This window comes from Micropterus salmoides, unplaced genomic scaffold, assembly GCF_014851395.1.
Source record: "Micropterus salmoides isolate LMB-PRFRI ecotype aquatic unplaced genomic scaffold, ASM1485139v1 Ms_hic_scaffold_19, whole genome shotgun sequence".
Lineage (NCBI taxonomy): Eukaryota > Metazoa > Chordata > Actinopteri > Centrarchiformes > Centrarchidae > Micropterus > Micropterus salmoides.
In genome coordinates, this window is record NW_024041039.1 from 21,116,785 (window position 1) to 21,238,680 (window position 121,896).

At 41.0% G+C, this 121,896-nt stretch overlaps 9 protein-coding genes across 15 annotated transcripts; 3 read left to right on the top strand and 6 right to left on the bottom strand.

Annotated features, from left to right (window-relative positions):
- Window positions 1-4,669: 4,669 nt before the first annotated feature.
- LOC119909793 (cytosolic 5'-nucleotidase 1A-like) lies at window positions 4,670-11,186 on the top strand. Its single transcript, XM_038728019.1, has 6 exons — window positions 4,670-5,237; window positions 6,309-6,476; window positions 6,707-6,836; window positions 8,139-8,261; window positions 8,398-8,582; window positions 9,349-11,186. The coding sequence occupies exons 1-6, from the start codon at window positions 5,103-5,105 to the stop codon at window positions 9,718-9,720; spliced, it is 1,113 nt and encodes a 370-aa protein (XP_038583947.1). The 5' UTR covers window positions 4,670-5,102; the 3' UTR covers window positions 9,721-11,186.
- A 181-nt stretch (window positions 11,187-11,367) lies between these two features.
- Window positions 11,368-12,972, top strand: LOC119910835 (interferon alpha-inducible protein 27-like protein 2A). The gene is made up of 6 exons (XM_038729629.1): window positions 11,368-11,452; window positions 11,592-11,627; window positions 11,752-11,787; window positions 11,918-11,941; window positions 12,039-12,206; window positions 12,471-12,972. Exons 1-6 carry the CDS (start codon window positions 11,368-11,370, stop codon window positions 12,572-12,574), a joined length of 453 nt encoding a protein of 150 aa, XP_038585557.1. The 3' UTR covers window positions 12,575-12,972.
- Window positions 12,973-17,370: 4,398 nt separating this feature from the next.
- On the bottom strand, window positions 17,371-18,840 carry LOC119910754 (interferon alpha-inducible protein 27-like protein 2A). The gene is made up of 4 exons (XM_038729554.1): window positions 18,816-18,840; window positions 18,601-18,618; window positions 18,299-18,460; window positions 17,371-17,858 (listed from the first exon to the last, which is right to left on the bottom strand). The coding sequence occupies exons 1-4, from the start codon at window positions 18,823-18,825 to the stop codon at window positions 17,770-17,772; spliced, it is 279 nt and encodes a 92-aa protein (XP_038585482.1). The 5' UTR covers window positions 18,826-18,840; the 3' UTR covers window positions 17,371-17,769.
- Window positions 18,841-29,266: 10,426 nt separating this feature from the next.
- LOC119910753 (interferon alpha-inducible protein 27-like protein 2A) lies at window positions 29,267-30,336 on the bottom strand. Its single transcript, XM_038729553.1, has 4 exons — window positions 30,222-30,336; window positions 29,995-30,027; window positions 29,635-29,796; window positions 29,267-29,501 (listed from the first exon to the last, which is right to left on the bottom strand). Exons 1-4 carry the CDS (start codon window positions 30,229-30,231, stop codon window positions 29,416-29,418), a joined length of 291 nt encoding a protein of 96 aa, XP_038585481.1. The 5' UTR covers window positions 30,232-30,336; the 3' UTR covers window positions 29,267-29,415.
- A 2,234-nt stretch (window positions 30,337-32,570) lies between these two features.
- Window positions 32,571-34,814, bottom strand: LOC119910752 (interferon alpha-inducible protein 27-like protein 2A). The gene is made up of 5 exons (XM_038729552.1): window positions 34,729-34,814; window positions 34,517-34,558; window positions 34,163-34,324; window positions 33,489-33,624; window positions 32,571-33,305 (listed from the first exon to the last, which is right to left on the bottom strand). The coding sequence occupies exons 1-5, from the start codon at window positions 34,736-34,738 to the stop codon at window positions 33,221-33,223; spliced, it is 435 nt and encodes a 144-aa protein (XP_038585480.1). The 5' UTR covers window positions 34,739-34,814; the 3' UTR covers window positions 32,571-33,220.
- A 19,016-nt stretch (window positions 34,815-53,830) lies between these two features.
- Window positions 53,831-62,657, bottom strand: LOC119910755 (interferon alpha-inducible protein 27-like protein 2B). Of its 4 annotated transcripts, XM_038729555.1 has the most exons (9): window positions 62,539-62,657; window positions 62,393-62,422; window positions 62,033-62,194; window positions 58,195-58,440; window positions 55,878-55,979; window positions 55,683-55,712; window positions 55,359-55,520; window positions 54,568-54,702; window positions 53,831-54,403 (listed from the first exon to the last, which is right to left on the bottom strand). In XM_038729555.1, exons 1-9 carry the CDS (start codon window positions 62,546-62,548, stop codon window positions 54,093-54,095), a joined length of 1,188 nt encoding a protein of 395 aa, XP_038585483.1. In that variant the 5' UTR covers window positions 62,549-62,657; the 3' UTR covers window positions 53,831-54,092. The 4 variants fall into 4 exon arrangements, with proteins under 4 accessions (XP_038585483.1, XP_038585485.1, XP_038585484.1 ...); XM_038729557.1 differs by lacking the exon at window positions 58,195-58,440; XM_038729556.1 differs by lacking the exon at window positions 55,878-55,979.
- Window positions 62,658-64,417: 1,760 nt separating this feature from the next.
- On the bottom strand, window positions 64,418-66,008 carry LOC119910758 (interferon alpha-inducible protein 27-like protein 2A). Its single transcript, XM_038729565.1, has 5 exons — window positions 65,959-66,008; window positions 65,741-65,812; window positions 65,557-65,586; window positions 65,321-65,488; window positions 64,418-64,686 (listed from the first exon to the last, which is right to left on the bottom strand). Exons 2-5 carry the CDS (start codon window positions 65,748-65,750, stop codon window positions 64,559-64,561), a joined length of 336 nt encoding a protein of 111 aa, XP_038585493.1. The 5' UTR covers window positions 65,751-65,812; window positions 65,959-66,008; the 3' UTR covers window positions 64,418-64,558.
- On the top strand, window positions 66,009-70,912 carry LOC119910757 (galectin-8-like). Of its 2 annotated transcripts, none has more exons than XM_038729563.1 (8): window positions 66,009-66,209; window positions 66,441-66,529; window positions 67,695-67,905; window positions 68,029-68,148; window positions 68,269-68,295; window positions 69,427-69,515; window positions 69,674-69,839; window positions 69,960-70,912. In XM_038729563.1, exons 1-8 carry the CDS (start codon window positions 66,033-66,035, stop codon window positions 70,128-70,130), a joined length of 1,050 nt encoding a protein of 349 aa, XP_038585491.1. In that variant the 5' UTR covers window positions 66,009-66,032; the 3' UTR covers window positions 70,131-70,912. The 2 variants fall into 2 exon arrangements, with proteins under 2 accessions (XP_038585491.1, XP_038585492.1); XM_038729564.1 differs by having other exon boundaries at window positions 69,981-70,912.
- A 1,909-nt stretch (window positions 70,913-72,821) lies between these two features.
- LOC119910756 (palmitoyltransferase ZDHHC14-like) lies at window positions 72,822-120,741 on the bottom strand. Of its 3 annotated transcripts, XM_038729562.1 has the most exons (11): window positions 120,108-120,741; window positions 119,193-119,487; window positions 102,259-102,419; window positions 87,400-87,552; window positions 83,867-84,004; window positions 82,781-82,829; window positions 80,934-81,036; window positions 80,101-80,210; window positions 78,060-78,165; window positions 74,007-74,029; window positions 73,105-73,305 (listed from the first exon to the last, which is right to left on the bottom strand). In XM_038729562.1, the coding sequence occupies exons 2-11, from the start codon at window positions 119,432-119,434 to the stop codon at window positions 73,254-73,256; spliced, it is 1,137 nt and encodes a 378-aa protein (XP_038585490.1). In that variant the 5' UTR covers window positions 119,435-119,487; window positions 120,108-120,741; the 3' UTR covers window positions 73,105-73,253. The 3 variants fall into 3 exon arrangements, with proteins under 3 accessions (XP_038585489.1, XP_038585488.1, XP_038585490.1); XM_038729561.1 differs by lacking the exon at window positions 74,007-74,029 and having other exon boundaries at window positions 72,822-73,305; window positions 120,108-120,740; XM_038729560.1 differs by lacking the exon at window positions 74,007-74,029 and having other exon boundaries at window positions 72,822-73,350; window positions 120,108-120,739.
- Window positions 120,742-121,896: the final 1,155 nt, after the last annotated feature.

The following is a 121,896-nucleotide window of genomic DNA, read 5'->3' on the forward strand; positions in this document are numbered from 1 at the left end:
CCCTCGGTCAGGCCATCAGTAACCCCCTTACACCTCCCCCACACACACTCGCACATCAAAAGCCAATTTATTGACCAATTACTGCAGTGTGAGAGAGTACATGGAGAATGTATTTGCATCAATATACATTTAAATGCTAAAACGCAGATCCATACACATACATGCCCCCCCCCCCATGCACTGAGTCTTATCAGATGGTGAATGTATAGTCTATAGATGCCTCTGTTCGTCCTGCATGGTTACAATTCCTTCTTTTCAGCCCGCGTCTGAATGTGACTGCTGTTGTCGTCAGGGCCTGACTGACCACCACTGTGGAGCTTATGCAATAATCAGTGCCCTGCTTTCCTCTTCCCCACTATAGGCCTGTGTGTGTGAAGCATTGAGAGGGAGAGAGAGAGAGAGAGAGAGATGCTCTGTTATAAGGCCTAGGAAACACACAGGCAGCTCAGACTTCCTGTTTTTGTGTTGAACCCATTGGAGGCAGGAAGTGAGAGGAACTGCTGCTTTGCTCTTTTTTGCTCTCTGATGGGTGAATTTTGCAAATAGATACTAGTGCTTAGTCAGCTGCCACCCACTTAATGACACTAGATTGAAGAAGGTGGGTGATTCTAGACTGAAATCCAATCCAAATCCAATAGGCTGATAAGAGGTAGGGGGGTAGTCCAGGCTGTTACCCTCTTTGTTCTGGCCTACTCCACTCATGCCTGCTTTTGTCTCCACCCACAGTCTACCACTGAGAAAGCATTATCTCTCTATCTATCTTGCGCCAAAACCGAGAGGGGGGTGTAGGCCTACTGCTTTTTATTCCTCTCTCTCCTTTTTCCGAGGTACATTTTTTGCATCCACAGCAACCCAGTGGCTGCAAGTACAGTGTGCTGACCAGCCAGTGCAGTCCCCATCTCTCTATCTCTGTGCCTTTTTCTCTTTAGCATTTCCCGCCACTCCAGGGTGCACGGGGCGGGAGAGTAGGGGAGTGGTGTCACAGCCGGTATGAAGAAAGGCTGGCTCCTCTGAGCCTCGCGCCAAATGCCGGCGTTATTCAAATCAGCTCAGTGGGTGCGGCCCAACTGTCTCCATGTCCTGTTAACCCCCTCAGAGCTTGAGACTAGCAAGCAGAGACAAAAAGGCAGACGCAACTGTGGGATAAGGGCTTTGCCACATAAAGGGTAAATGCATCATTGATGTTCCAGAAATTAAGCAGAATGTAAAGTCTTTATTTCCCCCACGAAACAGATAACGTTATTGATGTGATTACTTTGCTTTTTTTAGACATGAAATGTAGAATGTCCACATTATGTGAAGCAGCCTTTTACCAGCCTTTCTTTAATCAAACTGAATGTTAGTCATTCTATTCTTAACCTGGAAAGTTGCGTGTTTATTCTAATAAAACCACAGGTTTTAGGTGACACTAATACAATTAATTACACTAGACACTAAAACTCTCTAGAGTATTGCCATTATGCCAAAGTTAAAGTCTTTCAAGATAAATCGTTAAATAGTAAAGTCCATTTTTCAGATCAACTTCCTCTCTCACACTCACAGAGTTTCTCTTTCATGTCCTCTTTGTCTACAATGCCCCAAGGAATGAATGGAGTTGTGAAGTATTCAGGACCACACCAGAAGGCTGAGAGGCTGACCTATCCTCTACTACGCTCTAGTGGCTGTGAGCATGAAATGCAAGAAATGACGGATTTACTTTTCAATTTCAATTCAATTCAATCTAGCTTTATTGGCATGAATGTAAAACCACAATATTGCCAAAGCTCCAAATAAATTACAAGACACAACAATGTCTTTACTTACAACAATTCATTTTATACAGTTCATTAATAACTATAAAAAAAATATAACAGACAATGAAAATAATAATAATTTGAAAACTTCTCAGTGTTTTTCTCTAAACGTTTTATATTACGGCATGAGGTTAGAAAGTGCAGCTCTGTCTCTACCTGTCCTGTGTCACACTGGGAGCAGAGTCTCTCCTCTTGTGGTAGCCAGCTCTGTCTGTGGCAACCTTTTCTATGGCCAGGCTGTGTTCATTCAGTCTGTATGTTGTCAACATTTTTCTTAGTTTACGACATTTTGTTGTGCTCAGGTAATTTGCCAGTGTGAATTCTCTTTTTAGGGTCAGAAAACATTGTAATTTACTTTGTGTTTTGGTCATTTCTTTCCAGTATTCAATATATTTTTCTTTTTGCTTGGTAATAATATGGTTTGGTCTGCTTGAGTTGGTGTTGTCAACTGCCTTTCAATGTCGCCACACTAGTGAGAGACTCTAAATATAATATTAAACTAAATATCTTGAAAGTCCGATTTGATCTGTGCTCATATATAGGCCTGCATGTTTTATACACGTTGGGGCATGTTGTTGGGACACATTCCTGAGTGTCCTCAGGTTTCAGACAATAAAAGACACACAATCCTTCAGTAGCACTCAGTCAGTCAATAAAAGCTCTTTGCGTCTGGTCTCTGGAGAGCCTGGGAGAGAGTGTGTGGTCACCCCAGACACATGATCCTGCCGGTAACATGGCCATAATTGCAAATAGCACAACTGTAAGTGTTTGCCATTTTTGTAAGGCTGACATGTAGCCTATGTAAAGATAAGGGGCCGTAATGGATTATATCCACCATTTAGGCTGTGTCTCTTTTGTTAATCGAGTCCTTGGATGGATGTCTGCTCAGTATCTTCTTCCCAGAAAATATCTGTAGCTGGAAAATGTTTGTTGTGATTAAATCATAGCTAATATTATTTATGATGCATTAATGCTTTTCAAAGCGAAACCTAGACCTTCATCTTTGTTCCCTGCATCCCGGTCTGTTTCTGATTGATGCCACATTTGGAAGGCTGTGCAGTCTGGTGTCGCCACAGCCAATCAGATTTTGGAGTATGACTGCCTGGCTGTTGCCTGGCAACTGGGGCTGCTGCGCCGTAATTGAATCCATGGAAAGATCCTGCTTTAGGCTACATGGGAAGAGGCAAGATGAAGTAATCATTAGATGCACAGGGGGAAGCAAATAGGGCTGCCAAAATACGGAATACGGAATCGTCCCGTATTGATTCAAAACGGAACGCGGTTTGTCCCGTATTTCCGAGTTGTCTTTAATGCAGCATCCCATGCATATCATCCCACCCGCATTCTGTAAAGATTTGTGCTATTCTGCCCCTGATTAGGTAGGCTAATACTCGCTGCCATTGTTGGCTGAAACGAAAGCGGAGGCAAAAAGTAGTCCACCGACAACGACGAAAGTGGGAGAAATCAAATAACCTAAAGTATCAAGCCAATCTGCACAACTTGTCGGCCAGTGTTCTGTGTGGTGCACGGTGGCCTGTCAGACGTGTGACTGCATTACGAAGCAGTGTAATAACTTAATAAAACGTACTCATTTTCTGATTGATTACTCTGGATTTCATATGCTGCCTATTTGTTAAGAAATATTGTTACAATGTAAATTAATCACATGCCTACATTATGGTATGATTTGTTTTTTTAAGGTTGAGGTATACAGTCAGACACATAAGCATTTAACAATAGATAAGAGAGATATATAGGCTATTTAATACATATTTAATTATCAAAATATAGTGGCTATGTGAAGAATATAAACGTATGTATGTATGTATAAATATGTATGCTTAACCAATCTATTGCATCCCTCAATACTATAGAATCACAATAGGCTAAATAAAAACAAAAATAATAAATACATAAATATAATTAACTGACCAATCATAAAAATGGTGATAAATTCAATTTAGAAATGTTTGTAGATGGATTATTTATGTGTGGCTTCATTGTTTGGATGGTATTACTGCAAACAATGACAAATATTTTAGCCAAAATCTGCGTCCACAACAGTTCATTAGCAATTTTTCAAACTGTCCATCAACAGAAACATCATCCACTGGTTATGTGGAAAGGATATTTTTCAGAATGACCAACAAAGTGACAGCTTTGAAAAATTCATTCCAATTAAATTGTATCAAAGCATTTGTTTAAACCTTTAGTTAATAAGTTATGGACATGTTGATTTAATAAGTTAATGAAATACAGTTCACATTCTATTTTTTTGTGGTCTCACTTTCACACATTGTTGGCCAATGTTTATTATGACACTAGTCTCTTGAGTAGTGATAGAGAGAGACTGAGTGCATCTGTTCACACTGATTTCAATAGCAGATAGCTTATTATGATGTCCATTGGTGTCAAACTTAATACTTACATTACCACCACTGGCACACCATCGAGCCTGTGGTTGCTTGGCCCCAGATGGGTGTGACCCCTGCTGCGGCAGGTGTCTCTTATTTTTCTTTATTGAAGGTGACAACCCTAGAAGCAAATGACTCAGGATGGACTCCCACACTGCTGAGCAAGAATATGAAATGATTGGGAGTTTTGAGCAAATGGGATACAGTGGCCTTAAACTGCGTTTGCAGTTATAACATTTCAAACAAAAATAATGATAATAACCCTCTTCACAGAAAATAAAATTGCTTCCGTGTTCAAAGATATTAAAGTCCCCCTTTCTATTAGGAGAAATGAAGCATGACTGCATTACAAGCATCATAACACAGCTATGTTTTGACACACTGGTCTGTTTTGTCCAATAGGGTGCATCTACCAGTCACGTACAGTAAATCTCGCTCTGCTGCTGCTCCTGGGGAATTAGACACCGAAAGGGTTAAAAAGGGGAGGAAGCAAAATGGCTGGGAGTCAATAGTGTGCGTGTGATAGAGGAACACACAGAAAAAGACACAGAACAGAAGAGCTGAAGAGGAATATAATCTGCATGATGCTAGAGAAAAGAGGAAATATTAACAGCTTGAATTCTGTTTTTTTCTGAATCTCTCTCCATGTCTCTTTTATTCTGCAACATCTCACTCCTCTGCCCTTTTAAGAGCATTTAGCTAAGTGCCTCTGCAGCTGCGGTCAGATTGATCTCATCTCCTGAGTGCACCGGGACGGAATTCAAATAGTGAATGTGCAAGAGTGACTAAGGACTATATTTTGCGAACTCCTGCCAAAGAGACAGAGAGAGGTAAGGAGAGCTGTCAGGACACACACATTGGGACTCAGTGTGGACCTGAGAGAGCTAGAGGTAAGATGAGTCTAAACAATGGTCAAACTCTGACCGCCAGTAAACAGGACTTGACCAAGAATGACAGCAGCAACCGAGCCCCCTGGGAAGATGCTAAGATGGTTTTAAAGCCCTCCACCTCCACCAGGAAACCTAAACCAGTGAGTATCCCTATAAGCGTCCTTATGCAGCATCCATTTACAGCTACAGTTCCTACGAGTTTTCATGCCTTCGGAAAAGTGTCAGAGTTGTTGACAGCAAAGTGGACGCTCATTGCACACATTACAAGTGAATAATGAAGTCAAATTTAATCTTGTTGTCATCACTTAAGAGATGATTTTTGTTGCCTTTACAGCCTGCTAAGACACACATGTGTTCACTACTCGAGGCTGCTTATTTCACAGAGTGATGTCATAAGATGGATGACAGATGAGAGAAGACAGACACTCTGACCTCTCACCTTTATCCAAGTATAGCCCTGGTGAAAACAGCAGGAGAGTTAATACCAGGTTTTCTAGCAAGCGCTGCATTCGAAGCCGGAAAGACAGTTTTGTGGAGATGTAGCTGGGTGAAACAGGATACAGAAGCTCAGTGAGGCTTCATTGTGTCAGCTGGAAACTGAAGCAAAGCATAGACGGCTCCTGTTTCAGATCAGGTGCACGGTTCTCAGTAAAGGCTATCTGCACTTGTAGGATGCAGGGAGTTGTCTTGGTTGTAACCTACAGTATTTTGGGGAAAATATGACATGAACTCTTTATTAAACTTTATTAAACTCTCTTTTAAGCAGAGGAGCTCATTTTTCATCCTGTAAAGGCAAAATGTGATTAAAAAGTTTAAGAACATGTATATACACACTGTGTTGTATTTTGTGTTGCTTTCCCTGCCTTCAAAGAGTTATCAGGTGCCAGCCAGTATGGTATGTGCCTGCACTATCACAGTCTTGCAGGGGAAAGTACTTCATATCACACTGTCACTTCTATTCTGTCACATCTGCTCACTTGTCCTTACTTACCCACTGTTATATGTCAGTGAAGCCTTTATTAAATTGTTCCTATCTACAGCTGTCAGAGTCAGCAACCATACTGTTCAGGATATGACTAATGTACAGAAAAGGTACTGCTCCAGTTGAAAAAAAACATCAGTTCCTCGCATTCCAACGAGGAAACTGTGCTTGTAAAGAAAAAGCCCATGCTGAATGCAAACGAAACGTTTTTTAAACTCTTATCCTCCAGCCCAAGCCGGAGAATGCCATCACCATCGCTGTGTCATCACGAGTCCTCTTCAACATGGAGAAGGAGCAGCAGATCTACGAGCAGCAAGGCATGGAGGAGTACATCAAGTATCAGGTGGAGCATGAAACGCAGCCTTTCAGCCCCGGACCTGCCTTCTCCTTTGTCAAGGTCAGAGAGGATGAAGAGAGAGATGTGGAGAAGCAAACACATACACACTAGAGAAACCCTGCTGCACAGTTATTCCTTGATATCAGTGTTATGTGTCAGGTCGTGTCTCTGGAGGCGTGAATGAGTAATAAGCATAAAACATAAACCTACTCAAACACTCACACATGCTTCCATCTCTGCTGCAGTGAAATATTATATTGTCTCAAATCTGTGTTTGGTCGTGTTGCCAGGCTCTGGAGGCTGTGAACACTCAACTGAGGGAGCTTTATCCTGAGAGCGAGGAGCTATTTGATGTTGTGCTCATGACCAACAACCACGCACACGTTGGCCTACGACTTATCAATACCATCAATCATCACCGTGAGTAACTAAGACACATGAATGATGAAATCTTGCAAGGCATAATTATGTTGCTATGGGTATCTTGTCAGCTATTGGCTGCACTGCTGTCCTGCAAGCCAATTACCCTTACCACAACCACCACCAAGTGTGTGCCTAAACCTAAGTTATTGATTATATGCATGTCAACCGGTTAATCCTACAGCTGCGCACATTGGCCAGAGGGCCAACAGGGTTAACCTCCTTCGTGTTGCTGTGTATTACCACCATCACTCCACTAGATGGCACTGTCGCAAAAGAACTAGGGTCCTAGAACTGCGGTCCCAGGGTTGCAGGGGTCCTGAAATTGCAGCCTCTGGTCCTGCAGCTTCATACTGCTGGTGAGGACAGGCTGCAAATGGTCCAGTGTTGCTTTTCTCCCACTTTTTGCTTTACTAACTATAACTAGTTGAATATTTTAGCTAGAGTGCTCAAACTTTTATACAAAGTACCCACATTTGTTTATTACAAATGGCACCAATTCAGTCCCCTACAAGAATATCACAGACCTCGTGAGTTGTCACATACCTGTTGTTTCTTTGTTACAACCTTCCCCATTTCCAGGGTACGTCGTAACACATGCTGGGGTAAGTTGTAATAATTCCGGTTCCCCCAGTCTGCATGTCAAAAGTATTATTAGGCGGTGTATGAATGTGTAGTTCTATTTCTGATGGCAGAGGCACCTTAGCCTGTCTCCAGCAGTGTATGAATGCATGTGAGAGATGTGAGTGTGTTGTAGTGTAAAACACTTTGAGTAGTTGTAAAAAGTAGAAAGGTAACAAGTAGCCCGCACACCGACTATCATTTAAATGGACTGATGTAGCGAAAGAACCCTTCCTCAGTGACTTAATAACATATATATTTATTAATTATGTCTCTTTTTTCAATATGGCATGCTATCTGCAGTTTATTAAATGTTAGTGAGAAAGAATAAAGAGTAAGGGGTTTCTCACTTCACTATTATCTGTCATGTCTGGTGCATGTGTAGGTCCAAGTACTGAAACTCAGACACACACTGACACAAGATCTCAGGCTTTTCCTTACATGTCACTCTGGGTTTCTCTTCTTTTTCCATGCTCTGCCTCTAAATCATTATTTGATGTTACAGTGCCATGAATGTAATAATTGTAAATGAAACCATAAGTGACTTATAAAAACATCTTCCCCAAAATATCAATCCTTATGATTAACTTTTTGTGAGATTCATTCGCAACATTGACTCTTGCACATCTTCAGTTTTATGCACATCAGCTGTTCACTGTACTTTTGATTTCTCCTCTGCAGAGTTGTTCATCGAGCGCTTCTGTATGACAGGAGGAAATAGTCCCATAGGCTACTTGAAGGCCTACCACACTAACCTTTACCTGTCTGCTGATCCAGTCAAGGTTCGAGAAGCTCTGGAGGAAGGTCAGTACAAAAGGAGAGAAGCAACATATTACTGAGAAGCTGTAACACTAGACTAAGGAGGAAAACATTAGTGTTTCTGCCACATGTTACGTGAGATGTATTGATTCATACCTGATTTTCAACAATGGTATTTCAGGTATAGCAGCAGCCACTATGTTCACCCAGGAGAAGATCATGGAGGTGTCGCAGACTCAGCTGCGTGTTGCCTTTGATGGTGACGCGGTCCTTTTCTCAGATGAGTCTGAGCGCATTTACAAGGCACATGGACTGGACAAGTTCTTTGAGCACGAGAAGGCACACGAGAACAAGCCTCTGGACCATGTACAGTATACACATAGTGATAACTATCAGCATCACACTGATATTGGAAATGTAGAGCATTTGGTACATTCAGTGAACGGAGAGTTCTGGTTTACGACAACTTGGGTCTTATGTTTGTACTTTTGACCATCATTCCAATCACTTAAATAACATTGTATTGACTAAAGTAATTTGTGAGATTAGGAAACATGGTGACATCTCTACAAAAAAAATGTTACAGAGAAAGAAAGAAGCAGCCAAAAGACCAGACTGACTGGTAACATGTCAGATTATCAAAAGAACTTCAGTTGGAGGTAAAACTGAAAGCGAACACACCTTAAATGTCGGCAGCAATCCCTAACTGAGCAGGAAAACAGAGTGCATGTGTGTAGCTACATTAAATTAATTATAGGAGGTCAAAGATGAACAAGGGATTTGGTCTGTAAACGTGATTCATAATTACCATTTACCCTTTCTCTTCCAAATAAATTAGTTTTGAACCAGATATAAATCCAGATTTTAGGAACTATCTTGGTAATTAAAATGGTAATGTACCAATAAAAATATATTTAACAATAGGAATGATGGACAATACTATGAATGTAAGACCATAGTTATAATAAAGAAGTTGGTAAACTCCGCATATAGAGCTCAGTTTGTTATGAACCTTGGCCTTTGGCCCAGATTCCAACAATTATATTTGAATTTTAATGTGTAATGAGCCACATGTAAATGTAGAAAATACCATATGGAGACTGTGGGCTTACTCTGTGAAATCTTTCTGCAGGGACCACTGAAAGGTTTCCTGGAGGCTTTAGGAAAGCTGCAGAAGAAGTTTTATGGCAAAGGCCAGCGCATGGACTGCCCCATCCGGACTTACTTGGTGACAGCTCGCAGCGCAGCCAGTTCTGGTACCAGAGCCCTAAAAACTCTGCGCTCATGGGGTCTGGAGATCGATGAGGCTCTCTTTCTTGCAGGGGCACCCAAAGGTCCCATGCTGGAGAAGATCAGGCCGCACATTTTCTTTGACGACCAGATGTTTCATGTGGAGGGGGCAGCGGAGATGGGGACAGTGGCGTGCCACGTGCCCTATGGGATAGCTCAGAGAGTTATTAAGAGAGAAATTAAGGACAAAGAGATTTCTTCAGCACCCAAGTAGCCTGGACATCAATGTTCAAAGGCACAAGCGATTAAAGGGACATTTCATTTTGGATTTCAGCACCTGGAGACGTTATAATTGTATTTAAAGCTTTGAAAACATTTCTTGAAAATGTAACAAACCCTATTTGATGCAATATGACTAATATTGTAATATACAGCAATGTGATGTCACACTAACATTATCAAATAATTGTTTTAATTAACATTCAGTGACATTTCAAGTCAGAGGCTTATTTTATCCAGTGGTTGTTATATTATCAGTTCACAAAGGTTCAGCTTTCTAATATGGAACCCCTTATAAACAGCTAATACGTTGTAACTAATGGCTTTACTAACCGTTAATAATAATCATGTACTAAAGCTTTATAGATTAGTTATAAGCCATTCATAAGAACAATGTTTGTGTTGCTAGATGTGAAAAACATTTTTCACTGATGGACCACATGGCTATCTTGTGTAAAGGAGCTACAGAAGATATAGAACAAAATCCACTTATTAGGCACTTATTAACCAACTAATGTTTACCAACTGCAGTCAGATAGTCAAAGGGATTTTTCACAACATGGTAACCCTAAATTTGTTATTCTTAAAAATTATTTAACCATTATTAAAGCCATTAGTTACAACTTATAAACCCTTTATAAAGATTGCCTTATTATTACTATTATCATTATTATTTTCAGTTGGAATAAAGAGTTACTCTCCTGTATTATTTTTGGTATTTACATTTTTTACCCACAACATTGTATAACACTTTAGAAAGACAAAAAGCCATTCAAAATGATGTCTATTTAAATATCTGAAACAGAACCAAATATTAGATTTATAAAAATCTTTATTTAGACGGCAGGTTACTGAGGAAACATGAAGTGACTTAAGGCTGTTTTTGATAAAGAGGGATTCTGAGTGCAGCCTGGGTGTGCTAACTTGCTGCTACACAGCTGAACTGAAGACATGCCATCAGTCTGCAGAATCTCCATTTTGATTTATACAATTTAATCACTTCACTGCTTGTCTGTGTGTTTTTAAAGCGGTGCCTTTTTCTCACTATTAATCATGCATGTTGTTGGTATATGTATGATGTACGTGTGGTTGTTTGATCAATGTACATGAATGTATTTTAAAATTTCAATGAAGTATAAGTAAAATGGAAACAATTAATTTGTTGATTTAATGTTTCTTCTTTTTCAAGATGAGATTTAACATGTTTAGCATTTATTGGCATCCATTTACTGTTCTGTGAGTGTGAAGTTGGTATTGAATAACAAGCATGCTCAGATGTGGATGTAAATGTAAATCTGGGCCAAATGAGCACTGTGAACTGTGATGCAATCAAATGTTTCTGTTTCAAGGTTGAAGTAAAGATGAGTGTATTAACAAAAACACTTAAAAAATTCAGTATTCCTCACATTCCTTACAGTCCTTACTTCATACTTTCATCACTCCTTACACACGTGTTCTCTTTTCTGTCCCTATTTCCTTCAACAGTTATCCAAAAGTTAAATAATGATAAATCATGTTGACTTGAAGGAATGCTTTTAATATTGCTGCTGCTGTTTACATTAATGCTGTTCATAAGTTTCAGTTTCTCAGGAATGATTTTGTAAGGATGTAGAGGAGCCTTGCCCATGAAGGCAAACAGGACATGCAAACACTTTCCTTTGAGTTCAGTCAAGTCCCATCTCAGACACAGAAGGCTGACATTCCTAAAGCTGACGTGGAAATGTTTTGTGAGTATACATTTTTGTTTGTAATACTGTTCCTTCATATTAATCAACAAATATATTAATTATCAAACATATCTGCTCAGGACAGGACAACTCAGCGTAAACAACAAGTTTTTGTTTTCTTTTTGTATTTCATTTACAGTTCCGGGATTACTTCCAGATTTAAGTGAAATAATTTGTAAGTGTAAATTTTTTCTAAATTTTTCCTTTGTATTAATTTAACACATGTATTATTTATCAAATATATCTGGACATCGCTGCGTAAATAACATGTTTTTGTTTTCTTTTTGTATTTTAAACAGTTAAGGCCTACTTTGGAGACTTATTTGAAATACTTTGTGAGGGGACAATTTTCACTGACAATAATGTTCCTTCATGTTAATCATCAAATATATCAATTATCTAATATATCTGCTCAAGGAAGCTCAGCATGAAAAATAAGTTGTTTTTCGTGTCTTTCATTAACAGGTAAGGCTGTCGTTGTAGGCTCAGGTAAATAGTATGTTTTAAACATGTAGTTTTAAATATCAAAATCTCTAAGCTGTATTCTCATCAGAGACAAAGCTTCTTCTGCTATGTTCTTGCCTAGGAGGTGTTGTGACTGTGGCCTTGACTCCTGCTCTTCTAGCCTCCATAGGTTTCACCTCAGGTGGAATACTAGCAGGCTCCATTGCTGCCAAAATTATGTCATTTCTTGCAATTGCTAATGGAGGAGGAATTGCAGCAGGAAGTCTGTTTGCATTCTTGCAGTCATTTGGTAAAATGGATATTTTATTTATTTGCATCCAGTTTGTCATGGTTTGGGGGTTTTTCATGTTTGGATTTCCTTTTGATATTTTGGGCAACCCCTTCTTCTTGTGTCTTGGTGTATTTCACTTCCTGTCTCTGTGTTGTGTGTTGCTTGTGTTATTTATCCATCCATTAGGTTTGTTTTTTGTCTAAATGGGAGAGTGTTAATACTTTAATTGGACATACGTGTTTTAAATGTAATGTAATCAAATGTAATATAATCTCACTGCAGCTGCAGCTGGTATGTCTGCGGGGGTCACTGGAGCTGTGGTCACTGTTGGAGGAACAATGGGATGGCTGCTGTCATCCATTTGTGACCAAAATGAAACCCACTAAAGATTTACAGAACTGTAACTACAGATATGATAAGATTTACTTTATCACTGCACTGTGATAAATCTGATAACCTTAATAAAATTTTGTTTTCATGTGTATGCCACATCCTCAATTTAAACCATCAGTCAAGAAGCGAGAATAATATTGTTATAAGGACATGAATAGTTTACTAATGGTTTACACAGGACCCGTTTCAATCTTGTCATTAAGTATTTCAATAAGCCAAGAGGTTGTTTTATAAATGTGGAAGATTGAGGCTGGGTTGTTTTCAGGATGTTCCTTAGCTCTGATGACCATTTAAATGAATCTAAAAACTATGAAGATGATGCTTCTGTGCTCTTGAAATACTTTTATGTTATTATACTGTCCAGTTGTAAACCAAAATAAAATGCATGCAAATAATTATTCTGTTGTTGTTACTGTAGCAATTTCAAACATCTGCTGTACTTTACTTAGAAACATTGGAGCTGTGAGCTAATGAAATTTCTATTATTTCTATCTATTAGCACTAAAGACAAAGTATAGCCTGTGGCTGGTGGGAATAGCATTTATTTGCTAGAAACTAAGCTAAAGGATCACCAAGTTACACTTCATCCTGTGGAAACGTCTTCTCATAACTGCTCTGTTGTGGAATCATTCGGTCCATCTCACAGCAAGTATGACACGAATTAGATCATATTAAACTGTATATAAGAGAAATACTGAAATTACAAATTAAATCAGTGCACTGATTACTAAAATATGCCAGTCTGCCTCACATCTTTCAGCTATTTATTACTTATATTAGTCTTTATTAAACAAGGACCATGCACAAAAACACAAAAATGAGGAGACGATTTTCTGCCAGACTTAGCTAGTTAATTTCCAGCTGCAGTCCTGCAGATTCACACAGAACAATCACCAGACACTAAAAACATTAATTTAAAGGCAACACCATTACATAGGCTCGATAACAGCAATAATTATACATACAAATCTACCAGCTCACATCAACATATAAAGAACAGCACATTCATCCAGTGCAACCATGAAATTACAAAGTCAAAATGACTGGTTGCTCAATATCCATTTCTTTGCACCATGGGAAGAAGAATGAAGATTTTCATTCTTTTACCCATGCAAGTTTTCAGCTCAGCTGGAAGAATGTTCCAGTGTTTGATGGCCTTAAATGAAAAAGCCAATTGTGCAAAGGCCAACAGCAGTCTGCCACAGTGGGATGTTTATTTGTTTGAGTTTAGTGTAGATGGAGAGGTTCTGAAAAAAGCTCTTCAATGGTAAGTGCCTTATCTTAAATGCCAAATGAACCTCTGAATATAGAATGACATTTTCAAAACTTCAGAGGTTCAAAACGTAGAAATCAAAACACCTTTACCAACAGTTACACACAATTATTTTAAATTATTCACTTAAGGGGAGTCAATAGCTAACCTATAGGCCTACATGAGCACAAACCCATTTGTAAGGTGGTAAGTCATGAACTGGAGCATCAGCTGAAAATCAGAAAAACTAAAGACTTGCTGAAACAGTTAGTTCATGCTTCATCACACCTGCATTCAGACAAACCTTCATCTTTAACTCACTGAAGAAAATACTGTTTTGGCCCTGTAGGTTGTGGTGGCTCTTATCGAGATCAACCTGCTACAATAGCCTTATATAAAAACGAAGGGCACTTCATTACTAGTGACTGACGGCTCTGGCCGTGTACAGATTGTTCAACTGGGTTATATTAATTTCACTTCTACAAAGTATGCACATTAATAATGGTATCTGCTGAGATCGATATTCTGCACTTAATTAGCTGGATTTGCAGTGCTCATAAATATAGGTGTTATTTACACTGGTGACGCTGGGGACATGTCACCACCACTTTTTGAAATGACTGATTTTGTCCCATTCATTTTTAAAATAATCGACTCTCCAAGAAAGAGAGCAGAGCTGGATTAGGCCCCGGCAATACTAGGCGTAACTGTGCCTGAGCGCAGATGGCCTGACTGTAGTGTTTGACTGACTTGGAGGAATTGATATTTTATTCCGATTTGATTTATACCAACTGCCTGTGAAACTATCAGACTTCCACCAGCAAGTTCTCCTCTACTAGAATTTACAAGCATCACTTCACATCACGTAACACACCCCTGTGCTGGAACAACAGTATGTTTGGATCTGGATCTTTATCTTCCAGGAGATTCAGCTTCTCTGAGTTAGTGTTCTCTTTCCTTTCTCCTCCCTGTGTAAATGGTGTTGTTGAGCTTTGCTCTTGTGAGTTGTGCAGTCTGTTGTCTTTCTTTCACACAACATGCATTGCATGTCTGTCCATAATGGGAGAGCATTCCTCCTCTGTTGAGGGATTAGGAACTGGAGGGTGGCCAGTGCGATTACAGCACAGACCAGTCTGACTGGTAGCTGGAGAGGTGCCAATTCATCTCCGTGGCAGCACATTCGCTTTGACATCTCTCCATAAATTAATGCACGTGTATAGGTTTTCAATTTCTTTTTGAGGTGTTAAAGATGTAAGATTTGTATTACATTTGTATGGCGCCACTCATATTAAACAAAAATGCTACGGAAACAGAAATGGTAAATGAATGCTATTCCAAAGTGTGTGCGCGGGCCCAACCCAGTCAAAAGTCTGGACAAACCACATATTTAAAGTTATTTCTACGTAACTGAAATGTGCAATCAGAGAAGGGCTGAAAATGATTGTTGATTCTTTCACCACAGTGCGATTTTGTCTGAAATGATTTGTATAACAAGAAAGAATTCTCCATTTCCACTTTCTTCTCTCCATGCAGAGCAAGGGCCAGAGCAAGTAGGCCTACCCTACTTTTTGTGACATTTTTACATTCAGTAGAATTAGGTAGCCTACTTGCAGCACATCAGCTCCACGGATATTACACTACCGTTCAAAAGTTTGGGGTCACTTAGAAATGTCCTTTTTGAAAGAAAAGCACCGTTTTCTTCAATTTAGATAACATTGAATTAATCAGAAATACAGTCTAGACATTGTTAATGTGGTAAATGACTATTCTAGCTGGAAACGGCTGATTTTTAATGGAATATTTACATAGGTGTACAGAGGCCCATTTCCAGCAACCATCACTCCTATGTTCTAATGGTACATTGTGTTAGCTAATCGTGTTAAAAGGCTAATTGATGATTACAAAACCCTTGTGCTTATGTTAGCACAGCTGAAAACTGTTCTGCTGATTAGAGAAGCTATAAAACTGTCCATCCTCTGAGCTAGTTGAGTATCCGGAGTATCAGCATTTGTGGGTTTGATTATACTCTCAAAATGGCCAGAAAAAGAGAACTTTCTTCTGAAACTCGACAGTCTATTCTTGTTCTGTGAAATTAAGGCTATTCCATGTGAGAAATTGCCAAGACACTGAAGATTTCCTACAACGGTGTGTACTACTCCCATCAGAGAACAGCACAAACAGGCTCTAACCAGAATAGAAAGAGAAGTGGGAGGCCCGAGTGCAAAACTAAGCAAGAGAACAAGTACATTAGAGTCACTAGTTTGAGAAATAGACGCCTCACAGGTCCTCAACTGGCAGCTTCATTAAATGGTACCCGCAAAACGCCCGTCTCAACGACCATAGTGAAGAGGCGACTCCGAGATGCTGGAAAAGAAAAAGCCATTTCACAGATATTAGACAGAGGAAGATTGGAAAAAAGCGTTATGGACAGACAAATCTAAGTTTGAGGTGTTTGGATCACACAGAAGAACATTTATCAGACACGGAACAAGTGAACAGATGCTGGAGGAGTGCCTGACGCCATCTGTCAAGCATGGTGGAGGTAATGTGATGGTCTGGGGCTGCTTTGGTGCTGGTAAAGAGGGATATTTGTTCATGGTAAAAGGGATTTTGAATAAGGAAGGCTATCACTCCATATTCCAACGCCATGCCATACCCTGTGGACAGCGCTTGATTGGAGCCAATTTCCTTCTACAACAGGACAATGACCCAAAGCACACCTCCAAACTATGCAAGAACTATTTAGGGAAGAAGCAGTCAGCTGGTATTCCGTCTGTAATGGAGTGGCCAGCACAGTCACCAGATCTCGTACCCTATTGAGCTGTTGTGGGAGCAGCTTGACCGTATGGTATGTAAGAAGTGCCCATCAAGTCAATCCAACTTGCGGGAGGTGCTTCAGGAAGCGTGGGGTGAAATTTCTTCAGATTACCTCAACAAATTGACAGCTAGAATGCCAAAGGTCTGCAAGGCTGTAATTGCTGTAAATGGAGGATTCTTTGACGAAAGCAAAGTTTGAAGGACAAAATTATTATTTCAAATAAAAATGAGTATTTCTAACCTCGTCAATGTCTTGACTATATTTTCAATTCATTTTGCAATTCATTTGATGAATAAAAGTGTTAGTTTTCGTGGAAAACAAGAAATTGTCTGGGTGACCCCAAACTTTTGAACGGTAATGTATGTATCATAGCAACCAAAGCGCCTCAGCCGAAAAAAACGCAGCGCCTCCAAAGCGCACCCTAGCGCTCCAAGCTAGGTGTTTTCAGAAGAGCAGCTGGCGTTTTCAGCTGGTAAAAAACGCTTTGGTGGACACAAGCCCTTAACTATTCATCCCTCACCCCTCAATCCTCCCTCTTTGCAGGTGTGGTCTTTGTTAGTGAATCAATATTATAATTATCTCTAATAATCTCAGTGTTTTTGTGACAACTTTACTGTGGTCAGAAATAATGAACACTTTCATTCATTTAGGCTACTCTCTGTCCTTTCAGGTGGACATTATGAGGAATGGAAATATTTACAGACGACACACTGACCCAGTATCTTTCACAGGTTTTAGATTTATTGCAAAATGAATAATCAAAGCTTACTTGCCAACCCTCCAGATTTTCACATAAGACTCCTGTTTTTCATTGACCTCTCCCGGTTTCCTCCCGGGGTCACAGCCAGGTCTCTTGATCTATGACAAATGTTCACAACTTCGTGCCCTTTTCATTGCCTACATTACTGTTTTTGGCAATGTACAGCACCTACAGAATACAGAGTGCTCACAACCCACCCCTCCCACAGCCACTGCCTATTTTGGAGGTCTCAAGGTTGGGAATTATGAACAAATATGCTGTTTAGTAAGTCAATTAATATATTTTGCAATTGCCTCCTTCATTCAGCAAAAGTGAAAATATTTTTATTCATCTTGTTAATGATTTTCATCAGAAGAAGTTAGCCAGCCATCCATTCCACTGCTGCTCCAACTGCTGCTCCAGCACCGGCCACAGCTGCAGTGGCAGCTCCCGACAGACCAGCTGCACCTACGGCAAGATTACACAGGTTTTTAATCAAGGTATCTGCAACATGATTTTACTCTTGTGAGGGGAAGGTCTGCTGTGACCATCTTGCACCGAGGCTGTAATGCATGAAACTGTAATGTTCGTAATGAAAGTAGATATGAGCAGTGGAGAACAGAAATGTTAACTGAATGCTATTTTGACGTGTGTGTGTGCGTGCTCACGCGAATGTAGGCTACTTCATGCCACCCCTGAACAAGTCAGTGCCCCACCTGTGCCACCCTAGTTAAAATTGTCTGGAAACGCCACTGCACAGCAGAAAGAGGTGCAAAAAGGAGGATCGGTTGCTCAACAATGTAAAGCTTCCATTAAGTTTCCCCTTGACTGGCGAATTGGAAAATTCAATGTCACAATACTACAACTTAAAAATAAACTTTTAAAATAAGTAAGGGTGTTTAGGCTACCTGCTGCCTGTAAAGCAGCCACGGTACTTCCTGCAGCCACTCCTCCTCCGTTAACGACTGCAGCAGCAGACATCATGCTGGCAGCGTAGGAGCCTGCTGCTATTCCAGCCGAGGTGAAACCTACACCGGTCAGAACAACAGGAGCTGCGACCACCGCAACTACTGCACAGGGACAAGTGTTAATTTGTTAGGCCACTGAATCGCTAATGACAGCCTAACATTCGGTTTAGTTTTACATTTGACTTTTGTTCATTTAAGTGTATTAAAAGTAAACACAGGTGATCCATAAACGTTTTCCTCACCTGCTCCTGCTCCCATGGCTGAAAAAAGATACAAACGCATAACAGAAATCTACATTTATAGCTAATCTGACGTAAACATGGACATTTGCTATGGTTAATATCATTATTAGCCTACGATTTTATAAAGATATAAAACATAGGCTACAAGGAAAAAGTAGAAGTAGTCTACTTTTAAGGACCTGTATGTGAATCGTCCAAAAAAAAAAAAAACTCACCAAGATCCATTGCTGTTCTTCTCCGTTATGATGACGACTGAACTCTGCTGGTTTATATAGCTGTTAGGTTTCGTTTCTTCATAAATTCATCGGCCTGTCTGAACAAAAGAGGGCGTCACAGAGCCCTTGTCCCCATGTAACCCATAACATTTCTGAGGTGGTAGGCTAAGCCATGAGTATAACTGGAACATCAGAAGAAAAACAGAAAAACTCAACTGTTGTTGAAACAGTTTAGTTATGACTGCTGCTTCAAACCTGCATTCAGGACAAACTGAAGTTCGGACCCTGTAGGTTGTGGTGGCTCTTATCAAGATCAACCTTATTACTATATTTAAGTATTTGCACTTAAGTGATCATCATAGTGTTATATTATAGTGTAGGTCTGTATGCAGGATATAATTAATTGCAGTAAAAGGTAGAAACTGAATAAAATCTGCAAATTTGACTCAAGATTGGATTCAAGGCTGTCTGGTGGCCATACATCATCCTCTCATTTAAATTAGATATTATTTTTATTTTGTAGATTGCCCTCTTCAATTTATTGAAATTTGCAGAATATATAGTATTCTGTTTCTAAACATTGGCAGAGTCATAGGTGGTGACATGTCCCCACCACTTTTTGAAATGGCTGATTTTGTCCCCGTCACTTTTTAAAGCACTTGCTAAAAGTTTTCTGAAAATTAGCTTGCAACAAGAAATGTTAATTAACAAATAAAAATTATATGAGAAAGGTTTACTTGCACAATAGGAAAACATGAAATGTAATGTAAATATAGAAGAAACAGATCTGCCTTGTCCAAAAAAAGTAACTTATGCTAAAAAAAAAACAAGCTACTGATTACTGCATTATATTTGATATTTTTTATTCTGAATCCACCTGAATTTTGTTTTACTTCATATAAGTAAAGACATTTCCACCATAAATTGGTGCAGCCATGTCTCCAGAATGCAGTAAATGAAGGGGTTAATGCTCAAAATCTTCTGGGGGAGGATTGCCATGAATGAATATTTTTGCCTTGTTCTCATAACTCTAATGTATTACTGCGTCTCGTGGACTAAGTGTTTTGTCACACCCCTGATCTGAGCCCTAAAATGTCCCCACCACTTTTCAACACAAAGTGACACCCTTCGGCCATATGAAAAGTATCAGTGGCAGCAAAACCTCCTCAGTTGAAAGTCCCTTCATGCTCTGTCTGGGTGATAATAAAAGCTCATATTCTGTTTACAGAAAGTTGCAGACAACATCTTTGCTGTTCAAGTTGTCAGGTTAATATATCCAATGATGAATGATGATGTGGAAGAACTTAAATCTCAGTTTCGTGATCTCCTGACTTTTCCTCTAGCACCACCATGAGAATGACAATTCATCTCACTTTAAAGAGGTGGTATTATGCTCATTTTCAGGTTCAAAATCTTATTTAGGGGTTGTACCAGTACTGGTTTACATGGTTTAATTTTCAAAAAACACCATATTTTTCTCATACACAGTCATGCACATTGCTGCAGCTCCTCTTTTGTGTTGTAAGCTCCGCTCTTGAGCTGCAGAGTGACGCATCTTACTTGTACAAAATCTTTGTTGGGAGTTGCACATGCACAGTTCCCAGGTAAGGACTACTAGCCAATCAGAAACAGAGAAGGGCGGGTCGTAAGAAACAAGGTAGTGTGATCCAATGAAGGTTAAAGTCAAGGGCAACTGGACTTGGTTGAAGATACCAGAAAACGTTTAGTCCCTCATCCACGGGACTTCTTCAGTTCTGACAGACTGGTAAGGAAACTCAGCTATTTAACCTCAGTGGAGTCGTTTGCCAGGATTCTCAATACTGCTGGTTGGTTAGTGATAACTATGACCTGGATGACTGAGAATCTTCACAGACAAGGTAGTGTGATCCAAATGAAAGCCGCTTCAGACAGCGACTGTATGTAGCAGATGGTATAAGTTACTCACAAGTCCACAACCAGACAACATCATTGTTCCACATCTTACCATCAGGACATAATGTTCAATTCGACACACATACCAGCGATCCACACAGCTTTCTCTTTTATAAGTTAAAATGTTTCAACATTACTCAGAATGTAAAGACAGATAAGCGGTATGAAAACCTACAGTTGTGTTTTCCTCTGCCGTTGTTGCTGCAGCGGTCAGTGTGACGGCGGGAACAGAGGGCTCTGTGAGCGGGCGGCTGGCCGGCCTCACACACTCCTCCCGCGGGTTGGCACAGGCTTCCCCCGCAGCCCCCGAAAATATTCAAGCACATTTTTGTTCCGCCGTCACTTCTCGTAAAACTGTCAATGTTCGAAATCTACACAGCTGATTTCTCACCTCAAAACTTCTCAGAAGTGGATTTAGTGATAAAATTACATACGAAAACTGTAAAATATAAAACTTTCTGTTGCTGGCCTCTGTCTGGTGCACGCAATGATGATGCAGTGAATAGTGACGATGCTCTCTGACCAATCAGCAGTCTGTCGTGTTTTCACGTTACATTTTAGTATCCCAGAGCCCGCTTGGAACCTCGACAGAGGTGAGGTGATACGAAAAAAAGTACTTGGAAGCAGCTACAGGTACAACATTTCTACAATGGAAAACCAAACAAAGGTGAGTCGAGCCAAAGGGCCTCCGCTCAGACTAGCTTGGTTTGAGGGCGTGCCTGACCCCCGCTAGCCACTTGGCAAGCTTTATGAGCGTTTTCATTGTGACATCACAAGTAAAGGAAGTGAAGGGCTGGACTACAAATGAGTTGTTTTCAAGCGGTTCAGAGCAGAGCTTTCTGTGGGAGATGGGAACTCCCTTTGGGCTGGACTTTGGGCTTTTTCACTTTGAAAACCTGTTACATGCACACAAAAGATATATAACTCAATAAACGAGAGGGGAAAAGCCAAAAAGCATAATACCACCTCTTTAATTTAAAAGCCACCTGAAGTCTTGACCTGACCAGAGTCTGTGGAAAGGAAAAGAATTCTCAAGCTTGACAGCGTCAGCAGCACAACATATGGGAAGAGGTAACATAGGCTATTTGGCTACACAATAAATAATAATCACAATATTCCTAGATAATGAAGATCAGAATGTATCACAATGCCACCTGCAAGAATTGGAAATTAAGAGGCAAAATTTAGGAGCTTGTTTTGGTGGACAAGAAAATGGAGCGCCTCCAAGAGGACAGAGACTGAAACAGACAGAGAGTAGGGTGAGATGGGTTACTTACCAGTCAACCAGTGAACACTTCTATTAATTTACTCACTCAGTCTTTTCAGGTGGATATTATGAGGAATAGAGATATTTACAGACGACACAGTATGTTTCACTTGTTTTAAAGATTTAATGCATGCATACTGGGGTGGCAGTGGCACAATGGACTATGCCTTTGGTGTGAGAGACCCGTGTTCAATCCCCCACTGTGACCCATCCACCGTTGTTAACCCCTAGTTGCTCCAGAGGTGTGCGACCTCTGACATGTATAACAATTGTAAGTCGCTTTGGATAAAAGCGTCAGCTAAATGAAATAAATATATTTCATATAATCATTTATTCTTTGATATTTTGGTGAAGAAGCTAGCCACCCATCCCGCTGCTGCTCCAACTGCTGCTTCAGCACTGGCCACAGCTGCAGTGGCAATTCCTGACAGACCAGCAGCACCTACAGCAACATTACACAGGTTTTTAATCAAGGTATCAAGTCACAGAGACGCTGAGAAAGCTTTGTTCTCAAGCCAACAAGCTAATTCAGTAGTACTTTTGTCATCACCAGGGCTGGATTGGTAATCTGGTTTACCGGGCAAATGCCTGGTGGGCCGACACACCTTTAGAGTTGTAACTAAATTATTTATTTATATAACTGTTAACTTTATATATAACTAAAAACGGGCCAACAACCGGCTCATAAAGCATGGACAGCGGCCCATTGGGTGATTTTCTATACTGGCTGTAGAAGGTTTGATACTCTGAATAAAAGAGGCTGGAGGCCCCATCACATCTCTTACTAGCCCCCACCCCTCTGCTCTGTGTTCCTTGCATTATGCCCCCCCCAAAAGAAATTCTTCAGACTGAGGCCGCAAATGTGTGAAAACAACCATGTGTTAGCTACCGGGGCTGCAGTAGCTTCAACATCAGCTGTAGTACCCTGAATAGAGCAAGCACAGACACTTGAAGGAGTAAAGGAGAGCTGTGGCCGCTGACAGGCAGAGGAGGAGGCTGTGTTAGTGAGTGACAGGGCTGAGTGAGAGAGAGAGCAGGAGGAGAGCGGAGGTGAAGCGGTAAGCATGAGTAGCTCAACCTGTAGGGATGGAGGCTCATTTACACTGGGGATGGGGAAATGTAGGCTAGGGTACATGTCACCATGTGTCATGGGGCATTAGCCCCGAATGTTTTGACAGTAGCCCTGAATGTAACTCAACAACAACATAAAAATAACGGGAACCCCCACCGTTACTGCCTGCCTGAGAGAGAGAGAGAGCCTCAGGACCAGCTGGTCTCTGTAAAAGTCCTGAATGGAGCGCAGGTTGGCACCGATGATGGACATGCAGAGGACAGACTGGATGATGGCTGTGTAGAAGTGGATCAGCAGCTCCTTAGGCAGATTGAGCTGCCTGAGCTGGCACAGGAAGTACATCCTCTGCTGGACCTTCTTGATGATGGTGTCTGAGTTGGGCTCCCACTTTAGGTCCTGGGAAATAGTGGATCCCAGAAACCTGAAGGATTCCACAGCAGACACAGGGCTGTTGAGTATGGTGATGGGGGCCAGAGTGGGGGGCCTCCTCCTGAAATCCACAGTCATCTCCACAGTTTTGAGTGAGTTAAGCATTGGGGCCAGGAGCCCTCCTGATCTTCTGTCTCTGGAAGAGGTGGCTCACATCGTCTACACAGATCATGAGTGCAGGTGAGGGGTCAGAGAGGGGGGGTGACAGCGTGGCAGTGGGGGAAGGTGACTGTGGGCTTCTCAAACCTACAGTAAAATCCATTCATGCTGAAAAGTGGTGCAGTGATACACTTGATACACACGCTTGTTATTGTGCAAATAAACCTTTTCTCAAAGCACTCTCACATAACATTTCTTGTTGTAAGCTATTTATCAGAACCATTTTAACAAACATTTTTAAAGTGGTGGGGACATGTCACCTATGAAAAAGACTTAGACTTAGACCTTAGTCTGTCATCTTGTATTTACCAGCACAGCTAATGTTAACTTGGCAATTACCCAAATGTTAAAAATGATCTAAATAGAAAGCTGACTGTCTGCAGCCTTAAAATTTGGCACATTGCTAGCTGAGACAAATCAGCTGCTCCTCCTACCAGGTAACATTACTTACATGATAAGACGTGAATAACAGCAGAGGGGAGGAGGAATGATACAGACTGAGTTTTTATTCTTTCTAAACGTCACTCAGTATTATGATGTAAACATTAATGTTGCTGCTCTAGAAACAGCATTTAGCTGGATTTAAAATATAAAATTCTAATCCTATCAATAATTTTAAAACCAGGCAGTTAATATGCACACTTCAATATGTCTATTTATTGCAAGTCATGTCATCTCAATATATGTTATCGCACATTAAATATTTTCTGGTCTTACCAAATATCCATCACTAAATAATGTATCGATAGTGGGATCGTTAAGCAGTCTCAAAATCGAAGCCATGAAGACGTGTCAGCAGCGCCACGTCTGGCTGTTCTGCTACCTCACCCCCTCCATCTACACTGACACACACAGATCCTAATCTGAATGTTTCTATCTCGGTTCAGTTCCTAGATGAGACGCTGCGGAGCGTTTAGCTGCTCGACATGATTGTAGCTTTCATCGCTCCACACAGAGCGATCAGGACTCCCCTCTGCAGAACCTTCAGTCTGGTTCTGATCCAGGTTGTGTTCAGTAAGCAGGTCTCTCTGTGTTGGAGCTGCAGGAGCTGATGTGTCACATGGTGATGGGGAGCCTGGTGATGTTCAGGAAGGACTCTGTGCTCAACATCCTCAGTGAGACACTCTCAGAGGACACCTGTCCTCACGTCTTCCACTTGTCCTCACATCGTCTTCTTCTTCCTGTGTCCACCTCTCCTTGCATCTTCTTTGTGTGTCCACAGTTTAGTCTCTAGACTGGGAGAACTCCCCCTGGAGACCATCATCCCCATCCTGCAGCATCTTAAATATAAAGGTGAGTAGAGGACAGTCTGATTAGTCCTCTGACTCCTTTGTCTTACTGCAAGAATATTTTTCTCCTCTCAGATTCCGAGTCACTTTCTGTCACTCGGACAATCAAACACTCTGAGACCTCCAGATTAAAGGAGCTGCTCTGATAACAGCACCTGTCAGGTAGACGTCCTGCAGTGTTTCTAAAATTTCAAAATCAAAATTTAAGGCCTTTAAAAGTCTTAAATTCGCTGAAGTTTGTTTTCTAGGTCTTAAATCATTTTAACCGGTTTTTAGTTTCCAACATCCATGTAACTCTGCCTCTAATGCTCATTGAAATGCCCTCGCAGCGCTCAATGTTTTTTTCCTGGTGGAGTGGTGTAGTTCTTTCTGTTGCTAGTCTAAATATAATTTGCTGGATTACGACTACAAAGACCAACAAGGAGCTTTCGTGTTATTGCCGCAAGTCTTTTGGATTGTACCAGAGATATAAAACGGATTTATTCTTCCGCAATGGGGAAGTGCAACCGTAGCAACTTTTGGATGGGAAAATAGATCTTAGGGCTTAAAACCAGTCTCTAGCAACATATTTGAAACCTACTGTTGCTGCTTAATGAATGAGCGCTGTTAAAATTTCACAGGATTGTTAATGATTTTCAGTAAACTACAGTAACACTCAACGCATGGCTGTCTCCCTCTCCTCCTTCTTCAAAGGATGAAGGAATGTGAGGGAGAGAGCGGCAGAAAGTGATGGTGAAAGTTAGCAGAGCATAAGATCAGCATTAAGTTGTCAGGCTACAGCTCTGTCCTCTACCGGACATCTTGATAGTTAAATTAAAAAGAAAGGATGGTGTTGACCATGGAATAAAATTATGCATAGTCGCTTTTTCCACAAAACACAGTAAAGTAGTAAAAAGAAATTTTATTTAGTTCAAGATTCAAGTTATCACTTAACACAAAAAAATCTCATTAAGAATCTGGAAATAGAGAATGTTCAACATTATTGCAAAAATGAATGAAAACAAATGATTATCAAAATTGTTGCTGGTTATTTATCTGATCAAGCAGTCAGTTACTTAGTCTATTCAGCTTTATGCAGTATGTGTCATTTCTACATTTAAGGTTTTGATACTAATAAAGACAACTTGAATTGTAATAATGGAGTTGTATTTGTATTTTTAACAAGATAACTACCTCAGATTCCCCCTCTGTTGTTGTTGGGGTCAGATTTATCACCACTCTTATGGATGGGAGATATAAGAGTTTGAGTCCAAGTGCCAGCATTAAAACTGTGTTAAATAATTTGAGCACTGCCATGATTTGACTTGATTGGACAGTAACATGACAACAAATAAATGCATAAATAGATGCCAACACAATGACAATATACATTTATCAGAGCTGTCGAGGATAAAACCAAGACACTTACGAGAAACTTATTTCCATTGTGGTCCTCGTCTGTAGCTCTAGAGTGTTGTTTTTATCATTTCATTTGTAATGCTGTCAGTACCACATGCTTTTTTGCTTTTAGAGATTTCATCCCTTGTTCACTTCATTTAGCACTACGGGAGAAGATATAATGCAGGAAGGTGTGTGCTTGTTTCCTTTCTGTGGTTTATGCTCTTAACAGTTTCTGTTACATGTGTTGAAGCATTGGAGGAAAAAGTGTGACCTAAGGATACCTGATCAACAAGAACAAAAAACGAATGAGTCTGAACTCCAGCCCATTATCCAGAGAAAACCTAGGATGGAAATTGATGGAGGCCAAAATGATTCTTCATCTTCACAGCAGGGGGAGACAGAGACCAACCAGATCAGTGGGACTTAACTTAGTTTTACAAAGATCTGATGTAGTATTGCCTAATAATGATGAATTTCATTTAGATAATAGTATGCTGATTTGAAGGAGCGTTCTAGTTAAATGTAATGTCACTGTTTCTATTTACATCAGTGTTTTTCATAGCTTTCAGTTTTTCAGAATTGATTCTTGTTGTCACGTGATGTAATGTAAACAACATAATGTCCTGTAGCCTTGTCCATACATGCAAACAGGTTATACTTCACATGCAAACACTTTCAGTCTGAAGGCTCCCAAAGCAGACATGAAAGACATTTGTAAGAGTACCTTTTCTTTGACAATATTGGTCCTTCATATATCTACTCAGGAAAGCTCAGCGTGAATAGCCTAGCATGTAGTGTGTAAAACACGTTTAAAACATAAATCCCCACTCTCATCAGAGACAAAGCCTCATGTTCTGGTCCAGCAGAAGTTGTGACTGTGGCCCTGACTCCTGCTCTTCTAGCCGCCATAGGTTGAAATGATGGCGCATCTTGTGATTGCTCATGGAGGAGTGTCAGCAGGAAATCTGTTTGCATTCATGCAGTCAGTTGGTACAATAGATATTTCATTTACATTCTTTTTATCTTAATGACCTTCTGTCTGTAGCCAGTCAATACAAATATATGGGAAAATATGTGTTAAACAAATGAGCATGTTTTTATAGTAGAGAGGAGCAGCCTGAGCAATGACGTAGAAGGTAAAACTGAGGCTCAATATCATGATTCACCATTAGGTTTTTGTCTAAATGGCAAAGAGAGTGAATGCTCTCGGAAATGAAATCTGCTGCTCATAATAGAGGTGGAGGAACCATTAGGAGTGTCTTTAAATTTCAGTTGATGAGGAGGGTTTGCTCTAAAATAGAGAAAAGGTCATTTTAGACTGAATAAAATCTTCACTTATGGACAGGCAAATGTAACATACAGCTGTTGGTCTGTTGGGAATCCTCAAATGTGATCTCACTGCAGGTGCAACTGGTCTGTCATGGACCTCCACTGGAGCTGTGCAGGAGGAACACTAGGATGGCTGCTATCAACCGTTTGTAACCAAACTAAAAGCCACTAAAGATTTACAGCATTGATATGCAACAGATTCACTTTTTAATAAAGACAACTACAAGTTATGACTATCTGTACTGTGATAAACCTGATATGAGTGCCACACATTCAATTTAAACCATCCGTGAAGAAGCAAGAATATTGTTATAAGGACTTAAGGATCCTTATCAATCTTTTTTTTTTATTATTGCACTGTCCAATTCTAAACCAAAAATAAATCCATGCAAATTAATTTTATTTCCATAAAAACTTATTCTGTTTTTGTTACCGTACTAATTTCAAACATTTGCATGGAGTTAATTTAACAAGACAAGGAGTCTATCTCTGTGTGACTGTATTTAGACCCATTGGTGCTCTGAGCTAAAGACACCATGTTAACATGCTCACAATGACATTGTTAACATGCTGGTGTTTAGCAGGTTTAATATTCACTATCTAGCATGCTAATTCTTTCTAATTAGCACTAAAGACAAAGTATAGCTAAGGCTGGGAATAACATTAATTTTGCTAGAAACAAATCTAAAAGATAATCAAAAGTACACTTCATCCTGTGGAAACATCTTCTCATAACTGTTCTGATGTGGAGTCACAGCAAGTATGACAAGAAGTAGATCATATTACATTAAACTGTAAATAAGATATATTGAAATTACAAATGATATTGCAGTAATTACTAATGTGTGTCAGTCACATATTCAGCTATTTTAGTCTATTTAGTCTATAATTACTAATGAATTTCCAGCTGCAGTCCAGCTCCTGCAGATTCACACAGAACAATCACTAGACACTAAAAACATTAATTTACATGCAACACCATTACATAGGCTCGATCACACTAATAATTTATACATACAAATCTACCAGCTCTTATCAACATATAAAGAACAGCACATTCATCCAGTACAATGAAATTACATATGACTGGTTGCAAAATATCCCTTTCGAATAAAGATTTTCATTCTTTTTCCCATGGTGCAAAGAAAAGAATGAAGATTTTCATTATTTTACCCATGCAAGTTTTCAGCTCAGCTGGAAGCATGTTTCAGTGTTTGACTGCCTTAAATAAAAAAGCAGATTGTGCCAAGGCCAACAGCAGTCTGCCACAGTGGGATGTTTATGTCTGAGTTTAGTGTATGGAAAGGTTGTGAAAAAAGCTATTCAATGGTGGACATTTTCAAAATTTTTGAGGTTCAAATTGTACGAATTGTAACACCTTAACTAACAGTTCTTACGCATTATTTTTAAATTATTAATTTTATGGCAGTCAACAGTCTATATGAGCACAAAAGGCACAGTAGGGTTTACCACCAAATATGTATTAGTTCAAAGAGAAAATAAAAAATAAATAAAGCCTTTCATTCTTTTACTCACTTGGTCCTTCACGTGGACATTAACATGAATATAAATATTTACATAACACACACTGCAGTATCTGTCAATGTTTTGAAGATTTATTGCACAAAACATTTCAGCTGTCTGATATGTCAAAAGTGCTGTTTAGTAAGTGCATATAATAATTTGTAATTGCCTCTTGCAATGGTGAAAATATTGTAAACGCATCTTGTTCCTTCATGATTTTCAGACGATGAGTGCAATCAGCCCCCCGATTGTTCCTCCAGCGCCGGCTACAGCTGCAGTGGCAGCTCCTGACAGACCAGCTGCTCCTACAGCAAGATCACACAGGTTTTAAATGAATGCATCGAGCCACAGAGTAGCTGAGAAAGCCTTGTTCTCCAGCCAGAATGTTAAATTGAAAGTTAAAACTACACGTTTAAAACAAATTAGAAAAATAAGTACCTGCTGCCTGCAGAACAGCCACGGTGCTTCCCGCCGCCACCGCTCCTCCGTTTGCGACTGCAGCAGCAGACATCATGCCGGCAGCGTAGGAGCCTGCTGCTATTCCAGCCGAGGTGAAACCTACACCGGCCAGAACAAGAGGAGCTGCGACCACCGCACCTGCTGCACAGGGACAAGAACACAGATGGTGCTAATATTATATACATTACAATGCCAGAGTGCTAATTTGTCAGGACACAGGATCGCTAATGCTTTGTTTAGTTTGACATTGAAATTACTTTTGTAGCCTACATTAAAGTGCGTTAGAATCAGTTGAAAAATTAAACACAGGTGATCAGTAAAGGTTTCCCAAAGACTTACTTGCTCCTGCTGCTCCAATGGCAATTGCTGTTACTGAAACAGATGAAAACAAAAACCAACATTTACAGCTATTTGATATATCTTTGTTTAATCAAAGACAATTATTTTTAGGCTACTATCGTCACACTATCATATAGAATTGATATGTAGGTCTACTGTAAAAGTATCAGTAGCCTACTTTCAAAGAAAATTAGTCCATCAGTATAGTCAAAGGAACCAATACTCACAAATACCCATGTTTTTCTCTTCTGATGAGCACCGAACTGGGCTGAGTTTTATAGGCTACTGAAGTGCAGTCTTTTGTAAGGTATCATTTCCTGAGAAATGAAACTATAATCATGTCTGAACAAAAGAGGGCGCCATAGAGTCCCCCATTTAACCAAATAAACTTTTTGTTATAATACACTCAAGTAATTAACATTTCTGAGGTGGTTAATCACGACTAGGCTATAACTTACATCCGATGAAAATAAGAAAACCAAAGATTTGTTTGGACAGTTTGGTTCTGACTCGATTTCTGAAATGAAAACCAGGGACAGTTTTGGTTTAGTGGTCAGTATGTCATTAAGTTGTTGTCATTGTTGAATGTCATTATGTTATGTAATAAAAAGGGGGGCAATTTCTATTCTATCTTCTATCTTTTTTTATAATCTGTCAAATATAACTCTGAATGAAATCAAGTCATTTTGAGTCAGAAACTACCTTTCAGTCAATAGTTTGAAACTGCATTCACTTTTTGGCAACTGGAAAACTGCAGTACATGGGCTGTAGGCCTATTGACTATTCAAGGTACAACAGGTTCAACAGGTAAAAAGGGCTGGACTGGTTGGTACACAGCAAGTTAAATTATGTATTATTAGTAGGCCTAGACGTCTTTATTTTATAACTCAGCAGTAAGTCACGTTAATTATAGGCTAGGCTACATTGCATTTTACAAATATAAACATGGATTATTAGACATATGCTTACCAAACATATCCGCAACAACAGGCTTCTATTATTGTCTATAATCACGTAAATGTAAGGCCTGGTTACATTTACATTTACAAAGGAGACAGCATCAAACTCTGGCAGATTGTCTTGATTTATAAGGTCTTCCACATCAAATAACACAGGTCAGTCATTTCAGTTAAGTCAATTTATTTATATTTTTTTATTATTTCATAGCAGGCCCATCAGCCGCCGCCTCTACCTCCATTATTGGTTTCATCCAAGAAGCTGACAGTGCTGGTAAATTTAGGCCTACATCAACAATAACTAAACAATTATTCACCTCTAGGAACACCCAGTGAATGAACATGTCAACTTACTAAAATTACTTATTTTCCGTGTTAATCTCCCTCATAGGTCTACCTGTGCCTACTGAAGTGGAGAGCAGTACCATCATGCTTACTACCACATGGCTCTCCAGTTTCTACTCCTCCAGTGGATCCAGCTGACTGGCCATCAGCCCTTAATGACCAGTTACACGTTGATGTGGTGAGCATTAAAACCAGCACAGGTTGACAGAAACATTTTGACTTTTCCAAAAAGACACTCAGACATTAAAAGTATTTTCTATCATTACATGTTTAGATCACTCATAAAGAAGCCGGTTGAGAAAAGTTATGCTATCAACTGTTTTGTAGTCTTTGTCTCTTAATCTCTTGTATGGCTGTTAATAAAGATTTAAGCTTTGGTTCATAATCACTTTATCAGTCTTGAACTAAGTTCATCAGTGTCTACTGGGTCTTGTACTGCCATTAGCTCAGTAGCACTGGTGATATCATATTTTTCCTGTTTGACATCAAACAAAGTAGATATACTAATATAGAGTATAGTGTAGTTATTGTTTTTCATCCGAAAGCTTTATTGTCAAACTGTGTCATATATGGTGACAACGCCCGACAGTCAGAGGGGCCTTCAACAAAATTTTGATTAGGGCCCCCGAAGGTCTAGGGCCGGCTCTGGGCAGATCTATCATCTCTAAACTTAAAATAAGCCTCATGAAGCTACACCCATCGATAGATAGATGAGTGATTAAATTAGATAAATACAAAAGTCTGGACAAACCAAATATTTAAAGTTATTATGTCATAATTGAAATGCTTTACTGACACTAAGTGACAGGTCCATGTGATGATTCACATTCCAGTGAGGAGTCAAAACAAGTGTTGAATGAAATGTGCAGTCAGAGAAGGACTGAAAATGATTGTTGATTCACTCGTCACAGTGTGGTTTTCTCTGTGATGATTTTTATAAAATGAGAAAATTCTCCCTTGCCACTTGACCATTCATCCCTTTCCCCCATCCCTGCATCTTCTAATCCATCCCTCTCGCAGCATCTCAGCTCACCTGCATAACATGCTATAAACTATTCCAAGTATACATCTTTGCAGGCGTGGTCTGTGTTAGTGAATCAATATTATTATTAGTTTATGTCATTATACATCTCAGTGTTTTTGTTTTACAGCCAACAACTTTACTGTGGCCAGAAAAAAAAGTTAATGAACCAGTGAACACATTCATTCATTTACTTAGTCCTTTCAGGTGGACATTGGAATGGAAATATTTACAGACGACACACTGACACAGTATCTTTTACAGGTTTTAGATTTATTGCACTGCATATTTCGGAGATTAAACAAAAAAGCATACTTGCCAAACCTCCTGATTTTCATGGGAGGCTCCTGTTTTTCATTGCCCTCTCCCGGTTTCCTCCCTGGGTCACAATTCTCCCGATTTCTCGATTTTCTCCTGATTTATGACAAATGTTCTCAACTTTGTGTCTTTTTCATTGCCTTCATTAGTCTTTCTGGCACTGTACAGCGCCAATAAGCGCTACGACTCTCTCTCTCTCTCTCTCTAACTCTCTCTGTTGTTTCCACCTGGAGCAGCGGACCTTGGTCAGGAAGTATGAATTATGCTGTATACTAAGTAAATTCATATATTTTGCGATTGCCTCCTTCATTTAGCAAAAGTAAAAAATATTGTTATTCATCTTTTCCCTTCATGATTTTCATCTGATGAAGTTTGCAAGCCATCCTACTGCTCCTTTCACTGCTGCTTCAGCTTCTGCTCCAGCTTCTGCTCCAGCTTCTGCTCCAGCTGCTCCTCCCACTGCTGCTCCCACTGCTGCTCCAGTTGCTGCTCTAGCTGATGCTGTGACTGCTGCTCTTGCTGATACTCTAGCTGCTGCTGCTCCTGTGCTAGTTCCTGACTGACATTCTGTGATTTTCTGATGAAGCTAGCCATCCATCCCACTGCTGCTCCAACTGTTACTCCAGTGCCGGCCACAGCTGCAGTGGCAGCTCCTGACAGACCAGCTGCACCTACAGCAAGATTACACAGGTATTTTTTAAAATCAATTCTAGGTTTGCAAGACACTTGTGCACTTTAGAAAGACATGTTAGGGCACATATGTGATTATCATTCAAGCAATGATAATCTCACCATTAAGATATTTTTTTTAACCACAAGGTTAAAATTTTATTTTTAAGAAGAAGCCACCGTACCTCCTGCAGCCGCCGCTCCTGCATTTGCAAACTGCAGCAGCAGACATCATGCTGGCAGCGTAGGAGCCTGCTGCTCCAACTGCTGCTCCAACGCCGGCCACAGCTGCAGTGGCAGTTCCTGACAGACCAGCAGCACCTAAGTACAGCAAGATTACACAGATTTTCCATCTAGGGTATTGAGCTACAGAGAAGCTGAGAAATGTTAAATGAAACAGTAGCACTATTATACACAGTAGTGACATTATATTCTACCTAAACACTGTAATGTAAACCCAAAGCTATAAATCCTTGTTATTATCGTTTCTTTAAATTCCAGGTTTGTGAAACACCTGTGTAGGTTTTTGCATTGTTTTAGAATACAGATTTCACAAATCGCTAAAAAGTGTTTTACTGAATCTTTAGCCTCTCTGTGACCACTTCAGATTTAGTTATATACATTTTAAAGTGGATTTCAGGCAGCGTTATGGCTTGGCCAAAAATGTGTAACAGGCTTTCACAAGAGGTGCAAAAACAACAAAAAAAACCCAGCAAATCGGCCGCTCAATGATGACAGTTACTAACTTTCCCCTTAACTGGCGAATCAGAAGCTAACTTCGGTGTCATAATATTAAGAAACAGTTTACCACATGATTAAAATGTATTTTAAAATTATGTTTTAAAGTTGTGGTATTTACCTAATGCCTGCAAAGTAGCCACTAAACTGCCTGCAGCCACTCCTCCTCCGTTAGCAACTGCAGCAACCGACATCATTTTAGCAGCTATGGAACCTGCTGCTATTCCGGCTGAGGTGAAACCTGCAACCCCAAGAGCAACAGGAGCTGCGACCACAGCACCTACTGCACAGGGACAAGAACACAACAGAAGAAACGCTGTTAGTAGTGACAGTGTGTTAATTTGTTAGGCCACTGGATCGCACATTACAAAATAATATTAAGTTTAGTTTAACATACATGACTACATGACTTTTGTTCAAGTGTGTTAAAATCAGTCAGAAAAGTAAACAGGTGATCCATAAAAGTTTTCCTCACCTGCTCCTGCTCCCATGGCGATTGCAGTGACTGAAACACTGACTGAAATGAGATGAAAATAATGATCGACATTTACAGCTAATCTGAGTTCATCAAAGAAGTTTGCTATAGTTACTATCATTAGTACGTTTTTATAAAGAAAATATACAAGAACAAGTATGAGGGCTTTTTAAGGAACTGTATCTGGATCATCACAAAAAGTGAAAACTCACCAGGATCCATTGTTGTCCTTCGTGTTATGATGAACACTGAACTGTGCTGGTTTATATAGCTGTGTTAGGTTTCGTTTCTTCAGAAATTCATTGGCCTGTCTTAGCCAAAGAGGGCGTCACAGAGCCCTTGTCCCCATATAACCCATAACATTTCTGAGGTGGTAGGCTAAGCCATGAGTATAACTGAACATCAGAAGAAAAGTAAAAGACAGAAGAAATTAAACAGTTAATGTTGAAACAGTTTTCTGACTGCACCTTCAAACCTGCATTCTGGACAAACTTTCATCTTTTAGTCACTGACGAAAATGTTGTTTTGACGCTGTAGGTTGTGATGTCTCTTTTATTACTAAAGCACAATATTAAAGCACAATATTATAATTATATAAGTATTTACAGTTAAGAGATTATAGTGTAGTTGATTACAGTAAAAGCTGTAAACTGAATAAAATCTGCAAATTTGACTCATGATTTGGTTCAAGGCTGGTGGCCAAATCATTCTTCAAGTCATCCTCATTTAAATTATTGTAAGATGAGATTTATTTTTGTGAAAATGTATTTTGTAGATTACCCTCTCTGATTTATTGGAATTTTCAGAAAGTTACAGATGGTCAACATCTGAATCCTTTGCTTTATTCACAAAAAATCACAGTATTGAAATGGTGAAACCAACTGAGTTTGGTGATCTCCTGACCTTTCCTCTAGCGCCGCTATGAGGATGACATTTCACTGATCAGAGTCTGTGGAATGGAAAAAGAAAACTCAGTACAGTGTCAGCAGCACAACACATAGGAAGACGTAACATTTTACACAATAATAATCACAATATTCCTAGATAATGACGAGCAGAAGGTATTACAATGCCACATGCAAGGACTGGAAATTAAGAGGAAAAATTTAGTCCTTTGGTGCAGAAAAAAAATGTTGTTTTGGTGGAAAAGGACCTGTAGTGCCTCCCAGAGGGCTCTTATGAACCCACAGCTGACAATCTCCGAACTATGCAGTTCCCTCAGCTGTATGAGATGCATTGTATTTATCACATCAATGTTTTGGTTTTACAGCCCACAACTTTGCTGAGGTCACAAAAAAAGGTAGTGAACCAGTGAACACTTTTATTAATTTATGACGTTATGAGGAATGGAGGAATTTACAGACGACATGGTATACTTCACAGGTTTTAGAGATTTAATGCATCAAAACATTTCATAAATTGTTTATTTATTTATTCTTTGATTTTTTGTTGAAGAAGCTAGCTGACAACATTTGTGAGCTCATCCAGGTCCCTAGATGATGTAATGAACTCCTCCCACACCATACAGTCCAGGCAGCCTTGCACTTCTTGTACAGCATCCTCAGACCAGAGCTTCACCCTTTTGGTGAGAACTTGGTCTGCTGTACCTAGTGGACGGAGATTAAAATCTCCCAGGATTACACTGGGGGCGTCAGAAGACAGTGACTGTAACTTCTGCACAGTCTACAGGATCAGTTCTGAGGCGGAGCTCTCATCAGCCTTTGGATGAATATACATCACAATTACAAATATTTGTAGGAATTCCCGTGGTAAATACAGAGAGCAGTTCAATGTCTTTGGTACTGACGCTCTCACTATAAAATCTTTTGCACCAGCGTTCATTGACCAAGCGGGAAGCTTCCACTCAGTGATCTGATGCGAACTTGGAAGTCCCTGAAACCTGCATTCTATTGAACGGCCAGCAGGGTTGGTTGGTTTGCTGGTTGCAAAAAGAAGTCCGGCTCTATTAGAAATAATGATAAAATGAGGCTTCTCAGCTGAATAAGTACCTCAGTAAACACTTTCCTGATGAGTTTATGGTCTCAGTTTCATGTCTTCTTCTATACAAAATGATGTTCATTTAGTAAATTATGGTCCCATTTATTTTAAAATAGACCATAAACCAGAGTATGTTTCATGGCGGGATTATCTATGATTAGTGCTGCGTTCCATTTACCTCGGAAGTCAGAGGTTGGAGCTGGGAATGACATCACACGAGAGTTGAGGGCGTTCCAGTTAACGAGTCGGAAAACTTTGCTCGGCCAGTCATTGTTTACAACTAGCCAGATTAGCTGTGATTCGCCAGTTGATAAGAATGCATTGTGCGGTATTAACTCATACTCAACACTGTAGCAACACGTCCACAGACAGCAGCTGGACAGCACTCTGTTTACAGGTCACAAGTACACAGACATGCTAATAAATAGTATAAACTGCAGCTTTCACTAACTGTTGATATCCCGACAGCCATCTTTGATCGCAAAGTCGGGGCAGTGCGGTTCTCCCAACTTTGAACTTGGAAATTCCGACTTCCCGTGTCAAATGGAACGCACAAATCATTACCATAGCGACCTGTCAATCAGGCTAGAGTGACTTGTACCCATGGCACTGTGTAAATTTAACCAGCGCCGTTGAAAAATCTTATTAGCAGTTGGCTGTTCACTTTCTGTGGTGTATACATTTAGTTTTAAGACTGTTGTTCGCTAGACAAAATTGTCAGCCCTGTTAAAATGACAGTTAACGTGAATTACAGATGCACCTAGCTAAGCAAGCTAGCTAGCTCCGCACACAGCCCTTAGCTCAACCGTCTTGTCCAAATATGGTCACGTCCAGTGCAGCTGGTTGCAAAAACTCAACATGGCCAAAGTCAAGGCTTCAAAATGACAGTCCATAAACCAACAGGTGATATCACCATGACTACGTCTATACAGTCTATGGTACAACACACACACCCCCACACCCACCACGACTTGCCAGTGATTGCAGCCTCTCGGTCCCTACGCGGCGCACCAAACCCGTCTATTGCCGTCTCGCTGTCCAGGTCCTTCTCCCCAAGCCATTTTTCCGTCAGCGCCAGGAGGCAAGCTTCCTTAAATTTGTGCTGATAACGGACATGGGCCTGGAAATCGTCAATCTTGTTGCGGAGGGACCAGGCATTGGCCAAGTTGATGGAAGGCCGGTGCGATGCCAGACAGGGGTTGCTGTCTCGCTCAATCGGATTCCTCTTTTCCGGCGCGTGCCGCTACACCTGACCACAAGTGTTTCTTTTGTCCCGCTGCTAATGTGGTGACTTTTCTGTGTTGCAGCATTTATTAAAACATGTTTATGTTATGCCAGCGCAGCCTCTCTTCCCCGAACCTTGATCAAGCTCCTCCAGGTTAGGGAAGACCAAGTCAGAAGGTGGCCTGGTGTTCGTAGAGTTGTTGAATCCAAGCAGAAAGTCTCTGGTGTACTGGATCTTACTTGTTGGTGGGTCGCTGTCCTGGCCTTGGACCAAGTAGGAGGCCGACAGCAACAACAAGAGTGCCGGTGGGGCTTGCCTTGCAGTGAATTTCTGAATGGGCGAGTAGGCTACTGGCTTTAAATTAAGCATGTAGGGTGTTTTTCTACAACTGCTCCTCTCTTTTCCACCGTTGTTTACAAACCAATGAATCACAATCAACAGTCAGATAGCCAGACAAATCTCCGATGTCCACCTGAGATCGTATGTAGGTATTGCTCGGAAACAGCAGCCAGCATGCAGCAGTGTTTACTGTGAACAGCTGATGGAGGTACGCTAAATACTGGGTCCAGAGTTGTTTTGTTTTCATCAGTCAGGAGGTTTCTACACGGAGCCGAAATTGGTCTCCTCTTCTCCAAGCGGAACAGCTGATTACAGCAGGTAATAAAGCTCATTAAAAGTCACGTTCCTCCAACGCTCAGGCAACACAGACATGAGTCCTGCAGCTGATCTGCAGCCCTTGTCGGCTGGAAATGTTTTAGTAACTGTCTTGCTTGCTTTCTCTGTTTTGGAGTTATTTTAAGAACTTGATGGCTTTATCCAGTTTGTTATTAAATATGTAACAATCTTTATTTATCTGTTTGTAGTGGTCAAGCATAGCCTATAGATTTTCATTACATTCCAATCAAATCTGGTGTTCATTTATAAATTTTGCTCATGGATTGTGGTTACTAAATAATGATGCCTGTGCATCGCTTTGTATGGCGTATAGGCCTACGTCAGCTGGTTAATTTGCCTAATCTTCGCAGGTCTTTAGACCACAGTGGGACAACAATGGGCTGAAGGAAACTTTTAGTTCCTTGAAAGGAGATACTTAAAAGTCCCGGGTCGAAACGCGGCTTAAAGATAAGGCAAGGCAAGGCAAGTATATTTGTATAGCACATTTTAACAACAAGGTAATTCAAAGTGCTTTACATAAAACATAAAAGCAACAGGGAAATATAAAAAAGTTTAGAAGCAACATAAAATATAATAAAGGTTACAGTGTTACAATCAGGGTTAAAAGAGTTAAATGGATAAAAGCAATGATAAAAAGCTAAAAACAAAGAAAAAGAAAACAGGACAGTAAAAGTTACAGTGCAGTGTAAGTTATCAATAAAAAGAAAAATCTTAAATATTTAATTAAAAGCAATGGTAAAAAGAAAAGTCTTCAGTCTTAATTTAAAAGAACTGACTGTTTCAGCAGACTTGCAGTTATCTGGGAGTTTGTTCCAAATATACAGAATATAATAACTGAATGCTGCTTCTCCTTGTTTAGTTTTGACTCTGGGGACAGAAAGCAGACCTGCCCCGGACGACCTGAGAGGTCTGGATGGTTCGTAACGAAGCAGAAGATTGGAAATGTATTTTGGCCCTAAACCATTTAGTGCTTAATAAACTAACAGCAGGATTTTGAAATCAATTCTTTGACATACAGGAAGCCAATGTAAAGACCTCAGAAGTGGAATGATGTGATCCACCTTTTTGGTCTTAGTGAGGACTAGAGCAGCAGCGTTCTGAATCAGCTGCAGCTGTCTGATGGATTTCTTAGGGAGCCCTGTAAGGACACTGTTACAGTAGTCAAGTCAACTGAAGATAAATGCATGGATAAGCTTTTCCAGGTCCTGCTGAGACATAAGTCCTTTAATCCTTGATATATTCTTCAGGTGATAGTAGGCTGACTTTGTAATTGTCTTAATATGGCTCCTCAAATTCAGGTCTGAGTCCATGACCACACCAAGATTTCTGGCTTGATTTGTGGTTCTTAACATTACAGATTGAAGTCGAGCACTGACTTTCAATCATTCCTCCCTGGCTCCAAAAACAATACTTCAGTTTTATCTTTGTTTAATTGAAGAAAATTCTGGCACATCCAATTGTTGACCTGCTCAATACAGTTACTCAGCGCCTGTATGGGATCATAGTCCCCTGGTGAAATGGGTATGTAAATCTGTGTGTCATCTGCATAATTATGGTAACATATTTTATTGTTTTTCATAATCTGAGCCAGTGGAAGCATGTAAATGTTAAACAAATGAGGTCCCAGAATGGAGCCTTGGGGAACTCCACATGTCATTTGTGTCAGCTCAGATGTGTAATTACCTATAGACACAAAGTAGTCCCTGTCCTTTAAGTAGGATTCAAACCAGTTTAGTACTGTGCCAGAAAGTCCAACCCAGTGTTCAAGTCTGTCTAGTAATATGTTGTGGTCGACCGTGTCGAATGCAGCACTGAGATCCAATAATACTAAGACAGAAATTCTGCCACTGTCAGTGTTTAAATGGATGTCATTGAAGACCTTAACAAGAGCCGTCTCAGTGCTGTGGTGTGGTCGAAAACCTGACTGGAAGACATCAAAACAGTTATTTAGTGCCAAGAAAGCACTAAGCTGATGAAAAACAGCTTTTTCAATGATTTTATTTAAAAATGGGAGATTTGTTATGGGCCTATAATTGCTCATTAGTGAACTGTCTGGATTGCTATTTTTTAAGAGTAGCTTATTTACTTCAGTTTTCAGGGCCTGTTGGAAAAAACCTGAGAGAATAGACATGTTGACAATTTGTAGTAAATCTGAGGCCATGCATTTAGAAACATTTCTGAAAAAACCTGTTGGCAGAATGTCAAGGCAGCGTGAGGAGGATTTCAGGTGTTGTATTATGTCCTCCAGGTTTTTATGGTTAATAGAATCAAATTGTCTCATGCTATATAAATTGTTTTTAAGTGGACACAGGGACAAGACATATCCTGTTACTGGCATGGAGGCACTGATTGCTTGTCTAATTGTTTGAATTTTGTCTGTGAAGAAGGAAGCAAATTCATTGCAGGCCCTGGTGGATAGAAGTTCAGAGGCTACAGACACAGGAGGGTTGGTTAGCCTGTCGACAGTAGCAAACAGGGCATGTGCATTATTAGTGTTTTTGGTGATGATGTCAGAGAGGAAGGACTGCCTTGCATTTCTCAGCTCTAAATTATAAATGCGAAGTCTCTCTTTATAGATGTAATAATGAACCTGGAGATTTGTTTTCCACCACTGGCGTTCAGTTTTTCTACACTCTCTTTTTTGAGTTCTAACCAGCGTGGCATTTCTCCATGGAGATCTTCTCTTTCCAGAGACCACCTTCACCTTGGCTGGTGCAATGGCATCAATAACATTTGTAATTTTAGAACTGAAATTATCTACAAGCTCATAGACTGAGACCCGTGAGAGGGCGGGTGTTGCGAGAAAGCCTCAATAAATTTTTCACTAGTGTTTTCAGTGATATGCCGTTTTGTGATCACCTCTGTTTTAACATTTGTGTGCACGTAGATAGCACTCTCAAAGAAAACACAGGAATGATCAGAGAGAGCAACATCAGTCACCACAACCTTGGAAATGTCCAGACCCTTGGAGATGACCAAGTCCAAAGTGTGCCCCTTATTGTGCGTGGGCCTTGTCACATGTTGAGTCAGTCCATAATTATCAAGAACACAAAACAGTTCTTAAGTCCCTCTGTCCTGGGGGTTGTCAACATGGATGTTAAAAACACCAACAATAACCACACAGTCAAAGTCAATACAGATTATAGACAGCAGTTCACCAAAGTCATCAAAAAAGTTTGCACAGTATTTAGGGGGCCTGTAGATATTTAGAAAAACAGCTCGAGAAGAGGAATTCAGCTGAAGAGCCACATATTCAAAAGAAGCAACATTCCCATAAGACTTCTTTTTGCATTGGAGGGAGTCATTAAACAAAATGGCAACTCCACCTCCTCTCCTATGCACTCTAGCTTCACTCAACGTTTAACAAAGCTAATTTTAGTGTGTTAAAAACATTATCTGGCCCACTTTTTTCGACAGGCTGCGGCTGACGAGGAATTAATACTAAATTTGCAGGATATGTTGAGTGCTTCCTGTTTCTTAATACATTCACCATGCTTTTTCTGTTACCTATCAAGACAGGGATGGAGAAGACTACCAGCACATTGGGGCCCGGCTTGTCCTGGGAAGAGTCGTGAGTGCTATTGTCCTTGTTACCTGGACCCAGCACATATCAGATAGAGCTGACCGGGCTTTTTTGCCATTGTGGATTGGGAGGACGGGTTGGGCGCTGTACTTTTGACAGATGTGTCAAACCTGGAGGACTTAGAACCAGTGGTGGAGGTGGACAGTAAGGGGGGTTTATGGTAGAGAAAATGGGAGTGGAGCGAGGGAAGGTGTAGGGAGTAAATTTTGTCCCAGCTCTAACCAGGTCTTCCATGTGATCAGTGAAGTCCAACAGGGGGGGATAGGGGAGAAAGCTGAACGTCTGCTTAAAATCACAACTAGAAGCTGTAGAATATAAAGGCTACCGAACCAAAACAGAAAAAACAAACAAACAAACAAATGCCACACTACTGCTACTGCTGCCGGGTGGCTGTCCAAGTCTGTGTTGCCCTCTAAACCAGGAGCCTTTTTAAAGTCAACAAATCAGGCAGACATTTAAAAATTTTTGTACATGTACAGGTTTTTCAATTGGGGTGTGCATGGTAAAATGTGTTTGGTAGTGCGATGCTTTGGAAGGAAGCCGATTTGATTTTACTGTGAGATACTGTGTTCATTTAGGAAGTTTAATATTCTGTTGTTTAAAATGCTACAAAATAACTACCCCAGATTCCCCCTCTGTAGTTGTTGAGGTCAGATTTATCACCGCTCTTACTTGACTCCAAGTGCCTGGAAAACAGCCAGTTATTAAAACAGTGGAATAATTTGAGCACTGCCATCTGCAGTTCTGTTTTTAAATCACTTGTAATGCTGTTAGTACCACATTTTTTGATTTTATTTAACTAAAGATTTAATTTTCAAGATTAATCTTAACTTGAGATTGACAAATCAGGTGGGTTTTGGCTGACCTTAATAGTAGTTCAAAATCTTACCAAGTGAATTAATAAAGGATGTTTGACTGGCCTTGAGTTTCCCTCTGCAGGCTTGGCCTGACCAAAAGAGCGAGGCTCCTGGGCAGAGGAGACCAGCAGAGATGCACAAATCCCTTGTTTTAGCTTGTGTTGCAGTCAAGACCGCCCAAACCGAGACCAAGTTAAGACCAAGACCAGAGTTTATCGAGACCGAGACAAGACTTTTAGGGGATGAGACCAAGTCGAGACCAAGGGAGGGCGAGACCAAGTCAAGACCAAGACCAGTTTCCCACATTACATGACACACAATAAAATGTGGAACGAGATCATAGGTACTTCTCAAATTGATCTGAAAGATCCACATTCCCATTAAAACACCCACATACAAACACTGAAGAGCTGAAATCAACGTAAGCATCGCCATTGCAGGGAGGGGTGACAGTCGTTAACAGGAATTTTTAGTTAGGGTTATTGGTTTCATTTGAAACAGTGCGTTTTACATCCAATCAAAGTTAGGATGTTAAAAAATAAATCAGACAATGCAAAAGCAATTTATTGATATTCCCAAAGTTATGGTCTTGACTGGTCTTGAAATAAAATCCTGAGTACTCAATGTCCAAGACCGAGACAAGACCGAGCACAAATGCGTTCGAGTTCAAGACAAGACCAAGACCATCAAAAAGTGGTCTTAAGACCAGTCTTGAGATAAAGACCAGTCTTGAATACTACAACACTAGTTTTAGCCTTGTCATTTTTTTTTTGTGGCTGCATTACTTTATCAGATATGGACTTAAGTTTTACACTTGTGTCTTGATCTTTTGTGGTTTTATTTGTATTTGTTTCAGAAGACACAGTTTTTAATATTTGTTTTCTTAATTGTAAGAATAAACTTTGTAATTCTGTTTTACAGTTAATGGTTAAATCTTTAAAAAATAGGCGGCGTTGTCGGCCTGTTTAAATAACAGAGCTTTAACCAGGATTAAACATACTCTGCATATAGTGTTGACTACACCTCTGGTTTTCACAATATGTCAGAACCAAACCTGGGTCCTTTTCTGATGGTTTTACCCTCAAATTCACATTTTCTTTCTGTTTCCTGGGTTTTCTGTTATGATTATTTCCATGTTAGTGATTGCTGACAATTTGAATTGAATTTAATTGATTGCATAGTCCACTAATACACTACACCCAAGAGCAGAAAAATATGTGAATCCCCTCTGATCCTACAGTTAAGAAAGTACAGACTTGAGGCTCGACAGAGGTGTAGTAGCTCCCCACCACTTCTGTTTGTCACAATATCAAGGGTGTTTCTGTGAGTGATGATTGGTGAATTCTGTCGAACATTCTATATACAGTGATGAACCGGAAAATGAGCATAATATGACCACTTTAATGTAAGCCAGCTAAAGCATAAAATCACAATATATTTCACATGCTCACTCATGGGGGCGGAAGATGAAAAATCAGGGGCTCACAATCAACATGATCTCAACACTGACAGCACTCTGGTGTAAGTCTACATGGCTACTGTAAATGAGAAAATAATGTGAGATCATAGTGCATCCTCAATCACAACAGTTTAGGGTTTGCCATCTTTGCCAGACAGACATCTTCTGATATTTAAATATTATTACTCGTCAAGCATATTGTTTTTCATTTTCCATCCATCCATCGTCAACCGCTTATCCTGCGTACAGGGTCACGGGGGGCAGAAGCCAATCCCAGTTGACATTGGGCGAAAGGCGGGGGTACACCATGGACAGGTCGCCAGTCCATCGCAGGTGTTTTTCATTTTATTCCCATCAAATCTTATGGGTAGTGTTGAAGTACGCCAACTTCTCCGGGTCCGTTGATGAGAAGAGATCAGATGAGACAGTGCCTTAAGTTACGAAACCTTTATTACCAAACCAAAATCAATTGCAGATATACACTCACCTAAAGGATTATTAGGAACACCTGTTAATGCAATTATCTAATCAACCAATCACATGGCAGTTGCTTCAATGCATTTAGGGGTGTGGTCCTGGTCAAGACAATCTCCTGAACTCCAAACTGAATGTGAGAATGGGAAAGAAAGGTGATTTAAGCAATTTTGAGCGTGGCATGGTTGTTGGTGCCAAACAGGCCGGTCTGAGTATTTCACAATCTGCTCAGTTACTGGGATTTTCACGCACAACCATTTCTAGGGTTTACAAAGAATGGTGTGAAAAGGGAAAAACATCCAATATGCGGCAGTCCTGTGGGCGAAAATGCCTTGTTGATGCTAGAGGTCAGAGGAGAATGGGCCGACTGATTCAAGCTGATAGAAGAGCAACTTTGACTGAAATAACCACTCGTTACAACCGAGGTATGCAGCAAAGCATTTGTGAAGCCACAACACGCACAACCTTGCGGCGGATGGGCTACAACAGCAGAAGACCCCACCGGGTACCACTCATCTCCACTACAAATAGGAAAAAGAGGCTACAATTTGCAAGAGCTCACCAAAATTGGACAGTTGAAGACTGGAAAAATGTTGCCTGGTCTGATGAGTCTCGATTTCTGTTTAGACATTCAGATGGTAGAGTCAGAATTTGGCGTAAACAGAATGAGAACATGGATCCATCATGCCTTGTTACCACTGTGCAGGCTGGTGGTGGTGGTGTAATGGTGTGGGGAATGTTTTCTTGGCACACTTTAGGCCCCTTAGTGCCAATTGGGCATCGTTTAAATGCCACGGCCTACCTGAGCATTGTTTCTGATCATGTCCATCCCTTTATGGCCACCATGTACCCATCCTCTGATGGCTACTTCCAGCAGGATAATGCACCATGTCACAAAGCTCGAAACATTTCAAATTGGTTTCTTGAACATGACAATGAGTTCACTGTACTAAAATGGCCCCCACAGCCACCAGATCTCAACCCAATAGAGCATCTTTGGGATGTGGTGGAACGGGAGCTTCGTGCCCTGGATGTGCATCCCACAAATCTCAATCAACTGCAAGATGCTATCCATCAATATGGGCCAACATTTCTAAAGAATGCTTTCAGCACCTTGTTGAATCAATGCCACATAGAATTAAGGCAGTTCTGAAGGCGAAAGAGGGTCAAACACAGTATTAGTATGGTGTTCCTAATAGTCCTTTAGGTGAGTGTATATCTGGAGACTCCTCACACCAACACAGAGTCTACTCTGAAGCAGTAAGCAGAGGAGTCTGTCTCTTCCTTTGCAGCCTGACAATTTATAGAGGTAACTGTACCCAGAGTGGTGTGTCTGTGTGTCCGTGTGATTAGTGATATGGATGTGTGTGCTTGTGATTGGGTGTGGATGATTGAATCACAATGTATGGTATGTGTTTGTATCAACACAACTTCCTCTTATCTAAGCCTCACAAACTAAGTATTGCAACACAAGTTACATAAGATATACAGAGAGCATCATGTACCCTTCTCACAGTGGTGACGCTGCTGTCTTGTGCCAATTCTGCATTTAAGGACAAAGATGAGGGACGGTGTTTAAAAGACTCTAAAGCCGATTCATTTTATAGAGTTTATTGAGCAACTAGTGAAACTTAAAGTTGAGCAGTGTTACTTGACATTTTAATTGTAAATGAAGTTTTGTCTTTGTCACTTACTGAAACTTGTAGTAGGTTTAAAGTCACATTTTAGTCTTTTTGTTTTGCTTTGTTTTAGTTAAGATTTTGTCAGTGGACCTCTGTTTTAATTGTAGTCTAATTTTAGACGAACCATATTTGGAAGTTCAACTTCCTTCAACTCCGGCTACGTCTGCGGGCTGCAGCTAGATATACTGTACTTGGTTTGGTTAGGTATCATCAGAGGTGCCGCCAGAAGTTTTGGGCCCCATGACAAAAAAATCTAATTGGGCCCCATACTGCCTTTGCGCAGCTGTTGTTATCCAGCCTATTCTCATGCCAGGCATTATATATAAACGCTTGTCAAGCGTATTTATTTCACGCTAAATGTCAATTTTGTGTGTATAGGAGACGCATCCAGGCGCGTCTGTATATGACGCCCCTGGGGGTTGCTAGCTAGAGATGTTTGTGTTTGAGGCGTTCTCAGGCAACTTACCCTAACCTTAACCGTCACAGAAGTTAGAGCCTAAACCTAAGTCAGTATATATGTTGTTTTTTAGCCTCCTTTGTGTTGCACCGCTATAGCAAACTGCAGTGTATCATACACACGCAAAATCGATGTTTTGTGTACAATAGCCACAGTTTTTCCAAAGCGTGTATGTATGATGCCTGAGATGAGAACAGGTTGTGTCACCACATGTCTATGACCTAACTGTCCCATCAAAAACTTAACATAACTCTAATTAAAGGCTTGCAACTGTCTTGCTTCTTGTAGTTCAGTACTAGTACTAGCCCAGTATTTGCTGCTGGTGATTTATACATGCAGGTCTGCATACAGCATACAGTTCACTATTTGATGCAAGATTAAAAGCCACCATAAAAAATGTCCTTAAGGCAATCTTTTACAGTCTCAATGTATTTTTATTGTAAAATTAAGAGATAAAATTGTCTTAACATTAATGAAAGATTTAAAAAAAAGCTTAAATATTTACCAATAAATGACACTAACACTACAGAACATTGACCCAAATTAACTACAGTTCTGTATCACCACCACACTGTTGCTCACCTTCTTCACTGGAACAGGGAGGCTACAGTTACAGGGAGACTGGGCTGCTGCTGACTCATCTGTTGTTAGTCTGCTAAAAGGGGCAGGGACAATGATTCAATATGAATATCTTGCTAACCGTTTCCCTGTACTAATTAAATGTTGATGAAATGTAGGCTAAAACTAGTCTGTAGCTAGATAGGTTATTTCACTATGGACATTAAGCCTACAGGTTAATGCCACTCACAGACTAAAGGCTACCCAACTTTCTTGGTGAAAAACTGGGTTACAGATTGACATCTTTTCCTTTGTCTTTCCTCTCTCTCTTTTCATTCTTTCCTTTTTTGAAAACCAGAGTTTGGTTTACTAGGCAACATTCACAGCGAAACTCAGGCAGCTTCGTCAGACCAAGGAGGAGGCCTTCAGAAGTGGGGACAGAGTCTTGTACAACCAGGCCAGGAACACAATGACTAAAGAGGTCAAAGCTGCAAAGAGGTGCTATGCTGAAAAGCTAAATAACAGCTTTGCAGCCAACGACCCTGCCTCAATGTGGAGAAGCCTACAGACACTCACAAACTACAAGAGACCATCCCCCAACACTGCTGGTACTCAACGACTGGCAGACGAGCTGAATGGTTTCTACTGTAGGTTTGAAAAGCCCAGAGTCACACCTCTGAGCCACCTCTTCCAAAGGCAGAAGATCAGGAAGGCTCCTGGACCTGACGGTGTCTCACCATCTTCACTCAGATTTTCAACAAATCACTGGAGCTGTGTGAAGTTCCCTCCTGCTTCAAACGCTCCACAGTCATCCCGGTCCCAAAAAAACCCTCCATCTCTGAACTAAATGACTACAGGCCCGTCGCCCTGACATCTGTGGTCATGAAGTCCTTTGAAAGACTGGTGTTGGCCCACCTAAAGGACATTACAGGCCCCCTGCTGGACCCCCTGCAGTTTGCCTACAGGGCTAACAGGTCAGTGGATGATGCTGTCAACTTGAGTCTGCATTACATCCTGCAACACCTCGACTCTCCAGGGACATATGCTGGGATCCTATTTGTGGACTTCAGCTCGGTGTTCAACACCATCATCCCGGACATCCTCAGCACCAAAGTCACCCAGCTCACTGTGCCAGCCTCCACCTGTCAGTGGATCACAGACTTCCTGACTGACAGGAGTCAGCAGGTGAGGCTGGGGAACATCACATCCAGCACCCGGACTATCAGCACTGGTGCCCCCCAGGGGTGTGTGCTCTCCCCACTGCTCTTCTCCCTCTACACCAACGACTGCACCTCAAGGGACCCACCTGTCAAACTCCTGAAGTTCACTGACGACACAACGGTCATCGGCCTCATCTGGGACAGTGACGAGTCGGCCTACAGACGGGAGGTTGATCAGCTGGCTCTCTGGTGCGGTCAGAACAACCTGAAGCTTAACACGCTCAAAACTGTGGAGATGACCGTGGACTTCAGGAGGAGCCCCCCCAAACTCTGCCCCCCATCACCATACTCAACAGCCCTGTGTCTGCTGTGGAATCCTTCCGGTTTCTGGGTTCCACTATATCCCAGGACCTAAAGTGGGAGCCCAACACTGACACCATTATCAAGAAGGCCCAGCAAAGGACGTACTTCCTGCGTCAGCTCAGGAAGCTCAACCTGCCTAAGGAGCTGCTGATCCAGTTCTACACAGCTATCATCCAGTTTGTCCTCTGCACCTCCATCACTGTCTGGTTTGGATCTGCCACCAAAAAGGACAGGGACAGACTACAACGTACAGTCAGGACTGCAGAAAAAATAATCGGTGCCAACCTGCGCTCCATTCAGGACTTATACATTTCCAGAGTTTCCAGAGGGAAACATCACTGCAGATCCATCTCACCCCGGACACAACACGCATCTACTGACTGCAACTAAACACGTCACTGATCAGTGCGCTGAGGCAGGACAAAACCATTTCATGCAGATACAGTGGGGTGGTCAGTAGTTTACTTTTTGGTCAACGGGGATATTTAACTTTTACTGCCAAAAACAAGTAAAAACAAAGAGATCATTTCTTTTATTATTATATTTGAAATATATATATATATACACTCAATGATGATGGTTTATATAACGTAGCCTATAATAGTATTGTATATTAGTTGTACTTATTTTTTGGGGCCCCTGTCAGTCAAGGGCCCTTGGAATTGCCCTAAATTTTCCCCCCTATACCCCCTGGGTATCATTTTTCTGAGAAAGGAAACATCAAGTACGTCCGAGATGACTGACTTTCACCAACTTGATAGTCAAACATGAACTGCAGGCGACGGGGTACAAAAACAGCGCCATCAAGTCGAACACATTCCACCTGCGTGAGCTTACAACAATGACTGATCTTGCGGCATTTGCAAAGAAACATGCTGCGAGATCAGTCAAAAGAAAGAAAAGCAACTGTTGAGTCCAGCATGCACACGTTAATTCAGCGCTGCGCAGCGCCTCATGAAGTCAAGTAGTAATGATCATAGCCTATTTGAACAAAAGAGGGCGCCACAGAGTCCTTGTCCCCAGTAAATAACGTTTGTGAGGTGGTAAGACATGACAATAACCGGAACATCAGTTGAAAATCAGAAATAGGCCTACTAAAGATTTGTTGAAACAGTTTAGTTCTGACTGCTCATTCAAACCTGCATTCAGGACAAACTTTCATCTTTAGGTTACTGAAGAAAATACTTTTTGGGCCCTGTAGGTTTTGGTGGCTCTTATCAAGATCAACCTACTAAAATATAAAGGACACTTTATTACTAGTGACTGACAGATTTGTCCATGTACAGATTTTTCAGCTGGGTTTGGTAATTCCACTTATAAAAACGTAACTATGCACATTAATAATGGCACCTGCAGGGATTAATATTCTGCACTTAATTAGCTGGATTTGCACAGAACATTTTGTATCAGTCTTCCCGGGGGGCTGTGGGCGAGAGCGCCGTCTTGCGTCCCAGGTTGGTTGAGGGAAATCCCATGAAGCGACGCTCTGCTTCTGGCTGTGGCGGTAGGTGCTGGACGTAGGCTGCGTCCGCTTTTCCTGAGCTGTCGCGGTCCTGGAGTCGGCGGGGTAGATATCGCTCAAACGCCTCTCCCTGAGTTTTGGCGTGCTGGAACCTGTTGACGACAGCATCCACTGCTTCGCCAAACAGGCCAGAAGGCGAGAGGGGCGCATCCAGGAGAAAAGTCCTCTCCTTCCCCTGGATGCCCAATAGGCTGAGCCACAGATGGCGCTCCGTAGCCACCAAAGCCGCCTTGGATCGGCCGATGGAACGGGCCGTTTCCTTGGTCACACGGAGAGCCAAGTCCGTCGCTCTACGGAGCTCCGTCAGGTCCTCCTCAGAGGGACCTCTCCCCCTACGTCACCAGTCCGGAAGGAGATCGGCCTGGTATGCCTGCAAGACAGCCATCGTGTGCAGGCTGGCACCAGCTCGACCCACTGCCATGTAGGCCTTGCCCACCAAATCAGACATCATCCGACACGGCTTGGTGGGGAGCGCCGGCGTCCGGAGGGATGAGGCGAGGTTGGGTGAGAGGTAGCTAGCCAATGCCTCCTCCACTCGCGGCATCGCTCCGTAGCCGTGCTATCTGATCTCCGTGACGTTACCTTAGTCCAGCCGGGGGGACGCAGACAGCCGTGCAGAGAAGGGTTTGTTCCGGGAAAAAATGGTAGGGGCTGACGCGGGGGTGGCACTCGGTGTTGCAGAAACCGCTCGTCTAGTTTGCTGCCCACCGATGGCTGCTGCACTGCCTGTGGCCAATCAATGTGCAGCTTGGCCACAGCCCGCGTCACCACTTTTAACAGATCCTCATATCCTGGCGAGGGCTGATGACGTTCTGTTTCCCCGAAGTCATTCTCCATGCTAAGCACATCTAGCTCCTCAGAGCCAGATCGTGTCAGCCTCTCCGGACTCACCCCTCGAGTGGGAGAAACCGAGAAACGGGCTCCCGATCGGGGGCGAGGGGAGGAGGATTCCTCGGACGAGGACCGGAAAAAGGCCTCAGCCGTTCCAGCACCCACGGCGATCTCGCGTTGCGATCCCCAGGATCGGAGCCGCCGCGACGCCTCAGCGACCGCGGGGCCTGTGCCACGGGGTGAGCGCATCCGACCATCCTCTGGAAAAAGAGCCGCTTGAGACCTCAGCACCCTCAGGGGCAGGGCCTCGCAATGGTCGCAGGCAGCCCCCTCGAGAGCTGCCTGAGCATGCGACATCCCCAGGCATGAGACGCACATCCACTGTCGGAATCGCTTCGACATGATCTGCTGCTTTGTCTCGACTTCAGGTAGGATGATGGAGCTTCCAAACATAGCCAGAGTGCCTGCTGAATAGAAAGAAGCTAATGTGTCCTATGTGCCGGCGTGCTTATATACCCTCTCCGGTTACGCCGTCACACACTACCGTTCTAGTAACACCAATAGGATTGGAGTAGTTTCATTCATAGTTCAGCCCTGCCACGCCCAGAGGCGTTCCCATAGTGTCGTCACCGACGCAGTTCGAGTTCCCTCGAAGGGGAACAAATGTGAATTGTCCAAAATAAAAGTAACTTAAGCTAAAAAACATATGGTGTATAACATATGTGCATTTGATGCATAACAGTTTAACTGAGCACTGTAGCAGCTGGATAGAGGATTAGTGACCTTTTAAGGGGAGAGCAGAGGTCAGTGGTTAGGTGGAGACTCAGACCCTTATATGGTGTCTAACAGATGCCTAAACATGTCCTATATAAGCTGTGTTTGATGTACAGAGAGACAGAGTGGTCATCGGGCTGGGTCACTCTCCAAGCTGCTGCAGAGCTTGTAATTGATGCTGAACTCCTTGATGATCAAGAACAGTGTCAAGCGGATTTCTTCTCAACACATCATCGCAGCATTATTGTTTGGACACCACACAAGCTACTGATTACTGCATTATATTCCATTATATTTTTATATTGTGAATTGTCACATGCGTCATAAATTGAATGTTAGTGATTAAATTAGATTCCAAAGTGTGTGCATGGGCCCAACCCAGTCTAAAGTATGGGCAAGCCACATATTTAAAGTTATTATGTCATAATTGAAATGCTTTACTAACACTAAGTGACAGGCCCATGTGATGATTCACATTCCAGTGAGGAGTCAAAACAAGTGTTGAATGAAATATGCAATCAGATAAGGGAAAATGATGCATCTTCTAATTCATCCCTCTCACAGCATCTCAGCTCGCCTCTATAACATGCAATAAACTATTCCAAGTTTACATCTTTGCAGGTGTGGTCTGTGTTTACATTAAGATAACAGTTACATTATAATTATCAGTGTATATCGTTACAGAATCCAAACCAGCGTTTGATGAGACGGTGTGTGTTCTTACAGCCTTTCCATCTTGATGTTCGGCACATTAAAGGTTCTGAAAATGTTATGGCTGATGCATTGTCTAGAGCATAAATTTAAAATGGTTACAGTTCCTGTTCTCATCTGTTTCCAGTGTTTCTTTCTCCTATCTCTTAAATTGCTTCTAAGGTACCGAGTTGCTGAGTGGGAGTTGGTAAACAGGACTTATGCGGAAAAGGTAATTGTAACATCCAGAGAAACCATTGTTCATGTGATCAATCCTGTACTTAAGGAAAATTTGATATTCTAACTTTAAGATTTGAATGTAATTACCACTCCACTTGGTGTTTGTGAGTTCCAGGCTGTCTATGGGCAGAGCCAAGGCCAGGGTCGTCAGGAGATGTGGCTCACCTGTTCAGCCTGGCTGAGATGTATTTAAGATGGCTGCCAACTCGCGCTCTTTTGATTCCCACCGCACCATGCACCACCCCTGGGACACGCCAGCTCTTCAGTTTTGACTTATTATGTAGCTTTTCTTTTTGCACTCACTACATCTTACACTATGACACTCCTGATAATACTGATTTTCATGTTTGCCTTGAAGTTTGTTTATGTTTAGTTGGTACAATAAAACCATTAAGCTTATGTTTGCGTGAGCTTCCTCTCTTTGTTACAAGCAGGAGCCAACTTTTAACACAGTAAACATCTCAGTGTTTTTGTTTTACAGTCCACAACTTTACTGTGGCCAGATATAACAAACACTTTCATTCATTTACTCTCTCAGTCCTTTGAGGTGAACATTATGAGGAATGGAAATAATTACAGACGACACACTGACCCAGCATCTTTCACAGGTTTTAGATTTATTGACATTTCATTAAAAAGCATACTTGCCAACCTTCCTGATTTTCATGGGAGACTCCTGTTTTTCATTGCCCTCTCCCGGGGTCACAATTCTCTTGATTTATGACAAATGTTCACAACTTTGTGTCTTTCATTGCCTTCATTACTGTTTTTTTGCACTGACCAACTCCTATAAGCACTACAGCTCTCTCTCTCTACTGTGTCCAATTTGAAAACTAGCATTCACGTGACGCAGAAGAGTGCACCCCCACCCCCCACTGCCGATTTTGGAGGTCTCAAGGTTGTGAAGTATGAATTATGCTTTTTAGTAAGTCAATTAATATATTTTGTAATTTAAAAAAAATTGTAATTAATCTTTTTCCTTCATGATTTTCATCTGATAAAGTTTGCCAGCGACCCCACTGCTCCTTTCACTGCTGCTCCAGCTTCTGCTCCAGCTTCTGCTCCAGCTTCTGCTCTAGCTTCTGCTCCAGCTGCTCCTCCCACTGCTCCTCCCACTGCTGCTCCCACTGCTGCTCCCACTGCTGCTCCAGTTGCTGCTCTAGCTGATGCTGTGACTGCTGCTCTTGCTGATACTCTAGCTGCTGCTGCTCCTGTGCTAGTTCCTGACTGACATTCTGTGATTTTCTGATGAAGCTAGCCATCCATCCCACTGCTGCTCCAACTGTTACTCCAGCGCCGGCCACAGCTGCAGTGGCAGCTCCTGACAGACCAGCTGCACCTACAGCAAGATTACACATGTATTTTTTAAAATCAATTCTAGGTTTGCAAGACACTTGTGCACTTTAGAAAGACATGTTAGGGCACATATGTGATTATCATTCAAGCAATGATAATCTTTTTAACCACAAGGTTAAAATTATTTTTAAGAAGCAGCCACCGTACCTCCTGCAGCCGCCGCTCCTGCATTTGCACCTGCAGCAGCAGACATCATGCTGGCAGCGTAGGAGCCTGCTGCTCCAACTGCTGCTCCAACGCCGGCCACAGCTGCAGTGGCAGTTCCTGACAGACCAGCAGCACCTAAGTACAGCAAGATTACACAGATTTTCCATCTAGGGTATTGAGCTACAGAGAAGCTGAGAAATGTTAAATGAAACTAGCACTATTATACACAGTAGTGACATTATATTATACCTAAACAATGTAATGTAAACCCAAAGCTATTATTCCTTGATATTATTGTTTCTTTCAATTCCAGGTTTGTGAGACACCTGTGTAGGTTGCATTGTTTTAGAATACAGATTTCACAATTCGCAAAAAAATTGTTTAGCCTCTTTAGCCTCTCTGGGACCACTTATGACTTGATTTGACAGGTCTACAGTGTTTTTGGATCTTCACCTTGTGAAAAATCTCCTTTTTTTGCAATTTCACAAATACAATAAAGGTTTTACAAATCTGAAAGTGGGTTTCAGACTGCTTTATGGCTTGGCCTATGTCTAACAGGCTTTCACAAACATAAAGAGGTGCAAAACGGAGGATCGAAGGATTCCCATTGACTGGCGAATTGGAAGCTAACTTCAATGTTGCAATAGTAAGACACACAAATCACAAGAGTAAAATTCATCTGGAAAAATCAAGTAGGCCTAATGGTGTTCTCAAAGCAGAACGTTAAATTGAAAATGAATACTACAAGTTTAAAATAAACTTGAAAAATAAGTAATGGTGTTTAGGTCTACCTGCTGCCTGCAAAGTAGCCACTAAACCGCCTGCAGCCACCGCTCCTCCGTTAGCAGCTGCAGCAGCAGACATCATGCCGGCAGCGTAGGAGCCTGCTGCTATTCCAGCCGAGGTGAAACCTACACCGGCCAGAACAAGAGGAGCTGCGACCACCGCACCTGCTGCACAGGGACAAGAACACAGCAGAGGAAACGCTGTTGGTAAGTGTGTTCATTTGTTAGGCCACTGGATCGCACATGACAGCCTAACATTATGTTTAGTTTAACATTTGTGTGTGTGTTAATCATTCGTAAACACAGGTGATCCATTAAACTTTTCCTCACCTGCTCCTGCTCCAACGAGGAGTGCCGTAACTGAAACAAGATGAAAACAGAAAACAATATTTATAGCTATACATTACATTTGCTATGGTTACTATCATTTTTACATTTTTATAAAGAAAACATACAAGGAAAAGGTACAAGTAGGCCTAGTCTAATTTAAACAAACTATATCTGAAAGGAAAAGTGAAAACTCACTAGGGTCCATGCTATCCTTCTCCGTACTGAACTGCGCTGGTTTATACAGCCTAAGTTTGGTTTCTTCAGAAATTATAGGGCGTCTCAGAGCCCTCCTCCTCACTGAAACCAAATGAACTCAAGTAAACATTTCTGAGGTGGTAAGTCAGGACTATAACTGGAACATCAGATGATCAATCTGACTATGTCTTATTTTACAGGTATATTTTGTGAAATCGGGGGTTACTAATAGGGATTACTATAAGGCAAGGCAAGTTTATTTGTATAGCACATTTCAACAACAAGGTAATTCAAAGTGCTTTACATAAAACATAAAAGCAACAGGGAAATATAAAAAAGTTTTAAAAAGTAAAAAAAAAAAAAGTTAAATAGAAAATAAAAACAGGCAGGTCTCTCATCTTTGCTTATTTTACTCCTTTGATTCCCCATCCCCCACTCTATCGCCCCCTTTTTTTTACACTTAGGGACTCAAACCCTAAGGGAACTCTAACCCTTATTCCTTAGATACAGTCATCACTGTAAATCCAGATTGTCCACGCTACAAACTCTGGTAAAAGCGGTTGACAGCGGGACCCTGCTCAGCAAGTTACTTAGGGACTCTAAGGGGAGTCTAAGGGGACTCTAACCCTTTAACACTTAGGGGCTCTAACCCTAAGGGGACTCTAACCCTTTAACACTTTGGGATACACAGGGACACTTAGATACAGTCATTACTGTAAATCCAGATCATCCATGCTACAAACTCTGGTAAAAGCGGCTGACAGCGGGCCCTGTCAAAACAGGGACTCTAATCCTTGTAATTCTACTTGGCCCTATTAACTGAGGATCAGACGTGTGAGATGGTAGAATCAAAAGAGCACTCTAAGCTTTTTAAATAGTGTTGATGGAAAATCTTAAAACAAGGAAAAAGAAAACAGGACAGTAAATGTTACAGTGCAGTGTAAGTTATCAATCTACTAGTTAAAGGCAGTGGTAAAAAGAAAAGTCTTCAGTCTTGATTTAAAAGAACTGAGAGTTTCAGCAGACCTGCAGTTTTCTGTGAGTTTGTTCCAGATACATGGAGCATAAAAACTAAACGCTGCTTCTCCTCGTTTAGTTTTGACTCTGGGGACAGAAAGCAGACCTGTCCCAGATGACCTAAGAGGTCTGGATGGTTCATAACGAAGCAGAAGGTCAGAAATGTATTTTGGCCCTAAACCATTCAGTGCTTTATAAACTAACAGCAGGATTTTAAAATTGATTCTCTAAAAGACAGGAAGCCAGTGTAAAGACCTCAGAACTGGAGTGAGGTGATCCACTTTTTTGGTCTTAGTGAGGATGTTCTGAATCAGCTGCAGCTGTCGGATGGATTTTTTAGGGAGCCCTGTAAAGATACCGTTACAGTAGTTGAGACGACTGAAGATAAATGCATGGATAAGCTTTTCCAGGTCCTGCTGAAACATAAGGCCTTTAATTCTTGAAATATTCTTCAGGTGATAGTAGGCTGACTTTGTAATTGTCTTAATGTGGCTGCTTAAATTCAGGTCTGAGTCCATGACCACACCAAGATTTCTGGCTTGGTTTGTGGTTTACCGATTGAAGCTCAGCACTGACTTTTAATCGTTCATCCTTGGCTCCAAAAACAATAACTTCAGTTTTATCTTTGTTTAATTGAAGAAAATTCTGGCACATCCAATTGTTAATTTGTTCAATACATATCATACAATCTCCTGGTGATATGGTTACGTAAATCTAAGACTGAAATTCTGCCACTGTCAGTGTTCAAATGGATGTCATTGAAGACCTTAACAAGAGCTGTCTCAGTGCTGTGGTGTGGTCAAAATCCTGTAAAAACACAAAGCTAGAGAGTGTGTGTGTGTGCATGGGCCCAACCCATTCAAAAGTCTGGACAAACCACAATTTTAAAGTTATTGTTTCATAGTAGAAATGCTGCCAGAAATGCCAGTGTTACTGTGTTATTACTGTGGTCAGATTAAAAGTTAATGAATATTTTCATTAATTTACTCTCTCAGTCCTTTCAGGTGGACATTATGAGGAATAGAAATATTTACAGATGACACACTGACCCAGTATCTTTGACAGGTTTTAAATTTATTGCACAAAGCATACTTGCCAGCCCTCCTGTTTTTCATTGCCTTCTCGGGGTCATAATTCTCTCAATTTCTCCCGATTTATGACAACTTAATTTTTTTCATTGCCTTCATCACTGTTTTTGGCACTGTACAGCACCTATAAGCCCTACAACTATCTCTCTCTGCTTTTTCCACCGAGATAAATAGCAGGTACATGATATAAAAGAGTGCTCACAACCCCGTACGTGTTCTTTCCTGATTTTCATCTGATGAAGCTAGCCAGCAATCCCAGTGCTTCTGCCACTGCAGCTCCAGCTGCAGCTCTAGCTGATGCTGCAGCTCTTGCTCTAGCTGATGCTCCAGCTGATACTCCAGTGGCAGTTTCTCACAGACATTCTTTGATTTCCTGGGGATGAAGCTGGCCATCCATCCCACTGTTGCTCCAGCGCCGGCCACAGCTGCAGTGGCAGTTCCTGACAGACCAGCTGCACCTACAGCAAGATTATACTGTTTTTAAAATAATCAAGTCCAGATTTATGAGATATTTGTGTAGGTTCTTATGTTGTTGTTGCACTTTTAGCACACGCAGGTAGCAGGGATTGTCTGAGCTACAGAGAGAGCTGGAAGGGAGTAAGAAGTGTTTTGCAGTGAAAAAGTAGCTGCCTGCTCTGCCAGCTCTCACGGCTGGATGTGGATGTCGAGTCAGCTGACTCCTCCAGATATTTGGCATGAGAGATATCTTGCAATCGTCAGTGATGTGTCAGAAATGTGTCGGGGAGCCGTTTTGGTGCATTGTTGAGTAGCCTAGTCTGGCGGCTGCAGATTTACTCCCGATCACAGCCTGATGGTCGCTGAATTCTCCGAGCAGCAAATCGGGCTAAAAATGCGCTTTTCGCATTTGTGGCACACCCTAGTGGCAGAAGATCCCAGGACTGCTCAGCGAAGCTCGGACTGAGCATCCAAACAAGTGCTCCTCATCCAATTTTGATTTGCGAGAATTTATGTAAAATTGTATGTTAAGAAACAAAAGTAATGATTATTTGTAAAAGTAAACTGATTGACATATCAATATTCTTTTGATAACTTTAGATCAGTCCGTAGGTAATCCTTGCAAAGTTTCTGAACGACTGGCTAAACGGTGTTTGTCAAGTTTGCAAAAATAGGTTTTGGAGAAAAGTTAGAAAAAGAAGTACAATTTGTCATTTTAGTGCAGAAGAATTCAGAGATTAAAATGATGTCGTGGAAATTATATTCCTGGTGAGGGATTAAGCAAATAATTGTGTGCCAAAGTGGGTTTGCGCACCACTTGTCCCATACAGGTTATTATCTATAGTACACCTTCTAGTTTATACAAGTGTTTTTTTTTTGTAATTTACCATAGCTTGTTTAAAGTGCACCACTTACTATCCCGGGTTGTTTGTGTTTGCATTATGTTACAGTCTACAGCAAAGCATATGATAAGTTAAAGTAAACACACAGTCATAAGTTAGTTTCAGCTCCATTTTATTAGGTTGCAAGTTTAAACCTGGTTTCATTTTTTTCCTGTGTTAATACTTACAATTGTTTGTTCCTTTGTTCAGTTCGACCATGCAGGACAGTTGTTTGGGGAGGGGCCGGCCTAAGCATTTCCTGTTTTATAGGAATAGGGTGGTCATGGATGACATCACCGGGCCAAACCAAGTAGAGGGTTTCTTCCTTTAAAGGAATGTTTTTTTTGGTTGTTTTTGGTTATTATAAATAAATGTGTAAATATCCCTGACCTGTTTTCTAGTCAGTTGGAGCGGAGTGAACTAGTAACTGAATTCCAAATGTTAAGAGAGTTCTAGGTAGTAATGTTATGGAGTAGATCAACCTGCATCAGAAAGGGATGGGCTGAAGCAGTTTGGGTGTGAATTGAACAGCCTATATAAATGGAGGGATTTGTGCTCCCAAGGGGGGAAAGAGGTGAGGCTGTGTGGTTGTTAACATGTGCCTTTTGTTAGTGGTGCTATAAGTTTAATGAGTTATTTTCTTAAGTCTGTTTGTTTGTTGTGTACTGCAGACCACTGTAAATAAAACAATCACATCTGGGAACATACGATGTTTGAGTCAGGCTACACCACAAATTGAGTTACAACCAACCGTTGTCTTTGAAGACTTCATTAACAAAAGAGAATAAACAGAGAAGTACTAAAACACATATACAGCTGGTCCAGAGACCTGCTGTCTAGGGCAGCTTCAGGCGTCGGATCTGGCCCTGAGCAAAGGGCTGCATCATCATTTACACAGTCTAGGTTTCTATGTTTTGGGGAACAGAGATCCTCTCTCGGGCTCGAATGAACATTCTAGGAGAGGAGAGAAACAACGAGAGGAAAACACCAACAATCTCACAGCTCTGACCTAAACCCTAGTAAATGTGGACAGACTAACATAAGGAGTATAGGAGAGGAAAGGTTAAGGATAAAACACAATACGTATCTATAAACCATAACAAAATTAGTTATAACAATAGTAATAATAAAAATGGTAAAAGAACATACATAAAAGATTAAATGTAAGAGGACACAATTTTCTGCCTTAACAGATGAAAGAAGCTGTTTCGAGACAATTGCAAAAACATAAAGTTGATTGTTACAGCGCCACCATGAGGTCAATGAGTGAATTTCTATGCGCCTGAGTAGTGGGTGGAATTTACAACCCAACTGCCACTTTTGGTGAGTTTTGGTCTGGCAGTTTTTGCTGCAGGAACTTAACTAACTTAAGAGAAAAACAAGAAAGAAAGAAAGAAGAAAAATAGATTTTCACAAATCTGAAACAGTGTTTTACAAAATCTTGACAAACTGTGGCAGTTTAGTTCAGATTTGACAGTTCTAGGTATAGGGATAGACAGTATTTACGATACATGTATTTAAAATACGTGTTTCAAATACAAATAGGATTTTATAATTTGTATTTGAGGGTTGATATGAAATAGCTTTATATTTTGTATCAAATTACTTTAGTGTTTGTACTTTGTAGTTTAAAAATATTGTAAAATACTTAAATCATAAAAATGCTGCTTCTAATTGGTTCAGCGATTTACCCAGACTTGTTGAGATCAGAACAGAAAATTGATCCAGAGCTGAAGAAGAAGGTCAAGGTGAGAAACGGGTTGCCAGCTTTCCATCGATTTTTAGCATAAAATAATTCTTAACAGTTCATGTTAACTTTTGGTGTTTGTTTTAGTACCCTAGGCTAAAATATTTACCGATTTACATAATGTTCTAGCTCAGGGGTTTTCAAAGTGTGAGGTGGGGGGCTCCAAACTGCTTCAGGGGAGGCTCAGTGAATGGAAGTGAAACAATATTACATTACTTATTGCATTAGTTATCAAAAGGAGATCACATAGCCTACATGGGTGAGTCTTCAGAGATACAGTAGTTTTTTGGAAACTGTTTTTCCCCCATCAGAGTCAGAAACTAATAAATGCCTTAGGACCTCCCTCACGGTCATTGTAAATGTTTCCTGATACTTTCAGCACTTCTTAAGTTTCTGTCGGTTGTGCACGAAAAAAAATTATAATAAAGCATTTTCATAGTTGTTACAACATTAGGCTACTTTTACAATGCCATGTGATGGTGTAACTTGTTCAATGCACACATATGTGCCTTACTGTCATTAACAACTTTGTGCTACAACGCAGTTAAACAGCAGGTTGTCAACCCATCCCCCACTGGATTGTTGTAGATCAGATGACGCAAAGAAGGCCCTACATTACCAAACAATTATGACTCATTAGAGAACTGTTAGTTAAACATTAAACTGTTGGCAACTTTAAAGCTAACCTTCATCTGGGTGTTCACATGTTAATATTTGCTCTGTTAATATATGTCAGATTTATCAGAGAAACGCTGTAGTTTTCAAACATTGTCCACCTAATCAGCTGAGTCAGTGTTCTGGTGAAGGGATAAATCCAATAGACCGACAGAGGGTTTGCCAAGTGATTTCATGGTACCTTGGAAAAGCATTACAAGTATTTTGATACACTTAAATTAAGATTTTTTTGGTAAGAAAAGTTAAAACTACTAGATTAACATTCATAAAAAAAAAGGTTATGGTGTTTACCTGCTGCCTGCAAAGTAGCCACTAAACTGCCTGCAGCCACTCCTCCTCCGTTAGCAACTGCGGCAGCTGACATCATTTTAGCAGCTATGGAACCTGCTGCTATTCCAGCCGAGGTGAAACCTGCAACCCCAAGAGCAACAGGAGCTGCGACCACAGCTCCTACTGCACAGGGACAAGAAGACAACAGAAAAAACGTTGTTGCTAATGACAGTGTGTTAATTTGTTTGGCCACTGGATTGCACACGATAGCCTAAAATCGGGTTTAGTCTAACATCTACATGACTTTTGTAGATTAGTGTGTATTAAAATAAGTTGGAAAAGTAAACACAAGTGATCCATAAAGGTTTTTCAAAGACTTACCTGCTCCTGCTCCAACAGCGATTGCAGTGACTGAAACCAAATCAAAGTCATTTTCTATGGTCACTTAAAATCATTATTACATTTTTATAAAGACACATACATTTGGAAAATGTATCAGTATCATCAAAGGAAAAATTTCAACTCACCACGGTCCATGGTGGTCTTTCTCTGTGATGACCATTGAAGTGGACAGTTTTATATACTGAGTGTTAGGTTTCGTTTCTTGACAAATTAAACTATGTTCATATCTGAACACGCGCTCTGTGAGGGCGTCACCGAGTCCCTGCGTCAATTTAACCCAAATGAACTCAAGTAAACATTTCTAAGGTGGTAAGTCATGACTGTAACTGGAGCATCAGATGACAAACAGAAACAACTAAAGAGTTGTTGAAATAGTTTAGTTCTGACTGCTCCTTCAAACCTGCCTTCAGGACAGACTTTCATCTTTAAGTCACTGAAAAAAACTTTTGACCCTGTAGGTTTTGGTGGCTCCGATCAAGATCAACGTAATTACTAAAGTACAAAATTAAGTTTGTATATTTAAGAGATCATACAAGTGTTGTTCTAGCATGCAGGACCTGCAGCAACTTTGAGGATATAATGTCTTCACCATTTATGTTCATGTACACTGACAGTTGATTGCAGTAAAAGGTGAAAACTCAATTAAATCTTGATGCAATACTAGACTCTTATCAGTGAAGTCCCTCCTCAGTTGAAAGTCCCTTCATGATTAGACTGGGTGAAATTAAAAACTCATTTTCTTTCAGACGGGCAACATCTGAATCCTTTGCTGTTCAAGTTTTCAGAAACAGGTGAATATATCCAATGATGAGTGTCATAATAGACACAGATGCAGTGGATTATTGTCAATAACTGCATTTATATTAAGCCTGTATTCACAAAAACAGAAACAGACCATACTGACATGATGAAACCTACTCACTCTGGTTGACCTCCTGGCTTTTCCTCTGACGCAACCATGAGGATGACATTTCACCTCACTTTACATTAATAGCCACCTGGAATTTGTTTTCAGTACAACATGGGGAAAAAAACTCAGTACGCAGCGTCAGCAGCACAACACAAAGGAAGATGTAACTAAATACACAATAAATAATAATCACAATATTCCTAGATAATGAAGAGCAGAATGTATCACAATGCCACAGACAAAATTTAGTCCTTTGGTGCAGAAAAAAAATTGTTTTGGTGGAAAAGGACCTGTAGTGCCTCCCAGAGGGCAGAGGCTGAAACAGGCAGAGAGCAGGATGAGATGGGTTACATATTGTACTTGCCCATTTGATTCTGAATTTGTTGTACAGTGATTCAACTGATGGGAGCGGAGAGCCTGTGGTTTTGGAGCATCTGTTGACAATGGGAGTGTGAGCGTCTATGCTGCTGTACCAAACTGTTGTAGATGTACTGAGGACACTTTCAATGATGGCTGTATAACACTGCAGGAGGATTCAGTGGTTTTGAGGAAGAACCGCCTCTGCTGGGCTGTTTTTGTTTATGCAGTCTGAGAAATATTCAATTGTATGACAAGAACTGTAAATGAGTCTGTGATGAACATAACAGAACTCCTTGTTTTGGGGTATGAGGCCTATTGTGCTTGTAACATCAGCATACTGCAGGATGGTTACTGAACTATGCTGGGCTATGAAACTGTTGGTGTATAAGGAAAAGAGCCAGTGGGATATGACACAGCCCTGATAGGCACCAGTGCTGAGGGCCAAGGGCCTTAACCCACTGTCTCCTTCACCACAGGAAACAACAGATCCAGTGGTATGGGCTGATAGCAAGTATGGTGTTAGAGGCACTAATCCATATTCCAACAAATCGATCAAATGAATGTAAAGTAAAAGGTGCTGCTCTTATGAATCCACAGCTGAAAATTTCCTAACTATGCAGTTCCCCTCTGCTGTATGAGATTCATTGGATTATTCATCAGTGTTTTGGTTTTACAGCCCACAACTTTACTGTGGTCACAAAAAGAACAAAACCAAAAAAAAAAAAACAACTTAGTGAACCAGTGAACACTTTCATTTATTTTCTCACTCAGTGCTTTCAGGTAGAAGTTATGAGGAATGGAGATAATTACAGATGACACGGTATGTTTTTAGAGATTTAATGCATGAATACATTCAATAAATATATATTTCAAAATCATTTATTGTTTGATTTTTTGGTGAAGAAGCTGGCCACCCATCCCGCTGCTGCTCCAGCTGCTGCGCCAGCTGCTGCGCCAACACTGGCCACAGCTGCAGTGGCAGCTCCTGACAGACCAGCTGCACCTACAGCAAGATTACACAGGTTTTTATTCAAGGTATCCAGTCACAGAGAAGCTGAGAAAGCCTTGCTCTCAAACCAACAGGCCAACACAGTAGTACTATTGTCATCACAGTATATAGTATTATTAAATTGTACTGTGCTGTGTTTTGTTGAATACTGCACTATTTATCCACATAAACAAATAAGTTACACTGTGATATTTAGTAAAGTGAGAACATTTTTTCACATGGGACAGAGAGCTCATAGCCCAGAGCGTCTGACCCAAAGAAACAGAGAAAATCCTTGGGCCACAGTGGAAGCTCCTTTTTCCTAAGAAAAGGAGTAGACCTATACATTACACAAAACAATCTAACAGATGTTCATTCTGGCCCAAATACTAGCACACATGTAGGCCTACAAAAAAATAATGATACAGGAGGATTATTTAAGTGCATCTATGTAGGCCCTACTTTAATAACCCCCGATAGAGATCAGGAAGTGTTGGAACAGAAAATTACCTTGTCTCTATTGTGACATTATTGTTGTTTCAGTTCCTGGTTTGTCCATGATACCCCTTTGATTACAGTTCCGGTATTGATCATCTCACTATTAAAAACAATCACCATAAAAAAAATCAAGTAGGTTAATGCTGTTTACCTGCTGCCTGCAGAACAGCCACGGTGCTTCCCGCCGCCACCGCTCCTCCGTTTGCGACTGCAGCAGCAGACATCATGCCGGCAGCGTAGGAGCCTGCTGCTATTCCAGCCGAGGTGAAACCTACACCGGCCAAGGCAACAGGAGCCGCCGCCACCGCAACTACGCCGACTGCACAGAGACAAGAGCGTTAAAGTCAGTCTAACAAATCAACACAGGTGATCCATGAAGACTCTTACCTACTCCTGCTCCAATGGCGGCAGCTTTTCCTGAGAAAAAGGATAGAAAACAGAGGTTAACGTTTCATCTGGTTTCATCAAAGACAGTAGCTATGGTATCTTGGCATTGTTAAAATTATATAAGGAAAGCACAGGCTATACGTTATGAGAAAAGAAAATAATCACTAGCGTCTGCGATACCGACCAGGACCCATTTCTTCTAGTCTGACCAGCTTTGGTTTCTTGGGAAATGACACTCCAGGAGGCTTTATTCCTGCTGAACAGAAGAGGGCGACGGGGATCAAGAACAGGAAGTTGAAACTCAACTAACTAGCTATGGATTTTTTTTAAACAGCTTTTCTCTTAACTGTAGCTTATGACATTAAAAAAAAGCTTAACAGTATAAAATAAGTGACATTGCACCTCTGTTGTTGTTCAGCGTCCAGCTGACCCGATCACGTGGTAGCCTTTGCGCAGCCGCGTGGTGTTAAGGGCTGATGGAGAGAAGATGCCAACTGCCATCATCTCTGTGTAGTGCAGGAGAGCTGCAAAACCGGTCATATTTACCGCAGACACCACAGACTCCGTTGTCTTTCAGCACAGCTGCATGTTGCATGTCTGACACGAGAAGCCTGATGTCTGTGGCAAATGCGAAACACACTGTCCTGAATCCGGTAAGAGGCTTATTATCATTATCCACATCCCTCTGATGCCATCATGCGATGATCAATAGACCCTCATGTAGCTTATTAATACAGCTTGTTACTGTGTGCAAGTCGCTGTGTTGTGTTTGTTCCTGCTAATATATGACACACAGAGGCGTTTCATGTTAGCTCCCTCATTTCATGTCTTCAGCTGCAGTCAGTGCAGGTTTCCGGTGCTTTAACGTCAGCTCTCCACCTCAGGTGATCCCATACACAGGGCCCATACCTGGAGGTCTGCACCCTGGGGAGATCATCATCGTCCAGGGCACCGTGCCCCCAGATGCTGACAGGTAAGATGTAATTAAATTAGAGAGGTATACTGAGGAGGTGCCACCCTTAAGGATATGTGTAAGATTTGATTAGTAAACCCCAGAGCCTGTGATACTTTTATCTGCAAAACTTCAAACCCTGTGTGTAGTTCAGTAAGGGCAGCTGTGGCTCAGGGGGTAGAGTGGCCATCCACTTATTGGAAGGTCGGTGGTTCGATCCCTGCATGTTGAAGTGTCCTTGGGCAAGACACTGAACCCCAATGTATGAAATGTAATGTATGAACGAGTTTCTGTTTCAGGTGAGCAGTTGGTACCATAGCCTCTGCTCATCAGTGTGTGAATGTGATGTGGTGTGAAAGTGCTTTGAGAGGTCGGAAAGACGTAAAAGGCGCAATACAAATACAGACCGTTTACCGTTCACTGTGGGTCCCAAAAATGTTTCAAACTATAGCACTCACCCACCTATACAACACACAGACACTGGCAGCCTTCTCAGCTAAAATGACCACATGGATTTCTGTTCATCTCCCAAAATTCAAATCCAAATAAAATGGATGTAACTTTATCATTAACTAAAATGTATAAGCTTATTCTTAATCACCCTGAAAAAACCCTTTTGCTGACTTAATTGAACTAGATTTTGTTTGTGTAATTTTGCACATAAGTAAAATATGCTGTTGGTTATATTGGGTAATGTATATTTTTTGTATTTCATGTAAAGGTTGGCTTTTTTTAAGGTGTTGATGGACAATGAAACATTGTAATGGACAAATCCGTTTGGGAACAACTAGTCTAGTTCTGTGGGCACAGTGGAGTAAAATCTGTTTTGTCCAGCATATTTCCCCTCACAGCTTTTAGATCCATTTATAATGACATCACCTACAAGATCAGCTTGGATTTGTTTTAGCTCAGCTATGACTTGAGTTGTGCCTCCTCCGCCTGGAGGTCAGAGGTCAGATTTGGCCACAGCGCAGTGTGTTGCTCAAAGAAACTTAAGCGTTATAAATACTTGTTGTCCTCTGGCTGACCATCCAGTGGCACCGCACCACACTTTTGACTCCTCAGCTACTAATCTCTGTGGTTTGTCACACCCTGTTATGTCAGTTGTGGTTGATTAAACACAACCTTATTTGAAATTATGCGCCATGTGAACATAAAGTAAAATAATCATAAACCCTCTCTGCAGGTTTCAGATGGACCTGTCGAGCGGCTGCAGCACCAAGCCACGCTCTGACGTCGCCCTCCACTTCAGCCCTCGCTTCGAAGGGTCGCCCTGTGTGGTATGTAACTCCCTGCTGCAGGAGAGCTGGGGCAAAGAGGAAACGCTCCATCAGCTGCCCTACAAACGCGGAGCCCCCTTCGAGACCATCATCCTGGTGCACGAAGACGTCTTCAAGGTCAGTGAACCCCTGCTGTTGAGAATGAAGGATAAGCCTGTGTAGTACTTAAAAACAACAAATGCGCACAGCAATGTAAGTAATAGAAAAATAGGATACTGAAAGACTTGTCTTCACCCATAGGTGGCAGTAAATGGTGCTCACCTGCTGGAATACAAGCACAAAATCCCACTAAACAGGGTTGACACATTTTCTATATCTGGCAAAGTCAAGGTGCACGCTATTGGCTACATCCCAAACTCAGTAAGTAGATTTCCCATCCCTTGTTTGCTTTATTTTGTCCTCACAAGCTGATCACATGTGTGTTTGTTTTATAGACATATCTGATTAATAATCTCTAAATTTTGCCTTTTCTCTCTCTAGGCAATATATTCAGAATCAGGTGACTTGGTGAGTTTGTTCTTTTTGCGTCATCTACACAAAACCTCTGTGCCTATATGTGCCCAGCATCTTGTGACGCCACTAAAACTGGAGCACATGTCCTCAATGATTCCTCTGTTTGTGCACTGCAGACTGTTTAATTTAGCATGTGCCCCTCAGACTTTTAAAGGACAAATCTGGTTTATTACAACTTGAGCCTTCAGGCAACCAGACAGATGTAAACAAGCCAACAGCTTAGATGATCTAAACCACTTTATTTGGTACTTGATTGTGACTTCTAATCTAATCTAAACAATTAATTTGGTAACTGTAATGTTATTATTACAGATAGATGACCAGAACTATGAAAATAACGCCAAAGTTGTAATAAATTGGATTTTCAGAGCGACCCAATAATCCACAGCAGTCTCCTCTATTCCAGAACAAACACATCTGCAGATTAAAAACCAGTATAAACACTGAATGTTAAAAATCAGCTGTTCGGCGGACAACAGGATGCTGAGAGCTGAGCTACTGCTAACGTTCACTCAGCTTATATCTCAAATAACTTAAGATCCAGACATCCGACGAGTAAAATCCTTCATCTGGTTAAAATATACAGTAGTAACAACTAAGATCTACAAAGTGTATTATTATAAAAAATTGGCTTAAAACTGACTGATTCTGGCAGAACACCACAACAGTAATGCATGCGCAAAGGCAATATGGCGCCATTGGTTGGTGACCAAAGGAAACGCACCATTACCTTGACTGAAATTAGGGATTACTATAGTTTTGAAAATTGTTGAAAACATTTGGTATTATGTAAGTACACACCTCAACAAAATACATAACATAGGTCTAGTTGTTTTCAGAAATTTTAATACGGAAAATTTATAGATTTTAACTTTAATTGATTAGTTGATCGGAAAAAAAATTTAAGCAAAAATGCCAAACATTTGCCTCAGTTTCTCAAATGTGAGTTACTGCTTTTCTTTGTGATGTAGGCCTGTGACAGTAATCGGAATAATGTATTTGAAGACGTAACCTTGGATTGTGGGAAATTATATTGGGGATTTTTCATAGTTTTTCTAGACTAAATGATTTCCTGAGAAAATAATCAGCAGATTAATCTATAATTATAATATATTCTTATTCCAGAGCCTCCCTTACAAAGGCAGTATACTCAAAGGACTGATGCCTGGACAGCACATTACAATCAAAGGACAGGTCAGCATGTATCCTCACAGGTAAAGTACCAGAAGAAATTCACCTCAATATAACAAATAAGAGCAATCTGCATGTCTCGCTGATTTGAACTACTAATGTCAATTAACATTTCCCTCTGGGCATTTCTTAATAAAAAAAATTAAAAAAAGATTTACCTTCTAGTCCACGTGTCTTCCAGTTTTACAGTGAACCTCCGCAACAGCAGGACAGAGAACATCGCTCTTCATCTGAACCCTCGCATGAAGTCGGGGATGTTCACCAGGAACTCGTACCTGAGCGAGTCCTGGGGTCAGGAGGAGCGGGAGCTGCCCTTCTTTCCCTTCTCGTCAGGGGAGTACTTTGAGGTAGGAACCACCTACAAATTCACTGCTGTATCTGTGTAGGGTGTTTACCACTTTAGATTTGTAATATCTAACTATATGTCTCTATGTCTATGTGCTTAGAAATAATTGACCTATCCTCAGTGGGGTTTTTTTTGTTGTCAGATTCTCATCCTCTGTCAGCCCCACCAGTTCAAGCTGGCAGTGAATGGCTCACACCTGTTTGAGTTCAGACATCGGGTGCAGGACCTGAGCAGCATTGACCAGTTGGAGATCATGGGGGACCTGGAGCTCACTGATGTGAAACTGTGGTGACTCGGGACTCTAGACTTAACATAGAAGCCAGCGTTAAAGACACTGTTGTGTTCTGGTTTTTGATGCTAAACTAGCTTAGCCACAAAGACCCAGACAATGGATGCTGGAAATGGCAAAACCTGTGCTGATTTCAGGTTAGGTTAGTCTTGCAGCAACCAGAAGTCTGATTTTAAGCTAGTATAGCATTTTTGATGACCAAGTAGCATGGGCTGGTCCTGCCATGGAGCATTAATGGTCCATGTTTCCAGCCCCGGCTAGACGACTGATGCATGAGTTAGCTGTGCTGGAGCATCAGGCTGTGAGCCACCATGACTGTTTACAGCTACAAGTTAGGTTTGCCTTGGTTCATTTCTTGTACTTTCTCTAGTGCATCTCTGCTGTGATATGCCATTAGTGCACTGTATAATTAAAACAGGAAATATGTGTAAATGTTATTAAGCACTCAAGTACTTACTGGCTTTGTTTAAAAGCCAAGACAGTCAGCAAATGCAAACAATGAATGAAACTAAAGGATGCCATTCTTTTGGAGCAAGGCCCAATAAAGACTAATTTATTGTACAGCTAATATAAAATGATTGGAAACATTTGTCATCATTACTAAATAATTAGTAGTGGTTACTTTTTCTTTTTGAACATTTTTGATGTATGGTCAAAATCATTTTCATCTACAGTTTATTTTTACATAAAATGTTAATTAAATAGGACGTGCCAACTTACGGTATACCCACATTTAAGTTTAGTCTGCTATTAAAGGTCGTAATCCTCAGGATTCTTTAACACATGATAGCGTCCCATGCTCTTTTGACATTTAAGTCAATTTAACATGTAATGGTGCAGCAGAACTCAAGCACAGTGCAGTACAGGGTCCTTTTAAACTATTTCAATACCCTAACAAATGACATTTTGCAATATTTATGCAAGCTATAGAATATAGTAGTCCTGCATCTGTGACCATGTCTTGCCTCATCGCTCTCCCACTCTGTGCTGCAGTTATCAATCCTGCTCCAAAATGAAAAGTAAAAAAACATCTGGGACATTTATTTTCCAATGTCATGTGCCCCCCCCGCCCCGTCTGTTGTAACTGTTGTAAAATATGTACGAAAACTCTTCCCTATGTATCAAATGATTTAATAATAAATAAATGTGTTATTATCATTTGTATCCACTGTTTATAATGTCAGTAGGGGGCAGTGCAACAGGCTGCAAACACAACATCACGGGGTCTTCAGCTAAATATTCCTCTTTCTGCTCCAGCTAACTATAGCTACAGGAGGTAGATAATCGCTAACCTTGTCTTACAACCATTCGGTGCAGCCAAAGTAGCACAAAAATGTTGGGTTTTTTTGACTGAAAACCAGTCTGCTGCGTCTTGAAACAAGGCCAAGTTAGTTGACAGAATGAAACTAAAACAGTGAATTTATGGGCTGGAAGTGCTAAAAATGCTCTGTAGAGCTGAGGAAGACATCTGCAAGTCCTTTACTAGTGTCTAATGACTGACTGTGTCTAATCATTTTATTAGTTAAAATCTAAGAAAAATGCCACTTTCAACTGCAGTACCTCTGCTTTACCACAAGGTGGTAGAAGAGAATTAAATGTTGAAATGTTGTCCACTGCCTTTTACTTGCCAGTCAGTGAACTATCTATATTATCTATTATCTATTTAAAAAAAAGGCACACACAAATCACTTCATGTAAATGAAGTTAAATGTAACTGGAAATGGAGTCCTTGTTTAAGTCTGTACGCTTCAAAGGTTGGTGCTTGAGGCTTCCCAGGACTTCTGTCAGGATGAATAGAAGACCGAAGGACCTAAAGAGAGTCTTAACCTTGTTTGAACGTCCATAAATGTTTAGCAACATTCATCAGACAGGCTTGTTTTTAATCAGCCAAATGACCACAGGCGTGAGGCATCACAAGATTCACTTAAAAGGAAATGTAATGATCACATGACTCTCACATTAGCAAATATTATGGCTACTAAGCCTCAATATTAATGCAATCACATCTGATAAAAAGTTGGCGTTTTATTAATATCCACGGGAAATATAATAATTTGTAAGATTTGTAATAACCATGGTACAGTACAACAGTCTCTTATTTTTTTTTAAACATAGAAAAAGCAGGATGATATGCAACATGACTTCAACCATTGCACTGCTGAGAATGTCCAAGAACAAAAACAAAAAGGCAAAAGACACCGTCCAATCAGCAACAGGCAAATAGGCTAATGTTTGTTTTACAAAAGAAAAACCTGTCAGACCTGTAATCCATTGATGGAAATTCATCATTTTGACCAAAAAATGTCATGTAATGTCAAAACGCTTGACATGGTTCAGACCTACGCCACACAGAAAAAAACCCCTCCCCTTTCCAGTATCCGCGGGCTAATGGATTATGCTTCCCTTGAAGTTAAACAAAAAAAATATATAAAAAAAAAAAAAAACAAATACAGATGTCCGAGCTGTCATACAGGGCATCACACCAGAAAACATCTCCTCTCCCAGTTCCAGCAGCGCAGACGTTTTGGCAAGACATTGGCTGAGGACAACTGGTTTCAGTTCAGTTCATATAAATTCCATTCAGTTTCTAGCAGCTGAATTTAAACCACAGCCCTTTTCAGTTCTCAAGTCCTGCTGAGGTGAGAGAGGAAAACAAACTCAAGGTGAGAGCGAGTTGGTACAAAAGTGGCAGGAGGGTTTCATGGGCTGGATGCATGTTTTCAGGAGGGAGGAGGTGGTATACATCCCTTTGTCAGACGGAGCTGAGCTTTACCAATCCTCTCACAGAGTCCTCATGTAGTGAGTCCTGGCTGGCTGGGTTGTAGAAGCCGGCCTGCATGGTGTGGCTGTGACCCAGGGGGCTGCCGCAAGGAAGCATACCTGGTGGCGAGGGCACTTCCTCTGGGGTAAGAAAGTGGTGGTGGCCCACCGGCTCCTGGAGGGGGTGGCTGTGGTTGTGTGTGTGGCTGTGTCCGTGCATTGGCAGCATGTCGTTGGCCTCGTGGCAGCTGAGGCTGGGGGTGGACGTCGGAGGCGTGGGCTGGCCGAGGGGGAGTGAGGTGCACGGGCCGCCCAGGGCGAGGGAGGTGCGGCCGGGTAGAGAGCCTCCGTCTTCAGAGGTGGCCGTCAGGATGACTGGCTCGCTACTCTGCTGCTGGAGGAGAGGTGTGGCGGCGGCCTGCAAAACGAATTTGGTGCTCTGAATGCACTGGTCTTGGTCACACTGAGAGAGAGTGGCAGAAGGCAGAAGAAAGTGGGTGGGGACATGAAAGTCAAAGAGAGAGATAAGGTGCCAGAGGTGAAGGACAGAAATAGAAAACAAATAAGAGCGAGGCAGTGTTGAAAATTAGATGGAGGAGGAAAGAAGAAATGACGCACGGGATAAAGGAAAGCAGAACACGTGAGACGAGAAGAAAGGTGATTGGATAAGGGAGAGAAAAAGAAAGAAACAAATAGATGTTAGTACCCTTGTTAGAATGCACAGCCAAACAGAGAACCCATAACAACTTGTGCATCCGCCCCAGCAAAAACAGCTGAGATCACCAGACAGAGTTGAAATCATCATCATGGCCTATTGATCTCTATAGAGTGGAAATCACACGTCTATAACTGGAGCATAGTAACTGGGTTAGGTCACAGTAAGTCATCAATACCATACATTAGCAACAGATTAGCTTTAACCCTATTAGCCGTTTATCACCGCAGAGCAATCATGTGTATTAGAGACCAATTACAGATGAAATATCTCTAGCTGTGCAGAGGTGACAGGAATTAAGAAGCCATTCAAACAAATAATGCCTCCCCTTCCATCCCACATCACTACCAAAGTCTGACTGACGAGAAATTTGAAGCACAGAGATTTGTCTCCGGACATCTCACCTTTCTGTCTCATTCTCACTGACCTAAAAAGAGCAGATTACAGATGTGATTTAAACAGAAGTTGAGCTACCTTTGACAGTAGAAGAGATGTGTTTCTCAGTATTATCAACCCTCTTATCTGCAGCACGTATCAACTGCTCTTGACTTATCACCTTTGCAAGCTTGGCCTCTCTCCAGGTTGTTTAAGAGACTAATTTGGGTCGAGGATTACTGGACTGAAATGACACTGAAGCCACGCTCACAGTAACGTTAGCACAGAGCATACGTCATCAATGGTGTGTTGGCTATAAAATAAAATGGAGTGGGGGGAGGGATGCAGCGTCTTGTCCTTTTCTCTCTACTTTCAGGCCCACTCATGCTTTATAAACTTAGCCGGACTGACTCAGCACTGTCCATCCCCCATGGCAGACAGACACACAGTACAGAATGTACATAGACTGCTGATAGACTAACCTTGGAGAGCAGACAGCAAGTGAAGCAGCACAAGCCATGTTTTGGTTGGCTTTCACACGTGGCATTGATGACACAACAAGGATAAGAAACGTAATCCTACATTTACATCTTATAATATCATGTACAAAATGGCAGTGAGTCTACAAACACAACATATATAATGTGTACGGAGACAGAAATACAATATTTTATTTTACCAACCACTTTGATAATTTATCATGTCACAAAAATGCCTTAATTTGTAAACATTTCCATCTTCCAGCTTGTCAGTGGATTCTATACTTTTTTGTATCATGTGAATATCTTTAGGTTTGAGAAGAGCTGGTTGGACAAAACAAGTAATTTGAAGACATCACTTTGGACTCGGGGAAATTGTACATTTTTCAATGTTTTCTGACATGTTACAGGCCAAATAATTAATTGACAATGAACACAATGATTAATTGAAGTCTTACTTTCCAGTCCTCCTGTGCAAGATCATCCACTTAATTTAGATTCAGAAGTATCACACTGGTGAGTGGATGCTTCAATTTCCAAGAAAATAACTATAAGGTCATTGAGAGGATGTACACAAACCTTTACAAATAAACATTTCCCAAAGCTGACACCATTTATTTTTCGATTATCGAGATGAGATGGTTGAATCCAGCTACAAGTTTAGCAAATCCAGCCGACAGTGTTATTCCAGACAACACACCACTGTATGCTGTGGCTGATAATAAGTTGTACATTTGGCTACCCTTTAGGTGGTACATTCAGTATGTTTGATCGTATGCAGCTCTTACAAGAACAAAGAAACAAAGTTGGGCATTTTCTGTGACTGTTAACACCAATTACTCATGCAGCTGACTGAAGTAAGAGTGAGTGGTGAAACTGAAAACAAGGCTGTGGGTTGTCACTCCCCTCATCACGCGCGGTGCAATTACATACAAGGAAATGGTGGTTGATCAAGTTGCACTCTGCGTGTGTTGTATAAAAATAGCTCACAGAAGGAAGAAGACAGAGACAGAGCAAGAAGGACAGGCAGGAAGAAAGAAGACCAAAAATAGTCATATTTGCATGGTCAAATGCAAACTGTGTACCATGAGGTTAAAGGACAGGCTTAACCAAAATGATGATGACAGATATTGTTGGTTTTATGTGTTACAGCGACTTCTAATTCCTTTCACCTTTATTACATTCGGGTAGAGACAAAATCTCAGAAACATATCTGAAAATGGGGCATTAATCTGTCAATTATGTTTTTTATTTTTATTAACATTTTGGCTAAAAATATATAAAAATATCAGAAATGATTGAAAAATTTATTATTCCCAGAACCCAAGGATGTCATGATTCAAATTGCTTCCGATCAGCATCCAACCGACAGTTTAAAATCTAAATATACAATTTACAACAATATAAACCAGAGAAAAGCTACAAATTCTCACATTTGAGAAGCTGAAACCAGAGAATGTCTTGACATTTTATTTATTATTTTACTGTAATTTTGATCAACAGACCTTTAATCGAATGCAATGCTTACTGCTATCAATCAAATTGCCTCCCCTCCCCCCACCCCCCAAATTGAGGTTTCAGGTTATCGAGGTGTAACAGGACATCCTACCACACACTGTTGCCATGGCAACTGCTTACAAGGCTTCTAACATACCAGGCCATCGTTTTGAGCTGCATCACAGATTAAATAAGGTACATCACAAAGAAATGGGGCTTTCATCGCCCAAAAGCAAATGCAACCTCAATGCGTTTGCCAGCATAGGACTTACAGAAACGCAGCTGTGACAGGAACAAATCAACCACACAACTGTTGATACAAATGTGTGCTGCGTTTACTCGGTCCTACGTGTCTCTACACCAAGTTTCCCTTAAATGACAGATTTGCAGGAAAAAAAAGCCCTTTCTTTTTCACCTTCAGCTAAAACAGAACAGGGACTAAATGAGTTGTGGACTAGTTGGTCTTGATAATCAAATACGTTTAAGAACACATTCATAATTTTTTATTTGCTTAGAGAGTAACTTACGTACTGTATTTTCCACACAGTCAATGTAGCCTTACATTAAAAGGGTAAAATAACAGTACTGACAAAATTTAAATTGACAAAACATGAATCAAGCAGTCTGCTGTCTCTTTGCCTCCTCTATCTCTCACACACACGCACGCGTGCACAATTCATGTACATTCACACCCTTTCTCTAAATAACTCCCACCCACACACCTCTGTAGTAAACAGACGATGGGAGAGAAGTGATGGGAGACTTTTACTCATCGCAGTTTGAACGATTTAACTAAATCAAACCACAAGTCTCTCTAAAACCTACTTGATGACACAATATTCTTAACGTGGACTTGAAATAAGTGGTCCATCCCATATTGGATTTTTAAGGCAAACAAAAAGGTACAAGATATTAGGTACACAGCTGACTGTGAACGCTACAATGACGTTCATTTTCGACATCTCAATGAGAACTAACGGAGTGAGGTTGAGTTTGGATGAGAACAACGAGATGTCTGTGGCACAGAGCAAGGGCACCAGTGAGAGGAGTTTAGTAGCTGTGTCTGAATAGGCCTTAAATCTAGCATGTAATGTGCAACGTTAACAGTGACACTGAACAACAGAAGACTTGTTGCTTCTATTCAGGCACCAGAGGGAAAGTGGCCAGTGAGGTCAGTGCAGTGTGTTCTTCACGGCACCGGCTATTCTCTCCAAGACTGTGGGAGACAGTTTAACATTACAGCAGATATGTGGTCACTGACTGTGGCGTACTTTCCAGTTTGCGAGATTGTGAATTTGCACAAAATGGTCTAATTCATTATATATTATCTCTTTCTGATTCCTGCTCATTGTTTTTTGGGCCCACTGCAAGACTTGAATATCAGCATGATGAGGAGAACCTTAATCTTACATACAGTGTTCTGACTGGTGTTTGAAACTCTTTGACCTCATCTACCTTTTACTGTCTCTGCCTAGACCAGCCCTTAAAATGTTTACCATTAAAATCAGAAACAATCTGCCACAATGTCTGTGGTTGGAATTCTTCAAGGTGACATGGGGCTAAGTTCATCTGCCGGTGTTTGTGAGAGTCAATTTTCTGTTTCTGGCAAATGAACAAAAGGCAACAGCTGGAGTTTCACACACAGACTGCTGTGAAAGATGCTTTGGCCTAGCCCTGCAGATGTAGTAGCAGAGTATGACCTGGTGAGACTGGGCCAAAACATTTTATTTTTATTTATTTTTTTCAGTGAAAATGAAAAGCAAAATTACCATTCCCACTTAAAATCGACATAATCACAATATGATGTTTGCATATTGTTAGCCAAATCAACCTGCTAAAATCTTCAGGATTGCAACTATATTAAATGATGGTTGTGTAGCAACACCGGTAAGCTTCTGATATTAGGAGAGAGCCCCATCCAGTCCCTTTATTCAATGACTATTCTACTCTAAAAACTTCATCCATCAAGTGACCTGCCAACCCAACAACACTACGAACATCAACAGACCACTTCTGACGACGCAGTCTGCATTTTCACATCTATAAAGTTATCAACCTGAATGTAGTATCTCAGAGCAACCACAGAGATTCAGGTCAGTGTCTTACCATGTGGCTCTGCTGAGACTGAGTGGCGCCATACATAGTGATGCCATTGGTTGGTGGTGCCAGCTGTGGTGCGTCTGATTGGATAAAGCCCCGTCTGTCAATGAGACTAGTCAGAGAGAAACAAAGAATAGAGAAAGGTGTTGTTTGTGGGCATTCATTTACAAATACTACATAGCAAATGGGCTTACCCATGAACATATTAAACACAGCAGTGTAATGACATGGATTCTTTAGAGCACAGAAAGCCTTAAGGTACAAACTCCTTGACTGACTGCAAGCTAATACAGTATTAGCGGCATGTTGAATCAATGTTAGGTGGGAAGGATTAGCAGAGTGCATGTGACCTTGTGAGACAGTAGTGTGCAAGTGGATGCATGCTGTATTATTGTCTTTAGACTCACATTTTCCACTCACACACAAATCACCGAGGTGCTGCAATGGAGCACTGGAGTGAATCACTGTTTCTGTCCAATCATTAATGCTGCAGAACTCTGACACAGCTGGATAGACGACAAGCCGCTAAACTCTTAGTATGCATGTGCATGTATGTGGTCATTGGCCAGATGTACAGTATGTGATAACAGTGATTTATAAGCCAGATAAAGGTTGATCTGACACAGAGCAGCCTCTACCACACACATACACACACACAGCCAGCTGAGGTGTTAAACTGCGCGAGCAGGGTAATCATTTAACAGAGTGTGTGTTGACAGTGTGTTCCAGAGGGACTGAGCTGGATTCAGGTGGAAATGGTTTGCTAGAATCACAGAGATAAACTACAGAAATCTACAGCAGCGGTTTGGTCTTGTTAGCAAATAAATACCGGAACGTCTGTGAATGCAGCTAGGAGGAAATTAGCATAAAAACATTGGAAGGTTAATGCATTAGAAAATGTGAGTCAAGGTCTCAGCGGGGAATAAAATGCAAGAGGCTTTTGTCTGTGTGAGAGGCAGAGTTGCTTGCATAGTTTGAGGCTGAGGTGCAAACATTCCTTTCTTGCTGGTGGACCCAGCTGTGCAATGCCTGTGGCCGGCCCCAAACACACCCACACACACACGCCCAGATGGCAGCCACCTGTGCACTGAGGACTCTCCTTTGCCACCCACTGGAATCATTATTGGTGACTTATGGCTTGTGATGGCAAGAGCACAGTACAGCCAGATACACTGACAGAACGCTGCTACAAGCCTCCCTCGTTGCTCATCTTATACACTCTGTCAGTGTGTGTTTGTGCCCATACAGATGTTATTTAGTAATTTCAGAAGGTACTGTATGCATGTGCTAAACTTGACTCTGTGTTTCTCTAACTTTCTGTTTGTGAGTGACAAGCAAAAGGCAATGTTAAAGGGCTGCAAGTTCCAAAGGCTAAGACATGTTTGTGACATCCCGACAGCGTCACTGGGAAGTGTTGTACCTTCAAAGTTGGTACAGTGGCCAGTAAAGATAAGAGCAGATAGACATGAACACATTTCTAACCACGACGAAAGAAAAGAAAGAGCAGTTGAAGTTGGTGGAATCGAGAACTACAGTTTCACGGATGAGTAGTGAGAATTGTTGGTACAAAATGCCGAAGTGAAAGAAGCTGGGAGGGAATGTGCAATGTGTGTACTGACATTTACAGTCACATGGACCTGAGAATGCAGCTTTGACAGTTGGCCTGTATTTTTGTTAAATCATATGAACAGCAAAAGTGTGAAATCCAATATATCTAGCCAACTTTGATCTTGGATTTTGTTAAAACGGGCTTGAAATCCTTTCCGCTCTAGCAGTATCGGAGTAGCTATGTTTAGAGAAAAGGCTGCAGGCAGCTCCTCACATCAAAGGGAGTCTTGACTAACAGTTCTATTTTAGCCTTTGGACACAACAGAAAATTACAATGAAAAAAAAAAACAACAACAGGTGCTGTGAGCCATTACAGAGAAGGTGAAACATTACTGAATGGGTTTTCTCAGAGCAGTGAATGATGGGGTTTATATTTCATCATCTGGGCATATGCAAATCACCTCATAAAAACACTCACACACACACATACATGTCATACCTCGGTGGCAGGGGTCCACACAGTGCTGCACAGCAGTTGGTGAATATATTGCCATGGCTGTAGGGGTTGTAGTTGTCTTTCCCTCTTTTAGAAGACCAAGACCCTTTTATCTGCAGGAGACAACACAGCATCAGTCACATTTTCAGAGGGCTGGATAAATATCTCAAAGTCTCACTGGAAGAATCTCGACTCTGTGTGACACGGAGATTATGTGTGTGTGTGTGTATATTGTGTCTAGTCCAGTGCTAAAAGATGTTTGTGGTCCGTACGGGGATTGAAACCTGTGGCCACGGCGTTATTAGCACCATGCTTAAGAGAGAGCATAAACATGCTTCTGTTTTATTACGGGATCTATTTATTAATTATGGTACAAGGTTATTAATGCCAAAGTTGTAAAGCGAAATAAACAAACACCTGAATTAAAAGCCTTGTGACTATTTGTAAAACCACATCAACAAATAAAATATACATTATATGGGCTTCATTTCTCTCTGTTAATATGTAGGAAAAATTAAATATTTAACTTTTTGTTGTGGTTACGCAACATCTGTATAAAAAACCCCCCCACAATATTTTTGTTCTAAAGTTAAGTAATACCTTTATAAAAAAACACCATCCCTACCAACAACTGCGACTAACAAAGAACAATAATGCTACTAAATCCACACTGAAAAGTAACTGTATATGATCAACTATAACAAAGCCACAAATACTGTGTGTCTAGCAGATATAGAAAGCTTAACTTAGGGGGTCTCATGATTTTGCACTTTATATTTTAAAAGGGACAGTATAAGCTGCATGCTGATGTCTACTTCGTATTTGTTCATACTCACATCTTCATTGGTAGTCTGGTTGGAGCTGATTAGGTAGGTATGGAAGCCTGAGAGGCCCACAATGGACCAGACAGAGAAGAAACACACCACCACCTCCAGCACAGTGACACAGTTAAGTCAAGGATTAATTGTTTGCCATAGCTTTTATTTATTCCGTTCTTACATTTTGTGAAACAGGAAGTAATGTGAAAGCCCATACAGACAAAGACACACATCAGAGACCCATATGGAGCCAGCATGGACAAAAAAAAAAACAAAATAGCTAGCATATTGACCTACAGCCTCAGGCCTGTCCTTCTCTTGCCAATAGTTCCTAGTTACCAGTTCATTTGGCTAGGACTGCAGGCCACTGCTCATTTTCTCTGCTCCACATAAAGCACAAAAACACAGACACTGTCCAAGATAAATCCTTCTGCCTTTATACAAATGAACTACAGTGACCCTTAACTACATCTTAGGAAACAGTTTCTAAAAGAATGTCTTAAAAGATAAGACCCACAAATACCCAGACACTGCCAATTCACTATTTAGTACCACAGATAAGTCCCTGCGGGCATACTGAACAGACATAAATGACTTGGTAGGTCAGTATAACATTACATACTCAAAGGCGATGAGTCAGTCTGTTGTAAAAATCAACTAAATACCCTCACTCTCCCCTTTCCTCTCTTAATCTCCCTCTTCTCTCTTCCTCCTTAGCAAGGACAAAACATATCATCATTCACCTAGTACAAAGGCCTGCCACGATGCTATTGACTGCAATTCCCCTTTATTAAAAGTCCTGTAGCACAGAGGCCGTTATCAGCTTGGCTTGGCACACATTTCTCTGCCAGAGAAACAGTTATCTCGCTCAGCCATAGAGAGAGAGAGAGAGAGAGAGAGAGAGAGAGAGAGAGAGAGAGAGAGAGAGAGAGAGAGAGAGAGAGAGAGAGAGAGAGAGAGAGAGAGAGAGAGAGAGAGAGAGAGAGAGAGAGAGAGAGAGAGAGCGCGCCATAGCCTCGTGCTCTCAACTTGATTTGTGGCTTTGAAATAGCGTCACATATCACTTAGATTTCATAAATTTCAATTCTGGTTATTATCGGGCTCCTAGTTCAGATTCTTGTATGAGTGAGGGAAGAAACCACAATATACTGAAAGCAAAAAACACCTTGATCTTCAAGTCAAAAGATGTTTCACTCTCTTCTCAGAAATAGTGTGGAGACTGCGTCCTACCTTTTCTGCCTGGATTTAAAGCAACAGTCAAATGGTGTGGAGCCAAACTTTACGTCATTTCAAAATAAAACGCTTCACTTGTTTGGATTTACCACATGATTATCGCTGATGTTATGTGACAATAAGCTGACTTACAGGGTATTTGTAACAGCTGTAGCTTAAGACATCTTGCACGCACTGGGCATCTATCAAACAGCAGACAAACTCATAAAATCTCACTCGCACAACATCTCTGTAGAGGGAGTGGGGGCAGGTTAGAGCCAGATGAAATCAAAAGACCGAGTGCACCAATAAACCGAGACCGAGTGAGGAAATGCCTTGCGTGCTGTGTTACCCTGATGGAACAGGACTCAGACGCACACCAGTTATGCAAGTAGTATAACTCTTACTTTGAAAAGGCATGTTATGCAAATTAATTCTGATCCATACAATGACCTGCATGAGCACTCGCTAGACAAGTTAGTCCATGTCGGGTTGTGATAGAATTGAATCTATGTAAAGCCGGGTGAAAAACTACGGACAGAAAAGTATATAAACAAAATCACGGACAGACAGCAGCATAAATCAGACAATCACACTTAACAGACACATATTGCACAGTAAATGCCAAAAGTCTGATTATAGTGAAAGGATATCTGGCAGGACTATCTTTAAGTGCGTTGAGGAACCCGCTTTGATGGGAGCCTGTGAACAGAGAATGACAGAGTCTCCATTAGACCACTATACAATCAGCATTAAACAACAGCCATCGAATGTGGGACCTTGTATCAGATATTGGCTACTACACACTCTGGAGCCGTTACTTGCTGCAGACCATTTCTTGGTTGAAGTTGATGTGTCAATACGATGAAGTGAGCCCGGCAGTGTGCCTACATAAATTCTAATTAAACTTCCAAGTTTCAAGAGTGGGAGGACAGAGCCAAAAGTAAGGCCTAAAAATGAAGTGTTAGATAGCTATATGTGGCTGGAGACATCTCTGTGGCTCCAATGAGCCCTGACGGATCATTTATGTAGCCTTTTAATTAGAACTGTGCAGAATTCAACAAATGATTTCAGAGAGAGCAAAGACATGTTCATTTGGATTATTGTTTACAGAATACATGAAAGATTGTAATGAAAAGGTGAGAGTTTAGTGCCTGAAGCAATGGAGGACTGCAACTACCTTTGATTTGAAGCCCTGTCAAGAAGGTTTTACCACTCTTGTACAGTGAGCTTACGACATGAAGAGATTATTAAGTCACTGGGATGCTGTGACTTGGCCTGATCCACACTGGGAGAAGAAAAACAACTACAAATCAAATAATTCAAACTGCTGTGATGCCTTTTAGCCACACTTGACAGCATTTAGACTCAACACAGCATGGTTACAATCAAAGTAAAGAGAACAAGCTCAAAAGAGTACTAATAAGTACTACAATTTTCTAGCTAATCTTGGCTCATCTTTCTTTCCCAGAGCAACACTGATCTACTGACTGATGTCTGAATACACACACACACACACACACACACACACTCTGATGGTGAGCCCAACAGTCCACTGCCTGCTCCCAGCTGGAAAGATGGTAAAAAGCCAAAATGCTGAAGCTTTTCACAACGCCCACTTACAACCTGCTGGCTGAAACACACCGACAACACAGGATGATGAGTGTGTATGTGTGTGTGTGTGTGTCTCAGTACCAAGCCTGGGCACATGTCCTTTTTCCCTCCCCTCCACTACTTACGCAAAATGATGTGTGTGATGACGAAGGCGAAGATGAAAATGGTGAGGAAGGAGAGCGAGAGGATGAACATGTAGAAGAAACGGTAGTTCCTCCTTCCCACGCAGTTCCCCACCCACGGACAATGGTGGTCAAAACGCTCTGTATGGACAGAGAGAGGCAGATGGAGGCAGGGTAAGAAACATTAACTTTGGATACAAGGACACACACCTAAAAGTCTTTCCTTTTATCCCACCAATGCTGCTGCCACACTGATACTTATACTATGTGAAGTCTTTGTCATGCACATGTAATCGTGTAAAAAAACAAAAAAAACAAAAAACAAACCCCACAGAAACTGGGCTATGTACACATGGCGTAGAAATCAGGTTTCTCGAAGCCCAGTTACTGAAACCAGGTCTTTTTTTTTTTTTTTTTTAAATGACCAGGTTACTTCAGTGCATGGAAACACACACTAGCACTCTGGAACTGTGGGAAATTAGGGGAAAAGGGAAGTGTCCCCCTGGGTCTTGGCATAATAGCATACACATTTTTCACATAGTGCAAAATGGCTATTTATACAAACTAGCTAATAAAAGCCGCAGGTTCGGCCAACATGACTGAATATGGCTGACAAACTGCCCCTGTCACTTTGGGACTGTGCCAGGTTGAGAGGTAAAAGAAGCACTTTGGCTGGGTCAACAGATAAAGTGTCTTCAGTAAGACCTCAATTTAAGAATATTTGAAGACAAAAGATAGATAGCAAAGTGAAAGTGTTGAACAGACCACTGTGTTCCTTCCATAGAAATCATGCCGCAAAGAACATCTGGGGTTTTCCAGTAATGTTAACAATGATACAAGCCTGTCAGCCACCTTGATATAGTGTGTGTAACTGAGAAACTGAGAAGTGTTCTTGTGTTGCACAGAGGAGCCTCTTTCATCTGAATGTGTATAAAATGTTTGGAATTCAGAAATACTTACTGACGTGTAATCAAAACACAAAATGTGAATCTAAATGCAGTCTACAGTGTTCACATACTTTTGAATGTGAAATGCTTTCAGATGAAAATTAGTCAGTGGTATTTTAATCAACGAAACTGTGCTCCAACACACTTCTCTTTTCACTGATTGACTGACTCACTAGAGTGGACGGCTTATTGTTGTGGTTATCGAATCAGTCCTAGCTCTGGAGTCCCATCTCTGAGCATGGACTACTAGCTGTGCACGGTGGTAGCTACTTAACTAATTAATCAGAGCCATTATTTGTTTAGTGAGGTGAAATGACCTGCTTTTGTCTTCATTAATCAATGCCTGGTTGAAGTGTGTCTGGGAAACACAGCCTCTAGTCAGACAGGATGAATGGGGACAGCTACCACTAGTCAAATCTGATTATCAGAGCCTGCCACAATGGCCCAACAATGCCAGGAAAGGAGAAGTGACACACACACACACACACACACACACACACACACTGATGTTCTTCTGTATGTGTTCATACACTCCCTATTCTCAGTGTGTCAATGTAAGGATGTTTTGTGAGGAAGTGTGAACAATGAGCCAGGGGTTCCACTGATATTCAAGAAATATATGAAAAAAATTTACAACAGCACCGTTTTACAATAATTTAATATATTATTTATGTGCCAATATTCTTTTGATGTATTTGTTGTTTGCTTACATAGCAATGTAATTTCCTCAAGAGGGCCATTAAAGCTTCATCTGATGTCCTTTAATTAAGCATATCAGAAAAAAACAAACAGCAAACAGACCTAAAATTACTCTAAAAATCAATTACAAAATCCCAACACGTTGCCCACACATAAACAAGCACCAGTATTTATGAACACTTCAAGGGGAAACAGTGTGAAACACAGAAATCTTTAAAGTAAGTGAAGAAAAAGAGCACAACAGAAGACAAAAAGGGAGGTGGCTGTGTGTATCACAATTCTGCGCTCTTATAAGCTTCTTCTTTCACCCCTAGGAGGATAACCCTCGGCCCTATCCATTCTGGCTGCTAACTTATTTAAGAGCTTGTTAGCCCCCTGGCGTTTACAGCACCCAAGGAAAAGAAAGGGAGACTGAGAAGTCAAGGGGAAGCACTCGTACCCCTTTTTCCCTGCCAGTGTGATCCCCCATTTTCCATTAACATAAATAAGATTTCCCTTGCTCTCAAGTGTTTAAAAAATGTGAATGTTGGTCCATTTTTTCTGCATATGACCTAATTTCCTGTACCATTACTCATACAGTTTATCATTCATAATGAACCCTGGGCTGACTGACTGCAGATTTCACTTTGGGGATATGGAACCATGTCGGGTGGAGACCTGGAGCTTTGAGAGCAGAGAGGAAAGTAGATACCAATTATAGACGACATCCATCACCAGAGTTTATCACTCCCACCCACTTGCAGTATGGACAATTCAACTATGTTTCTCACTCATCATTTCCCTCCCACCTGTGGCTCACAACTATGATCTAAACATACTTTTTAAACCTTACACCCAAGGATTTGGATTCTTAAGATCACTCCTCTGTATATCCGTGTTTGCTTTGAAAAAGCCTTTAAAAGCAGCCCGTGTGGTTGTACTGGTTTTAATCTGTCACTCATTGACTTTATCCTGTTTTTGAGGCATGAAAATCTGTAGTACTATATGTGAAATTTTAACCAGAAAAGTGGGCTTCAGCACAGCAGTGCCATTTCAGAATTTAACAATCCACTTAAAATGTGCCCAAAATCCACCTTTGTGTATAAACATACATAGCCTGTTTGTGAAAATGACTGCCCTACCATCTTTTTGTTCAGCTGCCAGTCTGTCTTCTTTCCTGCCAGCATGCATCTGCCGCATCCGATTACCACCGCCTAACCTTTTTTACTGTTTACCACTTTCTCATCTTTGTCTCCTTGGTTTTTAGTCAGCCTTTCTGACGAGGAAATACACATTCAAAGGAGTTGTCTCTGATGAGTGAGCAGCACAAAAACCCTGATGAGAAAGATACAGACACACAGGTCTCTGTATCTGTGTCCCTATCTTTTAATAATTGCCTAGCTGCGCTCTCACTTTGTCTGTCTCTAGTTGTGAGGAGCAGCAAAACTCAACCATTATGCTGCTGTTTTCTTTTTGTAACTATTCCCTCCCTCTCCTCCGAGTGGATGCCAACTCCTCTAAGCATATGTACTGTATATTCCCTGTAGATATGCATCAAAAACATTTAGTTTGGCCTGTATTCTCAGATACAGATGCAAGATCATTTGTTTGACTTATCGGAATTGTGTTTGCTAACATGTGTTTGTGTGTGTTGGGGGAGGTAAATATGTATTTCAGCATTTGTATCATCCCAAGTATAAAATTTATTCTTATAAGAAATAAGATAACAAATCTAAATCATTCTCTAAAATGACTAAAATGAAGCAGCAGCTGACCCGTTTATCAGATTACCAGACCCTCTATTAAAAAAACATATAAACACATATGAAGTGGTTAAAGTTAGACAAACCACAAACTAGATAGCAGATGGTTTGGTGATGGTCTGGAGTGTTTTGGGTTACTTTCACTCACCCACACAGTTGTCACAGAGGCTGCAGTGGGAGGCACGTGGTGGTCTGAAGATCTTGCAGGTGAAGCAGTACTTCAGCTTGACTGTCTGGCCGTTGATGACCACCTCCTTGGTCCTGGGAGGGGGCCTGTAGCCAGTACTGCCATTAGCCACATCTTGGGAAAATCAGAGAGAAAAACAAGAAAGGTGCAAAAGAATCAAAGTGAGAAGACCTTACTACTGCACAGTGTTTTCTCAGAGTTTCACAAAGGCCCTAATGGACTTCCACATACAGAGATATAGTGTGCGAATTAGGAATATTCCAGTGGCACAAAAATACTGTTTATTTGGCAAACCTCTAGACAGGACTTACAGACACAAAAGCCAGGAGGATAGGCTATAATACGAAATCAAACATTTTTCTACCACATGTGGAAATCTCACTGGTGATTAGCTAGAACAGAAACTAAGTTATGATAAATGTAATATATGATGGATATAAATTCAATACTGACAATTTTTTTCATACATAGTCATTTTATATCAACATAAATACATGTAGGCAGCAGGCAAATCTCAAAATGTCAACAGTCAATGCAGAAATTTGGTGTGACCGTCAGACACTCGTGCAAAGGATGGGGGCTGTAACCAAGGTAACAATGTCACAAATTACTAGAAATTATTACAGCTATATTTTTAAAAATACATTTTGACTGCAACTGTACAGAAAACCATGTCAAAAAAGAATGAATAGATATGCAAAAAATGTTGATTTAGAATTTCAATGTTGTTGTTATTAGATATTTATTACGTTGTTTTATTCAACCCATTTTAAACAAGGTAAGACCCGTTGAGATGAGAGATTTCTTTTACAAAGTAGACCTGGCCAAGACAGCAGCACAAGGTTACAGACGACAACTATAACCACAAGAAAACACAGAAGATATCCATTTATGTGTCAATAATTAAACTAAATTTAATATACCTACGCAAAGTGACAAGTATTTAAGAGCTTTAACATCCGACATAGAGAGCAATTCACTTAGTTTCAAGTTTCTCCAAGTGAAGGGAGCAGAGTACATAAAAGCTTTCTTTTCTAGTTCTGTCCATACACAAAAGTTATGAATGAAGCTTCTAATTATTCTGTACAGCCTTATAGCCCACTTAACTTTAAGCACTATTCTATTTCTAAAACATCTACTTTACACACAGTATGGATGACGGAGCCCAAACAATGGAGAGCAGAACACTACGGCTACAGGTTACCATTTTCAAACAGAGTAAAAGTCATGCTGCCTAGAAAATCAAAAACATAATCTATAGAGAATTTCATGCTTGAATCATTATATCTTTAGGAAATTGTAAAATCAACCACTTGAGACAGTTTAGATAAGACATTTCTTATTTGTAAGACAAGACAGTAGTATCTGCTAGATTTTATTTTCTAAGAGCAATGCGTTCAGGTTGTCTGGTTTCATTTGTCTAGAGACTGGTGAATCTCAACAAGGCTCTGGTGAAGTGAAATCTTTACTGATCTGCAATTATCTTTTTCTCTGATCAAAGGTACTTGTCATGATATCGGCAGCTTAAAAGGCCACACAGCTAATTATATTTAAATTTAGCCCTACCATTTTAGCTTTAGATTCTGCTGCTGTGTCAAACATATAAACTAGACCCAAGCTTTTGTGCTGCTGATACTAACACCCTGACACTGACATTCCTGTCTTTTCTGAATAACATGAAGTCAGCTGGTGACTTAAATCCTGACCTAGTTCAGTTAATATGAGCAACAGTCTGGAATTCAACATGCACTTGAGAGCACGAATCTCAGCCTATAATACAAAAAAAGAAAAAGTAGGCAAATGGCTCTGAATGGCTTTTGGTGGAATAAGACAGTGGTGATGATAAGCTAAACGGTAAGGATGAGAGCAATGATAGTGATTTTCAAGCCATAAAATGGTAGAGCCTGTATCCCATTATTGCTCAGCTCGCTTTGAGCACTCTCACGCACCCTGAGAGTAGGAGATAGTGTGTGTAGGAAGATCATTTACACAGTGGTATAGTGTGTGTTTGAGGGGTGGGTGGGTGGGGGGTGTATAGGGACTGAGAGGCTGGTGTTGAGTGTTTGACATTTCTAAAGGAGAGTAGAGGAGAGCTCTGTGTGCTGTAGTACCAGTGTCACTGTATATGATGTTTCATTAACTACTGACCTCTTTTTACCACATTGTACTTGTCTTTGCCCTTTACGTGAAACTACATGTTGTACTGCACTACTTTGCCTATCTTGACCAGGTCGTCGTTGTAAATGAGAAGTTGTTCTCAATTGGCTTACCTGGTTAAATAAAAAAAAAAAAAAAAGGAATTGAATTCGTCTCTATTGTGATCAATACCTACAGAGCACTCTGCTCTCTTCATCTGCTCTCTACTGTGGGAGACGACAAGGGCATAATTCAGCTACCACGGTGTTAAACCACCAGGAGAAGCCCTATTGTTTGGGTGCTGGAGGCTCCTTCCAGGTGAAATAAAGAGCTATGACAAAAAACGGCCGGGTCGCTCTGAAGCATTACAGAAAAACTCTTTGAAGAGTATTCTGAGATATATAAAGTAACGCTGCCATGTAGGTATTATACATAATGACGCTTTACGTCATATCATACACGGACAGTAATTTGAAGCAGCTCAGTAGGAAAACATGTCAGCCTCCTAGCTGTAATTCTTATTGTAGATTACAGGAGGTGTCCAAAGAACCTGTGTCAAAATTGCTGTATTGCCTTTGCCAGTTACACCTAAATTCATTCCAATATTAACACAAATACACATACATAGTTAATCAAAAAGGAGGTATACACAGCCATGATTGTAACTGGTTTTACTTGTTAATGAACAATTATTATGAAATGCTAAAAATATCGAATGTATGAGGCTTCATTTATATTCGCCTGGTGTGACTATGAGACTAGGAACAGGAGAAAACATGTTGGAATAATACTTAAAAGTTTCCAAGTTGGAATAATGGGTTGTAACATTTTCCTCTGTTCTGCTGACATGGCATGCAAGACAGCAAAGGACAATACTATCAGTTCAAGGCAGATATTTGGATCCAATCATATAATCTCAGAGACTAGCAGACCAAATGTACTTGTGTCCTAGCCAAACTATTATAGCCTCAACTTGTTCTATACAAAAGTATTTTAATTGAAATTGTAGAGTAGAAACCTTCATGCTTTTCTTACCATAAAATAAATCCTAAATTGGACAACATGAAGTGAAAACTATAACAGTAACACTTTCATCTTATAATGTAATCCAATAGAGTGAACACTTTGGTACACAGTATACTACTCTTGTGAAGTTTATAGTGTTCATTTCTTGAGCACGCTGAGGGGGACAAAAATATCAACAGTACACTATACAACTAAAATATTCATTTAGTATTATATTTAATTCACAGAAGGACAAAAACATTACAATTTAATGCCAAATCAACACAGACACAGACTCTGGCCTTAAAGATCACTGCAGAATGGAATTGACACATTTCAGTTTCAACAACTGAACATTATAAACATCCTAAAAGTAACCAGTCACTGCAGGGCTATTATTGTATTGCATTATTTTGTCAATGCACTAATATTCTAGGCATTTTGGGCTTACAGACATCAAATATAACATAACTAAATAAATTCTCAAATACTGTATTACTGTACCTTTCTTGCACCATGTTATGTATAAAGCAAGTAAGTTTTTTTTACAGTTCAACATTTTCTTTTTCCTACTAGTAGTAGTAGTAGTAGTAGTAGTAGTAGTAGTAGAGTGCTCTTCTACAGTCTCTACTCGTCTCAAAAATAACAGAAAATCAGTGGTATGAAAGTTTCAAAAACATCAATCTACCTACAGACCAGTCTTAAATACCTGACAGCGTTTCCATACACCATGCTGTAAATCAACTGTGGCCACACCTTAAGTACACTTCACCCAGCCCATCAACATTCACTACACTTGCTCACAGATGCCTGCAGTAAAGTAGTGGGTAAGCGGGGGTGTCAAAGTAGCTTTTCTGCTAAACAAAGCTATTTGTACACTGCCATCCTGACAGCCAAAGCTTAGTCTTACATCAGCGTCTAGTGGGAGATCCCTCAGAGAGATAGGCCAGGCCTAAGAGCGTAAAGATAGAAAATAAGGCCAGGTAGACTGGGAAGTAATGTACTCTCTGTACCTACTCACACCCTCATACACAAAGCTAAATGAGGGTTCAATGTCAGCCAAACTGTGCTATGTGTTGCCTGGTGAGGTATAAAGGGAAGCTAATTGCTATCCTGCTGTGTATGTGCAGGAGAGAAAATGGGGCCATTACCTTCACAGATGGAGAAGTATACAGGAATACAATGATGACGGCTAACATCCAGAAGTACTGACCTCAACCAGCCTGCCAAGATCTATGACTAAAACCTTAGAGACACAAGCACATTTTATTCAATCATGCAGCAATTTCAAAGTCTTGCACACAACAGCTAACTAGATAAAGAAATATTTCACATGCATGTGAAATTGTGAATATCAGCCATAAAACGCAGTATATGATCTTGAATCCATTTCAAATAGCATACAGGATTTTCTAAATTAGGAATATTAAAAATAAAGACTAGCACAAAATCACAAAGACAGTCCGTTCCGTAAGTTTGACAGCACAGACATAGCAACATAAAGTGTGTGATGCTGCTGTTAAACAGTGGGTTTTACAAACCATTTAAAGGGAACTTATACCCACGTGATGCCTCTTGAAAAACCAAAGTGGAAAGTCAGACAGTGCTGTATGATGATCAGCTGCTCCCTTCCAATCCATTTCACATCCAACTTTATAGGCAGTCATTGCTGCCCCAGCAACCACCTGTGGGCTCTATTTGTTTATCTATGGTTTATACCTGTGCTATTAATCTTCCTCTGACCTTGCTTAGTGTTGCTCTAAACCTATGAACCAGGGAGGGACTCGTTATACCACTACATTTCTCATTTATATTGATGTCAACAAATGTTAAAACAATGTCTAAGTAAGGATTAGCTGATTGGCCAAGTCAAGGCTAATCTACAGGCTTACCATATAATAAGCAGCTTAATGTGATGAGCATTTAGTAATACAACTATATAGCCTATCACTAAGTTGCCTAGAAAAACCATTGTCCAGATTATCTCTCTTCACTGACAGATCTACTGTATGTGGATAATTATCACAGTGCCAACAACAGGGAAAAGGTGTGAGATGCAGTGGCCATAAGAAATCTAACAACTTGTAAAGATGCTTATTTTAGATGATCAATCAGTAAGTACCAACAGCATTTAGTATTATGTGTGCAGTGCTGTTGTTGGGAGTCGTTTGAGCAGGTTGACCTGGTCTTTGACTTCATCAAGTGAAAATAACATAAAAATAACAGGAAGTAACTTTAAACTAGCACAGGGGAGAAACTAGCAAGAGACAGCTAGATTTTCAAAGTATCCAACCGAAAAAATTCCACCCTTCAGGCCTCCCTCCAAAGCCTCTCCCCCAAAATGCGTTTTCATGTGCAATGACTGCAAACGCAGAATAAAAATCATTGGCAAAGAGAGACAAGAAGGAAGGACAAAGACAACGAAACAGACTAGGGAAAATTTTTTACTAAACTTTACCAAGATAAGACAGCATATACCGTTATCTTTTCTGACTATATCATATTTTATGTAATTGAAGTGCATTAAAACTTGTGTTTGTGTGTGTTTCATAGTCACTATGAATGGAACGAGAGAGAGTGAATAATCGGCATATTGGGTCAATCCAGGCCAGTCTGATTACTCAACAACAAGTTTGTTTTTCATTGTCTGTTTTTGTCTTATCTCTTGTGTGTTCCAGCTCTACAGTGACAGCTCTATTCCTGTACATCCCCATTCCTCTATTCCCTGTCCCCAGCGGCTTGATCATCCAATGACTATCATTTCTTTCTCCCCGTCTTTATCCATGTCCATGTCACTGTAAGCCCGGGGACTAGCCAACAACGAAGGAAGACTGAGAGGAAAGAAAAGAAAGGAAAGTTATTTTGCCTAAGGCACTTTAAAGAGTATAAAATGACTCTTTACAGAGCACATGATCGAATTCACATGAATGGTAGATTGTAGGAAAAGCTTTAGGTTATAGGGGATGTTGATAAACCTATGACTATGTTCAATAAAACTTTCCTTGATTTTGGGATGCTAAATAAAGAAAACTACACGGTTTCACTGCAAGGAAGTCAGAGATACAGTTTCTCACTGGTGAATACAGGCAACACCTGACTTTACTAATAAAAAATGTTTAAATACAGGGAAACGCTGCTTGGTTACGTTTCTTTTGCATACATTCATCATTCTGTTGGTTGTAAATTATCCATCTACGCTCCTTCTCACCCCCTCTCACACCAGTCTCCAAGCAGGTTCTCTCGGCCTCTGATGAAGTCTGTTAAACTCTCCTTCCCTTGCTGACGTGCTTTCTTTGTCAGTCACAGAGAGAAGCATGTACAAGCAATCCATAAATGTAGAAACTGATATGACAAGTGGCTTAGTAATAGAGCCTCTTTCCAGGCTGCACACCAATTACTTATTATTCAGCCAATAATAATGAAGTTGGACATGATTGTGACCTAGGGTGACTGGCTACACTGAGGTGTCTCAAGGAAGCGAGTCACAGTAGTGGCTGAAGTAACAGCATGAATTTTGATTGGACTGTTGTTCACAACAAGGTATTAATTCATTCTTTACTGCAACACTACAAACATGTCAGCCCTCTATCAAATATATATACACAATATATTGCTGTGGTAAGGGTAAAGAGGGCTTTAACATACAGACAAAGGGTGTCTCAGGACCACATCTTACAGTCACCGGTGCACTGTCTGATTTATTTCACAAATTTCTACAGTCTGGGCCAAATGGAGGTGAGAATCAATACAGCCCTGTGAACTGCACGGTCTGTTCCATTTAAATTGGTACCAGCTTTTTGATGGTTAGTGCAATGGTCAGCATTTAAGGGACAGAAATGCCTAAATGGAAAAATAAATAGCACCTTTAATGCCTCGTGCAGACTACACGACTTTCAGCGTTGGCCTTGTGACAGGAGACTTGAAGTCGTTGTGGTGTTCACACTACGTGACTGATCGGTGACAGGGGGTCACACACTACACGAGCTGACAAGGACTCGGTCACCTGAGGCTGGTCTCCAAACCACGTTTTGTCAAGAAAACCAACGTGAAATGTGAAACGGGAAATGACGTGAACCTGCACACGAAACAGCTGTTGTTTATTATAAAGCAATTCTAAAGACAAAGAATATAGGTGAAAGAATGGATTAGCACAAGCAGGTAGCAGGGATCGTCTGAGCTACAGAGAGAGCTGGAGGGGAGTAAGTGTTTTGCAGTGAAAAAGTAGCTGCCTGCTCTCATTGGCTGGATGTGGATGTCGAGTCGGCTGATTCCTCCAGATATTTAGCATGCTAGATATCTGGCAGACGTCGGCGATGTGTCAGAAATGTGTTGGGGAACTGTTTTGACGCGTCATTGTGTAGTACACACAAAGGCTGCTGACCGCCGATCGATCACTGATTTACCCCCAATCACAGCCTGATAGGTGCCAAGCTGCCAACCAGCAAATCGGGCTAAAAATCGTGTAGTGTGAACTAGGCTTTACATCATATGCTGCTCAAGACACGGATCATAATTAAAAGAGCCTTAGTTTATTTATGGTACAGTCTCACATTTGCCTCCTGCCAAAGTCAAATCAAGGCTACAAGCAGACTATACAAGGTGTTAAAATCCAACAAGCATGTTTGCAGTGTCTTCTTGCTACAGTGAGGGGAAGCTGCATCTAATGGGATTAAGCTAGCTCTTGAGAATGGCTCTCTTTGGTCTGGGCTGTGTATTTGAGTTTGGCATCTGAATTAAGTTTCTGGCAAGGACATTGACAAAAGCGCTCCAAAGAAAACAACAGGGGATAAACAACATGATTAAAAAAGGGTGCAAGTTAGGTTTAGTTAGCTTCAGATATACCCACTTGGAGAACATACACACAGACACAAAATGAAAGAAAACAATGATGCGCAAGAGAGCACTGAAGTCCCCACCTTCAAACACACATATTGACTGCTCTTGCAGTCATGAAAAGCCTAAATGTCATTGCATCCTGATGTGCCCATCTATGCTCCAGCAGCATGAGCTCTAAGCCTTCCAAAATCTATTTCCACTGCTGGCCTTGAGTCCGGCTGGCAGCTTTGGAAAAAACAGTGTGGCTGCCCTGACATTCACCACGTAGCTTGGACCATATTAGGTGGAAGGAAGGAAACAGACAGCTCTGACCATCTCTCACTCTGATTAATGCTTCAGAGACTCTTTTCGATTTGGCATGTGGTAGCTGAAGTGATGCCAGCCTGTCTAGTCCTGACATATTGGGCAGGCAGGCAGACATGCATAGACATCAAACGCAGCACACTGAAGAGAAATCAACTCTTGTTTCCATTTCAAGCAGGTTTCTGTGACTGCAGCAACGTGCTGTTGTGTCTAACCTCAAAAAAATTTATTATTAAAAAGAAAAAGCAGCAAACTTCACATCTGTCATGCTGGAACCATGAAATATTTTTACATGAAAAATGACTATTGTCAAAATAGTTGATACCCCTGGTAAACAAACCTGTCGTTACAATGGAAAGATTGCATCAATGTACATCACATCTTAGATTTAGATCTTGTATATTTTTATATTACAATTTTTCATTTAGCTGAAGCTTTTATCCAAAGCGACTTACAATTGCTATATATGTCAGAGGTTGCACACCTCTGGAGCAACTATGGGTAAAGTACCTTGCTCAGGGACACACTGGTGGATGTGTCACAGTGAGGACTCGGGTGTCTCTCACCAAAGACATGTGTCTTATCCACTGTACCATCACCACCCCACTTTTTTTTACCTGTGCAAACATGCTATATTTGATTCGGTTTGAAGTGGGCTATACTTCAGGCCACCCAGTCTAACCTCCTTTTCACACACTAAAGGCTAGAGCATTTGGCAGAGAGCAGAGACATCTGCTCACAATGATGACAGCGGGGGCCTAGCTATCAGTTTTCCTTCCTGAAGTACAGAGAGCATGGGAGACCTTGATGTCTCATATTTTACAGACATCAGGTCCTCTGTTGTTTAGTCAACAGATCAATAGGAGTGGTGCCGAACTTGAGCCTTGTAGCACTTTGCCTTCAAAACATCATCATCTATTTATGAGACTGATGTTGAATTACAAAACATTTGGGGCTACTGGTAATCAGGGATTTTTGTTTTAATTAAGGCAGCTACATGCATAAAAAGAATACATCTGCACAAGATTGATACTAAATATAATGTGTATGTATGGCAGTTAAGTGAATGAAGTGAAAAAGTGCTGTACATCAAATTGCAAATAAAAAAGCAGCAACTGAGCATATGGGAAACAAAGCCTGAGGTGGAAAAGAGCCACTACATTATGGCAGCACTAACGTGTGAAAACGTTACCCGTGCACGCTAAGCCTGTCAACTCCTTTCTTATTATCGGTGTCTGCAGAGTTACATAAGGACACATTGGTTAAAAAAAAGAAGGTGGTTAAATGGACGAAAGCTGTCTCAGTCAGACGAGGAAGATAATGCTAGGACTGAGCCCTGAGAGCGGAGGAGGCAAGGCAGAGGAATGAGGAGCACTTACAAGAGCAAGCATGTCCAACTATACATACACACACATAAAAACAAACACAAAAAAACATGGGCAGCAAAAGCAGATATGACCTATTTTGCAACTCTCTGAAAAAAAACGGCAATGACAAAATATATGGGGTAAAAAAAGAGTGAGGAACAGAGAATGAAAGAGACAGACATGAGTGTTTTCTCCTAAAAGACATTGTGAGGCTGGTTGCTGTTAGCAACCAGCCTCACAATGGCTTGGGATAGTGTTGGATGATCAAACTAAGAGCTAACAGATGTGCTGCTACTAATGTCTTGCATGTCAAGCTGCCACGCCATGAAAGGAACCTAACAGCACAGGTCTGGACAAAGGCACCAGAGAAAGAAGGAGAAGGATGAAGTATATCTGAACAGAAAGACAGTAGAGACACTACACCCACAAGGGCTGATAGAAACTGACAGAAAGTAAGACAAGACAGGAAAAAAAGAGCTGCAATAAGCAACTCTATGAAAAAGTGTTTGTACCTTTACTAGCTGTGAGAAAATGCAGAGTGTGTGTGTGTGTGTGTGTGTGTGTGTGTGTGTATAAAATGCTTATGCTATAGTGTTACAAGCCAAGTTCTTTCAAATGGAAGTTAATGGGACCTATAATGGCACCAACACAAAAGCAGGCTATTAGTGTAGTGGCAGCCATGGGATTGGATTCAGGGAAAGGCTACAGACACCTGAGGGCACCGCCATGTTAACCACGATATTTCACTTCCAAATGGTTTAGATACCGCTGTACTTGTCTGTCTGAATGCATGTGTTTGTGATGCCCTGGACTAAAGCTGTGTCGAGTCCCTGCAAACCCACATGTCAGCATTTAAGCTGGTGAGAAAAATGTTATGATAACCAAAAGGAATGACTGCAAAAATAAGAACCACGTTGTAAACAAACCCAACTGCATTAACCCTTAGGAATAGCCTGATCTGTTGTATCATTTCACCACCTGTGCACACACAGATTCAGCTACAGGCAACCAACAACAATGTCCTATGCACAGCACAAAAACCAATTGGCATGAAATTATGGTAGAGAGGGGGCAGCGTGGTATTTAGGTCAACATTGTTCATATTTTCATCCTTTAATTTGTTTATCCTCTGAAAGAATGCTTGCCAATATAACATGGTACTTTTGCACAGTGTTGTTTCAGCCCACTGCTCCAAGCTCTCTGTACTGTACCTTCCCTCCAAAAAGCTTTTAAGTCTCCTAATGAGATTAATTAAGCCAGTCCAGAGTTTGTTTAATGAGGCCCCAGTGGCTTGAAGCACGGAAAGGACCATAACTAGGAAAGAGAAGCTTTACATCCCAAATAAAAAGGACCAAAACTTTAAAGAGGGTTTATAAAGTTAAACCTCTGAGTAAAGTGTTGATAATCCATTTAGCTACAGGGTAGTGGGACACTTTTGGAGACTGGCAATTCAGTCCTGCAACTTACTGGCTAGTAATTAAACTGACATAATTTCAGTGTAAATTCCAGTCTGAAGTGCCCGTGATTGTCTCCCTCTGAAAGAGGCCTCATATGGCACACTACACTCTGACCAAATATTTAGCAACTTCTGTCATGGCCTGAAAGAGAGAGAGAGAGAGAGAAAGAGGGAGCGAGCCAGGAGGTGCTGCATGAATATATGCTCCTCAATTAGGGGGACCATGTAAGAATGGGTGAAATTCGGGGGGGGGGGGGGGGGGGCAATGAACATTAACACATGTGAAAATCAAACGCTTTTGTTCATGAAGTCACCTGTCTGTTATTAGAAAAAATACAACTGTGGATATGTTGGTAAATCATGATCTTTTACTTAATTTTTATATTTATTTTATTCATGTCATCAGTGCAGTGTCACATCTGTCTGCGCAACGCGCGTGTCAGATCTCTCCGCCGTGCCGTGGCTGCCTGAAGATACACTGTAAGTTCCACTAACCACAAGAAAACAAAAAGGGGAAAAGAGCACGAGTGTTACTTACTACGCTGTTGACACAATGTACAGATAACCTGCAACCCCTGCTGGAGCAAGAGAACTATACAACGATCAGTAGGCCTATATGTTTAGGCTACAATCAAAACTCATGTCAGGTCTAATTTTCAGGACAAACCGGAATGGGGTCTGGACAACTGCTCGTAATTCGGGACTGTCCCGGATTTTTTGGGACGTTTGGTCACCCTATCCTCAATAGAGCTCCTTAATCAAAAATGATTTTAAATACGCCTAGTAAACATTTGGAAAATCAATATGTGAAGGTCTGCGTTGATAGTTGTTCAAATTATAGGCTAATTATGGGAAACACTGCTTTCCCTACCACCTCCCTTCACCCCCAGAGAAAGGACTTTTTAACTAATTATTCAGTCATATCCATAACAGAAGCAAGGAGTGTGGTTTTTACAGAGCATATAGCCTAGGCCTAACGTTTCTTAACGCCACTGGCTGAAATAAAAAAATAAAGCAAGTAAATCCCTGCTTTTTAACAGCTGTTTTAATGCACATGTAGCCTGTTTATAAGAGCAGTATTCAGCAGTTACAAAACGTTATGTTAACGCCACTCTCTCCTGATGAGTCCAAGCATCAGTGGCAGTAGCTGGTGGAGTTTCTTTCTGTAAGTTTCACATTGCTGTGCTGCTTCAGCAGATGCTTCAATAAATCAGATGTAGAATTGTTGCGGTTGAAAGATTTTTGCTGGTCACACAGAGTTTACAATAGACAATGTTCTTTGTATCTTAGACTGTGACACAATAATGGCAGAAGCTACTTACAGCTGTGGAAAGAACGCCTCTCCCCCCCCGTTCTCCATTCTTCATTTAGTTTTTGGCTATCAGCGGACATGAACAACAAAGTCCGGTCCAGCTGAGCTGTTGCACAGTCGTGGATTTACTGCAAGGATGGTGTGTTCAGTAACGAGTAACACAGCGTTACTTGCCTTAGTAACTAGTAATAATATTACTGTTTTAGAAAAGTAATTAGTTACACTACTTAGTTACTGGGAAAAGTAATATTATTTAAGTAACGCGTTACTGCCCAACACTGGTCATGTCTGATGGTTGCATCTATATAGTGGTCTCATGCACAGGTTGAAGACGAATATAATGAAAAACTTTGACAAATACCGAATAACTAAATTCACATTTTTTTCAATTTATTTTCCCAATTTATTTTTTACCATTGCATAAATTAAATAGTCAAAATGTGCTTTTTACTAAGTGTTTCCCCACAGGATTTGGAGAGACTATGGGGGGTGGGCCTGAGGCCTGAGAGGGTCCGGTAGAGTAAAGTTTACTTTTAATGGACACATGCATAATGTTTTATACTTTCTGCGAACGTAATCCAATTAACCTTATTTCCATCCTGTATTTTGAAAACGGGACGTTGTCACATGTGTATCCTCACTCTAAATTCTTCATGTCTGACCCAATTGGATAAATAATGTATGTGGTTCTCGTGTCGCCCAACATGAAGACTTCATAGCATCTCTTCAGGTAGGACTCTCATACTGTCTTTGTAAAGACAGAAAATGACAGGATAAAGTCGCTAATATGCCTCTCAGCGCGCTTTGGTCCATTTCAGTTACCATAAAGGCTTGAATACGTGTGCAAATATAGGTGCGGCTAGCTTAATCGCCTTCTCAGAAAAGAGTGACAGAAACAGTCAAAGCGGGTCAGACCGTTGCCTTTTCTAAGAAGTCAGCCACAGATGGAGTGGATGTGCTAGGAGACAATTCAGCAAAACAGTGTCTGCAAACGGATTTAAATCAAACCTTTTGACTTATTAGGCCGAACACCGAAAGTTCTTTTGTGCTATTTTCAGCTAATTCATTTCAGTGGTCGAACATTCGGTGCATCCCTAATTTTTGATTAGAAAGCACTATTTCAATAGCTGTAATGTTGCAGACAGGGACGCGTTGTCCTCTTCAGACAGCAGCTCGGTCAGGGTTGTCATCGGTTTCAGCACATTTTTAATGTCCTCTATCGCATTCCAGTGTGCTGTGGTAAGGTCCAATGTACTGCTGTCGCTTTTCTTTGTAAAGTTTGGGCCAGACAGCACTGCGGTAATGGGCCAGCGTTGCTCCAGCAGTCGCTCCAACATTGAAAATGTTGAGTTCCAACGTGTGGACACATCCTGAATTAATTCATGCTGAGGGACGTTTTGCTGCTCCTGCTTCTGTTTTAGCCCAGTTTTTGCTTTGTGCCCCTTTTTGAAATGTCCCACCAGATGACGTGATGCAGCCACTGCACGACAAATTGGATCTTGTTTGAGTGCAGCGTTAATATAGAGCTGCAAAGTGTGCCCGGCACACCTGACGCCCTGCATCTCTGGCCATTTATGTGATTCCTTTAGTGTTTCCACACAGAGTGCCATATTAGCCGCGTTGTCACATACAACAGAAACTCTCTTTGCTTCTTGAATTCCAAAGGTATCAGCAACTTCAGATAGTCGCGCAGCAATGTTTATTCCCGTGTGCGCCTCTTCTATTTGTTTTGTCTCAAGCACAAGACTCTGTGCTCCATCAATGAAATGGGCAGTCACTGTCATATAGGACTCCATTCTTGAACAGACTGAATCAACATCACAAACTGTAGTCTTGGCAGTATCTGACTAATAGAGAGCTACCTACCGTCAGTGCTGATGCTGGTAATTCAGTTACAATGTATCAAGTGGTTCCTAATGTACCAACAGTTTTACCTTTCACATCACAAATTAGATTCAGAAGTTATCCAGATGAAATTTATGAGTCAGGTAATACATCAGATTGGGGCCTTTGGAGAAGCTGGGAGTGAAATAAACAGATCAAAGGCCATTTGGGCAACGCAGCACCAATACGTCACCTCAGCCTAAATGCAGAGTGCCATTAAAGTCAGTGGAAGCTTGATCCCCATTTCTCTGGCTACACATACAAACTCCAGAGACAGCCAGATTCTTTGGCACTCAGTATAGGGGATTGTAAAGGAACTCACTAGCTGCCCTGGATCAGTATTACAACAAGAAATACAAAAATAGATGACTAACATACAAAATAAACGATCAGGAGAATCAGAGGTGGTCAGAGAATATATAGGGACACAATGAGAATAAAAGACATGGGGTGAGGGTCAATAATGGGTTTTCATATCCTTATTTCATGACTAAAATCATTTAAATAGAGTGTAGCCTTACCTATTTGCCTCTCCAGGTCAGCCGCTTCATCAGGGGTGGCCCTGGGCAGCACACCTGGGTCACTGAAGCTAGTCCTCAGGAGCGTCCCCAGTACAAATAGAAACAGCACACCTCCTATGACTGGGATAACTGGGGTCAACTGCAGGGCCAGGAATGGACAACTGAGAGGAGAAGAGATGGAGGAAAAAAAGATAAATATGCTGCAAACAATCAAGAAACACACGGTTCTGTCTGGGTGGTGAAGCTTAGCTGTGCAGTAAAAAATTTCAAGTCTTGGGATATTGCTGGACAAACATCAGCTACATCATCAAATACAAACCGCCTTACTGAATGTAAAGATTAATGCACAACAAAAAAAGCCTGTGCACAACACTGAATGCCGGATGAGACAAGCAATGAGGTTTAGGAAGTAGTAACACCTGCAATGTGTTGCTTATTGACCAGTAAGTGGATATCATGACTTAACAGACCAACAGGCACACACATAAGGGTCAGTCCCCAGAGTTGTAATCTGTTCTAATGAGACACTTTAGCGTAATCCCATTAAATGTCCAACTGTGCAGGTGGTTATTACAGTAATCCCATTTAGTCCCACAGGGGTGGGGTACAGCCTGTTGCATCTAGGGCTGTAATCAACCAAAGAAAATCTTGGTCGACTAAAGTCCTGAAATTTTCGACTAAAAATCTACTAAAAATGACGTAATTATTATTTTTTTAAATTAGTCAGTTATGCACTGTGCGCAGTACTTGGTAGCCTTGTTGTCCGCCTAAATGAATTGTAAATAAACATTAAATCGTTTTTTTATCTATTTATTTTGCACTAAATGAGTCTGTCGGCTCTGACAGCAATGCATCACGTGCACCTGCGCAATATCATAGCCTACTATTTACGAAAATAGTACTATGTTGCTTGTCAACTAGTGATATCATCACAAGAATTGTTGAGGAATATGCAACATCATTTCGACAATTATTTTTGTCATATGTTACAATAATAAGTTTATTAGACACTATGATCATTTCAGCAGAGCGCAGCTGAGCGCTCAGCAGAGCGGCGGCAGACACGAATAGACTATTAACTTAAAGTTTTTGCTCTTAATAAACACAAAAGGCATATCCACTTTAATAAACAAAGAATATTTATTAAACAAACCAGATCAAAAGCAGAAACGAAATAATGTGCATAACTGAAAAATAAAGCATCTTAGGCTCAAAACTAACACACACAATGGGCACAGCGCAATTTCGCATTAGGCTCCAAATAAAAAAATTAAAAAATAATAAAGTGCCCAAATAATCCAATAAATACTAGAAATAATAAATGTCCACTTTGCACAATAATAAAAGGGAACCATAAAAGTATTAGGCTACTATTAGCCAAATTTTAAACGAAACAGAATAAAGGGCAACAACAAGGTAAGTGCACTCAGAAGAAGAAATACAAAAATTAATGAATCAAATGCCCAAATCCACAAGTATGTCAAATAAATGTGCAAAATTATAAAATGTTATTAATGTCCAAAACGAAATAAAGTGCATAACTGAAAAATAAAGCATAGGCTCAAAAAAAAGTGGGCACAGCGCAATTGCGCGTTAGGCTACAAAAATAAAAGGTGCCCAAATCCAATAAATAAATGTGCAAAATTATAAATTTTGATTAATGTCCAAAACGAGCAAATGGCTACTCACAGAGAGTACAGTCAATGTCCACTCCACACTTTTTTGTGTTGTGTGCGAGAAACACAAGCATATCCACGTTCTTTGGAAGGAGATAGCTTCTTGCTTTATTGACAATAAATCCTGCCTTGGAGAAAATGCGTTCAGATGGCGTGGATGTTGCAGGGATACAGAGCAGTCGCTTTGCAACTCGGGCCAGGCTCAGGTTCTGTCTTGGGGTTTTTTTCCACCACCCCAATGGTCCGGAGTCGATTTTGGTTCTGTCTTGAAGATAGTTTTTCATTTCTTCTGTCACTGTGCTTCTCCCACCTGATTCTCTAGAAAGCAGATCATCTTCGTCTTCGCACAACAGCATAGCAATCTCCTTCTCTTTGTCGTTTTTCTGCTTTTTTGACACATGTTGCTCTTCCTCACTTCCAGGTTCACCTTTGCCCGTGACTGTACTGAGTGCACCCAGTCGTTCTGCCAGCTGTGCAACTACTATATAGGCCTCGTCTCGTTTGGCATCATCCAGAAAAGACAGCTGCTTAAAACGAGGGTCTACTACTGCAGCTGTAATGTATACACTGTTAGTCATCATCATTCGGTTTTTAAACTCCCATCTACTGTCAATTTCTTCGACCAGCTTGCTTTTCAATTTTTTGGTAATGGGGCTGTCATCATCCGCGATAGCCAGGTGACGTTTCTTCAAGTTTGCTAGCATGGGTACTGTTGCAGACAGGGACGCGTTGTCCTCTTCAGACAGCAGCTCGGTCAGGGTTGTCATCGGTTTCAGCACATTTTTAATGTCCTCTATCGCATTCCAGTGTGCTGTGGTAAGGTCCAATGTACTGCTGTCGCTTTTCTTTGTAAAGTTTGGGCCAGACAGCACTGCGGTAATGGGCCAGCGTTGCTCCAGCAGTCGCTCCAACATTGAAAATGTTGAGTTCCAACGTGTGGACACATCCTGAATTAATTCATGCTGAGGGACGTTTTGCTGCTCCTGCTTCTGTTTTAGCCCAGTTTTTGCTTTGTGCCCCTTTTTGAAATGTCCCACCAGATGACGTGATGCAGCCACTGCACGACAAATTGGATCTTGTTTGAGTGCAGCGTTAATATAGAGCTGCAAAGTGTGCCCGGCACACCTGACGCCCTGCATCTCTGGCCATTTATGTGATTCCTTTAGTGTTTCCACACAGAGTGCCATATTAGCCGCGTTGTCACATACAACAGAAACTCTCTTTGCTTCTTGAATTCCAAAGGTATCAGCAACTTCAGATAGTCGCGCAGCAATGTTTATTCCCGTGTGCGCCTCTTCTATTTGTTTTGTCTCAAGCACAAGACTCTGTGCTCCATCAATGAAATGGGCAGTCACTGTCATATAGGACTCCATTCTAAGAGATGTCCACATATCTGTGGTCAAGCTCACTCCCTCGCTGTGTTGTATTAACTCTGATACTTTCTCTTTGAGTCCCTCATATTTTGCGGTTAGTGCATGCGTGATTGTGTGGCGTGCTGACACGGTATATCCAGGTTCCAAAACTTTTTACAAGTTATTGAAACCTTGGCCCTCCACAACAGCAATGGGCCTCATATCCTGAGCAATAAAGTTAACAATTCCTTCCGTTATATTATTTTTCCGTTTGGATGATAAAGGAGGCTTAAAATCCAGCATGCTCTGGGTGTGTCTGGGGGATGCCGTCATTATGGATGGATGCAATGGACCAATTAATCGACTAATTGACTGGGACGTTACAGCCCTAGTTGCATCCCATTTCATTTGTTAGTCCCTAGTCTATTAGATTGGGTTTGGGGTCAGCAAAGAGATGCCACTGGAAACTAAATGAACATGTGGTAACCATATGTTACTCTATTCTCTTTGTTGTGAGGAGGATAAATTACACGGAATGAACAAAAAAATGCAGAGGTGGCTGGGATGACAGGATTGGACTGTACTCCGTTACTGACTGTTATTTTAAAACTGATGCAAAGAAACAATGATAGATCATATACAAAATGAGGATGCTGAAAGTGAGACTGATAAGGAGACAGTGGTCAACCATTGTGGTTTCACTGTTCAACCACCTTTTTGCAACAACATTTTTGCTGAAAGAGAAACAGATAGTGATATACTGTCCGGCAGTGACCTATCACACCATCTCACCAGCCTTCAGATGGTAACACCTTGGGAGGGCCGTTACATCCGCTGATCTATGCCAACACCGGTTATTGTGATAAACCAAGGCAAACTATATTTAGGCTTGCCATGTCGGGTTCCAACAATGACAGCAGATGGGGAGAATGTAAATATGGACCTGGGGCATTTACTTAATTTTGCTGATGTGTGCTAATTGGGGTTCTAGCATCATCTGCACACGCTCCCTGCTTTCACCTAAAATGCTGGAGATGAAATGCCCGTCAGCCATCAACATGATGCCCTAGCAAAGAATTATTCAAACCAGATCCTTACACACATATACAATACTTGTGCCGTTTTGAAGAACATTTAGGCTGTGACAAATACACCGTCTACAACTACTGCCATTACCCTATCTGAAAGGACACTGGCCAGTCCTGCTGTTCCTCTACATCTGGAGTGAGACCGAACTAAGCAGAAAACACTGGGTTGTCTGGGACATCAGCAGGGGGCTGCAGGCATGACAACACAACGTAGCACAAACATTTCTCCAGTTAAAAACTTGCCTGGACTTTCCAAGGCCATTGTACAATATATACACCAATGTTACATCGTGCATCATTTAACATTTGGCCGTTTTTATATTTGCCGTTTACTGTAACGGCCACGTTTGAGTGAGAAAATGGCTTAAACTGACTGTTGTTACAGCCTGTAAATCGTTTCGTTATTTTCCTTGCCAAGTTTTAAGTCAAGCACTTCAGTAAAAATACTGATTTCCCAGTTCAGGAAAGGGTTGACATACAGTGTGTAAATTAATGTGTCACAGCAATCCTTTTGAATTTAATGTCCAGTATTTTTCTGATCATGGATCTGACAACAGCACTGACATGGAAATTAGACTAATTTTAAAATATGCTGCTTTTAGTTATTAATATTTTATTCACTCATCATCCTGAAAAAGAGATAAAACACATTAGAATGAGACAAATTTTTGACATTAATTTTGGATAAATTAATTGTTAAATTATTCAACTAATTGAAAAAGATAATTGTTAGATTAATGTGTTGAAAACATCGTTAGGTGCAGCCCTAGTCCTGAGATTGTAATCTAATACATATTCCAAAGCCGTGCCGAGGCAGTGCTGCAGACCATCTTTCTGCTTATAACGTTCAAATCTGGCTTTAATAGTTTAAATAAAAAGCAGCTCTGTCACTCCTGCCTATCAAAATACTTGTTGAAGAACCCCTTCAACAGACGCTGCATTATTGAAAACATGATTAAATTCTCGTATTTGACCACAGTATTAAAAACCATCTCCTTTTTCCATGTTGTGTTACTTCAAACTTTGCTAAATACTATTCATCTAGGAAACAGATCACTTCATGACAGGCTTTAAATTAATTTTAGCCATTCCCAGTAGAACTATAACTGTCAACACTGTCTTTGTTTCCTGTCTGGAGGGTAACTGCATGAAAAACGTAACATCATCATCACATGGCAAACACAACACAACCTGCCGTTAGCTATTAGTTAAACATAAATATCCACATTAAATCATTGTGATTTTTTATTAGAGCAAAGTTCCTGCTGGCCAAAATATCTTTTCTCTTTACATCTACAAAAAGGAAAAACAGACATTAACCAATCTACGTCTATAGCACAGACACGTTTCTGTATTTCAATAGAAAGAGTCATTACTTTTCTTATTATAAAGAGCTGACAGCCATGCCTTTCCCAACATCCACTGTGTACAAGTCTGCATGTCAACACTTATTTTTGAGAGAACTGGAAGGGTACAGTCTGCAGCTTGCTGCGGTCTGTCCGCATTGGACCCCGGAAAGCAGAACATATCAAAGTCACTACCAGACGTCTTTTCATCTATCCATTCAATCTGTCTATATCGTCTAATTGGTCACACATCACATAATGAATCCACCAATTACAGGTGCTAATGGCAAATCACTACAGGTGTAAAGAAGCTTGGCAGACCTTAAGTGAGGCCGCTATCAGCAACACTTAACCTGAACCAAGATCTGGATGGTTTTGAAGTAATCAATGAGAACGTCAAGCTCCACAGTGAAATATCAAATCTTCGCGAAGGTCATTTAGAGCTACAAATCCACAGAATCATGTGAACACGTATGATCTGTAATCACGTAGACTATTACATGAATGTAAGTATGTAAGTATGTTCTCAATTTCTGTAGGGAAAGCAAGAACATGCAGATCTGTATTCTCTTCCATGACAACGTTATTATATTCTGGCAAGTGGTGATGGAAATGGCTGAGGGAACAGCACAAACCGCTGCCTCTGTCCTTCGAAGCTGTGTCTCAATGCGCTGGACATCAGGAACATAATGAAAAGGCAGTCATGCGTGATAGAAAGTGACAGGTCAGTAGAAAACGGACAGAGATTAAACACTGAAGCCATTAGAGAGGGAGGACAGACGGGACATAGAGCATGACTCGCTTATAGACATGGATCAATAGAGATACATGGATGAGCTACAGGTAGGCAACATCTTGCCTAGTTTAAGATCCCCTTAAAGACAATGTCCCGGAAATCAATTTTTATCAGTCACTGAACACAAGCAGTGAAAACAATGGGCAACTGCAGCATCCCTCTTTCAAGGACTGTAAAGACTGGATACAGACACGGAACTGGACATTTCCAAAGTTACGTCTTTATCCCCCTTGTAGTTTGATACCAAATCTTACATCTGACTGGGACTTTGGGGGCTTTGTTGCCATGGAGACGGACAGTATCCGATGTCAGACACGGTAAAATTTCAAAAGGGAATGTGGTTACCCTGGAAACAGCCACATGAGTGAGCTGAAGCCTCCAAGGAAGAAAAAAAAGAAACAAAGACATTCAGCAAGATAGAGACAGCATGATGGCATTCATTACAATCATTTCAAATGTCTCAACAAACCACTTGGTTGATGAGGAAGAATGGATTGTTGGATTTTGTCCAGAAATACTGGAGATGAACGTCGTCACTAGGTGCTGCAGACCGCAGAAGAAATTTGGAGTTGAGGTCTAAAGATGGAGGATGTCTTTATATGTTCCATTTGATCTTGGCATAGTTTTACATTTTCTTAGTTTTCAATCTCTACACAGTGAATATGTAGGCTGGGACATGTGAGTGGAAGTACTCTAAACCAAGTGGGAACCCCCGGGTCTGAAAAGTGAGGCCACCCGGAAGCAACTTAAACCTGCCTCCTATCGAACTGCCAGCAGAAGGCGACTCCCCTGGTTGCAAAAATAAGTCCGGTTCTGTTAGAAATAATGGTAACTACTAGCTACTACCTGATATATTACCTCAGTCAACACTTTCATAATGAGTTTCTGGTCTTTATCATTAGTTTCAAGTCTTCTTAAATATACCATGATTACTAGGGGTTGGCTTAATATTTCCGGTAAATTGGGCCTCATGCAAAAACATTTTCTTAACTTTCTCTTACTTTTTTCACATAGTGTCAGGAAGTGTTCATTTATGAAAATGCCACAGCACAGTAAAAAGATTATACTTCCAGTGACCTTATTATATACAGAGACAAATGAACCTTAGTGCAGCATTTAAGTTGTTTTGCAGTTTGAGATGTTAATATTGATATTATATAGTGTTACTACTGATCCAACTGAATCAATAGCCATTTGAAATGAATTATGTTATTGTTAGGATATATGAATACAGAATTCGAATTCCAGAGCCAAAACAGGATATTGTCAACTTAATTATGAAGCATAATTTATACCGGATTTTCAAACCCAAAATAGTTTCAAAGTAACAAAGCCATTAGTGAAACACTTTGTTAGTTGGGACAACAACAGACTCCTTCAACAGGTCTGGACCACTCAAATTGTGTTCATGCCTAAGAGAAAATTCAAAATACAAGAAAGTTGGTGAATGCGGCACACACAAACCACCTCAGAACAAATGCGTTGGTACGAGAGGTTCTTGCATGAGGCCCAGTGACTGTAAAGCCAAAGTCTGACTGCTTGTACTGATAATTACTCACCAAAAGATACCCATTTCTAAAACTGTATAGCATGACTGTCAAAGTCTGTGTGAATTATTGACCGCTGAAAGCAGTGCAATAAAACTATGATAGATAACTCCTAGGGCAAACAACGTAATGACATGGTTAACACATTTGCAGGAGATATTAGTGCATGTCACTGTAGAGCAAAGAGTAGCATAATGCACAGTGAGTAATGACTTTAATCAGAGGATGGTTACAAGCCTTCAGATAGCAATAAGCAGAAGCATGACACATTTCGTTTACATAAGGAAAACCTAATGTTTGCTTTGTATTTAAATAAGGAATGCTCATTTCTTCATCTTTTGCTATTAGGGGTGCAGAAACTTGGTACTGACACTCAGCTAATGTAATACTGTGTACTGGTTTTGGTTTTGAGTTCTATGGCCACATTAAAGTATTTGAGTGACAATGGTTGGCACAGTCTCCGTTGTTCCAGATGTTGTTTAAACACAGCTACCTTGAATTGTCTTCTGCAGGGCAATCAAAGGAAGAGTGATGTTTATATTACTCAACATTTATTCCTCATTAGGAATAATGTAGAGCTGCGCGATTAATCTAATCGCAATGTCATCATGTGCGATTACATAACCGCAAAAAAAGTGAGTGACACACTCTTCTCTCTTTGTGCAGTCTGCTCATTATCTCTGCCCACACCGGGCTCTTGCATAGGTCTCTAAAAACAGATATTAAGCCTACCTGCATTTAAGAAAAATGATTTATGAATGAGCAGTGTGTGAGTAACTTTAAGACAACCTACCATAACCCCACTCCCCGCCCCGCCACTAACTGGACTCGCCACCAGAGCGCCGAGAGAAAAGCCGGTGCTCTGTGACAGAGACAGTCGGCAGCTAAAGTGGTAAGACAGAAAAAAACTGGGAAAATATAATGAAGGTTTGGGTTTGGCTCACAGCCCATTTAACGTTAGCCTTTTGTTGTTCAGCATGTTCAACTTTTCAGAAAGCCTCTGTGCTTGTCACTTTTTGTCAACTGACCTGAATGGAGCGGGACATTAAAAAAGTTTTTGTCGGCTGAAAACGCCAGCTGCTCTTCTGAAAACGCCCAGCAGGGAGCGCTAGCAGGCGTTTGAGGCGCAGTGTTTTTTTCCATGACGCTGTGGTTGCTATGATACATAATTTCCATGGAGGTGATGTGCTGCAAGCAGGGTAGCCTACTTAATTTTACCGATGTAAAAATTTCACCACAATGTCTAATTAGAACTGAACATAATATTGTCCAGTGCGGACACCCTGGTAAATTCTGGCATAGTTTGGCCTTTTAAGGAAAATGTCCGTTATTTCCACTGAATATTAAAGGTAACTTGAATCTTTCTACCTCAGTAGGGTCTCCCGAGGTATTCTACTCATTTGTCTCCCAAAGGGTGCGGTAATCTCAGCAATAATTCAATCCAGATTACCGTTATCACATTTCCCACTAAATCCTCTTATGATGCCAACCAGTTTTTTAAAAACTCAGCAGGGAGTTAAGCTTGGGGGACTTTCATCTCGGCTTGATGTAACCATGTGAAGCTCGCTTCACTCAGCACTGTTCTTTCAGTGTCACCTGAGATAAATTGCAGCCACACAGCTTTCAAGGCAATCAATACCATGTGACGTGAAAAAAATAAAATAAAAGCCTGTCAAACATAGATCATCCATCCCCCCAACACGCACACACACAGCATCTGGGCTGGCAATTCTCCTCAGCACTTGCTTGAGGAGGAACACCATTTACCCTGAGATATTACTCAATAGTGATGCAGCACCAAAATACATGGATGTGTTTAAAATGTGCTCAGTGTTGTGTTAAAAATGCATCTGAAGCACTTGGCTTTGTGGCCTCTCACTCTAAAGTCTCATTATTCATCTGGGCTACATGGATATGAGGCTTTGTCAGCTTTGCCTTTTATTACATTTTGATTGCTTTTGATGGCAGGCAAGGGCAGAACATGGACCTCCTCTTAGCTGTAGGCCAAGTCATTTGTCAATGAAACAACTGAACATGACATGCTTTTGCAAATGGTTACATTTTTGCCCAGACTACTTCATGGAACTATGATTTATTGCCACCTTTCAAACAGATGTCATAGTGCACGACACAGAGGTCATGTATGCATTTGAGGACCCTCCAAATCCTTCAGGATAACCTGCCAACATGTGCTATGCACTCAATTACCCTTGGTACAGAGAGTGGATGTGCTAGCATAGGAAAGCTGTGTGACAAACAGATGGTGCCGGGTCGATTTAAGGCTTGGAGCTAGTCGAGAGAGGGGAATCACACTACAAAGAGCAAACAGCTGGACATGATTCCTGGTTTCAATGAGCCTAGGTGACAGATCTACCTCTTCATTCAACAATAAAACAAACAGCGGATATAAAGTCTATGACAGAACATCCTGCAAGAAAGTCACTTTTAAAATGATCTGGACTTAGCTAGCTGATCTTCATACAAGATTAAAACAGCCAAGTATGGTATGTACATCATCTTCATTTACCCACCTGAAAAAGGAATATAGTGTATAAACATCTGAGCATTTTCTTCTCTTATGTTATGCATATGTGTGAAAACCTCTATTTAAGTGTATGCCAAGGAAACTCAATCAGGAATGTCCCACTACTCATAATTCTTATTGGACAACTTAGCCTGAGAGGAATGCTTTTCTTGTCTTGGGAAAACATGTCTACCATGGGTGTGACTGTTCAAATTATGTGGACAAAGACTCTTTCACAATAGTTTGCCTTACGCCACTCTAAAAGCTGACTTATTATTTCCCCCTAGTATGCAGCAAACACATCCACTATTTTTCTGAAGAACCAACATCGTTCAAGAAATACAGAATCACCATTTCACTGGTTTCTTTGCATTAAATTCGTGACAACAGGACAGCCAAACGATGGCATGCTTGCTGAGAGGTCTTGAGATGTATTGTATTCTCTGAGTGAAGCAGAAATACAATGCCTGGAGTATTCATAAATATTGTTTTCTTTCTATTCACAGGAAGAGATGGCCGCAGACCACTTCTAAGGGACTTAGAACCCTACTTGTCCATTTACAGTGTTCTTAATACTCCACTTTATTAAACATGAACAAACATTATTATGTTGGCTTAAAATGGTTGTATGCCATTACAATGTCTGAGTTGGTTTCTTTTCAACAACCCCACAAAGCATCTCCCAGGATTACCTGCTGGTAAAAAGAGAGACTCTAAACATTACTAATTTGTTGAGAGGTGCTTGTGGGATGACAATTGTTGAACCAGTGTAAAGGTTCTTTTAAAAAGATCTTCAACACAAGACTGTTCTTTGTATGACACTTTACTATTTTTCCGTTTTCTCTTATCTTTTGTGTGGTCTGTTTTTACCATTTTAAGTACAAATAAAAAAACATTAATAAAACTCAATGACTATCCTCATAACCATCACTCTTTTTTCACAGTAGAGCTTCATCACTCTGTCAAAAAGCTGCTGAGTCAATCCTAATCACATACTTTTATGATGGTTTATGAAGGGGCTATTGTGTGCTGGCCAAACAGGCACACATTCAAGCAACCTCTCTCTCTGTCAAAATCATGACTAGACAACTGCAAATAGGTAGGCAGTGGCGAAAATGGATGTGACCAGAGAAAAAGAACTGAACTACCCAATACACCCAATCATAAAAGAGGTTGCACTTAAACAGGATGTAAATGGGACTGCAATTTCCAATTATTTCCACCATCTGTCAATCGACTCATTTATTTTTTTGGTCTATAAAATGTCAGAAAATGGTGAAGAAAAAGGCAATCAGTGTTTCCCAAAACCCAAGACAATGTCCTCAAATGTCTTGTTTTGTCCAAAACCTGAAGATATTCAGTTTCCTGTCATAGATAGTAATGAAACCAGAAAATAGTCACGTTTTACAAGCTGAAATCAGGGACTTTTTTCCTTCAATTAATCAATTATCAAATTGTTGGTGATTAATTTATTAGTTGACAACAAAATAGATTAATCGTTGCAGCTCTACTCATAAAACAGCTACATAGTCATAAAAACACATAATACACCGCTGACATATTGATTAGTCATCAGGCTTTCTTAGAGATTTCTATGTTGTTCATGTGAATGCAAGTTGTTGAAAGTAGGAACCTGCCTGCCTTGTTTATAAGCCAAAACCATCTAATGGAATTCACACAGGATCACTGACGCTAACCACTTGCTGAAGTGGCTGAAATGTCTTGAATTTCTGTCAGATGTCTCTCAAAGAAACTCTCTGCAAGCTGACAGGTTAGGCAACTTCCCATTAGGTGTTTTGTCAATTATTCTGGACAAAAATGGTTGACTATGCAGTTACTTTTCACAAGATTTTTATCCTTATTACTCTTTTCATTTTATTTTAGTAGGTAAATGTGGTATGGTAAAGGTTCTTGTGCTTTCTTGTTGTACTGTGTGCAGGAATGGTGAATTAAGCCTGTCAGGCAGCACACTCTCTCAGGCAGTGTACTTCTCCCAACAAGCACCATAAATAAAATGGTTACAGGCTTTACTGAAGGACATAAATTAGATGAAAATGAACGTGCAGGACACTTAAATCAAAGCCTAACCCGTTGTTGCACCACTGAAACGGGCTGTAGCCTGCATATGCCTATATCAAGTAGATGTGCTGACCTGATCTCCTGACAACAGACTTGAGCTTTAGTGGGCTTTACTGGTGGTTATTTCTACATGGTAACGGGTGATTTGTATGTGTTGTTCACACAAGAGGCACATCTTCCCTGGGATCAAATTCTCAATTAATTGATTGTTATCATTTATATCTCTAGAAAGTTATTTACCTGGAATGTGCCCTTGCATGTTTTTGATTAGCCAACACCTTGCCAGATGACGCTTTGCTGCGACAAAAGTTGAGCAAGATGAAACTTTTTTTTTGCTGGATCCTCACATTTGCTTTTTGTCTTCTTTGCTTGATTATTTTGCCACTAACCACAGGGCTGGCTGCTTGATCCCCAGCTCCTCCTGTCCACGTATCAAAATGTCCTTGGGCAAGACACTGAACCCCTAATTGCTCCCGATGGTCAGGCCAGCACCTAGCTGCCGTCAGTGTGTGTGCGTGTGTGTGAGAGAGAAAGGGACAATGGGTGAATGACAGGGGTGTAACGGTACATGTATTCGTCCCGGACCGTTTTGGTACTGGACATTCGGAATGGTGCACATGTGCACCGAATGCAGTCTTTAACGTCATATATTACGCTTGTTTTGTGTGTGGAAAATATGTAAATTCTGAGTTTCCACACGGACATAGCGGCGGACCAGATCTCCGCCTTACGGCGCTACACAAGCAGCATGCCTTAACTCAGCCTCTCGCTAACTAGTGACTTAAGCATCAAGGCCAGTGCATAGACGCCAAAGCTTGAAAACCCTCCCTTATTGTTAAGGTCTTCTGTTTGGGAACACTTCGATTTCTTAGTAAAATACAACAACAGACAAGTCGATAACACAAAAGCAGCGAGCCAACTCACTATTGGTATCACACGAAGGAGAACGTCACTGCAACAAGGGGAAAAAACTAAAATGAGCACAAGAGCTAATGCCTTTCGGCATTTAAACAGACAGACTCCGGATTATGTGTAATTTGGAAGTTTGTTTAAAAAAATTGGATGTTTACAAAAGTTCATAATAAACCAGCAGCAATTTAAAATTTGCATTTTTCCCCCCTTACTGTACTAAAAATAAAACGAACCGTGACTTCAAAACTGTGGTACATACCGAACCGAGATTTTTGTGTACGATTACACCCCTAGGGAATGATGGATAGAAGCAGCATTTGTGCACTATAGAGATGCTTCGATAATCAACACCAATACACACGTTGCCACAATTCACTGTCTGTATGACACCTAATGGTTTTGTCCACCTCAAATATTAAGGGGTCTCCATTGAGTGTTAAGCCATCTCTCTGGCCAAAGCGGGTGGTTCTTGACATAAATTTTCACCTCAAACAAAACAGCCTAACAGAACACCACTTCAAACATCTGCCTGAGTGAACTTTTACAAGACATAAGGGAGAGAAAGAAACATGTGCAACAACAGCACACATGGACGTCTTGGGGGGCAGCAACAGAATAATAAACAGACCAAAGTCTGTCGGTCACTAACAGGGTTTATTGTGCATGGCTGAGCACCCCTCAGACAGACAAAGAAAACAAGCAATAAGAAATATGGAGATGTAGAAAGATCTCTGGTAAATGTTCTGTGCACGTCTCCATCCCTAAACACTAGCCATCTGTTGACTCCTCCTGGGCTCCACAAATCTGAACATCATCTTTAAATAGATATGGACCAGGTGTCATCCCAGTCTAATTCAAAATACCATAATAAGATACCAACCATTCAATTCACAAACGGGTCTGTTGTCCGTGTTTGCAAGAGAGAGAGAAAGAGAGAGACCGAGTGAGAGGCTGTGCAGAGCGAATATGTGCTGCGCTGCAATCAAAAAAAGGATTTTAAAATGGGTCGCCACATTTACTTGGGCAGCTGTTAATCTACCAGGGCGGCCCGCCCAAATAAAGCCTATGTGTGGGAAACACTGGGTATTACGTTATAATTTTACAAGCACGGACCAGGTAAAGCAAGATTGAACACACGAGTGGAGATGGTACCACGTTTGTTTTGATCGTTTCGATAGGCTACGTCATTAACAAGCCTCTTCCACATGCGGCACACCAGCTGCTGTGAAAACAGAATCGCGGATGTGAAAATCCAAAAGACGTGTTCTGTGTCTTTGACGACTTTGATACTGCTGATGGAGAAAGTCAGCAGAGCCGACACATTCAAGGAGAGAGAGACAGGAAGAGGTGGGACAAACCAGTGTGTGTGCAGCAGAGGGGTACATGTGCATGCGTGTGGGGAAGACAGAACTGAAGGGAAAGGAAGTAGATACAAGTAGTGAGCAAACAAGAAAAATAAGGTGGAGAACGAGGTAGAATTAAAATGGTGAAATAAGAAATAACCTACTAGAAATTGACATACACCCCACTAAACTCCTGCCACAGTACACTGTCATTCTGTGGGAAAACACTAATGGGCCCTTACAAACTGAATGAGGAGCGGTTCTCCCCTATGCTGACAACTACTGTGTGGGGTTAGAAAAACACATCTAATCGAAACGCATTACAGTTAATGACAACAGAAGGCAATGTGCAGGTCTGCTGACTATCGCCCTGTCCGATAAATGTCTCCTTTCAGCTGAGGGAAGTAGGGTGGGGGAGACAGGGACAGAGACGAGAGCCAGGAGGACTCGGTCAGCCTGGGGGCACGGACAGTTGAACAGGGAGGACAGTGCTAAGCTGAAAAGTGGCTTTGTGGTAGCATAGTGTTCCTAAGAACTGTCCCCTGTAGTCACAACAAAAGGACAGTGCACTGGGCCCAGCTCCAGTGACTGGCCACAGTGTAGGAAATTAAGCTATCTGAGGTATCATCAGGAAGCATCTGGCAACCTCCATGTGGGTGCTGGGGATTATCCAGGTTCAAGTGAACACTGCAGTACATATCCCTCCCATTTAAGTAATTTTATAAACTGTTCCGTAGTAAAGAGGGTTGGAAGTTTTAGCGTGCAATCTCTCCAACAGCCTGCCCTTTGGTCATGGGTTATGTCTGCTTCTCTGCTGAGGTAACATGTATTGAAAGATGAAGTGGTCCAGAGGTCACTGCTGATAGATGTGTAGCACTGCATCTGTTCATAGGGTTTACATAAAACGGTTTCGGAGTGAGGTTCCTAAATCAGTTTGTTTATTTATAAATCTGACCCTTTAGCCTAATATAAGAGCTGCTATTTTAATTTTCAGTCAATCTGCCAATTATTTTTTAATTAAATAAGTCCTTTCAAAACGTTCTAAAATTACATGAGAACACAATGTTTTACACCATTGGGCACTAATGATTTTGTTTATAATTGTGGCTGTGTGCCATCCAATTCAGTGTCTTTTGATTTACTCCTAGATCATTAAGCATTGACTATCTTTACAGTCCAGATACTGAGCAGCAGCCATCACCCACAGCATTTTTTTTAAAGCTCTGAAGCACTTTAGCCTGATAAAGACTGTCCGATTAGGCAACAAATCTCATGATGGAGCAGGATTCGTATCTAGTATAGATGTGGTTTCTGAGTTGACAGAGTGATTACTCTGGAATAATGAGCAGAGACACAATGCACCATCTCCTGTGGTACACACCAGCTCTCAGGTCAGTGCCTGTGTCTACATGCTGTATCATGCACTTCAGTCACAGTGGGCCAATTTAGGACATTTGGGATGAGGTGAAGGCCTGTATGAGACAGTGTGAAGAAGTACATTCTGTCTGTTGATTAAACGTTGGTCTACCAGTGGGAAAAGGACACAGGGCTCCTTTGAGGATAGCGGGGCTGTGATTAAGAGGGTGGCACACATAGGCAGACTTACACTATAGTCTACTCCATAAATCATGGGTGACATGTCATAAAGTCAAGACATCAGGGATATTTTGTAATTAAGAAAAACACAAAACTGACTTAGAGAACTAGTTCTCTGGAAATTGATATGAGACCCGAGAGAGGCAGAAAGTGTAAGATAGCCCTCTACCAAGTTGTCACACTGTCATTGAAAAAGCTCAGATTACCACGCAGTATACATAAAGACCCATTCCTGAACATCCGGGTCCATAATGACACTTCAGTTAAGTTCATGTTTGCCAACAGTGTTTCAAAGATTAGCCCTCTAGCTAGAGGATGCTTTCTGACAGCAGCCAAAACAACAATGGTAAATCTGGAACCAGAGGCTGCCTGTCCTTTTATGCAAGGGAATGTATAACCCATAAAGAAGAGGAGGTCCACACCTTCCAAGACGTGAAAATCGTGATATTATTTTAAGGCTGTATCGCCTACCCCTACGAACCAGTTTGTACAGACATCTCCCTGAGCCCTGAGGAGAACATAGGAAATAAACCCAGCGATGCCGGTGACATAACTGACCCATATCTAAACTTCTCTCTGACAGCTGAGCCCATTAAATGAAATCCCTAATCCACAATGACAATGTGCACAAGTAAATAGCAGATGGTAGCAGAACATGCTTTCAACAATACTTACTCAAAGGTGAAGAAAAGTCCACAAGTCACTAGAATGAGGACAAGGGTGAGGTAGAAAACCCCTGTCTGCTTGGCCATCATAATCCTCCCATCGCAGTAAAATTTATTCCGACCAGGGAAGGACTCCCACTTCCTCTTCTTTGGCGTCCTTTTCTTGTAAGGGGTCTCCATTGGTGTGGAGCTGCGAGTGCTTATTTGGCTGTACTCGCACTCTCTCATGGACTCAGATACCCCGAGATGCATCAATTGCTTATTCAAATCTCCACAGCTGAATAAACCCCGGGGCAGATGTGCCTCTGTGAAGACAATAAACCACTTCAGCTTAGCATACAGGGTAAGATCACAACTTTTCAGACAAATGCCTGGAGTAAGTTGGGTGGATGAAAAAAGTTTGTTTCAAGTGAAAGAAACACTTCCTGTTATTAATCATATCTAGCTAACGCTCACAGTGCATTTGTGTAGCTTTTTAAATACACACCCAGACCCCGGTTAATTCGGTGAAGCAACAAATAAAGTCAACACAGCAAGTTTAGCTAACCTAACGTAAGCTAACTTGGCAAATAACTTCACCAGCAGTTCACACATACACAATTTAGCTTTAATAGCGCCTTTGTTAGCAAGCAACCTGGTTAGCATTTTTTAGCAGCTGAATCTAAAGTGCCGCTAAAGGCTAACGCGGCTAGCAAGTTGGTGAAACGGCTGGTAAGTTAATGCCCGCACGTTGGCCAACTTGTGCAATTAAGGGCTAACATTAGCACCGCGGCCACGCACTTCACACACACAACAATTTGGCTGTTTTACTCTGAACGCTCCCGCTGGAGAGGAGCTAAACGAAGGGCTGTCAGACACATTACAGGCACCCCGGCTGTGTTTTTCTGTGCTGCCTGCTGAAACGACACTTGAAGCACTGCCTTACCAAAGGAAAGTAACGCTGGTCGTGTTGGGGTGTTGTCACGCAGCAAAACCTTTCGTTATCCAGGTTTGTTACGAGCCGACGACAAAGCAAAGAACACCATTTTTAGAAGTTCATGGGTAAAAAAGAAAGAGTTTGAAATTGGCACCTCGTCGCCGCAGAAGAACTTCGTTTAAAAAAAAAAAAGGGGGGGACGGGGGTTTCAGAGAAAGACCACACGACTGGGGTGCTCTCTCAGACGAGCTCCAGCATCCTGGCTGACCGTCGCTCAGGAAGACGAGTCTTTGCGCACAACACGAACCGAGCTGGTCCTTACAGCCATATGTCCAGCAACAATCGGCGAATACGCATCAGAAATCTTCGCCATTCAGCCGCGCTTTCGGTACCCAAAAAAAAGTTGCAACATTCCCCAAGAAGCGTGCTGGTAGGCCAGTCGGCAACCCTCCTTTCACATTGTGTCCCTATCCACGCACCGTGCTGCCACCCTCACAAACAACCAACATCGACATGGGAGCGGAGCAGAGCCTCCCAGCCTGCTCCTCCCCCTCCAACTGAGGCTGAAGTCACTACTGAGGAGGTGCAAAGAGAGGACGGGCTGCTAAAGTGGTTTCCAAACCGTGGTCCGGGGACCTCGAGTCCGTTAGGGGGTTCCTGCTGAGCAGGGGCGTGTCCATGGAGGGACCTGGGGTGACGTGGATGTACAGTACTGGAGTCAGAGCACCAACACCATGCATGAGGATCCTCCTGCATCTTAAGGGAGCTTTTCATTTATGTTATTGTTCTTGCTTGATAGGCTACTTATCGTTTCAAAAAGGCTAAACTAAGGCCAGCTGCTTGTTGCTTGATATTTGCAAAACTGCTCTAGAAATGGGAATAAATTACATTTTTAAAACCTGCTGCCACAATTGCAACTATTTACACAAACTGAACATATCCCCGTGAATTCAGCATGACCTGCAATTTTGATCAAGCATTTTTTCTGCAAATTTGACCTATCATTGCGGTTTCCTGCAATATGTCACCTTGTTACTACCTTGTTTACAAGTCGCAGCAGACGTGTGCGATACAACGTCTCATGATCTTCTTTATCAAAGCTGTAAACTGTTGTGTTGAAACATAAAGGAAATCGTAATTGACACAAAGAGTGATGAGCTTGCTGTTATTACCCTCCCTGCCTTACATAGAACCTGCCTAACATATAGTATGAGCTGCGTGCAGTCACACATGAGAGAAGACAACAAACACCAGCAGCTGCTGTGCCATTCATCATAAACTTTGGCTTTTAAACTTCATTCAACAAGACCCAAACAAAGAAGCGCTGAACGCAAAATAGGTTAGTAACCTGTGCTGAGTAAACATGTTTAGCTCAGCATTGGCCATCTAACGTTAGCTTGCTTCTTGCTTCAGCTACGACCTACCGGAGGTTAACTCAGACTGAGCGTTTGTTTACTTGCCAAACTTGTGGTGGTCGTTTACATCCTGCTGGCTGCCATTATGTTATTATTACCGTTGGCTGCAAACAGGTTACAGGTTTATTATTGATCATGTAACGTTACAGTTTTATTTTGTTATAACGTTACACTGGTTTGAGAGTCTGGGGTGTGTGTTGACTTACAGTAGTTTATAAGCTGTCATTATTTGTAGACACATTGTATATTAGGCTACATGGTTGTGTTCTGTGAAAAACAGGTTACAGGTTTATTGTTGATCATGTAACATTACAGTTTTATTTAAAACTAGTTAACATTACTACACTGGATTTGAGAATGGGGGGTTGACTTATATTAGTTAA

What these genes read in the sequence shown, in the direction of transcription:
- LOC119910758 (XM_038729565.1), bottom strand. An exon ending in CGCCATTGGAGCAGGAGTAG is followed by an intron (nt 65,489 to 65,556) that starts GTAAGAGTCTTC and finishes GTCTCTGTGCAG; the next exon opens with TCGGCGTAGTTGCGGTGGCG. An exon ending in GGCTGTTCTGCAGGCAGCAG is followed by an intron (nt 64,687 to 65,320) that starts GTAAACAGCATT and finishes ATCTTGCTGTAG; the next exon opens with GTGCAGCTGGTCTGTCAGGA.
- LOC119910752 (XM_038729552.1), bottom strand. An exon ending in CGCCATGGGAGCAGGAGCAG is followed by an intron (nt 34,325 to 34,516) that starts GTGAGGAAAACT and finishes GTCCCTGTGCAG; the next exon opens with TAGGTGCTGTGGTCGCAGCT. An exon ending in GGCTACTTTGCAGGCATTAG is followed by an intron (nt 33,625 to 34,162) that starts GTAAATACCACA and finishes TGCTGTACTTAG; the next exon opens with GTGCTGCTGGTCTGTCAGGA.
- LOC119910753 (XM_038729553.1), bottom strand. An exon ending in CATTGGAGCAGCAGGAGCAA is followed by an intron (nt 29,797 to 29,994) that starts GTAAGTCTTTGG and finishes GTCCCTGTGCAG; the next exon opens with CAGGTGCGGTGGTCGCAGCT. An exon ending in GGCTGTTCTGCAGGCAGCAG is followed by an intron (nt 29,502 to 29,634) that starts GTACTTATTTTT and finishes ATCTTGCTGTAG; the next exon opens with GAGCAGCTGGTCTGTCAGGA.
- LOC119910835 (XM_038729629.1), top strand. Translation starts at nt 11,368, where the DNA reads ATGCAAACACTTTCCTTTGAGTTCAGTCAAGTCCCATCTCAGACACAG. An exon ending in AGATTTAAGTGAAATAATTT is followed by an intron (nt 11,628 to 11,751) that starts GTAAGTGTAAAT and finishes TATTTTAAACAG; the next exon opens with TTAAGGCCTACTTTGGAGAC. An exon ending in TGCATTCTTGCAGTCATTTG is followed by an intron (nt 12,207 to 12,470) that starts GTAAAATGGATA and finishes ATCTCACTGCAG; the next exon opens with CTGCAGCTGGTATGTCTGCG.
- LOC119910756 (XM_038729560.1), bottom strand. Translation starts at nt 119,434, where the DNA reads ATGCATCTCGGGGTATCTGAGTCCATGAGAGAGTGCGAGTACAGCCAA. An exon ending in CCTCTGTGACAACTGTGTGG is followed by an intron (nt 84,005 to 87,399) that starts GTGAGTGAAAGT and finishes CTGTCCATACAG; the next exon opens with AGCGTTTTGACCACCATTGT. An exon ending in CTTAAAGATAGTCCTGCCAG is followed by an intron (nt 81,037 to 82,780) that starts ATATCCTTTCAC and finishes TAACTGTGTCAC; the next exon opens with TGTGCTGGAGGTGGTGGTGT.
- LOC119910755 (XM_038729555.1), bottom strand. An exon ending in GGCTACTTTGCAGGCAGCAG is followed by an intron (nt 58,441 to 62,032) that starts GTAAACACCATA and finishes ATCTTGCTGTAG; the next exon opens with GTGCAGCTGGTCTGTCAGGA. An exon ending in CCTCGTTGGAGCAGGAGCAG is followed by an intron (nt 55,521 to 55,682) that starts GTGAGGAAAAGT and finishes GTCCCTGTGCAG; the next exon opens with CAGGTGCGGTGGTCGCAGCT.
- LOC119910757 (XM_038729563.1), top strand. Translation starts at nt 66,033, where the DNA reads ATGGAGAGAAGATGCCAACTGCCATCATCTCTGTGTAGTGCAGGAGAG. An exon ending in GTGCCCCCAGATGCTGACAG is followed by an intron (nt 66,530 to 67,694) that starts GTAAGATGTAAT and finishes CCCTCTCTGCAG; the next exon opens with GTTTCAGATGGACCTGTCGA. An exon ending in TTGGCTACATCCCAAACTCA is followed by an intron (nt 68,149 to 68,268) that starts GTAAGTAGATTT and finishes TTCTCTCTCTAG; the next exon opens with GCAATATATTCAGAATCAGG.
- LOC119910754 (XM_038729554.1), bottom strand. An exon ending in GGCTGCTTTACAGGCAGCAG is followed by an intron (nt 17,859 to 18,298) that starts GTAGCCTAAACA and finishes ATCTTGCCGTAG; the next exon opens with GTGCAGCTGGTCTGTCGGGA.
- LOC119909793 (XM_038728019.1), top strand. Translation starts at nt 5,103, where the DNA reads ATGAGTCTAAACAATGGTCAAACTCTGACCGCCAGTAAACAGGACTTG. An exon ending in CAATACCATCAATCATCACC is followed by an intron (nt 6,837 to 8,138) that starts GTGAGTAACTAA and finishes TCTCCTCTGCAG; the next exon opens with AGTTGTTCATCGAGCGCTTC. An exon ending in AGAACAAGCCTCTGGACCAT is followed by an intron (nt 8,583 to 9,348) that starts GTACAGTATACA and finishes ATCTTTCTGCAG; the next exon opens with GGACCACTGAAAGGTTTCCT.